The sequence below is a fragment of the Pleurodeles waltl genome, chromosome 3_1 (assembly GCF_031143425.1).
Source record: "Pleurodeles waltl isolate 20211129_DDA chromosome 3_1, aPleWal1.hap1.20221129, whole genome shotgun sequence".
NCBI classification, from domain to species: Eukaryota; Metazoa; Chordata; class Amphibia; order Caudata; family Salamandridae; genus Pleurodeles; species Pleurodeles waltl.
In genome coordinates, this window is record NC_090440.1 from 825,203,404 (window position 1) to 825,347,582 (window position 144,179).

The 144,179-nt window shown below is 44.3% G+C and overlaps 1 protein-coding gene across 1 annotated transcript; it reads left to right on the top strand.

The window, feature by feature from the left end:
* Window positions 1-7,805: 7,805 nt before the first annotated feature.
* C3_1H11orf58 (chromosome 3_1 C11orf58 homolog) lies at window positions 7,806-77,603 on the top strand. The gene is made up of 5 exons (XM_069223722.1): window positions 7,806-7,996; window positions 19,197-19,280; window positions 37,375-37,435; window positions 44,520-44,629; window positions 77,035-77,603. Exons 1-5 carry the CDS (start codon window positions 7,928-7,930, stop codon window positions 77,245-77,247), a joined length of 537 nt encoding a protein of 178 aa, XP_069079823.1. The 5' UTR covers window positions 7,806-7,927; the 3' UTR covers window positions 77,248-77,603.
* The last annotated feature ends 66,576 nt before the right edge of the window (window positions 77,604-144,179 follow it).

Consider the following 144,179-nt stretch of genomic DNA (forward strand, 5'->3'; position numbering starts at 1 on the left):
CGGGACCCCGTCCCAGGCTATTTGCCACCCAGCAGGGCAGAGGAGAAAGCCCAGGCAAAGGGTTTCCACCCTGGGTCCTGCCATAGCCCTGGCCTGGGGCCCCTGAACCTAAACCAACAGGGGAAGCCTGCACCTTGGCCCAGTGTACGTCAAGGCCCTCCAGGGTACGGCAGGCTGGCAGAAGGGAGCACCCACCCTAGGCCCTGCAGGGGACGCTGCAGCCTGGGTTCTCTAAGCCCCAGCTGGGCCTGAGGCATGGGGTCCCAAACCAACCTCCGACCCGGGGCCCTGAGGCCTCCTTACACGCCAGGAAACCCTTACCAATGCCTGGGGACCCCGTCCCAGGCTGTTTGCCACCCACCAGGGCAGAGGACAAAGCCCAGGCAAGGGGGTCCCACCCTGGGTCCTGCCACAGCCCTAGCCTGGGGCCCACTGCCCAGCCGGTGCCTCTGAACCCAAACCAGCAGGGAAAGCCTGCACCTTTGCCCAGTGTACGCCAAGGCCCTCCAGGGTACGACAGGCTAGAAGAAGGGTGCACCCACCCCAGGCCCTGCAGGGGACTCGGCAGCCTGGGTTCTCTAAGCCCCCGCTGGGCCTCAGGCATGGGGGCCCAAACCAACCTCCGACCCAGGGCCCTGAGGCCTCTTTACACGCTAGGAATTCCTTACCAGGGCCTGCGAGACCCCGTCCCAGGCTATTTGCCACCCGGCAGGGCAGAGGACAAAGCCCAGGCAAGGGGTTCCCACCCTGGGTCCTGCTACAGCCCTGGCCTGGGGCCCAGGGCCCGGCCTGGGCCTCTGAACCCAAACCAGCAGGGGAAGCCTGCACCTTGGCCCAGTGTACGCTAAAGCCCTCCAGGGTACGGCAGGCTGGAGGAAGGGAGCTCCCATCCCAGGCCCTCCAGGGGACTCTGCAGCCTGGGTTCTCTAAGCCCCAGCTGGGCCTGGGGGCCCAAATCCACCTCCGACTCGGGGTCCTAAGGCCCCCTTACATGCCAGGAAATCCTTACCAATGCCTGCGGACCCCGTCCCAGGCTGTTTGCCACCCAGCAGGGCAGAGGAAGGGGTTCCCACCCTGGGTCCTGCCACAGCCCTAGCCTGGGGGGGCCTCTGAACCTAAACCATCAGGGAAAGCCTGCACCTTTGCACAGTGTACGCCAAGGCCCTCCAGGTTACGACAGGCTGGAAGAAGGGTGCACCCACCCCACGCCCTGCAGGGGACTCTGCAGCCTGAGTTCTCTAAGCCCCAGCTGGGCCTCAGGCATGGGGGCCCAAACCAACCTCCGACCCAGGGCCCTGAGGCCTCTTTACACGCTAGGAAATCCTTACCAGGGCTTGCAAGACCCCGTCCCAGGCTATTTGCCACCAGGCAGGGCAGAGGACAAAGCCCAGGCAAGGGGTTCCCACCCTGGGTCCTACTACAGCCCTGGCCTGGGGCCCAGGGCCCGGCCGGGGCCCCTGAAGCCAAACCAGCAGGGGAAGCCTGCACCTTGGCCCAGTGTACGCTAAGGCCCTCCAGGGTACGGCAGGCTGGAGGAAGGGAGCTCCCACCCCAGGCCCTCCAGGGGACTCTGCAGCCTGGGTTCTCTAAGCCCCAGCTGGGCCCGGGGCATGGGGGCCCAAATCAACCTCCAAACCGGGCCCTGAGGCCTCTTTACACGCCAGGAAACCCCTACCAGGGCCTGCGGGACCCCGTCCCAAGCTATTTGCCACCTAGCAAGGCAGAGGACAAAGCCCAAGCAAGGGGTTCCCATCCTGGGTCCTTCCACAGCCCTGGGGCCCAGGGTGCCGGGGGCCCCTGAACACAAACCAGCAGGGGAAGCCTGCGCCTTGGCCCAGTGTATGCCAAGGCCCTCCAGGGTGCAGCAGGCTGGAGGAAGGGAGCTCCCACTCCAGGCTCTGGGAAGCCAGGTTTGGAGGAGAGACCCATCAGACAGGGCTGCAAGGCGGCCCCTCACCTGGGCCCCCAGGGAAGGGCAGGTTGACCCAGGCCCTTGCGGTGCCCAGTCCCGGAACCACTGGACCCCAAGGGGGTCCAGAGTAGCCTATCCCTAGTAATTCGGAGGAAGGCTATCCCCCTTTCTGGTACTCCGTGCACACCGAGGGATGGAGGAGACCGTTGGCGAGAACGCACGCAACCTCATGGAGCCCTGCCTGTGTTTGAGGAAGCAAATGAGCCCCCATTGGGACATCTGGGCAGTCTGGCCATTTAGACGCGCCATAGGAATGCATGGGGCGCAACCAGATCACCCGAGTTGTTGGAACGACCAGATGGCCGGGACGTGAGGGTGTAAAGGCTCCCAAGGAGCCCTGGCTTCGGAGGGCCAGCAGACAAAGACCAGTATGGGGGATCCCACCCCGGAGCGTGCCAGAGCCCTGGCCCAGGGCCCAGCTGGGTACTGTGAACTCAAACCGGAAGGGGAAGCCTCCCTGGGCCTTACTGACTCCCAGGCCCGGGCCCCTTGGGGTACGGCAGGCTGGAGCAAGGGAGCGCCTGCCCCAGGGCCCAGTGGGGGCCCAGCCGGGGCCTCTGAACCCAAACTGGCAGGGGAAGCCTCTCTGGGCCTGGTGGACTCCCAGGTCTGTGTCCCCCAGGGTACGGCAGGCTGGAGGAAGGAAGCGCCCACCCCAGGGCCCGGTGGGCCCCAACCCCGGAACCCAAACTGGCAGGTGAAGCCTCTCTGGGCCCTGTGGACTCCCAGGTCTGGGCCCCTTAGGGCACGGCAGGCTGGAGGAAGGGAGCGCCTGCCCCAGGGCCCGGTGGAGGCCTGGCCGGGCCCCTGAACTCGAACTGGCAGGGGAAGCCTCCCCGGGCCTCTGTGGACTCCCAAACCTGGGCCCCTCAGTGTACGGCAGGCTGAAGGAAGGGAGTGCCTGCCCCATGGCCCAATGGGGGCCTTGTCGGGGCCCCTGAACCCGCACTGGCAGGGTAAGCCTCGCTTGGCCCGGTGGACAGCCAGGCCTGGGCCCCTCAGGGTACGGCATGCGGGAGGAAAGGAGTGCCCGTCCCAGGGGCCGGCAGGGGCCAGGGGCCTGGTCAGAGCTTTCTGAACACAGTCATTCATGGGAGTCCTCCTCAGACCCTGCCCCTGGTGGCTTGCCACCTAGTGGGCCAAAGGGCAAAGCCCAGGACAGGGGCTCCCAACACGATGCCCGCTGGGGCCCCTGAACCTAAACTGACAGGGGAATCCTTGCTTGGCCCAGTGGACTCCCAGGCTAGGGCCCCTCAGGGTACGACAGGCTGGAGGAAGGGAGCTCCCGCCCCAGTGCTTGGTGGGGCCCGCCAAGGGCCCCTGATGCCAAACTGGCGGGGAAGCCTCCCCGGGCCTGGTAGACTCCCCAGCCTAGGTCCCTCAGGGTATGGCAGGCTAGAGAAAAGGAGTGCCTGCCCCATGGCCCAGTGGGGGCCCGGGGCCCAGCTGGGGCTCTCTGAATACTGCCACGCAGGGGAGGCCTTCCGGGACCCAGTCCCAGGTATCTTGCCACATGGAGAGCCGGAGGACAAAGCCTAGGATGGGGGTTCCCAAACCGTGACCTGCCAGAGACCTGGCCTGGGGCCCGGCCAGGGCCCCTGAACACGAACCAGAAGGGGAGGCCTCCCTGGGCCCAGTGGACTCCCAGGCCTCGTCTGCTCAGGGTACGGCAGGCTGGAGAAAGGGAGCGCCTGCCCAGGGCCTGCCAGGGGCCTACGATCCGGTTGGGGGCTCTCTGAACACAGCAAACATCAAATTTAGCTACAAAAATCATGCTTTTCTCACATTTCTGGCTGGGATCACCTTGCCAGCACATATTTCCTAACATCCAGCATTCCCCTCGGTCTCCCGAGTAAAATGATACCTCACTTGTGTGGGTGGGCCAAGTGCCTGCAACAGGGAATGGCCAAAAAACGTGTAGAGATTGAGGGGATATCACAGCGAGTTGATAAGCGCACTGTTTCAAATGTTTTTAGGCTGACACTGCTTTGGGCACCCACACAAGAGAGATAGTTTTCGGTGATCCACCATTGTTTTCAGACCCATATCTATCGCTAACTGGAATAAGGTTGAAAGCACAAAAAATAGGAAAAATTGGGTATGTCCCAGTAAAATGCCAAAACTGCATTGAAAAATGTTTTCTGATTCTAGTCTGCCTGTTTCTGAAAGCTGGGAAGATGGTGGTTTTAGCACAGCAAACCCTTTGTTGATGCCATTTGCAGGGAAATAACCAGATGTTTTCTTCTGCAGCACTTTTTTTATCATTGTTCGACAAAACTCTAAATTTTAGCTGTATTTTGGCTAATTTCTCGGTCCCCATCAGGGAAATCCACAAACTCCGGGTACCTTTGGAATATCCAGGATGCTGGAAAAAGGGAGGTGATTTTGGCGTTGATAGCTTATGTGGACAAAAAGTTATGGGGGGGCCTAAGTGTGAAGTATCCCTAACAGGCAAAAAAAGGCTTGTAACAGGAGGAGGAAAAGGCCTGGCAGCGAAGGGGTTAAATTAAACCCTATTGTCATCAAAACCTAGCTGCGTGCCAAAGGGGTGTTGTTCAACCTGCCTCACTGTTCACTTCACAAATTCACTACTGCTTGTCCAGACCATGATCACCTCTGGTGTGGACCACAAACACAGCGGTTCGGGAGGCCCCGTTTGAGCCAAAGACGAATGAATATCCGAGAGATGTAGGGTGTCCGTCATAACATTCTGCAGGAGGGTCCATTATTTTGTGTTAGGCTACTGTACCCAGTACCTAATTTTAGCCAGTATTTACATGTGGGCACTACCGGCACTTATTTTAGAGTACCGGGACTGGGCCCGACTGCCAAACATTTCAGCTAAAGAGAGCGGGAAAATATTTCATTGGCATTACCTGCTGCTAAAATTGTTCCAGTTATGCTCCATTTTTTGCACACTTGTAATAATGGGTGATAAAAGCACACCTGATACTTTGGCACACATAGAGTAGTAAAGGTGAGAGGGGTTTTTGAACCCAAGGTTACTGTCAGTTTTTAAACGACTCTGTATGTGTGTTTGCCATCTTGGCTGTCGTCCCATCTTGCTACTTCTTTCCCACCACAAAGCCTATCCAACGGCCAGAGTTAATGTTTCCAACACACCTGAAAAGTATGCGAAGGAAATTCACATTAAAGCTGTTTGTGGCTGGTAATTTATTGTGAGGTGCAGCGGTAGCTAAAGTGAACTCGTAATTATTTCCCTGGCAAATGAACAACTCTACATTCCATGTAAGCTACATTAAGATACACACAAGCTCTGAAGCAATGGTAACCATGTGCTAAGTCAGCAGACCAATAAAAGAAAGTTTTTGCGCCCAGCCAGGCCTGTCATACAGGATATCAATGTACTGTTTGTTGTGGGTGTTGTATCTCTCGCTGAACCCCTTAAACTTCCAAGTTAACACTCTGTGATGAGTGGGTCCAGGAGAGGGCACAGGTTTGGGCCAAGCCCTCTATATGTGTGACTGGAGCCTTAGTGGAAATCCGGAGTTTCCCAAGTGGTACAAGTAACTCTGCTAAACGTGATCTACTCACGCGTCTTCTGTGGTTAATGGCCATGCTGACCGGCTTCTTCAAGGTTACCAACAATACAGATGTCGCTGGGAAATAACCTATCCTTCTGTATTTCACTTACAATGATGTGTACAAATTCCTTCTGATTCTGAACACAATGAGCATTAACAATATCTATGTAGAATTGGTGGTAGCCATAATCATCTATTTTAGGCGCCAGGTAAATATTTAACTGAGAGACGTTATTTTTATGTAAGCCAAAATAGGAGGAAATTGAGTCGTTTAACCATTTCTAAGCATGGAACAAGACCAAGCAATCACCTACACCGAGATATGAGCTCACATGTTCTACTGGTCCTGATGACTGTGGTGGGTCAGGGCATCTTATGGGAAGGTGCCCATGTATGGGGGCTCTGCATATACAAATTTGAGGGCCTGGCTGGACTAAGTGTCCAAAAAAAGTTATGGTTGTTGACAAAAAGCGGCAGAAGGGTCTAGCGTGTGGCAACCTGAACCAATATACCAAAGCCTGCATAGCTCAAGAAAGCAAGCAAGCAGCTAACAGTGTGTGGAATTATTTACGTATATACAGACTTTCCATGGAGATGAGATGCTGACGTCTCTACAAGCAAGGGTGAAGAGGAGATACAGGAGGTCATTGTTTAATTCATGGCTGGGACGTAGGTGCACAGGCACTTACTGCAACCCAGTACAGGGCGGACATTGATGGAATGAATTTCGAAGCTTCCATTGTAGTAGGGGCTTCATAGAATGCCATGTCAGTTAAGCGGTTCCATAAACTGATTAGGTTAAGTTTACCCTTCCAGGAATAGCACCAATTGTGGCTATTAAAAAAAAACACAGGGGTGCAGTGAAACTCTGTGCAGACATCAAGAGCTACAACACCAACGAGAAGGTGTACCACATTACGTGGCTACAATGGAGCTCAGTGGTCCTCTCAGTTGATAATAATGACAGTTCACAGCTATAGCTCCACTTAGAGTTCAAGTATTCCACCACCAACCCATCGCACATCGGTCGACAAAGTTATAAGTCTACAGTGGTTATGTTAAACTTGCTGGTAATGCTCTGTGAAAGAAAGAAATATGTTCCTTTGTAGAACTTTACCGACATTTCTAGAAGTTACAAGGAAGTGTGGCACTAATAATGCACACCTCCTGATGAGTTTTGTAACTGACTGTGCTGTCTGCGGAGTTTCTGGCAACCTCCTTATGTAGTGACTGGTAAAAACAACATTTATTTCGGTTATTTCCCAAATGTATCATAAAAGTTTTCAAAAGTGAGAAAATACCATAAACAGGGTTAATTAAAAGTGGTGATGCCAATGCACAATAAGAGATAATTCATTGTATACACACTATCAAGGGATTGTTTAGTTTACTGATTAGGGAATGTTTGGAGCAGTGAGTCTTAACCTGTCGTCCGCTGACCACTAGGGGTTTGCAACGCCTACCCTAGAGGTCTGCGACTGTTTATAAGGTTAGTTTTAGCAGATTAATACAGCATAAATACATAAGAAAAGGAAAACACACATTCAAAAGTTTCCATCACTGCGTAAATGTGAAGGATGTTTAGATTGGGTGCAAAAAATTAAGTTGGTAGCCTTATCTTAATTTGTGTGAGCAGCGCAAGTATGGGAAATGGAATCTAGAATGGCCACTTGGTAACCTCAACTGAATCACTCGCATGCGCGGATAAAAAGAGGGCATGCATTAGAAGCAAAAAAAGACAAAATAATTCCTTAATCCAGCGTCTTTTAGGAGTCCAACTGAAATGTGAAACGCTCTATTCTTCCAATTCAAACTTCACTTTTGTGTATTTTTTTTTGTTTGTGAATTAAATACACATTTCAAAATGTGTGGGTTTGAATGCACACTTTTTTCTGTGTGTATGCATTGTTTTAAGCTTTAGAGCGTAACAATTGCTTAGGTAGGTATCCTCAGCGTCCAGTAGTAATTCACAGAAGACAAAATGTTGAAGACATTAGAACGATGTTAGTAGGCGTTTCTTGTCTGAGTACATTTATTTAATATAAAATAGCGGCAGAGGGCGCGCTTCATCTTCGATAGAAGGAAAGCGATTCAAAATCCTCATATCAATGATCCTGAGACTAGACATAGTAAACATGTGCTGTAGCGCATGCGCTGTTCGCGGAGCAGCACGCTGGCAAATGTACTAACCTAGAGCCCTGCGCTCTAGTCTCGGTGTGCCTGGGGCGGAGCCTCCGTTCTAATTGCTTCTGGGATTTGTAGTTGATGTGCAGGTTTTTCTTTCAGCCGGAAGAGCCGACGGGACTCCAGCTCCCAGAGCAGAACTTCCGTTGCCTGCTAGTGCGGGAACGTTCTTGTTAGGCCGTCGACTGGCTTAAATCTCCTGGTGAGGTTCGCTGCCAAAGCCAGCATGAGCTCGGCCAACGACTCCCGGCGTGGCTCAAAGAGGAGCGCCACCCCTGACGGACACAGCGATGAGGTACGGGGAGAGTAGCGTGGGAACCAGTGTGCGTGGTCAGAGGGAGAGACCCCGCGCGCCTAGCCTATGTATAGCGACAAACCAGTTGCTGCTGGTGCACTGTGCACGAGCAGAGCACACTACGACACCACCTTACGACTCTCCGAGTACAGCCTCTTGCTGCAGTGAAACCGTCGTATTGTGCACAGTCTAGGGGAACGCCTCGCCCTGGCATAAGCTCTCCACTTACCAAGGGGTCCCTTCGTACTACTCTTCCGCCTATCCCCAACCCAGGTGAGGGAACCGATGGGTGTGACTTTAGTGTGTGCCACTCGAGATGCTAAAGCCCCCAACACCTCCTGTTGAGTAGGAGAAATAAACGGGGACCGAACATCAGATCATTTGGAGTTGTGTACCTGGAGGGATGTTATAGATACTAGAAGAATAATAATGTTGTTGTGGAGGTGTCGGAGCCTATGCTGATAGTCTGGTTCCGTGCTTTATCACAGTCATATTCAAGAGAGATATGAAAGCAAAACATGCGTGAGGAAGCTTTTTTCCCTGGTTCCCCCTAATTTTAGGAATGCATTCCCAATAACAGTTCATTACAGCCCGTTTTTCCTGCAGATCATTAAGGAGCGAAAGATCTTCCTTTTTAGGCACAACCTACCCACACGCCCCCAAACTCAAGTCTATGTGTAACCACCCCCGAATCATCATTCTCCCGAGATGACCCACGTTACGGTATTGTCTTTGGTGCTTATGTTAAGTTTTGGTCTGTAAAGTGCCTGTTGATCTTTGAAGCCAGGTCATCCTCCTCATCATCCTCCTCCTCCTCCCAAGAAAACATATATATAATTCATCATAAATCACAATATATATATATATATATTTAAAGAACATTTAGCCACATATACAATACCATCATAGAATCATTACTTATTGGCAAGCCATTTGCCCAAACCCTTTCTCCCCCCCCCCCCCCCCCACACACATATTTCTTGCCCTTTTTGTCTCCCTTTTTTCCCTTTTCGCTCATACAGGGCCTGTTCCAGATGATATACTGCGAGAAGGCGATCTAACCAATTTTGATATGTAGGGGGCATTTGATCAAGCCATACAGAAGAAATACACAATTGATATACTGACAAAGCCATAAAAAGAAATTTACTAACAAATGGCTCCCTTTTCTCTGAGACCCCAAATATAACCACCCCCGGTGATAACTCAATTTCTAATCTGGCAACATCTTTGATAAACTGTTCCACTTTCCCTCGAAAGTTCACTAATTTCGTACAGGTGGCAAACATATGAATTATATCCACTCCAAATAACTGACATCTTGGGCAATACACTCCTTGTTCCCGACCCCATTGTGCTAATTTCCAGGGGTGTGATGTACAGATCAAATATTGTTCTGTAATGTTGTGCCTGAAAAGATGCTGAAATCAAGGAGGTCCGACCTAACTCAAGAGATTCATAGAAAACCGCCTCTTCCACATTCAGCTTAACGCTCCATTTTTGACTATACTTTGCCAAATCATCAGGTAGGTTATCAGTCAATTTCGCATATATTGATCGTATCGTACACTTATCAGATGAAATCATAATTTCTACTAAATAATTCTTAACAAACCCTGCTGCACCACCAGTTTTCCGAAGGATGAAATCCCTTACTTGCAAATATTTGAAAAAGCCCGTTTGGGCTAGTCCAAATTTCCCATGAAGGCTTCCAAATGTGGTGATTGTAGAGCCCTCAATAAAATCACCTAACCTTTGTATTTCCTGTTGATTCCACCTTTCCATACTATTATCGTGGAAAATCTCAGGAACATTTTGTCTTTGATCAAGGTATAATAATTGTACCTTCCCAGCCCGCATTTCTTTCACCACAGACCCCAAACTTTGAAAGCTGCCTGGAGGACTTTAAACCAAGCTTTCTTAAAATAGCTGGGTTCCAAGAGCTTAAGCATCATCCCTTTTGCAGCAGGGCCCATTAATACCTCATAGATACTAGGGACGTATTCCCCATCGTTTGCCAGCCCTCCATTTTTAAACAGCAAATGCATATACTGCATTGCGGCTGCCGAATGATACAATTTAAAGTTGGGGAGGGTCCATCCGCCCTTTTCCCTTGATAGTGTCATATATTTGCTTGCTCTGAGTATCTTACCATATCACCAAACGAACCGCATTATCAGCTGATCCAATTTCCTAAACCAAGATTTCTCAAATTCTAATGGAATTGCGCGGAATAGATATAATACTTTAGGTAGAAACATCATTTTATCACATTACACCGCCCCATAATTGTCATATGCAAGTTGTTCCATCTGCTAAAATTATACCTAGCATTATCTATGATAGGCCAAAGATTAGACCGGAACTCCTCCACCTGAGGTTGAATACCAATCCCTAAATACACTGCGTGTTCTACTTTTCGTGTATCCGTCGATCTACAGTATTCATTCAAAACTATTCGTGTCTTGTCTCTGTTAAGGAGATAGCCCGAAACTGCCCTGAACTTTTCTGCCGCACCCTCAATCTCTTTCAAGGCAATATCCAGGTTCGTGGTTATGACTGCAACATCATCTGCATAAGCCAGAATTTTTCTCGCCCACCCATGGCGAATAACTGGCTGAACGTTAGCACTCATTTCCAAAAAGCGCAAAAGGCCTTCCCGTTTGGAAGTGCCTCAAGCGCCTCTGACAGTTCCTCCATTGTCACCTCCTGCCCCAGTGTTATTTGATCTTCTACTGTCATCTGACTATCCAGAATCGGCGTCAGCCAATGTCTATCAATGTGTTCCTGACCAATATTAGCCACGTCATATAAATCTATGCAATATTCCCAGAAGGCTTCCCTAATGGAGTCGGGTCTCATAACTGTCACCCCTGCCTTATTTTGCACTTGCACAATTGAGCCTGAGGATGCCCTCTGGCGAGTCCGCATTGCTAAAATATGCCCTGCTTTCTCGCTGCATTAAAAGCATTCCCTTCGTTTTGTTAAAATGTTTTCCGCTGTCCTCTCAGTTGAGTATTTCCCTAATGTCATTTTTGCAATTGAAACCTGATGAAGGGCGTCCTCAACCCCAACATCATTCCTAATAGCCCAGATAAGCTGCTCTTCCACTGTCTGTAATTCCCTCATGAGTACCTGAGGTGGGCTGCTGCTTGTTTCAGTCGCTTTACGCTGTACCCAAGAGTTTCCCACCGTATAACTGCCTTTAATGTATCCCAGACTATTTCTATTGTGGCTGTTCCAATATTGAAATCCAAAAATTCCTTCAACCGCGTACTCATGTGCTGTATATACAGAGGATCATTCAGCAGAGCCCGTTCAAATGTCCAGTTCTTCTGAAATCTCTATCCCTAATACTAATGGGTTGTGGTCTGCCATAAAGCGAGGGTATAGCTTAATCTCTGATTCGTCTAAAAATATCGGAGCGACAAAAAAATAATCCAATCTAGCAAATTTCTTGTGTGGTGCAGAAAAATAGGTATATCCTGGTTTGGGACCTTCTAGAGATGACCATACATCTATTAGCCCAACCTCCCTTTGCATGCTCTTAAGGGCCTGAAAAACTCTAGGCTTCTGCCCCGGATATTTATTCCTTCTAATACCTCTTAAACTCTGTGCATCGTCCCATGATCCATTAAAGTTCAAATCACCACATACAATGTACGGGGGGTATTTAACCCACATATATTTATAGTTGCTATCCTAATTGACATATGTACAGATTTAATTGATTACGCTTGACTGGGTCGACCTTACCGCCTACCAATGACCACCTTGCATTTGTACAAACATACATCATTTTGCACACCCAATCCTGCATTGCTACTTCTGGAACACAAATACCAAAAAATGTAATAGTTTGCGCTTGCAGGCCAATTTTCTCCTTCTCCTACCACCCCCCCCCCCCGTGACGGGTAGTCCCTGCTCCCACCCCTTGCCTCCCCATACCCTGTCCCCCCTCCCCCGGGCCCCAACTCTCCCTCTACCACTCCCTCCCCCCTAGATGCAGTCAGACCACCGTTGGCCTGAATGTTGGTGTCGCCTAGGTACCTGGCCCACCCCAGGCTGTCCGGTCTCTTGAGCTTCACTCAAGACCAACAACGCTCTCTTTTAAATTCCTTACATCATACTATTTAACGCCCAAGTAAGTATTCTTTAGCCTGAACCTCTGAATTAAACACTCTAACTTTCCCTTTAAGCACAGTCTTGAGACGAGCGGGTGTAAGTAAGTACGCTTCTCCCCCTTTATCTTGAAAGGGTTGGATTAGCTGCCGCAGCCTCCTCCTTCGCTCCACAGTGACGTGACAGTAATCGGTTCGAATGAAAAAAGTTGCCCCTCCACTGCGCGGAGCATCGGGACGGGCTTTTTCATATATAGTCTGTCTTAAGAGATAGTTCCCAAAATAGCTCTAGGATGTTTAGCCTCCTCTCTGCGGCCCTCCTGGCGTACAACGTTCTGCTGGGTACCGGTGTACCCTTTGGACTTCAGCCTGCCAGTCCCAGTTAGTAAGCTCTGGAAATACCTCCTACAGCGTTTTAATCATATAAGCCCCAATGGTATTGCCTTCTGCTTCTTCTTTAATGCCAAGGAAGCGTAGATTGTTCCTCCTCTGCCTATTTTCCTGATCTTCCAATTTCCACATAATGTCAGTTAATTGTCCATCATGCGTTGCGGTTTGCGCTCTTAAAGCCTCAATATCCCCTTCCACTACCGTCGCCCTCTCTTCCATCGAACTTAGTTTCCCTTCAATTTCTGCACAGGATTTGACCACCTTATGGACTGTTCCTTGTAGGTGTTTTGTAGCCATCCTTGCTCTGCGACTTTCTGCTCTTGTCTGTTTGTAGCTCCTTTATCAAATCATAAATAGACTGTAACATTTCTGAGTCTGTATGTCGATCACCGTTGTTAGAAGCCGATCCAAATACCAATTCTTCAGCCCTCTTCGCTGCATTATCCTGGGCCTCAAAAGTGTGGGCATCTACTGTACTCATAAGATTAGGGCCTCTAAGTCCCACTTGAGTGCTGTCTGGGCTGAGGGCTCCACACCATCTCCACTAGGGGCTGGCCCTTTACTTTTCCGCCGCCGCTGTCGTACAGTAGACTCTGCGAGGGATAGGAAACTTACGGATTCGGAAGAAATGCGGTCTCTACTTTCACTTGACCCTTGATTGCTGTTAGTGGAGTCTGAGTCCTCTGTTAAAGAGTAAAATTTATCCCCTCCATCTTTAGACCACTCTGGCCCCTTTTTCTTTGCTACGATTATTTCAAGTCCTTTACCAAATGCCTGGGCCATCTGAGCTGAATTCCCTGCAGAGTCCTTCAATACGCTAATAGCTTCTTGGGTAACTTGAGATGGGGCACAAATTTCTTGCTCCTTGAATCCTAATTGAGGATTCCCCTCGGGGAGTGTATATGTTTCTGTATCCTTTGAAGGCCTTACGGGTTCCTTTTCCCCCTTAAGCACTGCAATCTCAGAGACTTGCAAAGCTCCAGAAGCTTGCTGCCAGTCCAAAAGGAAGTCTTTTTCCTGACTTACAACCTCGGGAAGCGTCTATCCTTCACTATCGGCCCCCTGTTTCCTGCTTGGTATCATTTACATGCCGACTTGAGGAGGGGTAATATGCACAAGATTGTCCTCTTGCGTGCCCTCCTTTCAAAAACCTGTTATCATAGAGTGCGTTTTCTTTCCCCCAGGGGAAGACAATAGTGGGGCATTGCTTTTAGCTTCCCTACTCGTTCCAGTAGCCAGTTTCCCACTTATGTTCCCAAGCGTTAGGGTTTGCCATTTAGTACTGGGGGCCATTTCACCGCTAGATTTATTTTTTTTAGTCCGTGCGGCTCGTGCACTTTCACCTTTCTCCCCAGGATTTCGGCTATTTTTTGGTGCCATAATATTAGTAAGATCTCTGATAATTGAATCACAGGTTTTCACAAAACGCGCTAACCAGTATTGCGCGCTCCACAGCGACACACCAAAAATCTTCGAGGAGCAAAAATTCACTAATTTCAAAAGAGCCTGGCTGGGCATATCTCAATTGTCTGACCAAGTTCACTTCCTCCATACGCTCAGTGTACTCCCAAGTATCGGCCATCCACCTTCATCATTAAGAAGACGGCTGTAGGAAGTTGGCTCTCTATGTACTATTTCAAAGTAAGAAATAGCATGCACAAAGTCCAAGGGTTCACCTTAGAGGTGAGATAGTGGCAAAAAGAGATAATTCTAATGCTCTATTTTGTGGTAGTGTGGAAAAGCAGTAGGCTTATCAGAGGGCAGAGTTAAGCATTTGTTGTACACACACAAGCAATAAATGAGGAACACACACTTAAAGACAATTCCAGGCCAATAGGTTTTTATATAAAAAAATATATATTTTCTTAGTTTATTTTAAGAACCACAGGTTCAAGGTTTACAATCAATACTTCAAATGAAAGGTACTCCACTTAGGTATCATAGGAACTTTGAATCAGCAAAATAGCATGTACAGTTTGGGCAAAAATGGCAATATGCTATTTTAAAACTAGACACAGTGCAAATTTCAACAGTTCCTGGGGGAGATAAGTATTTGTTAGTTTTGCAGGTAAGTAAACCACCTACAGGGTTCAAAGTTGGGTCCAAGGTAGCCCACCGTTTGGGGTTCAGGGCAACCCTAAAGTTACCACACCGGTGTCGGGTGCAGAGTGGAAAGTCTCACGCTTCCGGCGGGAACCATGTGGTCTTTAAAAGTTGCTTCTTTGTTGCAAAGTTGCAGTCTTTGTGGAACAGGGCTGCTGTCCTCGGGAGTTCTTGGTCCTTTTAGATGCAGGGTAGTCCTCTGGGGCTTCAGAGGTCGCTGGACCCTGGGGGACGCGTCGCTGTTGCAGTTTTTCTTGAAGTGGGGAGACGGGCTGGTAGGGCTGGGGCCAAAGCAGTTGGTGTCTCCGTCTTCTCTGCAGGGCTTCAGGTCAGCAGTCCTTCTTCTTTGTTAAGGTTGCAGGAATCTGATTTCCTAGGTTCTGGGGAGCCCCTAAATACTGAATTTAGGGGTGTGTTTAGGTCTGGGAGGGCAGTAGCCAATGGCTACTGTCCTTGAGGGTGGCTACAACCTCTTTGTGCCTCCTCACGGAGGGGAGGAGGTCCACATCCCTATTCCTATTGGGGGAATCCTCCAAAATCAAGATGGAGGATTTCTAAAGGCAAGGGTCACCTCACCTCAGCTCAGGACACCTTAGGGGCTGTCCTGACTGGTGGGTGACTCCTTGTTTTTCTCATTATCTCCCCTGGACTTACCGCCAAAAGTGGGGGCTGTGTCCAGGGGGTGGGCATCGCCACTAGCTGGAGTGCCCTGGGGCCTTGTAACACGAAGCCTGAGCCTTTGAGGCTCACTGCTAGGTGTTACAGTTCATGCGGGGGGGGGGTGAAGCACCTCCACCCAGAGCAGGCTTTGTTTCTGTCCTCAGAGAGCACAAAGGCTCTCACCACATGGGGTCAGAAACTAGTCTCTCAGCAGCAGGCTGGCACAGACCAGTCAGTCCTGCACTTAACAATTGGGTAAAGTACAGGGGGCATCTCTAAGATGCCTTCTGTGTGCAGTTTTTAATAAATCCAACACTGGCATCAGTGTGGGTTTATTATTCTGAGAAGTTTCATACCAAATTTCCTAGTATTCAGTGTAGCCATTATGGAGCTGTGGAGTTCGTTTTTGACAAACTCCCAGACCATATACTTAATATGGCCACATCTGTACTTACAATGTCTAAGAATAGACTTAGACACTGTAGGGGCATTTTGCTCATGCAGCTATGCCCTCACCTTTGGTATAGTGCACCCTGCCTTGGGGCTGTAAGGCCTGCTAGAGGGGTGACTTACCTATGCCACAGGCAGTATTTTGTGTGCATGGCATCCTGAGGGGGATGCCATGTCGACTTTGCCTTTTTCTCCCCACCAACACACACAATCTGCAATGGCAGTGTGCATGTGTTAGGTGAGGGGTCCCTTAGGGTGGCACAACATATGCTGCAGCCCTTAGGGGCCTTCCCTGGTCACAGGGCCCTTGGTACCACTGTTACCTTTTACAAGGGACTTATCTGTGTGCCAGGGGTGTGCCAATTGTGGAAACAATGGTACATTTTAGGTGAAAGAACACTGGTGCTGGGGCCTGGTTAGCAGGGTCCCAGCACACTTCTCAGTCAAGTTAGCATCAGTATCAGGCAAAAAGTGGGGGGTAACTGCAACAGGGAGCCATTTCCTTACAACGCCTTATTGCTGCTATGAGCTTTTGATTAAATTCTGCTGCTGCTTTCTAACTAACTCCAGCCCATATACTATGTATAAGCCAGTTAAAAAAAAACAGATCAATAGTCAGTAGTCAATTGGCTTAGACAATAAAACCACGTCATGTCCCATAACTGTCCTCACCAAACAATAATTTTGCCACTGTGGAGCCCCTTGCCAAAGACCCGGTACCTGTTTATGCTTGTACTGCCTTGTTTAGGAATTCCGGCCACTTCTGGCCGTACTCGAGCTGGTCTCCCTTATCCTTATTTTTCTCTGTGTCCCAGGATTAGGGAGAGGCGTGGGGCACTCCAATCCAGGGAGCGCCCACCCCCCAACAGAGTCCGATGCGAGAAGAGGCTCCTGTCACAAGATTCAGGCCGGGACGCGCCCAATCTCCCGACGCGTCCTCAGCCTGTAGCGCTCAAGGCTGCCGGCACTATCGGGGGGAAAAAAGGGATCCTGGGGCCCCCTGCAAACTCCAACGCGGGAAAAGGCTTCACCAAGCCAGGCCGGTACGCGTCCATTCCTACGCATCCTCAGCCTGTCCTTGAAGCTGCTGGCGTCTGAGGTGGGCGTGGCTTGGCCGCCGTAACTACACGGACGAGATCTCCCTCCCAGGTCAGCTTTCTATAAATATTCTAAATCATATCCTCATAAGTGGCATAGTATTACACATATATGCATCACGTCATACACCTAAAGAGTAGCCAAAGAGCACGTGGGGATGCTACACCTGGATACTTATCGTTAATTAGAAAGTCTACTCTGAGCACAATCTCACCATAGTAAAGACAACAGGGTCATTTCCTGGATTGAAGGTGTACTCGCTTGAGCTACACCCCACAATCTGGAGGAGGGGCCCAGAAGTATGTCAGACGTCGTCATATATGGGTGCTGTGTCACAACCTGCTTCAGGCACAGTTCTTAGTGGTGGTGCAGTCTGCCTTGGGCACACACAGTTCATGGTGGCGGTCAGACTTGGGCACAGTTTTTGGTGTTGCCACACATTACGCCTTGAGCGCAATTCTTGATTGCACGGTCCCCCATAGGCACAGTTCTTGATGACAACAGCCCTGTCCACCTTGGCTGCACTTATTTGGTGAAGGCAGGAACCAACTTGGGCACAGTTATTGTCCATATCAGCGAAGTCTGCGATTTCTTCTTGGAAACGCTTGGATAGAGCACCTGTGCCTATTCTTCTCAGGACGCACAAATCGCTCTCTTCAGTATTCTTCCTTATTTATACACCGGTGGTCAAACTGCTTCTGATGCTACTTGAATAATCGCACCTTTAGCAGGGTTGAAAGACTCTTTCCCTCTCCTAGCAGGAAGTTTGGCTTCTAAGAAAGTCAACCTAGAGGAACATAATCCTCCTGCAAAGCAAGACTTCAAGTTATGTACCCATACCTCTGGGAAGCTAGCAGTCAGGCAGACATAGGCTGTGGTTGCATAGCGGCCCACCTGAGGACTTGTCAGAGCACTCTCTTCCTTGGTCAAAGAGAACTCTGAATTGGAGCGATAACTGGGTCATTGGCTCTCATTTAATACAGTCAAAGCAGACTGGGGATGTCTGCACTTTCAGAACCAGCTTGGGGATGTTCTTCTTTCAAGTGTCATTTCCAAGATGCCAGACATAGCCTTTGTGTAGATTGATGCTCCTCACTACAAGGGAACACCCACAACAAAGGTACTGTAAGGTGTGAGCTTTGCACATAACCATCATCAGCCGCAGTGAATTGGGGTTTTCCCACTGGAGTTCCATTCCCATTAAGATCAGAGACTGCAGTCCCACCTTTCACCATCTGCTATATGCCAGTGCTACAGGAAGACTAATCAGCAGAGTTTCCCCCCACCTCTTCTCCTCCCCGCCACAAAAAGCCTAATTGCATTTCTAAAAGAGCCTCGTATCCTCTGTCCTTGCATCAGTGCCTAGCCCCGCCAAATCTTCAGAAATATCAACAGTGCACCATTGCCAGACTCGCACACCTAATGCATGTACACTACTTTCCACCTATTTGAACCTGCACAAGATACACTTGAAATGTTAATGCTAAGGATATGGGTTAGCACATAAAAGCAGAAGCAGCAGCACTTTACATAAGTGGTATGTAGGCCATCACTCCAGTGACGCAGGTAAAACAGTATGGTTAAAACTGTGGATTCAAAAAACACATATAGTTCTACCACCATTGTACATGTTTAATCAATGATAAGGTCCACTGTCAGCAAAATTCAAGTATGCTTGGTGCGCCTCTTAAGGTCACAGTTCAGGCCTGGGAGCTCATTAATGCTAAGGGACAGGTCTATGCCTCTGTGTCCCCTAGATTAGTTTGAATCTAGAGCCAAAATCAAAAGAATATTTGCAGATGGGCACTCACTGCAGGGGAGCATAACTGTAGACCACGCAGGGGGCATTCCCATCTCAACACTTACGCTTATAAGATGTTAAGTATGAGGATAGGAGGGAGGGAAATGTTTGAATACATTGTTGCATATCTGTGAAAAATGTTGGTGTTGTGTGTATGGCAGAGGCTGTTCACATGGTGTAGCTGTCATTTTGTAGTTGGGCTTACACGAGGAGTGGGAGGAGAGTGAGGGGCATCCGCACGTATGAAAGCCCCTATCTTTGTTTGGGTTATTGGTTCTTGTCCTGAATTCCAGATGATTGTAGATGTTTCTTGCCTTTCCCTTACGTCTCCATCCCATTGCTAGGTGATTTTGGTTTGATTCCAACAGAAACATTATTTTGTAACACATATACCAGGATATGGATGAATGATTGGGTGCACTTCGCACCAGAACTATTTCATATGGTCGAAATATGTGTCTAATATGAAGGCCCTCCTTTATTGTGTCCAGAGATGGATCTTAAAACATGTTGCAACATATGTCAGAAAATTTAACCTGGTTAAAGAAGCTTCGATAATGATACTATTATTTTGCAGGATGAAGCTAATACATGGACACATGCAGATTTAGGCAATGAAGAGAGAAAGCAAAAATTCCTGAGGCTCATGGGAGCTGGGAAGGTAAGACTTCTTTAAAAATCATATGGAACGCAGATGCTTGCTTTGCATTTTAGGTATTTTTGTGCTGTTGTGAATAGGAATGTCCAATAACGTTCTACATTTTGCTACGATCGCATGAGGCACATGGTATGTAAAAGTGTGAAGCTGTGTCTAAGAACTGGGAAGGCGAAGCTCATTGACACTTTGAGAAATTGTTCTGTTCAATCGTTATTCAATTCTGCCTGGGAGACTGAGGAGTCCTCCGATATTGGGAGGCAGTGGCACTGTGTTGGAGACGCAAATTGGAATGAGGGGCCATAGGAAGGAGGCACATGGGTAAGGGGTAAGACTGTACCATAGGAGGTGAAGATTTGTTCATGTGAGAGACAGTTAGATGAGAAGTGACATTTGGGACATAAAGTTGGTATTTGAAACTAGGAGTCACAAACACTGCCTAGCATACTGATCTAGCCCTGACAGATCACTGCATGAGATGTTCAGCCTGCTTTACAGATCTCGCGGAGGTGAATATACAAAGCTTCAAGTCACTAGCAACGTAAGTCCCACTTTATATAGGGCTTTTCGTGATTTCCTACAAAGTCTTTCATCAACTTGCTTGTAAATGTGCAGTTAATGTTTTCTTCTCGATCTGCTTACAATGCTGGGTATAGGTTTCAGTTTCAGATATCAATTTATTGGCCATTAAGGCCTCGATAACCTTAACAAAGCCACATAGATAAAATGTGAAGTGGATGGTGCTATAAGTGTTTGATAGGTATATTAATGGAATAGGTCAACAAACATTTTTGTAGGCAGTTTTTGAAGATTTTGTTAGATTAATATTTAACACTAGATTGTGAAGCACACGTCACTTACTCAGCTTTTTCTATTGCCAATTAAGTCCCTTAAAATCAGCTTTGAAACTTCCAGTAAAAATCCTGACACAATGTACTACATTTACAATCGACAATTTTGACCTGCAGTTAGCAGTGTAGAGTAACGTGACGAGTAGTGGCAACCCCTTTAAAAAGTCATATTGGCAGACGTAGCAGCATTGTCTCCTGTCAAAGATTGTTGTAGCAAATTAACTAGATAAATAGTGAAAGTAGGATAAATCATTCATAGTGCATGATTCAGGCCATACTTTTTGACTGATTATAATCCATCTACATGCTCTCAAATAATCCTGTCCTGGTATGCAAGCTTTTAACTTGCAAGCTCAAAAAGATCCTGCCATTTTACAAACACTATACCTAGCAACGCTGACAATATCTGCTGTTGGCGCAACTGCTGTGTTTAACCAACACCTTGACTGAATGTTGTGTAACTTATGTTGTCAGTTTATGTGAAAAAATTAAACCAACAAAACCTATTTTAAAAGTATTCCTTTGGTTTCAGGTAATGGTTAGGACCCCCTTGAACAGGTACAGAAACAAGTGTCTGTAGCACTGATTACGCACTATGGATTGACCAGAAACCTCCACTTTTCCAAATGCATAGGATATAACCCTAATCTAAAACCACACATTGTGACTTATCTGAATCCACTGGTGAGAACAGAGCTAAAGCATTGACTGGCTAGCACAACCAGAAACGTTATGAATAAATCCACGCAGACAGCCTAACTCCCATCCTGGTTGGAATGGCTTTGTGGCTTCATTCTTCCAGACCTAATAGTGTTGATTCGGTTGCCTCCTGAGTTGCATCACTGCTCTGACAGCCCCTGCTTCATCCTTGCATTGTTTGATTAATTTCCATTTGTTGGTGTGTTATATAAGAACATTAATGAAAGATAAAATACCCACGCTGGATAAACTGTTGGGTTCTTGTTAGTCGTTTGAGTGGTCTCTGTACAATGAAAAGCTGTTCTGGGCAGTGGCATTTACCGTGTGCGTTCAGGAAGCTTTTTCAGAGATGTAATGTGATGGAAAATGTAGTGGATTCGTTGAGTGACCATAAGATTTTTTTTTTTTTTTTCCTGAACTACACGTAGCAATAAAAAGCCTGGTGCCTGACCCGTTCCTCCAGTTAACCTGCTATCAAAACAGCGCAACTCTGCTTGTGTGCATTTTCTACACGAAGCAGCTAAAACTGTTTTCACGTAGTGTTTATCACAAATATATGAAGTGTAAACCTTTGTAAATGTCATCCAATATTTTAAGTCTGATCAGGAGTGGGAGAAGGTGTTCATTTTGGAAAAAAGAAACATCAAAAGAACCTCAAAACCACGTTTTGCATTACTTATGGCTTTTGGGACGTTGGGTGGGGGGCGTATGTTGGGGGCGATATAGAATAGTGTTGGATATTTTATTTTGTACAAAAAGTGATGTTTATTTTTACCTTTCTTATTATTTCAGATGATCCTATTTAACATTTCTGGCGCTGCAGTGATTTTCAGTTTTACCCATCTAAAAGCACATTATGCTAAAATACCTCTGGAAAGTGACAGTGTTTTTTTTTTGTTTTTTTTTCTTCCCCCAAGGACACCAGTGAAGGAGCTGAGAAAGCTGCAGTTTCCATACACAGCCCTGTTTGCCCCCATCTCCTTGGGCCTTTAACTATCTTAGCTTTGAAAAATACCTATGATATATCAGTACAGTGGAATGTGAGGGTTTCTTTTCAGGAGGATATGAATGAAGCTGACACTTTTTTTGCTTTGGTTTGCCTCTGTATTTGAGGCATGAATGGGCAAAAGGTGTGTCTCTCAATTAGAACTCTTTAAAAGTATGAAACTCATTATTGTTGCTGAGTTATTCATTAACAGGTTTTCCTTTTAACAGTTGTAATGCTGTTAGGCACTTTTAGGCTTACTCTAAATTTAATGATATAGGCTGTCTGCAACGTTTACTCTTTCATAAACATCCAGATTTGCTATGGCTTTTTAAGAAGTTGCCCTGTTGTGTTAGTGAAATTCCTTTTCTTTTTCCTCCTCAAAATAGGTTGTAGATTTCACTTCTGTGGATGCAGCTTTTTATTTTTAAGGCATGGCGTATTCATGAGGTGTGTACACGCAAGTACAAGATCAACAAAAGATGCACGAAACAATGTCATACTGTGATGAGTAGAACATGTTTGTACTGGATACAGTGATGTGAAAAAGAACGGACACTCTTAGGATTTTGTGGTTTAGATACATAGCCATCTTCTAGTTTTCAACAAGTCCTCACAATACATATGTCTAGCCTCAAACAATGCAAACAAAATTCACTTAGTCCACGTTTATTAAACAAAAATGTCAGCTAACATTCAAAAGCAACATGTGGACATATCTGTTAAGAATGTAATTAGAAGCACTCGCTAAAGAAGTGCACTTGATGATCAGGAATTGGTGACACCTACAGATAACGTAAACAACTTTTCCAGTTTGGTCTTAAACATTCATGTTTGTGGTAACATCCAAAGTCTAGTTCAATTGATATCTCTGATGGTTTCAGGAAATAATTATTGTTGCTTATTAGACTAGGGAAGTTGATAAAGCCACCTTTAAACAATATGAAGTCCCTCATTATACAGTGAGAAAGATAAATTACAAATGCACAAAGTTCAAGACGGTTGTCAATCTATCCAGCAGTGAATGTCCCATCAAATTCATTGCGAGGTCAGACTGTATAGTGTTTCTAGAGATGTCAGAGAATCTCAAATATGCACCCTGATCTTGTAAGTTTTACCTACGATATTGATGAAACTTTGTAAGTAGGCCCTTACTCCAGTTACAAGCTTCAGCTACTTTAACCTTTTTAAGAGCAGCTCTATGAACCTGAACACAACTTGTATCTGTAAAGCGCATGTTCTCCCTGAAAGGTATCTCAGCACTAAAATAGGATGTTTGTTAGCCAACTCAACAGTACTTGTTTTTTCTCCCTTGAAATTATGAAAGGCAGAGTGGTTGAATATGTGACCATGAGGTCAAACACAGACTCTTGTAGTGGATGCTTTAATCCACTAAGTAACCAGACCTGGCTAGAAGGTTAAATAACTTTAAAAATTTCATTTTGCCAGCTGTCACCACCTGTTCCTATACTATTCTTCCCACAGAACAAGTGATTCAGCCTCCAGTACTCCAATGTAAATCTTTTCTTCAATCATGTCTGTTTTTGTATATGCACCCATATCACTAGTTGGTTGGGAAATTCATGATCTAATCCTGATATACATTAGTGGCAACTACTTAATTACGTAATTAGGGATGTCACCACACTCCAACCAGGATCTCTCACCAATCATTCCATAAGTTTAGAAAGCAGTGCCCAGAGACAGTCAAAATATGCAGCAAAAGTATAGGCATCATTTTTAAAGGACATGTAGCTTGTTGGCATGTGTTTGCTTGAGGTAAACTGTAACCAGAATTTTTGGCCCTACATCGTGGCATCTCCCCATTGACCACGTACACATTTATGCTCTTGTTGCTTGCTCTAAAGTAACCCTTTCTATTAACTGTCCAAAGTTCTAAACAATTTTTTTTTTCTCAATTGCATTAGCAATAAGGCCCTTTCCTCACCAAAGCTTTGTTACTATTTGGCACTTATTGTAACTTCCAAAATACAACACATTTACCAGGATATTTAAAGAAGCTTACTCACCTATTACCCCCTGGACAGTAAATGGTGCAATGCTCCCCCGCCAGTACTCAGTGGTCCAGTTTGAGTTCCATTGTGCCTGATACGGTTCTTAATGATCCGAAAATCTTAGTCAGTTTCTATGATAACAGATGCTCTTTTTCTGGATTAAAATCCTTCATGCCTACTATTGGTGCTCTAATTACTGACGTTTTCAACACCTCTGTCCTCCAGAGATGTCCCAGACCACTTGAGCGCTATGGAAAACACCCCTTTATTGACAGAGGACACTCTTGCAAGTGGGCTGGTGGGAACACTATTGTCCTAAAACCCATCTCAAGGCAGTTTGAAAAATGCTGCAAAAGCCTGTGGCAGAACAGTTGTTTTTCCAAGAAGAATCAGAACCACTTGACCCTTTGCAATGTTGTTGTTTTATACTGACTTAAAAGGTGCATAACTGCCCCAGATCGAGAATTCCCGGCGATCGCCTACTACCCAGGTGATACATCACAAAGTACACACGGAAAGGACCTATGCTGCAAACAGCCAGGTCTTCATCTGCTTTCTAAAGCAGACATGGTCCTGAGTAATATGTAAATGTAACAGTTGGTTAGTCCATAAAAACGGAGATGGTAATGGGGTGCCACAATGGGGGAGGTACAGAAATAGCACTCCTCCTGCCTTTAGTGAGCTGCGTCGGCAGCACTGGCCCCAGTAGTTCTGTCTAACATATTTGATCGAGTGGACCACACATGTCAGTTGAAACATCGCATGTAATTGCATTACAGTAGATTACATTTACACTGTGATGTTGCACAGGTTATAATTAGATCTGCTCACTATAACTGATGAATTTCTATGCCTTTTCGAGTTCAAAATGTTAATGTTGCCACAGACCTGTTTACCTACCTACAACATTAGTTATGTTTATTTTGTTATTTTTTTTTAAACAAAAACGGCTCTTTTCATCACACTTAACTATACTTTAACAGTTTTTTTTCCCCAGCAGATTTCTATTTTTCAATGTAAAGTGATATTTTATTACCATATGTAAAGCCAACAGCCTGCCCCACCCCCTCGTATGGCCTTCGGCTGTGCACACACGAGGTGGTCGCAGGGTCTGACCTATGGCACTTTCTGCCAATCCCTCCACCCCAGGCAGCAACCACACTGCGCACAGCAGGGAGTTGGCAATAGACATAAAAAAAGAAACCCCTTCCAGCCTTTGTGTGCAGACACCACAAACAGTGGCATGTCCAAAAAAAAAAAAAAAGGAAGAGTAAGTAACAACATACAGCCACGCGAAGCAAAAGAAAACAGGAGTGCGCCACACTACGGTGTAAGGCCAATTGTGCAATAATCCATGTAATTGGATTAGTCTCTAAGGCAGTAACTAAGTAGCCTCAAGGCAGGACAAAGTAAAGAATTTACCTATGAAATCAAGCGAATTTTGAAAGGAAGGCCAAGGAACGATGGGTGTGGTGCAAGCCCACAAATGTAAATTACAACATGTCGAGAGACCAGGCTTGCATGCTGCCTAGGCTTGACCTAGAAAGGGGTCTGTGTAGCCCTCCACCCTAAGCCTTTATAGCTCAGGGACCCTATTCCCAGGCCCTTTCTTTCCTTGCAGACCCCTCCTACCTGAGCCTTATTAGGCCCAGGAGAGCCCATCCCCTGGGACTGAATATAATATGGAAGGGGAGGGGCCATGTACATGCCCCCTTTTAGCCTTATTAGGCCTCGGGGATCCCATCTCTTGGTGCCAAACCAAAAATAAAAAAGGTGGGTTGGGCCATGTGCCCCACCCCAAGGCCTTATCAGGCACATGAGCCCCAGCCCCTTCCTAGCCCATTATTTATAGCTGGGTGCACCAGTGCCTATCTGGGGTACCCATCAAGCGATATGTTATGGGGAGGGGGGGGGGCTGTCCCGGGGGCCCCAGACTGCTTCCTGCATGTTTCTGGAGCTGGCATTGCTCCCATTCAGAGAGAGCAGCTATTTATGCTGCTCCCGTTGGGCGTGAGCAATGTGTGTTCTGTTTCCCTGCCTGCAATAGTGAGGCATGGAAACAGAACACAAGTAGGATCCCAGCCGATGGAGGCATTTTTAAAGTTGCAGGTGGCTGGTAGTAGACTTGCCTGCTTTCTCCGGTTGGGTACGGGAGATTTGAAAATGCTCCTGCTAGACAAGAGCAAACACGTTTTCTTGTCCTAGATAGTGTGGGCAGGGAAACTACTGTGTTCCAGGTGGGCTTCCCTGACCACTGTGTGTGTGTAAGGAGCCATTAAAGGTTTGGGTAAGGGAGCTGCGAAGCCCCTCTCTTTTAATTAAACTGACAGTCCTGGGCAGGGCGCCCCTAGCGTCCTTCTTAAGGCTCAGGAGGTAGGCCAGCCCCCCTCCCCCTTAATAAATACATTGAGCCTTGGATGGTGGGGACCCCAGGGCTGAAAACAGCTCTGGGTGGTGGAGGGGGGCCATGCACCCCCTTCCCTTACTAGAGCCCCTGTGGATTTCGTCTCGGGGACGAAAACAGCTTGGGGAGGGGAGCAACAGGCTAACCCCCCCCCAAAAAAAAATATGCCTTGCCCCACCACCAGTTACAGTTACACTTAAAGCGCCTTAATGGTTCGCTGTTCTCCCTCATTCTATTTAATATTGGTGCCACCATTCATTCTGCTGGTTAAGCAACATGGTTTCCAAACCTTCACAACACTGTTGATTAAGCTTCAAAAGTGAGTTCTGGGTTTCCTCCAGAATCCCAACTCTTGCTTTCTTGACATCCAAACAAGGATAGGAGAGAACATGATGACACTCAACGGAAATAACAATGGGTTCTTGTCATGGGGCACACACTTGTCGCTAGCACAATTCGATCTGTCCATCTTCGCTGAAGCTTCCTCCCATTTCCTCTGCGAAATTAAAAACCTTAGGCCTTGTGGTTAGACAATGTATTTGCTTGAGAATATGCAACTTTTCATCTAACTGCTCTGCATCATCATGTGCTCCTTAAAAAGGATATTCTTTCATATATTAGCATGCACACACAGGTAGACAGTCTGCATGCCCTCGCGAATCAGCTATAGCAATAGCCCCTACTTGGGCCTTTAGGGCTATTCATTTAAGCTGGAGCACGTCCAGTACTGTGCCTGGAGTATCATTGGAAAGTTTATGCTTCAAGGGGAGATCTATGTTGTTTTCCGAGGAGTCAATGAATCTGCTTTAAGGCTTCAACCATTGTGCACACATTTTTTATGACCTGAACAAGTCATGTACCAGAGAGCACTCTAGGATGTACTAGCTGCAGCTCGTTCCTGAAGCCTTGCAGTAATAAGTACCTCTTTCAAGTTCCCAATATAATAACATATCTTGTTCTGGAGCACGCAAAGTTTTACTAAATGACCCACACTGTGCAACTGTTTTTGCAAAGAAAAATGGACTATTAAAGGTTTTCAAGACGCTACTGTTCTGTTCTAACTATTTGTTTTCAGCCTTCTGGCTCACTGTAGGTATTTTGTTTTTAGCACCATGATGAGACCAGAGTGACCAAATACTTAGTAAATAAAATTCTTCATTTGAAAAAGACTGACGAAATACTTAATAAATACACTTCTTCATATGAAAAAGACTGAGCACGTACAGCTTTTGTGGAAAGGTAGCCAGGTGAAAACCGATTCTCTCCCCAAAAAAACATTGATACACAGCTTGGGTTTGTAAACCAGCACCTGAATGAACCATAAGAATTCTGTAACAATCTCTTAACTGGAAGTGGCTCACGCAACAAGGCTGTGATTAAAACGGCACCAGCAAATCTGTGACTGAGGACTTTGGCATAGTTACATCAAAGTCCACCCTTCAAAATCAATTAAATGATTTGGCATGACTTAAAGTGCTGCCTAAACGGACACCCTCAACCATCACCGAGCACAAGCAGATTCGTAAAAATGAATAGGTCAGAATTCCCACCAAGTGATGAGAAACTGTGAATCTCGTACATCAAACGCTTCCAACAAGTAACTGAATCACTTGTTACACTTTTTCACAGTCACTGAACGTTGGCTGTTTATCACGAAAAAAGGCAAAGTGAAATTATATTTTATTATTATTTGTAACATAGTAAAGCTATCTACTTTTAGAATATGCTGAGGACTATATGGTGGCAAAATGTTTTAATATATTGAACTATGGAACTTTAGGAGGCGTTGCTTTCTTTTTCACACCCCTGTACATGTTGATGCCCAGTAACTACGACAGGGATTTCAAAAATACAAATTTTACCTTGTACATTGAGTATAATTTAGGGTTGTCTTGCATATATGATAACACATGTTGTGAAATGAAATATGCCAAGTCTCCTTTTCAAGGACTTTAGAGAGTTCTCCACATTGTATCCCATAGTGTATTAGGACAGTAGATGTGCAAACAGAGTTGTAAGCCAAAAAGTTTCTTTGACATGACTATAGTGTGTAATAACATTACTTCTATTGAATATTTTGATTGTAGTGCATAATGGATAAAGCTCTAATTTAAAAATGTTAATAATGAAGGCAGTCTAGCAAACATGCAAGATAAATTCAGATCCATTCACCGGAAAATAATAAATCATTTAGGTCAAGAAAAGCCACAATAAATACTGTTCAAGTTCTCAACTCATTGGCCTGTGGATTGTACGAAAATATCAGGGTGCATTTTGAATTTGGCTTGTAACTTTATTTTGAATGGGCCAGTATTTGGGTTAAGTACTGATTCTGTGTTACTGAGATTTATGTGATCACTTGCTGTGCAAACACTTCTCTGTCTGATATGCATCATGGCAAAGAAAAAGTAAGCATAGGGATAGGTAGTAGGTCTTGCCTTTATAAAGCAAGTGCTAAGCAGTTGGCTTTGCCAATGTCTGTCTGTAAAGTGTTGTTAAAATATGGAAAATTACATTTCCAGAGACTAGAAGAAAGGCAAACCTGTATTATGACGTCTCAAAACTGAACATCAAATTCGGTATTTTCCGCTTGTAGAAAACAACATGGTTTATTTTAAAAAATTGACAGATAAAACTGATCAGAAAACAAACGGCTGACATTTTGCTTGTGAGTGAACTTAAAAAAATATATCAGTGCAGGTGATTAAAAACAATATAAGCTGTCTGAAGAAATGTCTGAATTTAAAGGAAAATGCTTGCCTTTTACCTCCCATGTGACTTGAAACTGGAACAAATGCTCCAGCGAGTTGATGATCGGGAACAACAACAACAAAATCAGATTTATGGGCCTCCAGGAGAAGATATGTTTCCAGACCTTCTAACTATACCTTCTGCCTCAAACATAGACTGAGTGAGGGCAGGAGCCCTACCCCTTATCCATTATGATTGCTTCCTTTTTGTGCCAAGGCCTGGGCTTTCATGAAACATGTGCAAGTCATGAGATAAACAAAATCCAATCCTTAAATTTTTGCACTTTTAGTCCGTATTATCAAAAATATACCTGTTACTGTGCTTTTAAGGATTAGTTTGGAGGGGTCAGGAGCAATACAAAGAGGGTGGGGATGTGAGAGGGGAAGCACCACATGGGAGAGCAAGGAACCCCGTGCACTGCGATGGGGTACTCAAAGAAAACAAATGATAGGCACTGAGCTTACCCAAATCCCACTTTAAATAGAAGTATTGTACACAATAAGTCTTCGACAACAGATGGCAAAAACTGCCTGTTGGCAAGACCTAATAAAGCAATGGCATGCTTGGGTGATTTTTAGTAACTGACAATTACTATAGACCACATTTGTGTGCATAATTTTTTGCATTATGTTTCCAGAGGAAGAGCCAACTATAGTCCGACCTTTCTAAGCCCACATCCTTAAAGCAAAAATCTAGTTGAAGCTGGGTTTTGCAGCATGAGTCTTTTCTGGATTCATATGCTGTGCATTATTCCGCAATCTAGTGATTGTGTATGGAACTGTGTCCCAAGTCTTTGTCCTTCTTCTGTTTTTGTCTTCTGTTGTGTGTTGACGTACGTACCTCCATTTGGAAGCCACACTTTTTTCTATTTTTTTTTATTATTATTATTAACTTGTATGTTTTACGCCTTCTGGTCTGGACGCTTGCAGAAGGGTCTCCAACACTTGGAAATTATTTTTTAGCAAAAATTTGGGAGCAAATCGTCAAAAGCTTAAGGAAGGTAGAGCGGAACACCAAGGTGCCTGACGACATCGAGGGAGTTAAAGAGAAAGGTTTTTTTTTTTTTTTTCGACTTTCAGAAGAATGCCCGTGCAAGGGGCTCAAGAAGTGGCCCAATGGAGAACAGACCTTTCGAATTCTGTAAAAATTGCCATCACGATACTCACAATGTGAGGACTGCAACGCTTGTGCCACATTAACACTAAAGTTGCTGAGAGTAAGGGAAGCAGAGGATAGCCCATCGGACCATGCAGACAGAGCATACCACACCTTCTTTTCGAGATTTGGGCCTGGAAAGTGACAAGGAGGACAACGCCGCTGAAGTAGCAGAAGGGGACGCAGAATAGGTTGACTTGGAAATCCTCTATGTAGAGGCCTGTTGGGGGCAAAGAGTCACGTAGGCATGAGATAAGAGAACCATCCACTTCCAAAAGTGTGCCCAAGTCACGTAAAATTGACTCGAGCATCGAAGGGAGCCTCGCCGTTGAAGAAAATGACTGCAGCTGTGACCCAAGACAAGGAACCTCCTTGGAACTTGTGATAGGGAGACCTTGTGAGGAAACCCCCTAGAAAAATCAGTTGTTGAAAAGTGGACTGGAGAAAAAAGTTTTGGCGTCCAAACAAGGAATGTCCGGTTCGGAGATTGGAATCCGCACATCTAATCTGTCTAAAAAAGATTCTTCAACATCAAAGAAAAAGATGAACAAGAATCTTGATGTCAAACAACAGGCGTCTAAGATTAACAGGAAGAAAATAAAGCTTGAGGCAGGAAATGACAGTTCTTAAAGAGAAATGCAAAGACTTCGAAAGTTTAAGGTAATTTTGTTTTTGGAAAAAAAAATGGTCGCCAAAGGAAGACATTGAACCTCCCATAACTCCAGAGCCACAAGAAGGAGAAGAACTGTTATGAAGAGGAACAGCTAACAGGTTTGTGTCCATGCTCAGAGGGTTCAGAACATGCAGGGGCTCAATGACATTGGGATTTACAATCCAGTAATAAAACAGGCAGCAGATAAATATTGAATACAGTTAAAAGAGGAGAAGGTACTGTCTTGTTTTTTAATTAGGGACTCCCCGGAGTCAGTATTTTCCCATGCTTCCAAGTGAATTAGACCAGGGAAGGGAAGCTTTCACAGAACCAGCCACATGCAGAGCGGTCACTCCTAGGGCAGAAAAGAAATATAAGTTCTCCTCGAAGGATCCAACATACATAAAGTAGTCTGTGCCAACTGATTCTATCATTACAGCTAGGAAAAGGGCCAACATTCCATCAACCTCTGGTCCATCTCCAGCCTAGGAGAGCAAACTAATGGATCTCATGGGCAGGAAATTTGAGAGAAGTGCAACAAATCAATGGCGCTTTGCAAATGCTAATGCTCTTCTAAACCGCTATGCTTACCAAAACTGGGGTGAGTTGGTCAAGTTAATGAAACATCTACCGGAACAATACCAGAACAGAGCAGCACACTTGGTAGAGGGCAAGAACCTGTCTGAAGTCTGCACTTGATACAGTGGACACATCCAGCAGACAAATGATGACAACAGCCGCACTACGCCGTCACTCTTGGCTTCGAATTTCAGGGTTCAAACCTGAAGTGCAAGCAAACGTACAGAATGCCTCATTAATAGGCGAACTGCTGTTTGGGAATGCAGTGGATGAAACCCTAAACTGTTTGAAAAAGGAACATGAGCTGCTAAACCCATGGGAGCACTCCAGTTCTTAGGGAGCATGCAAAGGGGACCAATACCTTCAAGAAGACCTGCGGGAAGGGAACATTTCCAAGAAAGCACATCCCATCAATCACGCCTGGGAAGCAGTCAGATGAGTCAACCTCAGCAAAGCTGGAAGTACAATATGGGTAAGCAGCCCTTTCGAAGTCGGGCACGTGGAAGAGAACTACCACAGAGAGATGAGGCAACACCCTCAAATAAGTGACTCACCAGAAAATAGCAATACGCTCACAAACAACATCAATAGTCTTAAAAATCAAGACACGTGTGGGAGGAAGAATAAAAAAACTTCCTTTGGGAGTGGAGAAAGATCACATCAGACAAATAGATTCTAAACCTAGTACAACTTGGTGATTGCATAGAGCTAATAAGAACATCTCCATCCAAAAGACTGAGGAAAAGAGCTCTTTGAAAGGAAGGAACATCCAAACTACTCCGAGGTAGAGGAGTTACTGGAAAAGGATGTAATAGAACTTGTTACACAGGAAGCAGTAAACAAAGGAAACTACTTAATTTATTTCCTGATACCAAAGGTAGATGCATTGCTACGCCCTGTTCTAGACCTGAGGTTTATAAACCAATTTATCAATACACAAAAATTCAAAAAGACGTTAAAGGAAGTCATACCACAACTGCAAATAGATTGTGGCAACAATAGACTTAAAAGATGCCTATTTGCACATCTCAATAAAAGCAAAACACAAGAAATATCTTAGATTTGTGATAAACAGCAAGCATTATCAGTTCAACGTCCTAGCCTTTGACGGGCATTCACGTCTATCTATTGCTCGATGACTGGCTGATTAGTGCAGATTTGTATGAAAAGTGCACAGGACACATACAGGAAATAAAACCCTTTTTTCTTTAGTATTCTCAATAAACATGGAGACATGATCCACAGAACCAGAGCAAAAAAACAAAACTTATTTTGAGAACGAGGTTTAACTCAACCCTTGGTAAAGTTTATCCTAGCAAGGAGAGAACCAGTGCCCTATTGAAGGCAACTACGCTCTGCTGGAAGGTACAAACACTGACCGTGAGGACAGAGGAGATATTTCTACGTGTGATGACTTCCTGCATTCCTTTGGTCCCATATGCAAGACTACACTTGAGACTGTTACAGGAATGGTTATGAAATCAAATGTCACAGTCAACAGGGAGTTAGAAAGATCTAGTGGTTGTTACACAGAAGGTAGAGGATGAGGTAGCGTGGTGGAACAAAGCAAACCTAACACAGGGGTAAACATTTACCCAACCAACACCTACAGTGACAATTGCAACAGACGCCTCACATATAGGAAGGGCTGCACAGGTGAACAATTTCAAGGTACGTGGAGTGTGGAAGCATTGGGAGGCAGCCCAATACATCAACATTTTGGAGCTAAAAACAGTGTTCCTAGCCTTAACAGCATTTCAGATAGAGCTTTAGTAGGGAAAATCAATATCGATCCAGACTGACAGTACAACAGCTATGTTCTATATATCAACAAACGGGTGATGGGGTGGGGAGCACAATCCCTGCTCCTATTCAAGTTAGCACAACAAATATGGAAATGGACAATCCAAAGAAAAATGGATATATTGGCAGTGCATTTGCCAGAGAAGAGCAATCTCGAGGTAGACAGATTGAGCAGACAATCTTTATGCTCATACGAATGAGAACTCAACAAAACTGTATTTCAAAGGATCTTTGAGGAATGGTGGGCTCCAGAGAGAGATCTATTTGCAACAGTTGAGAACACAAAATGCCAAAGCTTCGCCTCCAGACAGCCATACCACCAATCCATGGGGAGTGCACAGACGATAAACTGGTTAGGGAATATGCTTTTCTCTCTGATACCCAGGGTGATCAGGAAATGACATAAGGAAGAATAAAAAAATTACCAAGAAGACTGGATCTATTGTCAATCAAACCAAAGTAAGCAAGTAACCAAGAGTACAATTGCAAGATGGATAGCACAGGCAATTCACTTGTCACAAAATCACAGGAAACCCATTGCAGTTAGTACCAAGAGCTTATTCGACCAGGAAGAAGGGAGCAACAATTGCCTTTCTAGCAATGACACCTTTGCAAGACATTTGTATGACAGCAACGTAGGCATTGGTGCAGACACTCACAAAACAGTATTCCGTAGATGTTCAGATGAACAAAGAAGCACAGTTGTGACAAAACGTTTTACACCACCTGTTATCCAATCAATGCTCATCTTCAACCCAATCACCACAAGAATAACAAACCGCTACTAAGTCAGTGCACAGATGGGAATCCCAAAAAGATTCACACTGCAAAATGTAAAGTTTCTTACCTGTCTGTTCTGCAGCTTTAAGAATTTCTGGATTCAAAAGTGATCGACCCACCTCCGCCAAGAAGATGAGGAAGGGGGAAAAAAAATCTGTTGGCGACTAAGGGTGGGGCTTCTGGAGGAAGCACAACAAAGTCTCAAGGGACACCAAATGGAGGTACGTTCACACACAACAAAAAACAAAAATGAAGGACAAAAAAAAATTGGGAGACAATTCCAGACCCAACCACTTGATGGTGGAATAATGCACAGCATGTTAATCCAGAAAATTCTTCAAGCTGCAAAACTACACCGACAGATAAACTTTAGGTTCTCCCTAATCCACATAGAAAATGAGCACAAGCAATTTTGTTGGAGCTCGTACAGTTAGAGCTTGAGTCCAGTGGTCCACCAAGCTACAGGGCCCAAATCTGGACCTGCCCTCCTGTTTAGAGCATCTCAGCAGATGAAACAACAAGACATTTTCCTATCTACCTGTGATAATTGGTGCCTGAGATTATTTCCAGCATTCGATCCATTGCCGTTTTGTTCTGAGATTTTCATCTGGAGCGCAAAAAAATGCATTTATTAAACAATGAGTGGCATTCACTGGAAAGGAAATTGGGGCATATTTTTATTTTATTTAAATGCTACCAGAAAAAGGAAATTTTTAATTAAGTTTAACTTGAAAAATTATTGCTGTTAGGGTTGTGTAAATTACATGTAATTTCCATGAAAATAATCTTACCTTTATCTCGGGTAACTTTTCCCCTTGAGGGCACACCTCACACAAGTCACTTGAGATACAGGCATGAGAATGGTTTTAGGATAAAATATATTGGTAAAGGAGCAAATGTCTCTAAGCTAGATAGTTCAGTGCCTACTAGTCTCACATGATTAAAAAAAAAAAAATCACAACTAATATTGCATTAGACTATGATACTCAGTGAGGCCCTGGAGCAGCACGGGGCCCTCCTGACCTTTTACATGTGGCCTCCGGTCAACAGCAGCGCTCAGTTTTCGTTAACTAGACTCAGCACTAACATTAAAACTAGGTTAAAAGGGCAAGAATATATTTAAAGTTTTATTTCAGTTAAAGAAAGGAAATAACTACGGTGCCCTGCACAGCTTTACTTTAGGAACACCTTCATTTGTAAAGGCATATTGCAGCAAATGTGTAAAACATGATAGAGGCTCTTCAAAATTATAAAAAGTATATTTCATTAGCATGCAGAACTGTTTCAATTTAGTACAACAGATCTCAGTGCGTTGATGTATTTTTTTTTTAAAGTGATGGTTTTCTAACATGAATTTAGAAACATTCATACTCCCTCTGCCATCCCCAACCCCTCCTGCCATCCCCAACCCCTCCTGCCCCACACACACACCTGACAAGAATGCCAAAGGTGAACTAAGAGGCAAATCGGGTATGTACACTCTTTGGGTGGCCAGGGTGGCCATTATATATGAACATCATTATAGCTTATTAATCAACAATGGGAGAAGTTTTTTCCAGTACCCATCCTAACGTCATGTATTTCGAGGTCCTTTTATATGGGATAATGAAGAAAAATGAGGGGAAATGAAATAAAACAATTGCTTAGCATCACACAATTTGGTTACGTTGGGAAGTCAGGATTCATCCCTGGTTTCTCGTTCCACATTGTACAATTCAGTTCAGCTACTAGATATACCTGCTTTGCTTCCCCCTCACCCATCTTAATCCTCCCCCAATATTACCCCTAATACCCTCCCTGCTGGCATCAATGCGGCCTTCAGTTAAACCACCGACCAAACATTTTGGCCTCTGGGAAATTGTTTGCAAGGGCCCATGCATTAGACGGTCGCAAATTTTGCACAGTTCACCTATCGTGGAATTATGAGATTATGCTGTTTTAATTACATTGTGATCGCCTACGTGAGAGGCTTGGTCTTCCTTATTGCGCCACCGGTAATGGGTTTGACAGTTACAGACGATTCCTTCTTATATTTGTTATAGTTGAAATTAATGGTCAGCAATTTCAGATCACATAATCGGACATGGCATACTGTAATATGGCAAACTTGCTGGTTGATTAACTTGTGTGGTCTAGCAATAATTTCTGGTCTATGAATTCCTTCAGTATATTTCATGTATGGTGGAAGGTTTTCGTCTTTCCTAAACTTGTTCAGAGTAGCATGAAGGAAATGAACCCCACTTCCTAGTGTGTATATATGGACAGTATAGAGTCGTGCATTTGGCCATTTTCAGCTTTTATTTATTTATTTATTTTTTGCTGAAGAGGAAAGACTGGTACAATTGGTTTAACAGCTTACACTTAACTAGAAAACTGATTAATCAGCACTTTATTTTAGTACCCACACCAAAAAAGGCTCTATAATGTATTTTCATAGTTCTTGTACAGCGACAACAAAAACAAATTCAACAGTTTGTGTTTTGTGAAGATGAGGCTACTATCCACAAGAGCTCTCTGGGAAGATTGATCGAGAGGACATAAGGCCAGATGTACCTACAGACAGGTTGCTTCAGTGGATGCATATTGCTTGATGAAAGTTTTGTGACTGGTCTGTAGTTTTGCGATACAGCCCATGTTCAGAGAGGTCATATTGCATAGTGCGCATTTGCAGGGTGCTGCAGAACAGCCTTGTTAAAGAATACTAATTGGGCAGGTTGTTGTTTGCAGCCATCTTTGATTGGCTACCAGTCCCGCTATGGCAGGCTTCAAGGAACTCCAGACATTTGTCTCTACGTTTACATTCCTAAATGGAATTGTCTTTAAAGCAGCCTGTGTTCCTTAAAGGGACAGGTGCAGCTTAAAGAAAGGTAGTTTCCCATTTCTGACATCACTGTGTATGGGGTAGGGCAGACACAAGTCCTTCAGACTGTTAGCTCCCGCCAGGTTGTCCAACACATTTTGCAAAATACCTGCCCAATACCTTCACCTTTGCAAATTATCCATCACTTAATTTGAGGTGCTGGTAACGTTCCAGAAATGTACAAACACAGTTGTGATCCCAGATCACTGATTCATCTCATTGTGAATCCTGAACAGGAGGGGAAACCCCTTTCACACCTTCACATTATGATCAGTGAGGAGTCGCAAAAATAAAAAAAAATAAAACATATAGATTACTATTCAGTTCCATGTTAAAATAAGCTGTGTAACATCATCATATTCGGACTCGCAACAAAGATGTACATGAAGTTTGCAAAGTACAATAAATCCAGTGTAGAAAATTGAACCGAGAAAGTAAACAGTGTCTACCAGGTTTAAAGACAGTACTTGCTTTACTGGTTGAACCAGTTTCTTATGACGAGCAGACTTAATTACTATGAATAGTAATACATTTGCATCCAACTCTTCTCTCCTTTTGGTCTGCAGAAAGAACACACTGGACGTCTTGTTATAGGAGACCATAAGTCAACATCCCACTTCCGAACAGGTTAGTGTTTATTTGATGTATTGTGTTGACATTTTTGATTGTTCTTATGTGCACTTTTATATGACAGTCATTCTGAGTTGTCTGCTCTGGACCTGCAAACAGTGAATCTTATTTGTTTCTTGGCAACTGTCTTCTTCATTGGAGTGTGATAATAACAGATCAGAGAACATTGTCTTGGCAACTACCCTTTCGCAGGTTTAGAAATTTTAACCCCTTCGCTACCGGGCCTTTTCCCCCTCAGGTGCCAGGCCTGTTTTTTGGCTATTTGGGGCAGTTCGCACTGAGGCCTTCATAATATTTTGTCCACATAAGCTACCCACATCAAATGTGCGTCCTTTTTTCCAACATCCTAGGGATTCTAGAGGTACCCAGAGTTTGTGGGTTACCTTGAAGGAGACCAAGAAATTAGCCAAAATACTGCTAAAATGTCTTTTTTTGTAATTTTATTTTTTAAATAATTTTTTTAAGGGGGGAAAAAGGGCTGCAGAAGAAAGCTCCACCCTCCCCCTGAAAATGGCATCAACAAAGGGTTTGCAGTGCTAAAATTACCATCTTCCCAGCTTTCAGGCACAGGCAGACCTGAATCAGAAAAACGCATTTTTTAACAAAGTTTTGGCATTTTACTGGGAAATACCCCATTTTTACAATTTTTTTTTTGTGTGCTTTTAGCCTCCTTCCAGTTAGTGACAGAAATTGGTGTGAAACCAATGCTGGATTCTGGACCGCTAAACATTTCTGAAAAGTAGACAACATTCTGAATTAAGGGGTCATTTGTGTAGATCCTTCAAGGTTTTCCCACAAAAGAATAACAGCTGAAATAAAAAAATATTGAAATTGAGGTGAAAAAAACTCTAACTTTTTCCTACAATGTCAGTTTTTCAAAAGCCATATGTCGTTACATCTTCTGGACTCTTCTGGTTGCGGGGATATATAGGGCTTCTAGGTTCAATTCATTTGGTGAAACATAAAGCGTGAAAAATAGGTATCAAGGAAACCTTTGTGTTTCCAAACTGGGCACATGATAAGGTGTTGAGAAGCAGTGGCTATTTGCACATCTCGGAATTCTGGGTTCACCATACTAACATGTGAATTACAGGGCATTTCTCAAATAGACGTCTTTTTTTACACACTGTCTTAGATTTGGAAGGAAAAAATGTAAAGAAAAACAAGGGGCAATATCACTTGTTCTGCTATTCTGTGTTCCCCCAAGTCTTCCGATTAAAAATGGTACCTCACTTGTGTGGGTAGGCCTAATGCCGCAACATGAAATGCAACATGGCTACGTCACCTTTTTATGTTGAAATCTGGCGTGTTTTTTGGAAAGTGCCTAGCTGTGGATTTTCGCCTCTTGCTCAGCCGGCACCTAGGGAAACCTACCAGACCTCTGCAAAACTAGACACAAGGGAATCCAGGATGGGGCGACTTGCGGGGCCCTCACCAGGTTCTGGCAGCCAGAATCTTTTGCAAACCTCAAAATGTGGCAAAAACACTTTTTCCTCACATTTTGGTGATAGAAAGTACCGGAATCTGAGAGGTATCACAAATTTCCTTCCACCCAGCATTCCCCCAAGTCTCCCTATAAAAATGGTACCTCACTTGTGTGGGTAGGCCTAGTGCCCGCAGCTGGAAATGCCCCAAAATGCAACATGGACACATTGAAATCTGACGTGTTTTTTGGAAAGTGCCCAGCTTTGGATTTTGGTCTCTACCTCAGCCGGCACCTAGGCAAATCTACCAAACCTGTGCAATATTGAAACCTAGACAACTAGGGGAACCCAGAATGGGGTAACTTGTGGTGCTGTCATCCGGTTCTGTTACCCAGAAACCTTAGCAAACCTCAAAACGTGGCAAAAAAACACTTTTTCCTCACATTTCAGTGCTGCAAAGTTCTGGAATCTGAGTGGAGCTACAAACGTCCTTCTATCCAGCGTTTCCCCCAGGGCTCACGATAAAAATGGTACCTTACTTTGTGTGTGTGTGTGTAGACCTAATGCCCCAAAACACTACATGGACACATCAAAATTACCAAATACAAAACTACCTGTTTTTGCAGGGGAGGGTACCTGCGTTTTTGGTCCTGGGCTCAGCAGCCATCTAGGGAAACCTACCAAACCCAGGCATTTCTGAAAACTAGACACCTGAGGCAGTACAGGGAGGTGTGATTTGCATTGACCCCCTGTGTTTTTTAACCCAGAATCCTCAGAACACCTCAAATTCAGCTAAAAACGTACCCCCCCCCCCCCCCCCCCCCCAAGCTTCCCAATGAAAATGATACCTCATTTGTGTAGGTGGGCCAAGTGCCTGCGACAGGGAAGAGACAAAAACATGTTGAAATTGAGGGGGAACCAAAGCAGGTCCAAAAGGGCTTGGGGGTGGGGGGGGTAGACAAGTGGGGCAGCATTTTTATCTGTATAGATGCGACAATGCTGGGTGGTCAATCAAATTTGGAGGTATGTAGGGCAAACAATCAAGGGTTCGCTCCCATTATATTTAAATGAACGGAAAAGTATTTCCTCTTTTATGTCTCTACCTGTCCCCACTCCCTGATCAAAAGAGAAATGTGTTGCATTTCTCTCTGATCTCACTGGAAGCTGAGCGATGGAGGCGACCTCTGAGGTTAGCGCACGATTGCACGCTGATGTCCTCACACGTCGGGGGGGGGGGGAATCAGGGGTGTAAGGGGAAGCGATTGCCTTCGTCCCTGACGGGGTGTGGTTGAGAGGCCCATGGGGGAGCGCGTGCGCTTCCCCAAGGGCCGGGTGTAGGACGAGCTGGTCTCATCCTTGGCAACAGTGGTCGAGGAGGCCAGCTCATACCAGGCACTTGAGGGGTTAAGAAAAAAGCAGTGTGGTTGGCAGCAGGTGGGGGTTCTGCTTCATCTGGGGTGTTAAAATAGTTCTCAAATGGGCTATTGTATTATGCTAAATACGCTGAGATGTGTGATTGCTTTGCATCCGTTTATAGAGTAAAAACACAAATTTTGCAAACAGTTGGCTAATTTTGTATGGGGCATAGGCCTAAAATTTTCATCATCTTTTCAACCCTCCTCTTCTACGCTCAATGGTAACCCATCTGCATTGAAACTCTTGTTTCTGTAAGAAACAAGTTATAATGTGTCTGCCATGCTTGACAAAGTTTAAATGTATACAATTGATGCCCCCTGCAACACTGTGGCATGATCTGTTATCTAATGGTAATCTTCAAATTATTTAATCTGCCTAAGGCAGTGGGGCACCAAAGCCAAGTACATATTTTTGTGAGCTTTCAGAAAAGCAGATGTCAATATATTAAGAAAAGAGACCACATACCCCCCCAGTACCACTCTATCCTTTATTGCAGACTATGCATTGAAGTCTATCAATCAGTTGTATTGACTGTATCAGTGCACCAGAGTTGCCGGCAACCAATTTGACGAGACCAAAAGACAGGCTACCTTCAAGACCAGAAATGTTTTTTGAGGGTGTACAGAACATCCCAGATTTCTTATCTTTCAAGGGAAGAACTGAAAGGTGGTGATATAAAAAAAAATACAATATTAAGGTGTATGGTGCAATTCATATATAATGTACTGACTAATCTTTTAAGAGGAGACCGTTCCAACCACCTTTACATTTGTCTATTTTGAGAAAGCCGGCGATTAAGAAGAGAAGTGTTGTGAGATCTCCTGCCAGGTAGTCATTGTGTAGATCTGTAGTGGATAGGAAATGTTCTTATTGTTTATGTCCACGTGCTGTTGCACCCAAATAAATGTTTCTGTAGGAGTACTGTCAGTTTTGTTTGTTGCCAGTAACCTAAATAGATTATATAAAAACAATTGTTCTCATTGTTATCACTTCAAAACCTTCTTCATTAAAGGTGAACACTTCATGCATTAAATACAATTTCTAAATAAAAAATAGCGACCGCCACATTTCCATCGTTATGTTAGATGATGTTTGACAGACTTGTCACATATTGTAGCATTTTGATGATTGAATCATCAAAGACTGCCATTGTGACCGAATACCACAAGGTTCATCTTAATCAACACTTATTTTACACCTAGGTATGACACATCTAATTTTATTCGCTGGCCATTGCTTTTTTTAATTAAACAGGTGTTATTCAGATTAATTTTGAGTTAAAATCATCTACCTAGTAACACAACTCTCCTACTAGTTGCATGACATGTTCTTTTTGACCAAAGGCTATCTGGCGCTGCACCGTGTTAAGAATGTCCAGGGACTTGGATTTTTAATTGGAAAACTATTACCTTATCCAATAAATTGTAACTTACGAATTTTCAATTGAAGGATGAGTTAAAGCAAAGAGAAAGCTTGGTGGTAGTGAAGGGATTTATTAAACATGAGAGTCTTTTATAATGGCCTTGAAAAGGGCGTGTACAGGACTTAATTTTTTTTTTGCAAAAGAGCCCAGCGATGACTGATGACAAGTAGAGAAAATTGATCAAACTTTGTGAAGCTTACATTCATCTTGTAGCATTCTAGAAATGCTGGAGGCCTCCAATCGAGAAACAGTAAAAGCTAAAGTACATGCCAATTCTGATGTACACCTGCAAACATAAATTCAGTTTTGTGGATAGAAGATAAAGTAACTGTTGCTAAAACAGCTTGTTTCATTTATTTATTTTATGCAAAACTATGGCTTTTACGACAACCGGGCCATGCCTCCACCTCTAACAGCTGGTTGTGTGCTTTTCTGATACTGTAGCTCAGTGTCCTCATCCCATGTTTTCTGGAGATCTGAGCACAGTATTAAAACAAGACAGTGAAAGGCCCACATAATTTGTCAACACTAGAGAGCAATACACAGAGCGCACACGCACATACAGAAAATACCCACCCTTGGTCCTGGTACTCTACTTCCAGCATGAAAAAAATGTGTCCTGGCTTTAAGAAAGAAAAGCCTCTTGAAAGTATGAAATAAGAAGCCGATCAAGCTGCCCCTGATTACAGCTAAGGTGCCTTCAGAACTTGTCCTTTGGTGTATCCCTGCTAGATTAGATCCACTGTATCGCAAACACTACATTGCAAGTACTTTTACATTGGGTATTGCTACATCACGGGTACATTGTTCCTGTATGAGCTTATTGGGGACGGCATAGCTTTTGCCACACCCCCAAAAAATAAAATAAAATAAAAAATACATATTGAATATGACATTAAAAAAGCTTCCTTTGGCATAGTGACTATCGTGTTCCAGTGGCACTCCGGATGAATTGACATAATACCAATCCTGCTTGGGCTTTTTTTCAAGGCTGTCATTTGAAAGTTTGAAGAAATATTTCACGAGCCAAAGCTCCCACTTGTGGTTGCGAAATTGGTTAGAGGAGCGTGGTTATATCCAAAGAACTGCAACCCCTTATTGTGTGCCTCTTGAAGACATCACTTGACTATTTTGAATATTTTTCATATTTCGTCTGAACATGACACTGATTTCAGGTGTTGCCCAGTGCCTCCTGGAAAATATAGCAAGGTTGAATCAAAGTTTCAAGATGATTTTCTTCACTGATATATCTCCTCATTGTCATTGGTCTGTGCTTCTCCCCTACCACCCCCAGCCAGAGCAGTAAAAAACCGTGGTTGTAGTACGTCTTAAATTGTGTTATGCATTTGTAAAGTTGACATTGTCACTGGTTTAGCCCCCCCAGCACTTAACAAGGGTTTCAAACTTAGCGCAGTACATACTGATTACACATTGTGCCTCATTCATTTGTTTAAAACAACTGAGTAGGAACTATTTAAAAAAGCATTCATAAATGCCCCATTCCAGGATATCTGCATTTGCTGCGTGTAAGAAGCATCATCCCATTCCTCACAACTCTGTGTAGGGACATTATAATTGAAAAATGAGCTGCATTTTTTATTTGCTCTGGATGGCAGCATCTCGTAATGAATTTTAATTTTCTCAACTTTAATTTTCCTTCATTGTCATCAAATAAATGCATATTTAAGCCATTACATCACACAAGGGCATGAAGATTGAAAATTATAGCCACTAAAACTTATTGTGGGTTGATCATTTTGCCTTTTCAGAGGGGAGACCATTATAATATCCTTTATGCGCTGCATTTAGTAAGAAAGAGCCATGTTAGCCTGTCTGGTTACACAGGGTTTTAGTAAACTAACATAGATCCTTTCATGTGCTTGAGCACCTGACCATTTTTGTTTTTTAATAAATGTTCCCCCTGAGCGTCATCCAATGAGTGTTGTGTCCCCCTTTTTGGTTAACAGGCTTATGTTGGTGCAGTAGATAATATTGTGACACTATACCTTTTCTCAACACAGCTTTCACTACCCCAGTCAAGTCTGTTGAAATAATTGTCACCATGAACATTCAAGGTGTTAAGTGAAAAAGGTTATTTTAGGATGCATCTACCCGCCATACTGAAGTTTGCTGAAAATGCCAACCAAGTTGAACAAGTTGTGCACCAGTGTTCCTTAAGGCAGACTATTTGCTCTCTTTATACTTTTTTGCTAAATTCAGGCATTGTTTTGTCCTACCTACCCAATTTAGTACTTACTATTAACAGTTGTTTTAGGATTAAACTTTGCAAAACGTTTATCCATTATTTGAGGTCACAGTTTGCAGTAAATTTGCCCGAGTGACAGACATCGCCAGTTCGTAAGCATGTGAAGTCAGCAACTTTTTGAGTTGCCTACATTACAACCAAAGTTATTATTCTTGTAGTACTCTATGCAAGCAAGCCCAAGAATGTAGAGTCTGACGCTGTTATATAATTTGGCACTAGCTTTTGCTGTGATCAATTTTGATTTCCTTGGATATTGTCCAATAATGGCAAGTATGTAACATTACATTATATATTGTGATGCCTTTGACTGCTGTGTCAATTTGGAGAGCTGTTTATCACTGCAGTCATGAGGTTATATCACTACATTAGCATTTTGCAGTAGGTATCCTTTAGCTGTATCATGTAATAAACACATTGCTGTTAAATGGAGATCGTTATCTTTTAGGAGGGGGATGTAGTTTGCATGTAAAAAGCACTTTGAATATCGCTTGCTCATTTTATTCAGTGAAAGCTTTTAAAATCATACATAACCTTCATATAATTGACTTTCAGGTGAAGAAGACAAGAAAATTTGTGATGAACTAGAGAATCAGTATCATCAAGGCATAGACAGCAAATTATCCGGAAGAAATCGTAGGCATTGTGGTTTAGGTTTCAGTGAGGTAACATTGTTATTAAGCATACTACATCCAACTATGTAACAGTGTTCTAATGTTGTCTTGTTACAGAATGATAGAGTTGAAACCATTATTGTATATATTTAGTTGGTTTTATGGACAAATTATTGTTTTGCTACCACAATTGTTTTTTCTACGTAGCCTAGGGGGAACATTAATGTCAGTACTTTGTATTTTTTCACTATTGAATTTGAAAATTATCTGTTTAGTACTAATGCCAACACACTGTGATCAGTGTTTGTGATCAGTACTTGTACTATTGATATCAAACGCATGTTACCAGCACCTTGAGTTGGATCATTTTTATCGCAGTTAAAGAGAACTTTGTTTAGCCATTGTCAGCATCAAAGATACGATTGAAAGCCTGGAAGTCCAAGATGGCCTGAAGAAATGTCTATTATGGTCAAGGAATTTCTCTGAAGTACTTACCTTTGGAATCTTATTATTATTATTATTATTATTGTTATTATTTTTCTTTAGTGGAATGTGTTCCTTTACTTAATTTATTCAATTAATTTGCACCTGATTTCATGCTGAGGCGAACCCAGTTATACAAGTTGCTTCATAATTTGGAGCTGATCTCGCCATTCACTAATGAAGACCACAACAGTCAGTTGAATGCCTGACATCATCCTATAACCTCTAAAACCTTCCAGTTTACAACACAATTGGAGATTAACCGCTTCGCTGCCAGGGCTTTTCTCCTGTGCCGAGCCTTTTGTTGGCTATTTGGGGCAGTTCGTGCTTAGGCCTTCATAACTTTTTCTCCACATAAGCTACACATGCCAAATTTGCGTCCTTTTTTTTCCAACATCCTAAGGATTCTAGAGGTACCCAGACTTTGTGGGTTCCCCTGAAGGAGACCAAGAAATTAGCCAAAATAAAGCGAAAACGTTTTTTTGTTTTCTTTTCTTCAAACAAATGGGGGGGAAAAAAGGGCTGCAGAAGAAGGCTCATGTTTTTTTCCCCCTAAAAATGACATCAACAAAGGGTTTGCGGTGGTAAAATCGCCATCTTCCCAACTTTCAGGAACAGGCAGACTTGAATTAAAAAACCCAATTTTTCAACACAATTTTGACATTTTACTGGGACATACCCCATTTTTACTATTTTTTTTGTGTGCTTTCAGCCTCCTTCCAGTTAGTGACAGAAATGGGTGAGAAACCAATGCTGGATTCCAGAAAGCTAAACATTTCTGAAAAGTGACAAAATTCTGAATTCAGCAAGGGGTCATTTTTGTAGATCCTACAGGTGTATCCTACAGAAAATACCAGCTAAAATAAAAGAATATTGACATTGAGGTGAAAAAAACCAGGCATTTTTCTCCACGTTTTACTCTAACCTTTTCCTGCGGTATCAGATTTTTGAAAGCAATATACCGTTACGTCAGCTGGACTCCTTTGGTTGCGGGGATATATAGGGCTTGTAGGTTCACCAAGAACTCTAGGTACCCAGAGCCAATAAATGAGCTGCACCTTGCAATGGGTTTTCATTCTATATCGAGTATACAGCAATTCATTTGCTGAAATCTAAAAAGTGAAAAATAGGTATCAAGAAAACCTTTGTATTTCCAAAATGGCCACAAGAGAAGGTGTTGAGAAGCACTGGTTATTTGCACATCTCTGAATTCCGTGGTGCCCATACTAGCATGTGAATTACAGGGCATGTCTCAAATAGACGTCTTTTACAGTGTCTTGCATTTGGAAGGAAAATATGTAGAGAAAGACAAGGAACAATAACACTTGTTTTGCTATTCTGTGTTCCCCCAAGTCTTCCGAGAAAGGAAATGCCCCAAAACACTATCTGGACACATCAAAATTATCAAATAAAAAAACTACCTGTTTTTTCGGGGGCACCTGCGTTTTTGGTCTTGGGCTCAGCAGCCATCTAGGGAAACCTGCCAAACCCAGACATTTCAGAAGACTAGACACCTGAGGGAGTCCAGGGAGGTGTGACTTGCGTGGATCCCCCCAATGTTTTCTTACCCAGAATCCTCAGCAAACTTTTCTGTGTGGGATGACTGCACCGGGACACGTTTCATACCACCCAACGTTCCCCTCAGTCTCCAGGTAAAAATGATACCTCAAGTGCAAGTGCTTATGACGGGGAAGAGCCAAAAACATGACGAAATTGAGGGGGAACCAAAGTGGGTCCAAAAGGGCAGTTTGAAAAAAAACACTTTTCAGCTGACAAGTGCAGCAGAATTATTATCAGTAAAGATGAGACATTACTGGGTGGTAGGAATTTTGTGGATTCCTGCAGATTCCGGAAGGTTCCATCACAAAAATGTGGGAAAATGTGTGATTTCCAGCAAAGTTGGAGGTTTGCAGGGCTTTGTGGGTAAGAAAATGGTTTGGGATGCATGTGAAACACACCACCCTGGAATCTCCCAGATGTTTGGTTTTCAGATGTGTCTAGGTCTTGTGGATTTTTTTACATGGCAGTGTTCCAAAGTCCATCAAGTGCAGCCCTCACCATTCCAAGTGGGACAATTTCAGCCAAGAGTTAGACAAGATCTCATGGCCCAAATGTAAAACCAAAACCCAATATAATCAAATGTCTCCTTGCCTGCTGTGGGATAAGATGTTTTAAAGTGCTGGTGAGAGCTGAAAGACTGTTACCCCCTTCAGTTAGGGTTCGGGGCAAAACCAGGCCCATACAGGTTGGTAGCCACCACCCCAGATTTCTTTTTTTTTTTTTTTTTAAATTCCCTGGCATCTAGTAAACTTTCTGTCTTTCGGGGTAATTGCCCCATCTGCCCACTGGTGGGCAGACCAACTTTGGCCGCATTTTGGAGGAAAAAAACTTCCCTGGTCTCTGGTGGGCTTTCTGCCCCCCCCCCCCCCCCCCCCCCCCCAGATGGGCCTTCCACAAATAGGCACAAAGAAAACACACATATACACACACACACACACACCAATCCCTGGTTCCTAAGTGGTTCCTTCAGCCCCCCCCTTTGCCTAAGGGGTTACTCCCCACCTTAAAATAAAAAATATATATATATATAAAATGATCCCTGGCACCTAGAGGTTTCTGCCAGAAATGGCCTAAAATAAATTTGCACCACCCCCTTGCCTAAGGGGTTTTTCCCCTTGCGTGAAATTGGTGCTAAAAAAAAAGCATCCCCGGTGCCTAGAGCCTCCCTTGGGGGCAGATTGGCCGAACAAAAATGGTCTAAATACAATTTCCCCCCAGTGGAGCGACCCTTGCCTAAGGGGTCGCTCCCCAACTAAAAAAATCCCTAGCGCCTAGTGGTTTCTGAAATGCTCCTTTACTTCCCTTTGAAGCCTCTCAGGCCCCCATCACATGATCGGAAGAGAAATGCAAAGCATTTGTCTTCCGATCGCATGGGGAAGTGGCCTCTGATCAGATGTCACTGGGGTGGGGAGTCTGGGTGGGAGGGGAAGGGGGGGAAGGGCTTCCCCTTCCGTCCCTGCCTTGGAGGGATGGGAGGTAAGCCCACAGCTGGTTACGTCCTCAGCACATTAACACTGTGCCGGTGGACGTAACCATTACGTCCCCGGCACAGGAGGGGTTAAAATAATGCTGTGGAAAGATTAGAGTAGAGTTTTTATCCCAAGCACTTCATTGAAATCAGTTTTTTAATCTGGAAGAGGATCCGTGAGTTCATAGAAAGGTCCGGAAGGCATGAATGCCACTGAAAATGGATTAATGAGAATGATAAATTTGCATCCAAACCTGGAAACTCCCATCAAATTCAAAGCTTCAACAGTGGAACCCAGTAGAATGCCAAGTTATGGAGAAATTCATCTGCACTATTGCCAGATGGCCTGGTCTTTAATTAAGGGTTACGGGTAGATGGAAATATAAAGCATTTATTGTGGGTGACTGTTCTCAATCACTGCAGTTTGAAATGGTACAACTTTAAAACTGCCACCACAGTATGCATTCAACTGTAAATAAATTAGTTGAATGTTGACTTCATTATGCCATATCTTTAGGATCTTTCGCTTTCATTTTGTTGGGAACCTGCCAAAAAGTTGTGAATGCCTGTTGACCAGTGGCGGCTGCTGAACTTGGTGTGTAAGCACCTACCTTAAACAATATTGAGGGATAAATGTGAGAGAGCTTAAGTTCTTCTTGGGGGCATGGGTGGGTTATCCCACTGAGAAAATATTCAAGCAGCCGAGTGTAATAGGGGAGTGTATGGCACATTTTTTTTTGTATACATTTGCTAAAAATTCTGAGGTTTTGAACGCATTATTCCAACATTTTGGTAGTGCGCGGGCAAGCTTTGAACTCAGCAATGTAACTTTGACTAAAAAGCTCAATTGATTACATATAGTTATAACAATCTAGTTATTCAGTATCACTTGGCACACCATTTTTCAAAATGTACTTAGCTTTCTTTATATTTTTATCCATAACTTGTAACTATTTTTCTACTTGGAAAGGACAGGCAGGAAAAATCAAAGGTTATTAAAGTCTATCCAACACCTCACCCTGAATGCTCTACTGGGTCCCCTTCCCAGCCTGCACCATCTTCAAAACCAGCAGCTTCATCTACAATGTCATTGTGACCAGCACCCTCTGTCTATCTGATACATATAACCAGTTCTGGTGTTTTTTGGCAGACCTGCCACTAGGACATCATCGCACTGGAGATTAAGTGCAAAAAGGAGAAAAACAAGTCATTAGGCCTTTTCCATTGAAGCAACCAATATCTGCAAGAGCATTGTGACACGCATGAAGACATCCCAACCCTGCTTCAACTTAAAAAAAGCTAAACCGAAGTCAAACTCTACTTCAACGCTCAAAAGCTAGCCACCCCTCCAATTAATCGTTGATTTATTGTTGACCAAGTCCAGTTCTCTGACATTTTGATTAAGTTTGTTCTCACAGGCCTAAGAGACAAATGGTAGGTAGATCTTGCAGGCGCATACAGTAATGTTACAATTTAACTGCTTAGAACTCAAAAGATGAAAATGGTTTATACCAGTTCTACCTTATTCGGCCACAGACTGCATTAGCGATATAGAAAACATTAGTTGTTTTCTCTTGTAAGAGAAAGGAAAGATGCAGTGTTACTTGCCTGGTTGGTGAAATGTGTGTCCAGGGGTGTAATGCAGGCCCCTGCACACCCTGCAGTGGGGCTCCCAGACCTTCAGTAGCCCCCCAACCATTCATGGGGACCCCTTTCAGCGCATTGCCTATGAATATCTGAGAGAAATGGGGAAACCCGGGGGCCTCTCTTCACGTAATGTCACATACTTTGTTCTGGTTATATAACTTGGGAGAAGGGAGTGATGTCAACGACCGATCACTACATCTCTTATTGAACAATATAATCTACAACTTGCTGATCTTTCTCCTAGGGATTTTACAACATACTCAGCAGACACACAATACTTATATCTGCCTTGGGCACATTCTTGATTATGTGAGACTCTGTACTTTTGCCTAGGCTTCAGTCACTGTTGTGTAAGATAGTCTGACAATGTGCCTAACTCTACCTGGCTCTCTCCTTCCTATAGAATGTTCTACACTCTTCTGCTGCAATGGACTCTACCATGCAGGATTAGAGAGACAACATCTGTCTGTGCTGCGGCACTGCCATTTCCCTGATAACGGGATACTTTGCAAATTGTACAAATCTCTATCTTTCTATATAAAGCAGAATGTTTCACTTTCGTAATAGGGTACAGCCTCTTCTATCATAAGATAATGTATATGCAGTGTCTGTCTTTGCTTTAATCTTCATCTCATCTCTCTCACACAGGATAGTCTAAACACACAATGCATCTATCAATCTAAGCTTCAGTGAGATTGAAAATGCAAGCCGCAAGTAACCAAGAGTGCACCTGACATTTTTTTTAAATCTCCCTTCATGCAGATATGGGATTTTTAATTCACTCTGCATTCATAGCAGATCATACTCTAAGAAGGGTATCTAGGTACTGCATCATTTAAATAGATTCATAAAGTAATTCTTTACTAATCAAGGGGAGGATGTGACTGCAAAGGTTGCACCATGGGGTTTCAGCAAGGAAGCTATTCCCGACCAGCACAAATAGGATAAAGGAATACCTTTTCCTGTAAGAAACATGGACTAAACCCAGAACAGAAATAAGATGCTTGCCAACAGAGGGGGGAGTAGGAGCAACAAACTTAAGACAAGAATGAGATATATATATGTTCGATGTGTAGCTGCAGATACACATGCTTTGCACATCCCGCCGTCTAGTGTTGGGCTCGGAGTGTTACAAGTTGTTTTTCTTCAAAGAAGTCTTTTCGAGTCATTAGATCGAGGGACTCCTCCCCTTTCGGCTCCATTGCGCATGGGCGTCGACTCCATCTTAGATTTTTTTTTTTTTCCGCCATCGGGTTCGGACGTGTTCCTTTTCGCTCCGTGTTTCGGGTCGGAAAGTTAGTTAGAATCTCGGAAAAATCGTCGTTATTGTTTGCGTTCGGTATCGGGTTAGATACAACAGATCAACACTGACTTTTGAAGAGCTCCGGTGGCCCTTCAGGTTTTTTCGAGGCCTTGTCGGCCCGGCCACGTGTCTCTTCAAGGCTGATGGAACGGACCCCATTCCGCTTCTGCCCAAAATGTCATAACAAGTATCCGTATACAGATCAGATTCTGGTCTGTAACTTGTGTCTGTCTCCAGAGCACAAGGAGGATACCTGTGAAGCCTGTCGAGCGTTTCGGTCGAGGAAGACATTAAGAGACCGAAGAACGAGAAGACTGCAGATGGCGTCGGCGCCGACAGGATAAGGGTGTTTTGAGGAGGAAGAAGAAACCTTCTCCACCCAGGAATCTGACTCGGACGAGCTCGATCCTGAAGAAACGCCGAAAACCGTGAGTAAGACGTTGAAACATAAAACTCAAGAGAAGACAACAAAAGCCCAGGGGACGCCACCGCCAACAGGCCATGGCTTAACCCGAAAAATAGGTGACCGATCATCGGCACCGAAAAAGGGCACGCTTGTGGCGAAGTCATCCGACTCCGGTCGAGATACCGCCACACAGCAATCTCGGGCCCGAGACAGCGGCTCCGAGCAGATTCTGCACTGAGACAGTGGCACCGAAATGGGTCGGCACCGAGACACCACGACGCCCAAAATAAAGAAGGTTTCCTCGGAGCCCAAAAAGGCGACCGAAAAGGTTTCGATTCCGAAACATCCAGCCTCGGAACCGAAAACAGGTTCCTACACAGAGGAACAGGGATTGTCCTCCCAGATGCAAGGACATAAGTTCGGAGAAGAACTTGAATCAGTAGAGCCAGACTACACTCAAAGAAGGCTCCACATTCAAAAAGACACAGGGAAGACAAGCACTCTTCCCCCAATTAAGATGAAAAGAAGACTTGCCTTTCAAGAAAAGGACAAGCAGCCACAGGCAAAGGTGGCAAGACAAACAACTCCACCACCATCAATGCACAAATCACCGGTAGCCACTCCACCACTAATGCAATCCCCGACTCATACTGCAATGAGTCAAGATGATGCCGACGCATGGGACCTTCTATGATGCTCCTGTATCAGATAACAGCCCAGACTGCTGCCTTTCATAACGTCACCTTGCATGCAGAACCGATTGAGGATGACTTTTTGTTTAATACACTATCCTCCACTCATAGCCAATACCAAAGTTTACCTATGCTCCCGGGAATGCTAAAACATTCCAAACAAATATTTCAGGATCCTGTAAAAGGCAGAGCCATAACTCCAAGGGTGGAGAAGAAGTACAAGCCACCACCAACAGACCCTGTTTATATTACGCAGCAATTAACACCAGACTCTGTGGTTGTCGGGGCAGCTCGCAAGAGAGCAAACTCTCATACCTCTGGAGACGCACCACCTCCAGACAAGGAGAGTCGCAGATTCGATGCTGCGGGTAAAAGGGTTGCAGCACAAACCGCAAACCAATGGCGCATTGCCAACTCACAGGCACTTTTGGCAAGATACGATAGAGCTCATTGGGACGAAATGCAGCATTTCATAGAACACTTACCCAAAGAGTTCCAGAAAAGGGCACAACAAGTGGTGGAAGAGGGACAAAGTATCTCCAATAATCAGATACGGTCAGCAATCGATGCAGCAGATACGGCTGCAAGGACAGTAAATACTGCAATAACGATAAGGAGACACGCATGGTTGCGTACGTCGGGATTCAAGCCGGAAACACAACCAGCCGTGCTGAATATGCCCTTTAATGAACAGCAGTTGTTTGGGCCGGAAGTCGACACTGCTATTGAGAAACTCAAAAAAGAAACTGATACTGCAAAAGCCATGGGCGCACTCTACTCCCCACAGAGCAGAGGCACATTTCGCAAAACACAATTTAGGGGAGGGTTTCGAGGTCAACCTACAGAGGCCACAACCTCACAAGCAAGGCCCACTTATCAAAGCCAATATCAGCGTGGAAGTTTTCGGGGGCAATATAGAGGGGGACAATTCCAAAAGAATAGAGGGAAGTTCCAAAGCCCCAAAACTCCTCAAAACAAGCAGTGACTTCCAAGTCACACATCCCCAACACATAACACCTGTGGGGGGGGAGACTAAGCAAATTTTACAAACATTGGGAGGAGATAACAACAGACACTTGGGTACTGGCAATTATCCAGCATGGTTATTGCATAGAATTTCTCAAATTCCCTCCAAACGTCCCACCGAAAACACACAATATGTCAAAACAACATATAGATCTTCTAGGACTAGAAGTTCAGGCATTGCTACAGAAAGAAGCAATAGAATTAGTACCAAACCAACAGAAAGGAACAGGAGTTTACTCTCTGTACTTTCTCATACCCAAAAAAGACAAGAGTCCGAGACCTATATTAGATCTCAGAACATTAAATACCTACATCAAATCAGATCACTTTCACATGGTGACATTACAGGACGTAATCCCACTGCTCAAACAACAAGACTACATGACAACACTAGACCTAAAGGATGCATATTTCCATATACCGATACATCCTTCACACACAAAGTACTTGAGGTTTGTATTCCAAGGGGTACATTACCAATTCAAGGTGTTGCCCTTCAGAATAACAACTGCGCCAAGAGTTTTTACAAAATGCCTGGCAGTCGTAGCTGCACATATCAGAAGGCAGCAAATACATGTGTTCCCGTACCTAGACGATTGGTTAATCAAAACCAACACGCTAGAACGGTGTTCACAACACACAAAGTATGTCATAGAAACCCTCCACAAACTAGGTTTCTCAATCAACTACACAAAGTCACAGCTTCTGCTGTGTCAAACACAGCAATACTTAGGGGCGACAATCAACACAGCAAAAGAGATTGCCACTCCAAGCCCACAAAGGGTTCAGGCATTTCACAATGTAATACAGGCCATGTATCCAAAACAAAAAATACAAGTCAAATTGGTGATGAAACTCCTAGGCATGATGTCCTCATGCATAGCCATTGTCCCAAACGCAAGGTTGCACATGCGGCCCTTACAACAGTGCCTAGCATCACAATGGGCACAGGCACAGGGTCAACTTCTAGATCTAGTGTTGGTAGACTGCCAAACATACACCTCGCTTCAATGGTGGAACAGTATAAATTTAAACCAAGGGCGGCCTTTCCAAGACCCAGTGCCACAATATGTAATAACGACAGATGCCTCCATGATGGGGCGGGGAGCACACCTCAATCAACACAGCATCCAAGGACAATGGGACACTCAGCAAAAACAGTTTCACATAAATCACTTAGAACTATTGGCAGTATTTCTAGCGCTGAAAGCATTTCAACCCATAATAAGCCACAAACACATTCTTGTCAAAACAGACAACATGACAACGATGTATTACCTAAACAAACAGGGAGGGACACACTCAACACAGTTGTGTCTCCTGGCACAGAGAATATGGCATTGGGCGATTCACAACCACATTCGCCTAATAGCACAATTTATTCCAGGAATTCAGAATCAGTTAGCAGACAATCTCTCTCGGGATCACCAACAGATCCACGAATGGGCGATTCACCCCCAAATACTGAACACTTACTTCCAGAGTTGGGGAACACCACAAATAGATCTATTTGCAACAAAGGAAAACGCAAAATGCTGAAACTTCGCATCCAGGTACCCACAAGATCAGTCTCAGGGCAATGCGTTATGGATGAGTTGGTCAGGGATATTTGCTTACGCTTTTCCCCCTCTCCCACTCCTTCCATATCTGGTAAACAAGTTGAGTCAAAACAAACTCAGACTCATACTAATAGCACCAACATGGGCAAGACAACCTTGGTACACAACACTACTAGACCTCTCAGTAGTGCCTCATGTCAAACTACCATGCACTCTTGTGAAATGCAATACTTAACATGGAAAGTTGCATTTTTAATTGCCATCACATCTCTAAGAAGAGTAAGTGAGATTCAAGCATTTACCATACAAGAGCCATTTATTCAAATACACAAGCATAAAGTAGTTCTACGGACAAATCCTAAATGTTTACCAAAAGTCATATCACCATTCCACTTGAATCAAACAGTAGAATTACCAGTGTTCTTCCCACAGCCAGATTCTGTAGCTGAAAGAGCACTACATACATTAGACAGCAAAAGAGCGTTAATGTACTACATTGACAGAACAAAACAAATTCGGAAAACAAAACAATTATTTGTTGCTTTCCAAAAACCTCATACAGGAAATCCAATTTCCAAACAAGGCATTGCTAGATGGATATTTAAATGCATTCAAACTTGCTATCTCAAAGCAAAAAAAGAACTGCCTATTACACCAAAGGCACACTCAACTAGAAAGAAAGGTGCTACCATGGCCTATCTAGGAAATATTCCAATGACTGAAATATGTAAGGCAGCCACATGGTCTACGCCTCATAAGTTTACCAAACACTACTGCGTGGATGTGTTAACAGCACAACAAGCTACAGTAGGCCAAGCAGTATTATGAACTTTGTTTCAAACAACTTCAACTCCTACAGGCTGAACCACCGCTTTGGGGGAGATAACTGCTTACTAGTCTATGCAAAGCATGTGTATCTGCAGCTACACATGTCATTGAACGGAAAATGTCACTTACCCAGTGTACATCTGTTCGTGGCATGCGTCGCTGCAGATTCACATGCTTTGCACATCCCGCCGTCTAGTGTTGGGCTCGGAGTGTTACAAGTTGTTTTTCTTCGAAGAAGTCTTTGAGTCACGAGATCGAGGGACTCCTCCCCTTTCGGCTCCATTGCGCATGGGCGTGGAATCCATCTTAGATTGTTTTCCCCGCAGAAGGTGAGGTAGGAGTTGTGTATTATAGTAATAGTGCCCATGCAATGGAGTGAATATGTATCTACATAATGTAGTTTAAAGTGTTATATTTACAAATTTGCAAATGTTCAAGATCAACTTCGAAACGGCTACAGGCTCCCGGGGGGAGGTGGGTGGGCGCATGTGAATCTGCAGCGACTCATGCCACGAACAGATGTACACTGGGTAAGTGACATTTTCCGTTCAATGGCATGTGTAGCTGCAGATACACATGCTTTGCATAGACTAGTAAGCAGTTATCTGCAGCTACACATGCCATTGAACAGAAAATGTCACTTACCCAAGGCACCGAAAAAGGGCACGCTTGTGTCGAAGTCATCCAACTCCGGTCGAGATACCGCCACACAGCAATCTCGGAGCCGAGACGTCGAAAAATTTCGGCGTCTGGACAGCGGCACCAAACAATTTCGGCACCGAGACACCACCACGCCGAAAATTAAAAAGGTTTCTTCGGAGCCTAAAAAGACGTCCGAAAAAGTTTAGGTTCCGAAACATCCAGCCTCGGAGCCGAAAACAGGTTCCTATACAGAGGAACAAGGATTGTCCTCCCAAATGCAAAAGCATAGATTTGGAGAGGAACTTGAAGCAGTAGAGCCAGACTATACTCAAAGAAGGCTCCACATTCAAGAAGACACAGGGAAGATAACCACTCTTCCCCCTATTAAAATTAAAAGAAAACTTGCCTTTCAAGAAAAGGACAAGCAGCCACAGGCAAAGGTGGCAAGAAAAACAACTCCACCACCGTCAGTGCACACATCACCGGTAGCAACTCCTCCACTGATGCACTCCCCGACTCATACTACAATGAGTCAAGATGATCCCGATGCATGGGACCTGTACGATGCTCCAGTATCGGACAACAGCCCAGACTTGTACCCTGCCAGGCCGTCCCCACCTGAGGACAGTACATCTTACACACAGGTGGTCGCAAGGGCAGCTGCTTTCCATAACGTCACCTTGCATTCCGAACCAATTGAGGAGGACTTTTTGTTTAACACGCTATCCTCCACTCATAGCCCATACCAAAGCCTACCTATGCTCCCAGGAATGCTAAAACATTCTAAACAAATCTTTCAAGATCCTGTTACAGGCAGAGCCATAACTCCAAGGGTGGAGAAAAAGTACAAGCCACCGCCAACAGATCCAGTTTATATTACAACGCAGTTAACACCAGAGTCAGTAGTTGTCGGGGCAGCTCGTAAGAGAGCAAACTCTCATACCTCAGGGGACGCACCACCTCCAGACAAGGAGAGTCGCAAATTTGATGCTGCGGGCAAAAGGGTTGCAGCACAAGCAGCAAACCAATGGCGCATTGCCAATTCACAAGCACTTTTGGCAAGATACGATAGAGCTCACTGGGATGAGATGCAACATTTCATAGAACACTTACCCAAAGAGTTCCAAAAAAGAGCACAGCAAGTGGTGGAAGAAGGACAAAGTATCTCTAATAATCAGATACGGTCTTCGATGGATGCAGCAGATACGGCTGCAAGGACAGTAAATACTGCAATAACAATAAGAAGGCACGCATGGCTGCGCACGTCAGGGTTCAAGCCGGAAATTCAACAAGCTGTGCTAAATATGCCATTTAATGAACAGCAGTTGTTTGGGCCGGAAGTCGACACTGCTATTGATCAACTCAAAAAAGAGACTGATACAGCAAAAGCCATGGGCGCACTCTACTCCCCGCAGAGCAGAGGCACATTTCGCAAAACACCTTTTAGAGGAGGGTTTCGAGGGCAACCTACAGAAACCACAACATCACAAACTAGGCCCACTTACCAAAGCCAATATCAGCGGGGTGGTTTTCGGGGGCAATATAGAGGGGGACAATTCCAGAAAAATAGAGGAAAGTTCCAAAGCCCCCAAACTCCTCAAAATAAGCAGTGACTTACAAGTCACACATTCCCACCACATAACACCTGTGGGGGGGGGAGACTAAGCCAATTTTACAAACATTGGGAGGAGATAACAACAGATACTTGGGTACTAGCAATTATCCAGCATGGTTATTGCATAGAATTTCTCAAATTCCCTCCAACAGTCCCACCGAAAACACACAGTATGTCAAAACAACATATAGATCTTCTAGGGTTAGAAGTTCAAGCATTGCTCCAAAAAGAAGCAATAGAATTAGTACCAAAACAAGAATTAAACACAGGAGTTTACTCACTGTATTTTCTAATACCCAAAAAAGACAAAACTCTGAGCCCTATACTAGATCTCAGAATATTAAATACATACATCAAATCAAACCACTTTCACATGGTTACATTACAAGAAGTAATCCCACTGCTCAAACAACAAGACTACATGACAACACTGGATCTAAAGGATGCATATTTCCATATACCAATACATCCTTCACACAGAAAGTACCTAAGGTTTGTATTCCAAGGGATACATTACCAATTCAAAGTGTTGCCATTCGGAATAACAACTGCGCCAAGAGTTTTTACAAAATGTCTGGCAGTAGTAGCTGCACACATCAGAAGGCAGCAAATACATGTGTTCCCGTACATAGACGATTGGTTAATAAAAACCAACACGCAAATACAGTGTTCACAACACACAAAATATGTCATAGAAACCCTACACAAACTAGGTTTCTCAATCAACTACCCAAAGTGTCATCTTCTGCCGTGTCAAACACAGCAATACCTAGGAGCAACAATCAACACAGTAAAAGGGATTGCCACTCCAAGTCCACAAAGAGTTCAAGCATTCCACAATGTAATAGAAGCCATGTATCCAAAACAAAAGATACAAGTCAAAAGGGTAATGAAACTGCTAGGCATGATGTCTTCATGCATAGCCATTGTCCCAAATGCAAGGCTGCACATGTGGCCCTTACAACAGTGCCTAGCATCACAATGGTCCCAAGCACAGGGTCAACTTCACAGTATAAATTTAAACCAAGGGCGGCCTTTTCAAGACCCAGTGCCACAATACGTGATGATAACAGATGCATCCATGACAGGGTGGGGAGCACACCTCAATCAGCACAGCATCCAAGGACAATGGGACTTACAGCAGAGACAGTTTCATATAAATCACTTAGAACTGTTAGCGGTATTTCTAGCACTGAAAGCATTTCAACCCATAATAACCCACAAATACATTCTTGTCAAAACAGACAACATGACAACAATGTATTACCTAAACAAACAGGGAGGAACACACTCGACACAGTTGTGTCTCCTAACACAAAAAATATGGCATTGGGCGATTCGCAACCACATTCGCCTAATAGCACAATTTATTCCAGGGATTCAGAATCAGTTAGTAGACAATCTCTCTCGGGATCACCAACAGATCCACGAATGGGAAATTCACCCACAAATACTGAACACTTACTTCCAAATTTGGGGAACACCACAAATAGATCTATTTGCAACAAAGGAAAACTCAAAATGCCAGAACTTCGCATCCAGGTACCCACAACATCAGTCTCAGGGCAATGCGCTATGGATGAACTGCTCAGGGATATTTGCGTACGCTTTTCCCCCACTCCCACTCCTTCCATATCTAGTAAACAAGTTGAGTCAAAACCAACTCGTACTAATAGCACCAACATGGGCAAGACAACCTTGGTACACAACACTACTGGACCTTTCAGTAGTACCTCATGTCAAACTACCAAACAGACCAGATCTGTTAACAGAACACAAACAACAGATCAGACATCCAAATCCAGCATCGCTGAATCTAGCAATTTGGCTCCTGAAATATTAGAATTCGGGCACTTAGACCTCACACAAGAGTGTATGGAGGTCATAAAACAAGCTAGGAAGCCTACCACTAGACACTGCTATGCTAATAAGTGGAAAAGATTTGTTTATTACTGCCATAATAATCAAATTCAACCCTTACACGCATCTGCAAAAGATATAGTAGGATACTTACTACATTTGTAAAAGTCAAAACTAGCTTTCTCTTCCATCAAAATACATCTTACTGCAATTTCAGCTTACCTGCAAATTACGCACTCAACTTCATTATTTAGGATACCACTCATAAAAGCATTTATGGAAGGCCTAAAGAGAATTATACCACCAAGAACACCACCAGTTCCTTCATGGAACCTCAACATTGTCTTAACAAGACTCGTGGGTCCGCCTTTTGAGCCCATGCACTCTTGTGAAATGCAATACTTAACGTGGAAAGTTGCATTTTTAATTGCCATCACATCCCTTAGAAGAGTGAGTGAAATTCAAGCATTTACAATTCAAGAACCATTATTCAAATACACAAAAATAAAGTAGTCCTACGGACAAATCCTAAATTTTTACCAAAAGTAATCTCACCGTTCCACTTGAATCAAACAGTAGAATTACCAGTATTCTTCCCACAGCCAGATTCGTTAGCTGAAAGAGCACTACATACATTAGACATCAAAAGAGCACTAATGTACTATATTGACAGAACCAAACTAATTCGAAAGACAAAACAACTATTTATTGCCTTTCAAAAACCTCATACAGGAAATCCAATTTCAAAACAAGGCATTGCTAGATGGATAGTTAAGTGCATTCAAACCTGCTATCTCAAAGCTAAAACAGAGCTGCCTATTACACCAAGGGCACACTCAACAAGAAAAAAAGGTGCTACCATGGCCTTTCTAGGAAATATTCCAATGAACGAAATATGTAAGGCAGCAACATGGTCTACGCCTCATACATTTACCAAGCACTACTGTGTAGATGTGTTAACTGCACAACAGGCAACAGTAGGTCAAGCTGTACTAAGAACATTATTTCAAACTACTTCAACTCCTACAGGCTGAACCACCGCTTTTGGGGAGATAACTGCTTACTAGTCTATGCACAGCATGTGTATCTGCAGCTACACATGCCATCGAACGGAAAATGTCACTTACCCAGTGTACATCTGTTCGTGGCATTAGTCGCTGCAGATTCACATGCGCCCACCCGCCTCCCCGGGAGCCTGTAGCCGTTTAGAAGTAGATCTTGAACATTTGTACATTTGTAAATATATTAATTTAAAATTCATTGTATACATACGTATTCACTCCATTGCATGGGTACTATTACTAGCATACACAACTCCTACCTCACCCTCTGCGGGGAAAACAATCTAAGATGGAGTCGACGCCCATCCGCAGTGGAGTCGAAATGGGAGGAGTCCCTCGGTCTCGTGACTCGAAAATACTTCTTCGAAGAAAAACAACTTGTAACACTCCGAGCCCAACACCAGATGGCGGGATGTGCACAGCATGTGAATCTGCAGCGACTAATGCCACGAACAGATGTACACTGGGTAAGTGACATTTTCTATATATATATATATATATATATATATATATGCTACACCAACTGACTTTTATCAGGCAAGGCAACGGAAGTACAAAAACAATGGTATTTATTTTGAACTTTCCTTTGTGAATAATATTAAAACAAAAAAGCTTGGGGTTTGCTTGAATGCTAAAATGGCGCTCCTGGACTTCCTGCCCAAATTAGAGTTGTGCTACGCAGCAGTCTGTATTTTTGTTAACATTAAGGTTTGCCTTTCTCCTTTTTGTTTTTTTTTCCTTTTTTTTTCTCCTACAGCCATCATTGAAAGGGCAGCAAAGCAATGTATTGTAATGTAAAATTACAGGTCATCTTTCCTAAATTCAAGCAGCCCAAAAGGCATAGTTAGTCCAATGCATGTTTTTGAAGCTAATACAGACTGTGTCTAGAGCACTAACCGATGGATCCACTGATCCATGATGACAGGTGAATGAAAGTTTTTTTTTTTTTTTTTTTTTTTTTTTTTTTTGACTGACAGTGACCTCCAAACTTAAATTACCAGAAATGCTATGTGCATAAATCGGTTGGGCAAACTAAGACCTTGCATGCGCTAAGAAAGCGTAATGGGTCAAGGGGACTGCTGCCATGATTTGTTTGACTTTCGAGTTATAGTGTGACTTTGCCTTTCATCCTTCTGAGAACAAATGTGCAGTGCTAAGTAAAAATCTAAACACGTGGAAATCAGACCCCTCCTAAAGAAGACTTTCGTGGATCCCAGCAAACTGAAAAACTAACAACCTGTATCCTACTCCCCTAACCAGCATAAGTATTCAAGAAGACCATCAGTCAACAACTCGCCAACTACCTGGAACAAAACAACCTACTGGACATCTCCCAATCAGGATTCCATACCTACCACAGCACAGACTGCCCTAATCACTGTCACGGACATTGGAGCACTCCTCACTGGGGAAACCGCTGCCCTGATCCTCCTCGACTTATCAGCACTGTCTCCCATGACAACCTCACCAACAGACTTGACAACATCAGCATACAGGAGGCTGCCCTCAAAGGGATCACCTCCTTCCCGACAGGATGCACTCAGAGCAACATGCAGCCTCCCTTCACCTCCGAACCCAAGAGCATCATATGCGGCGTGCTCCAAGGATAATCCCTCAGTCCCACATTGTTCAACCTACATGACCCCCCGGCCGACATCGGAGCCTACGGACTCAAAATCTCCTATGCAGATGATACTCGGCTCATCCTCTCGCTCACTAAATACTCCACCAACACCGAAACAAACTTCTGCAACGCCATGACCAGTGTAGCTGACTGGATAAAATCAAACTGCCTCAAACTCCACACCGAGAAATGCAAGTGTTGGTCTTCTGTAGAGAGTTCCATCCATATGGGGCCATAGCTTATGGCCAGCCGAACTCTGACCCACTCCCATGCCAACAGACCACGCATGCAACCTCAGCATCATCCTCAACATCGAACCGGCCATGCAGCAGCAGATCAGTGCAGTCGTCTCCTCCTGCTTCCACACCCGGTGCATACTCCACAGAATCTTCAGATGGGTCCCAGGAAAGCCGTCACCAGCTGGCTTGATTACGGCAACACACTCTACGCTGTCATCTCCTCCCAGCTCTTCAAAAGACTCTAGACCATACAGTACTCGCTAGCCAGACTCGTCCTGGACCTGCCCGGATGCACCCATTTCACCCCTCCACCTCAGAAACATCCGCTTGCTCCCCATCTAGAAGAGATACCGGTTCAAGCACCGTACGCATGCCTACAAAGCCTTACATGAGCAAGGGCCGGTCTGCATCAACCACTGACTGAGCTTCCACCAGCCCATCGGACACCTACACTCCTTGTTGGCCCTCGCACACACCCTGAATCTGTCACAGCGGTGATCGCTCCTTCCCCCACATCTCCGCCATAGCCTGAAACAACTCTCCCCCCGAGCCCCCCCCCCCCCACCCCTTGCACAGCACCCTCTCTCGCGGACTTCAGGAAAAGACCCAAGACCTGGCTCTTCGATGACCTCACTCCTCAACCCCCACATACACCCAGAGGTGACAGTGCTGTACTCTACAAATATTGATGGATTGAAAGAAATAAAAAATCACAATCTTCATCTGTCTTTGGATAAGCTACCCACACGCACACCCCCCTTGGTAAAACTTCTTCCACACATTCTCTCATTAACATACAGCTGAAACACGTCATCATTTGACTTTTCTGATGGATTCTGCATCACTCTTGTAATCAACAACTCATGTTCATGTGTAGTCCTCTCCACAAGTTGTCTTCTTTGAAACAACTACAGAGGACCTTGCTGACAACCTATCAGATTTCATGGTGGGACTGGGATTGATCTAATTCACCAGGTCTATTCAGCCTTCGCTTAGAACTGTGGGTGGCCTTGCTCAAAGTGCTTCACTGCCAAAGATGGCAACCATGTCCTTGGAATAGTGAATGTGTTAGAGGGCTGCAGTGAAAAGTCCCCTCCCCTCCCCCCCCCCCCCCCCCCCCCCCCCCCCCAAACAAGGGCACACCTGTCAGTACTCCCTTGTGCTGCTATGCTGCTGATAGGCACACTTTGCGATGTTAGCACAGAGGTCCCCAGAAAGTAATCACCTAATGAGACACATTTATTTGTATATACATTTTCTGTCTCTATGCTGTTACACAGCTTCTCTTTTTGTTCCTGCCTAGTACCACTGCCGTTGGCCAGAGTTTCAGTTCACCTTTTCCATATCGAGGTGGCTGAAGCACCAGATTTTCCCCATTGAAGCCTCTACTTGTCCTGCTGTAGAAGCCTTTGACCAGTTACCCGTCACACACAGGGCAGCTGGTTAATGTATGTCAGAAGATCTTAAGGGTGGCCCCTCCACTTGCACATTTTATTGATTGGGACTGCTAGTGACATCTGCATGGGCCTACACATGAAATGGCAAAAATAACTCACAGATGCTGCAAGAAAGCTCCTAGCTCATCACAACCATTTTGGTTTTGGAGAAATACACCCACACTTTGAGGGATTGTACCTGCTAAACCAAAAAACTAAGTAGACTATTTGCCACGCATGGCAGATAGTCAGCATTTCAGTTCTGTCAAAAGGGCTTTATTACACCAGCAGAAGCCCTTTCGGCAAAATTATCCCTGGCAGGTTAGCTGGGATTAACTACAGAGAGTGCTTTTTCTCTCGGAAAACAGGTTACCTCCTCCACTGTCATAGCAGGTCACCCTCCATAGTCTGTCTTGTTCTGCATGAATGACTGTCAAACAGACAACTTCAAGTTGAGATTAATAGAATTAACATTTAATAGTGCAGAAATCTCACTTTCTTCTAGAAAGTTGATTTAAAGTCGTTGTTCCAGAGTGGTCCACATTCAACCTCCACACTTCTTCTCTTTTGATGGGCTCAATGTATGAGACTTGTCATGACAATTCATGATGCATTCCTTCCTTCATCTTTTGAGTTTGATGTTATACCCTAAGTGGCTAGGGCTATGCCCAAATGTGGGTCTCTTGCTCACTGTCCACAGGACCCAAGCTGCACCACACTGATTACTATAAGGCCTACACATCGGGTTGCTTGGGATCTCGGCTAGAACTTCCCTCGTCTGGCAGTTCTGGATGGACTTGTCCCATGAGGAGCAGGATTAGTCCTGATTTGTATAGGGTGGGCCTCTGTAGTGGCACTGTGAGTGAACACTTAGGGTTTGGATTTATCCCCAGAGTTATTGTCCGTGATTTAGTCTATGTACATACTGTTCCCCCATATTCTTTTGCATGTTTGAAGTTTTCTGTTTTGGTATTTGGATCGCCACAGTAGCTCCTTCTGAGACCATCAATAATCCCATATTTTAAACCTTGCTAAAGTTATTCTGCTTTTTAGGTAGAAGTCTACCAGACAGCACAGCTGTCTGGTTTGCAAAGACATCTTGAGGGCATTATGAAAGTTTACCTGGGAATACATTCTACCCATTGCTTACCATTGGCTTATAGTTTGTAACTCACATTTGCTTGTTTGCTTTAGGCCCTCCAGCATGTTTTTGTCCCTCCCGTGCAATATAGCCTGTTCACCATTGCTCCTTGTATATTACCACAAGTACTCTTTCTATTAACAGGGCTTTACATTTTGTTATCTTGTCACATTTGCTATGCGTTCAAAGTCTGAGGTCAAATGTCGGGCTCTGTCTTCCAGGGAGTCAGGAGGCAACAGTTAATAAGCCTACTTGAGGGTAAAAGGTATACTACCTATCCATTATATCTTAATATTTCTCATTGTTAACTACTCAAGTGAGTTTCACATAGGTTCAGATTGTAGTAATTAAACCTGATTTTGGACATGGGAAATGTGACCCAACTTCCACAAACTTTTTGAAATCCATATCTGTTAATGCCATCTGCACTGACAAATTAATTTAAGCTAGAAGTACGTTTTGAGGAGAGGTCAAGTTGCTGGCAGAGTCTCTCAGGTTTCTGATTGAATATGAACACAAAAAAGATAACTTGGTGTGTTAGGATGTCAGGCCAGTCTTGTAGCAACAGTGCCTGCTCTGCATGTGAAAGTTAACACAATTTAATTAGTTGTTGTTTTTCTTTAATGGTTATGAACAGAACACTATAATGCTTTTGCTAAAGATGGAGTCCGATGTTATATATAGAGTTAGCTTTGTCTTAAACAGTTAACTTAAAATTTGTGTGCACTGCAAAGTTTAAAAAGGAGACATTATAAGATTTAAAAAACTAATCTCCTAACATTTCTTAGTTCCAAGTGATTACGTTGTGTCCGTAATACCTTGGATAGATGAATGGAATAAATTCTAAACCACTGGTAACCCCCATATACAATTTAAGAAAGGTTTCATGTTTAATTGAATCTGCTTTGTGAAAAAAATTGGGTTGCTGGTTAACTGGGGCACAAGCCCTGGTCAAGCAGCAACCACAATCCTTGTCATGGTGAGGCACACGCAAACCCCAAAATAACCTGTGCTCAACCCTCTGGTAGGTTGGCACAGAGCAGTCTGGCTTAAATTGGAAGCAGTGGGTAAAGTATTTGTGCAACTTCAAACAGTAATAACGTGAAATCACCACACACAAAGATTCCCACGCCATGTTAGAAAAACCTTGCTGAATTTAATAAATAGAACAAGATCAAAACCGAAATCCAACAGGTAGAACCTGGAGATGAGTTTGTAAAGATTTTAGTAAAAATAGCGGCAACAAATACAGCATGCCAACTAGGATAGGTGGTTGCACTGGTCCATGACAAAGACACTTTCAGTCCAACCATGATGGAGCGCATGTCAGCTGCAGTCACCCGGTTAGGTCCACTGAAGTTTACCTTCTCAAGCTCATGGCAGGGGTCCTGTTTGTGTCGGAGAGGGCCACGATTAGCAGGGGAAGCATTATGGTAGGCTGTTGCCGGTGTCATGGTTGTTGCTGGAGCTTTGCGTTGGCGGACAATACTGTAGCATGGGGAGGTAGGTAAGGTCTTGGTTCGGATGGACCCATTTTACAGTCCAGGAGAGCTCAAAATCTTTAGTTCAGCTCCCTTGAGCCACACCAATGGTCCAGGACCTGATATGCTTTCCTTGGAGGTCAAGAAATCACCGTAGCTGTGTCATGGGGCCGGTGCAGGATGTTGGGGAGCCTTTATGTCCCTGATGCTCAGATCAGGAGGCCAGCAGACTAGCCCTCTGGTGCCCTAGGTTCAAGGGTGAAGATCCATTACATTTCTTACCCAGGCATGAGGGCAGCAGGTTAGCACAGCAGGACAGGAGTACCTTCAGAGCAGAAGTCCAGCAGAGTGACAGTCCTTTCAGCAGCACAGCAGTCCTTCTGGTTGAATGTCCTCCGGTCCAGAAGTGTACTGAGTTGGTGGTGTTGGGTGGGGGGGGGTTGCCACTTATACCCAGTTGTGCCTCTGAAGTGGAGGAGAGTTCAAAGAGAGGCATTTGAAGTGCACAAAGTCTCTGACCTTCCTTCCCTGACTCCTGGCACACTTCCATCTAGCGTGTTCCAGTCCCATCAGCCTGGTGATGGGCCATCAGGATGTGGATGGCACACCTCAGCTCCCTTTGTTTGTGGCTGTCTACAGGAAATGCACAAACCCCAGCTGTCACCTACCCCAGGTGTGTGTTCAAAAACGGACAGAAGGCACAGAATGGTCTAAGTAAGAAAATGCCAACTTTTTAAGTAGCATTTTTAGACTTGCAACATCCAACTTCATCATAAATTGTGATTTTAAATTGTGAGTTCAGAGACACCAAATTGGAGATTAAATGTGTAAAATGCAATAAGGTAATCTCAATGTTAACCCATGGGACAGATAGGCCTTGCAGTAGTGGAAACCAATTTAACAGTTTTTCACTACCAGGACATGAAAAACATAAAAGATGATGTCGCTGCTCCCTGCTCTTGGGGCAGTCCAGGACCTACTTTGGGGTTGACATATATGTATTAAAAAGGAAGGCTTGGGCCTGTCAAGGCGGTTAACTTGCTAGGTCGACATGGCAGTTTAAAACTGCATGCAGGCTCTGCAATGGCAGGCCTGTTTAAAGGGCTACTTATGTGGGTGGCACAATCAGTGCTGCAGGCCCACTGGTTACATTTCACTTACAGGTCCTGGGCACATGTATTGCCACTTTACTAGGAGCTTAGAAGTAAATTAAATATGCCAATTGGGTTGCTCTGGTTAGCAGTCCTTCAAGTGCACAGAGTCCTAAGGCTGACTGGTCTAACATGTATATACATATATTGTGTGTATATGGGAGTTGGGGGTGATTGACAGAATAAAGCATTCTGATTAGTTAGTCCTGAGCGCTGCGATTAAATGGCTGCAACATGGAGAGAAATTCTGTGCTGCACATTTTAGGGCTTAGGGACTCCGTCCCCCATGTCCTGAAAATTAACATGACATGTAAAGGGGCAGGGTAGGAGTGCCTTGATTTCCCCCCCACCAGCGTGGCAAGTTATAGTTACTTCAATTAACTACAACAGGTAAGATGTTAAAAAATTAGCTTACTGCTTGTGTCCTTTCCTATGCTAGTGCTCAAACAAGGCTGCCTTGTATATGCTGCACCACCTCACAATATGGTTCTGAGGAGAGTTGCTTAGTCTAGCAAAGGATTATTACAGGAGGCATACTCTTCTATTACAAATTCCTATGTGTAGACAATACCAAAGGGATCCCATGTATTGGATGAGTGCTGTGCACTGCAACACACATTATGCAGCATGTTCTATTTTTATGTGGGGAAAGTACATCTTTCCTTTGTTTGCGCCTTCTTCAAGTAGGCATTTGTATCTTTTTTTTTTTTTTTTTTTTTTTTTTGGTAAGTCCTTATTCGCTGTCAGATTTCTAACAAGACTGACCGTTAGCTGTCTGAATAAGGAAACAACTTTGTACCTGATTATATCCGCTTGTCATGGCATAATCATAGGGCTTTTCCAGGTTTGTTTGTTCATCATGATGAGTACTTTGACCATAAATCATTTGCTTTGCTGAAAGTATAGGATTTCACATCTACATTGTCTGTCTCCTCCCTGTAGTCAACTGCAGGAGCATTAGGATGCAACCACTTCATGCAAATAGCTTCTAGCACAAAGCATCAGGTAAAAGAGAAGACTGAGAAGTTGTATATGTGCATTAACCTGGCTTATCCATTCCTTAAAATATCAGATAGAATATTCTGTTAATCCTCAGAGAGAGTTCCTGACAGTTACTTCTTCCTACAAATGTCTCAAGGACAGGGCAGTTAATAAACCTATGTTCACCATTGACAGTGGTCTCACCACACCCTTTTGCAATACAGTACTTTTCCTTTAATAAATGTAGTCAACTTCTTTGGTCTCGGGTGTATTCTGTGTAACATATAAAAATATCTTCTTTAAGGTAGCAGATTTCACAGTGGAATAAAGAAGTTTCAGATATGCTTGCAATGTTTTCATTTGATCCAGCATTGGCAATTGTCCTCATGGGAGGTGTGGGATCTTCAGGTTTTTGTTTTTTTTTGCATTTATTAACCCCTTCGCTGCCAGGCCTTTTCCCCTCCTGTGCCCGGGCCTTTTTTTTGGCTATTTGGGGCAGTTCGTGCTTAGGCCCTCATAACTTTTTGTTCACCTAAGCTACCCACGCCAAATTTACGTCCTTTTTTTCCAACATCCTAGGGATTCTAGAGGTACCCAGATTTTGTGGGTTCCCCTGAAATAGACCAAGAAATTAGCCAAAATACAGTGAATATTTTTTTAATATATATATATTTTTTAAATGGGGAAAAAAGGGCAGCAGAAGGCGGCTCGTGTTTTTTTTTTTTCCCTGAAAATGGCATCAACAAAGGGTTTGCGGTGGCAAGATCACCATCTTCACAGCTTTCAGGAACAGGCAAACTTGAATTGGAAAACCCCATTTTTCAATACAATTTTGACATTTTACTGGGACATACCCCATTTTTACAAATTTTTTTTGTGCTTTCCGCCTCCTTCCAGTTAGTGACCAAAATGGGTGAGAAAAGCCAATGCTGGATCCCAGAAAGCTAAACATTTCTGAAATGTAGACAAAATTCTGACTTCAGCAAGGGGTCATTTTTGTAGATCCTACAAGTGTTTCCTACAGAAAATAACAGCTGAAATAAGACTATTGAAATTGAGGTGAAAAAAAAACAACAATTTTTCTCCACGTTTTACTTTAACTTTTTCCTGCAATGTCAGATTTTTGAAAGCAATGTCCTGTGACGTCAACTAGACTCTTCTGGTTGGGGGGGATATATAGGGCTTGTAGGTTCATCAAGAACCCTGGGTACCCAGAGCCAATAAATGAGCTGCACCTTGCAATGGGTTTTTATTCTATACCGGGTATACAGCAATTCATTTGCTGAAATATAAAAAGTGAAAAATAGGTATTAAGAAAACCTTTGTATTTCCAAAATGGCCACAAGAGAAGGTGTTGAGAAGCAGTGGTTATTTGCACATCTCTGAATTCTGGGGTGCCCATAGTAGCATGTGAATTACAGGGCATTTCTCAAATAGAAGTCTTTTTTACACACTGCCTTACATTTGGAAGAAAAAAATGTAGAGAAAGACAAGGGGCCATAACACTTGTTTTGCTATTCTGTGTTCCCCCACGTCTCCCAGTAAAAATGGTACCTCACTTGTGTGGGTGGGCCTAGCGCCCACAAAAGGAAATGGCCCAAAACACAACGTGGACACATCACATTTTTTAACAGAAAGCAGAGGTGTTTTTTTTTTTTTTTTTTTTTTTTTTTTTACAAAGTGCCTACCTGTGGATTGTGGCCTCTAGCTCAGCCGGCACCTGGGCAACCTAGCAAACCAGCGCATTTTTGAAAATTAGACACCTAGGGGAATCCAAGATGGGGTGACTTGTGGGGCTCTGACCAGGTTCTGTTACCCAGAATCCTTTGCAAACCTCAATTTTGCCAAAAAAAACACTTTTTCCTCATTTCGGTGACAGAAAGTTCTGGAATCTGAGAGGATCCTCAAATTTCCTTCCACCCAGCACTCTCCCAAGTCTCCCGATAAAAATGGTACCTCACTTTTGTGGGTGGGCCTACGCGAAAGGAAATGCCCCAAAACACTATCTGGACACATCAAAATGATCAAATACAAAACTACATGTTTTTGCGGGGGGCACCTGCGTTTTTGGTCCTTGGCTTAGCAGCCTTCTAGGAAAACCTACTAAACCCAGACATTTCTGAAAACTAGACACCCGAGGGAGTACAGTGAGGTGTGACTTGCGTGGCTCCCCCAATGTTTCCTTACCCAGAATCCTTAGCAAACCTCAAATTTAGCTAAAAAATCAAATTTTTTCCACATTTCTGTGTGGTATTACCGCACTGGGACACATTTCATACCACCCAATGTTCCCCTCAGTCTCCCGGTAAAAATTATACCTCATTTGTGTAGGTGGGCCAAGTGCTTGTGAAAGGGAAGGGCCAAAAACATGTCGATATTGAGGGGGAACCAAAGGGGGTCCTAAAGGGCAGTTTGCAAAAAAACATTTGCAGCAGAATCTTTATCGGTATAGATGAGACAATGCTGGGTTGTAGGAATTTTGTGGATTCCTGCAGATTCCGGAAGGTTCCATCACAAAAACGTGGGAAAATGTGTGATTTCCAGCAAAGTTGGAGGTTTGCAGGGGATTGTGGGTACAAAAATGGTGCGGGGTGCATGTGAAACACACCACCCTGGATTCACCCAGATGTTTACTTTTCAGATGTGTCTAGGTCTTGTGGATTTTTCTACATGGCAGCGTCCTAATGTCCATAAAGTGCAGCCCTCACCATTCCAAGTGGGACGATTTTGAGAGTAAGCCAAGCTCTCATGGCCCAAATGTAAAACTAAAACCCAAAATAATCAAATGTCTTCTTGCTTGCTGTGGGATAAGATGTTTTAGAGTGCGGGGGAGAGCTGAAAGGCTGTTACCCCCTTTCAGTTGAGGTGGGAGTGTAACCAGGCCCATACTGGTTGGTAGCTACCACCCCAATATATTTTTTTTTCTTTCTTTTCAATTCCCTGGCATCTAGTAGACTTTCTGTCACCACCCCCAGGTGTGGATCATGGGTAATTGCCCCATCTGCTCACTGGTGGGCAGAAAGACTTTGGCCCCATTTATTTGGGGTGGGGGGTATGGCCATACCCCCACCCTCTTATTTTTGGGAGAAAAAAAAATCTCCCCTGGTCTCTGGTGGGCTTTCTGCCCCCCCTTGGGGGCAGATGGGCCTTCCAAAAATAGGCCCATCTGCCCCCAAAGGGGGGCAGATATGGGCAAAAGTAATGTGCCCCCATAGGGAACGATCCTTATCCAAGGGGCTGCCCCCCTAAAGAAAACACGCATACACATACACACACACCAGTCCTTGGTGCCTAAGTGGTTTCTGCCCTCATGGGGGCAGATTGGCCTAACAAAAATCGGGGGGCAGAAATGGTCTAAATACAATTTGCCCCCCCAGGGGAGTGACCCTTGACTAAGGGGTTGCTCCCCACATCTTAAAGAAAAAACAAATTATTTCCCCTGGTGCCTAGAGGTTTCTGTAACAATAGGTCGATCTGCCCTGGGGGGGGGGGGGGGGGTCAGAAATGGCCTAAAATATATGCCACACTGCCCCTCCCCCCCCCCTCCCCAGGGGAGCGACCCTTGTCTAAGGGTTCGCTCCCCTTGCGTGACATTGGTGCAAAAAAATTAAATAAAAAATCCCCGGTGCCTAGTGGTTTCTGTTTCAGATTGACCTAAAATCGGCCGAAATGGCCTAAATACAATTTGCCCCTGCAGGGGAGTGACCCTTGCCTAAGGGGTCGCTCCCCATCTGTAAAACAACAACAGAAAACAAAATACCCAGTGCCTATTGGTTTTCTGCCCAATTAAAATAGGCTGATCTGTCCCCCAGTGGGCCAGAAATGGCCTAAGATAAATTTGCCCCGCCAGGGGTGCGACCCTTGCCTAAGGGGTTGCTCCCCATCTGTAAAACAACAACAAACAAAAAAATACCTGGTGCCTTTTGGTTTTCTGCCCAATTAAAATAGGCTGATCTTGCCTAAGGGGTCGCTCCCCACCACTTAATTTTTTTTTTTTTTTTTAAATGATCCCTGGTGGAGCACTGTGCCGCAGGACGTAACCATTGTGTCCACTGCACAGAAGGGGTTGACTCCCAGTAACAAAGTAGCTGCTTGATTTTGATGTACACCACATGCCTCATGTTGAAAAGCGGGTTTTGTGCTGTGAAACATTCATCTTTCCAGCTCAAACCACCTTTTGTGCTGCCTAACAAAAAGCAATCACCACTTTGCTTGCCATTACACTAGCACCAGTGCAAAGCCTAAGTAACTCTGGTCCCTTTTGTTCTAAGTGCATCTTAATTATTCAAGAATACAGATTTGTGAAGCCAAATCCTGTTCCTGATAAACAGACTTGGCGAATGGTGGCATTTTTCCTATGTAAATGGGAATTGCTTACATGGATATCCCACCAGTTTATTCTGTCCTAGTGAACAGTTTGTGTTGACCTCTCACTTGCTGGGAATTTCCCACCAAGAACATACCTGTCAATTTATTGTGCTCAAGGACTATGACTAAAAGTTTGGGTTTGAGGATTGAAGAAGAGTTGTACATTTCTCCATAGGGCAATTGTTTGAGAAGGAAAAAAACAAGTTTATTATTCTCTTGGGAATCTGAAAAAGTTGCAGAATTCCAGGGGTACTGGAATTTTTGGAGAATTCCTAAAAATGTAACCTTACTCAAAGAGCATAAGTCTGCAGTAGTACATACCAGACTTTTCCCCCCCCAGGGGATTTGTGATTGGCCCCTCTACTTTCCTCACGTAATAATTTGCACAATACTTGAGATTTTCATTTCATTTTGCTGCCGACCAAAATATGCACATGATCGTTAATGTTAATGATATCTTTAATTTTGTACACATTCTCTCTCGTATACGTAATGCTATCACAGCTGAAGTTATGTTTCGAGAGAACAGTCACCCATTTATTTGTTAGAAATAGTTTTAGTTATCCTTTCACGCCTGTATATGTGCTTGCAGAGGCTTAATCTGTTTTTTTATGGGTGAGTGCAAATCTCTCTGTCCATTCTGTAATCTCTTTCGGCTTCAAACCACGCCCATGTCATGTCAGTCACTTGGTTTTTGGGCTTGCTTTCATTGTTTAGCCCACCTACACAGCACCAGTAAACTACTAAAAACATACGAGGCTCGATGTTTTCAGCCTGGGGTCCAGACTACTTTACCTGTTTATTTTCCATGCAGCGAGATCGCACTGCGTTTTTTCTGCAGTGTGGCCAGTACTTGTGCAGCCTGCTTCTGTCCCTCCCTCCTGCTCTCACCCCCCCTCAGAAGGATCTGTTTACACTGTCCGTCATGGGTGCTTTTTATCGGCAGCAGAAATGTGGTGCCTACTTACACACGCTGCGCTGCCGTCATCCAGCTTACCCCCATATGGAGGTCATGAACTGCACTCTGCTTGTTTCAGTTTTTTAGCACTTCGAGGCCACCTCTGGGACACTGCTTGTGCGATTGTGCAGTGTTTGGGTGGATTATTCCCTTCCTGCAGCACAGTGAGAGGCCTTTCTGCTACTCTCTGTAGCCCGGAGAGAGAGAAAGAAGTGATTATGAGCACCCTGCACGGTACAGGTAAAATGCGCGACACAGGGAAAACTGGAACTTGCACAGTGGTGACAAATCCAGCCCGAATTTACTGTATTTTGTCCCAGAAGGCATTGCTGTGTGTTAACTTTTCACTGGGATTTCACTTGCAGCGCTCGCACGTCCAGGACTCTCGTGTAATTGTTTTACTTAGGCACATGCATGGAATTTTGATGTTCTGAGACGTTTGATGCTGCAGTGGTGTGTTTCAGCACTAGACATTTGTGTTGTAGTGTTCTGCTGGGGGTTGGTATTGTTTCAAGGACTGTCGGACTAAGCTGTCTTATTGAGCGCATTTAACAGTGCTCTAAATTCGAGGACTTGCCAGCCAGATCTATGGTTACTTCGCCTACCCCACCTGAAATATTAACTCCACTTGGGAGGGATGTGTCCTGTTCGTAGTGCTCTGCGCAGCTTGCCAGTGCCCTCTCCCCTGCAAAGTTTCTCATTCTTTGCTACACCTCCATTTGCAAAAGAAGCAGTGTTGTGCATGTAATGCGCTGTGTATTTTTTAAGTGTAAATATGTGTCATTTAACACATAACAGAACATAAAGGTCACCAACATGAATTTCCAAAGTTTAGTCTTTCACAGGGTGACTTAGTTTTCAGAGATCGCATGTCAGCAATGAGCAGCCTGCCCTGATCTGATTTTACTCATTGCATTCTGGTATTTGTAGTTTTGCATAACATTTTTACATTATCAGTTGACACTACAAGCCATGAAATACAAAGAAAAAAAGGGGCAGATCTTTTGCAAATCTTAGAGCTAGTTGGTGACGTAAAGATCATCAATATATATATATATATATATATATATATATATATTATTTTTTTTTACTGTGAAAACACACTGAGATTGGAAGGCAGTTACATATACTTGTTGTTCAATGTCACACAGAGTCCAAAAGGCCGGGATGTGTTGTGCTTTGCGGTATGCCGAAAACGTCCACCGCACCTCTGGATACATCAGTCCTTGTTACTTATCACGTGACCGCCAGGTCCCTGGCATTTATGTGCATTAAAGCAAACCGTTTTCCATGTTGGACATTTCTACAAATGTGGGTAGAAGTAACCACTGATGGATGTGTACAGGGAAGGGAAAGAAGCATGGCTGTCTCCATATAAACCTCAAAACAAGGCCCTTGTGTTTACTTTTAGATATTCCCAGTTGAACTTCTGACAGTTTTACTGTTAAAAATATCAGGCAAGCCATCTGGTGAGAGCATACACTGCGTAAAGAGTTTCCTGTCCTCAGTATGTTTTGCACGTCTAATTATTTTTATTCAGTAAGGTAGAGCCAAGCAGTGTATATCCAGACGTCCTTCAAACACAGCACAGTTCCATGGGCTGACGGTAGTCGTGCCCATCACACTACTGGAATATAATGTACAGTGACAAGCCTGTATGTCTGTCTCTCTCTGGCTACCTGGTTTATATACTCAGACATTAGCTGTTGCATAATCTGTTTCTCACCCACTTTGTAAACAATGGTGTTCTTTTACAAACTTTCGGGGCCCAGGAATGGAGACTAGGCCAGAGAGAGAGAGAGAGAGGTGTCACCATTTTGGCATGTGACCCCTCCCCCTTCATCTGTTCCTTCCGTGTACAAACCACTATGGGAAATGTCTGGCACTGGTAAACTGGAGGAAGCAAAATAAACTTAAAGGGATGAGCGTGCTTTGGATTTAACCATTACACATATGGTATTGTCAGCAATTTAAAGGTGAAATAACATGATCTGTTCACCTTCCTGCATGCTGGGACATATAGGCCCTCCTATATGGAAAGCACAACTACAGGTGCTGCTATAAAACTACTAAAGAGGTTGGTCTATATGAAGGCAAAACACATGTCCACGGGTCTCCTGGCAAGGCGATACGTGGTTTCTGGTGATTAGAACAGCTCTCAGACTTTACACTTTTGCTGACCATGTCCCAGAACCTAAACAGCACAGCAGAGTTAATTAAGTAAAGCAAAACACTGGCTGTGTGTGCATTTGTGTTCCACCCATTTGGGGTTGCAGGTAGGTGCCTTGCACTTTTATAGTGTTATAAAGACAACTGTGCTGACACCTTGTGTCTTGTATACTGCTGCTAAACAGTTCTGTCTTCCGCACAAAACAATGAACATCCAGTAAAAGTACCACTACCTTCCTATTACAGGTCAGCCTCTTCGCACATTCTTTTTCATATTTCTACTCCTAGCCTTCCCCCAGCGTTTCTGTTAGGCAGTCGGCAACTCTGCTAGTTGGGCAGTGAAAGTGGTAGATTTAAGTTAGGATGCTAAATGGCAATATTTTCATTTTTTGCTGCAGATAGAGGAAGAAGGCAAAAGAGGAAGTGTTTTATTTATATGTAATGCCACTGGAATTATGTGAAGAGAGGACCCAAATTCTGTGGCAAGAAAAGTCCAGTTCTGCATTTACAATGCCAATAGCTCTAACCCAAGCAAATGTGAGACCTATTGCATTACAAATGCTTGTTTTAATACTATGCTGACAACTTTTACTGGTTTGTAAATAGAATTGCCTAGTAGAGCAGTACTGATGGATCTGAGAAATGTTGAGCGGTGCCATTATTAACAGGGTGATGCGATGGACAGTTCTAAATATAATCCTCTGGTAAAGTTGTGAGTGATAATAAAGCCATTAATCATTATTTGGACTTCTTTTTAGTCTGAAGAACACCCAGAGGAACCCGTTCATGTTGTGCGACCTCCAAGCCCTAGTAGTTCGGAAGCTTCCGAAAGTGAGTCGTTGTCATCAGAATCTGACTCTGAGGAAGAAGAGTTTACAGAAAGTCAAGGTGCCAAACAAAGTGAAGAAAACAAACCTCAAGACAAGAAGGGAAATTATAAAATGATGTTTGTTAAGTCCAGTGACACATAATTCGTATTGTTTTTTCCATATTAAAATTAAGCCTGGTTAAAATTATCCATGTTTGAAATTCTGCTTCTAGCTCAAACCCAGGTATGGTTTCATTTGAAGAAAAAACAATTTCTTGAACGTGAAAGACTGTGCAAGGACCATTGCTGAAAGTTTTATAAGCCTGTTCAAACATTTGTCACACAACAATCTCATTTTGTGGATCATAGACGCATTTGGTAGTTTTTAGTATAACATGAGAAAGAAAACACGAATATGGATTATGAATAGGTCATACCTTGTTTTTTAAACGGTAATACTGATTTGTTTTATGTATTTCTTTTCTGTCCTACTTTCTGTTATAAATTTTCGTTTCAATACTCGATTGTCTGCGTTTCTTCATGTAATTTCATGGAATGGATGCTAAAAATGTATAGACATTGATGTATTTTGTGAGACCCAAACTGGTGCTGTAAACAACAAAGAGGTAGTATTGCTTAGGACAGTGGCTAATCACACGCTGAACTACATGCATTAGAGGAAGTGTCGAAAGCATTTTTTTATATTGGTGTCTGTCACAGTCTCAGGTTTCTTCCAAGCTGGAAGTCCCATCAGTAATGTATAGGCAGGGCATGTTTTGTTTTGTTTGTTTTTAGTAGTAGATTTTTTGTAGCTTATATTTAACGAATTTTAAGAAGTCTAAATTGTGCCATTTAACCATTTGTTCCCACAACTACGTTCAGCATAATAAAATGGAACCTCTGACATAACTCATGTATGATATGTTAAATATCAGCCTGTTTTATGTCGTCTCTTTCCCAACTTGAAAAAATATGAACATTTCTGTTAATGTTGATTACATGTGTTGCAGTTCATGCCACTATAATCGCTTCAGAGGGACACGAGAGAATAAGGAGGTAACATGACAGATGGAGGGATAGTGCAACTAGAGTAACTAAACATTGGCATTTTGTCAGCAAGTAGGAAAGGCTCCAACACCAGATAGTTAACGTGGTGCAAGAGAGTGCCTGTAGCCGGTATTCTGACCTTACATGCAGAAATAGTTACAATAATGAGTGGGGCAGAGAACCTAGAGAACCTATTCATACCCTCACCCTCTCCCACCATTCGTGCATCCTCTTTCATATCCATATTTTGACTCAAGGGAACCACAGAGCAGTATTGAGTGATGAAGTTGAAGATTGGATTGGACAGGGAGGAATTCTAGATTCATACCCTATTTCACCACCTTCATTTACCTAGAAATTAGGCTTCGGGAAGAGAATGTGAGACTGGCACTCTAGAAGTGGGATGAACAGTTTGTTCCTCCCACTCACGTGTGTGATGTGGATCAGCGATTCCCAACCTGTGGTCTGTGAAACGTTCCCAGGGGGTCCACAGGCCTGGGCAGGCAGGGAGGCACTTCTACAGCGAGGGCCTCTTGACAAAAACACATGCGTGTTTTTATATGTTCAGTGGCATGTGTAGCTGCAGATACACATGCTGTGCACAGTCCGCCGTCTGGTGTTGGGCTCGGAGTGTTACAAGTTGTTTTTCTTCGAAGAAGTCTTTTCGAGTCACGAGACCGAGGGACTCCTCCCACTTCGGTTCCATTGCGCATGGGCGTCGACTCCATCTTAGATTGTTTTTTTTCCCGCCATCGGGTTCGGACGTGTTCCTTTTCGCTCCGTGTTTCGGGTCGGAAAGTTAGTCAGAATCTCGGGAAAATTCGTTGGTATTGTTTCGTTCGGTATCGGGTTAGTTAGAACAAATCGACACCAAATCTTGAAGAGCTCCGGTAACCCTTCGGGGTAATTTCAATCCCCCGTCGGGGCCTGGTCGGCTCGACCGTGTGCGACTTCAAGACTGATGGAACGGACCCCGTTCCGATTCTGTCCTAAATGCCATAATAAATATCCTTATACGGATCAACATTTGGTCTGTAACTTGTGCCTGTCCCCCTCGCACAAGGAGGATACGTGCGAAGCCTGTCGCGCGTTTCGGTCGAGGAAAACGCTCAGAGACCGAAGAGCCAGGAGATTGCAAATGGCGTCCACGCCGACAGGACAACAACGGTTCGAGGAGGAAGAAGAAGAAACTTTCTCCATCCATGAGTCGGATTCCGAAGAACTCGACGCCGAAGAAACGTCAACCATGAGTAAGACGTCGAAACAAAAAGCTCACGAAAAGACTGACAAAGCCCAGGGGACGCCACCGCCAACAGGCCATGGCTTAACCCAATAAGTAGGTGACCGTCCATCGGCACCGAAAAAGGGCGAGCTGGTGTCGAAGTCATCCGACTCCGGTCGAGATACAGGCACGCAGTAATCTCGGGCCCGAGAGAGTGGCGCAGAAAAGATTCGGCACCGAGACAGCAGCACCGAAGGTAGTCGGCACCGAGAGGGCACGACGCAGAAAAGAAAAAAGATTTTGTCGGAGCCGAAAAAATCCGTAGAAACGGTTTCGGTGCCGAAACATCCGGCATCCGAACCGAGAATTAGTTCCTACTCAGAGGAACAAAGACTGTCCTCTCAAATGAAAAAAACACAGATTTGAGGAGGAATTACAAACAATGGAGCCTGATCACACGCAAAGGCGGCTCTTTATTCAAAAGATACAGGGAAAATCAGCACTCTTCCCCCAATCAGGATGAAAAGGAAACTTGCCTTCCAACAAGGAGACAAGCAACCACAAGCAAAGGTGGTAAAGAAAGTAACTCCACCACCTTCTCCACCACCATCAACTCATGCATCACCGGCGCAAACTCCCACCATTAACACACTCACCAGCTCATACCACAATGAGCCAGGATGACCCAGATGCATGGGACCGCTACGACGCTCCAGTATCGGACAATAGCCCAGAGTCGTACCCAACTAAACCGTCACCACCTGAGGACAGTACATCATATGCACAGGTGGTCGCTCGGGCAGCCGAATTCCACAATGTATCATTACATTCAGAACCTATTGAGGATGACTTCCTCTTTAACACCCTGTCCTCCACCCATAGCCATTATCAAAGCCTTCCAATGCTCCCAGTAATGCTAAGGCACTCGAAACAAATATTTCAGGAGCCAGTTAAAAGCAGAGCAATAACTCCAAGGGTGGGGAAAAAATATAAGGCACCACCCACAGACCCTATATTTATTACAACACAACTGACACCGGACTCAGTAGTTGTTGGGGCAGCTCGTAAGAGAGCCAACTCGCATACATCAGGCGACGCACCACCTCCAGACAAAGAGAGCCGCAAATTTGATGCAGCGGGGAAAAGGGTTGCAGCACAAGCAGCAAATCAGTGGCGTATCGCCAACTCGCAAGCTCTCCTGGCGAGATACGACAGGGCTCATTGGGATGAAATGCAACATTTCATCGAACACCTACCCAAAGAGTTCCAAAAAAGAGCACAACAGGTGGTGGAAGAGGGACAAAGTATCTCGAACAATCAGATACGGTCTTCCATGGATGCAGCGGATACAGCTGCAAGGACAATAAACACTGCAGTCACAATAAGGAGGCACGCATGGCTGCGCATGTCTGGGTTCAAACCTGAAATACAACAGGCTGTGCTCAATATGCCGTTTAATGAACAGCAATTGTTTGGTCCGGAGGTGGACACTGCCATTGAAAAACTAAAAAAAGACACCGATACAGCCAAAGCCATGGGCGCACTGTACTCCCCGCAGAGCAGAGGCACATTTCGGAAGACACCTTTTAGGGGAGGGTTTCGAGGTCAACCCACAGAAACCAACACCTCACAGACAAGACCACCTACCTACCAGGGACAATATCAAAGGGGAGGTTTTCGGGGACAATACAGGGGAGGCCAATTCCCAAGAGATCGGGGAAAATTTCAAGGTCCAAAAACCCCTCAAAACAAACAGTGACTCACAAGTCACACAACCCCTTCGCACAACCCCTTCACACGCCACCAGTGGGGGGGAAGACTAAGCCAGTTCTACAAATCTTGGGAGGAAATAACAACAGACACTTGGGTCTTAGCAATTATCCAACATGGTTATTGCATAGAATTTCTCAAATTCCCTCCAAACGTCCCACCGAAAACACACAATATGTCAAAAACAGCATACAGATCTTCTAGGACTAGAAGTTCAAGCATTACTGCAAAAGGACGCAATAGAATTAGTACCAAGTCTACAGAAAAACACAGGAGTTTACTCACTGTACTTTCTAATACCAAAAAAGGACAAAACTCTGAGACCAATACTAGATCTCAGAACACTAAATACCTACATCAAATCAGACCACTTTCACATGGTCACATTACAAGACGTAATCCCACTTCTCAAACAGCAAGACTACATGACAACATTAGACCTAAAAGATGCGTATTTCCATATACCGATACATCCATCACACAGGAAATACCTAAGGTTTGTATTCAAAGGAATACATTACCAATTCAAAGTGTTGCCATTCGGAATAACAACTGCGCCAAGAGTCTTTACAAAATGCCTAGCAGTAGTAGCTGCACATATCAGAAGGCAGCAAATACACGTGTTCCCTTACTTAGACGACTGGTTAATCGAAACCAACACGCTAACAAAGTGTTCATATCACCCAAAGTATGTCATACAGACCCTTCACAGGCTGGGTTTCTCCATCAACTATGCAAAGTCACACCTTTTGCCGTGCCAAACACAGCAATACTTAGGAGCAACCATCAACACAACAGAAGGGATAGCCACTCCAAGTCCACAAAGGGTTCAAACATTTCACAAGGTAATACAGGCCATGTATCCAACACAAGATACAAGCAAAAATGGTATTAAAACTCCTAGGCATGATGTCTTCATGCATAGCCATTGTCCCAAACGCAAGGTTACACATGCGGCCCTTACAACAGTGCCTAGCATCACAATGGTCACATGCACAGGGTCAACTTCTAGATCTGGTGTTGATAGACCGCCAAACATACATCTCGCTTCTATGGTGGAACAGTACAAATTTAAACAAAGGGCGGCCTTTCCAAGACCCAGTGCCACAATACGTCATAACAACAGATGCTTCCATGACAGGGTGGGGAGCACACCTCAATCAACACAGCATCCAAGGACAATGGGATATACATCAAAGGGAGTTTCACATAAATCACCTAGAACTGTTAGCAGTATTTCTAGCGCTGAAAGCATTTCAGCCCATAATAACCCACAAATACATTCTTGTCAAAACAGACAACATAACCACAATGTATTATTTAAACAAACAGGGGGACACACACTCAACACAGTTGTGTCTCCTAACACAAAAAATATGGCATTGGGCGATTCACAACCACATTCGCCTAATAGCACAATTTATTCCAAGGATCCAAAACCAGCTAGCAGACGATCTCTCTCGGGATCACCAACAAATCCACGAATGGGAAATTCACCCCCAAATACTGAACACTTACTTCCAAATTTGGGGAACACCCCAAATAGACCTATTTGCAACAAAAGAAAACTCAAAATGCCAAAACTTCGCATCCAGGTACCCACACCACCAATCCCAAGGCAATGCTCTATGGATGAATTGGTCAGGGATATTTGCGTACGCTTTTCCCCCCTCTCCCTCTCCTTCCATATCTAGTAAACAGATTGAGTCAAAACAAACTCAAACTCATACTAATAGCACCAACATGGGCAAGACAACCTTGGTACACAACACTACTAGACCTGTCAGTAGTACCTCATGTCAAGCTACCCAACAGACCAGATCTGTTAAAACAACACAAACAACAGATCAGGCATCCAAACCCAGCATCACTGAATCTAGCAATTTGGCTCCTGAAATCCTAGAATTCGGACACTTAGACCTCACACAGGAATGTATGGAGGTCATAAAACAAGCTAGAAGACCTTCCACTAGACACTGCTATGCAAATAAATGGAAAAGATTTGTTTGTTTCTGCCATAACAATCAAATTCAACCATTACACGCATCTCCAAAAGATGTAGTAGGATATTTACTACATTTGCAAAAATCAAATCTAGCTTTTTCTTCCATAAAGATACATCTCACCGCAATATCTGCTTACCTGCCGATTACTCACTCAACTTCACTATTCAGAATACCAGTCATTAAAGCGTTTATGGAAGGCCTAAAGAGAATTATACCACCAAGGACACCACCTGTTCCTTCATGGAACCTCAACATTGTCTTAACAAGACTCATGGGTCCACCTTTCGAGCCCATGCATTCTTGTGAAATGCAATACTTAACGTGGAAAGTTGCATTTCTCATTGCCATCACATCTCTAAGAAGAGTGAGTGAGATTCAGGCATTTACCATACAAGAACCATTTATTCAAATTCATAAAAATAAGATAGTTCTAAGAACAAATCAAAAATTCTTACCAAAAGTTGTCTCACCGTTCCACTTAAATGAAACAGTAGAATTACCAGTGTTCTTCCCACAGCCAGATTCCGTAGCGGAAAGAGCACTACATACATTAGACATCAAAAGAGCACTAATGTACTACATTGACAGAACAAAACTAATTAGGAAGGCAAAACAACTATTTATTGCCTTTCAAAAACCTCATACAGGAAATCCTATTTCAAAACAAGGCATTGCTAGATGGATAGTTAGGTGCATTCAAACCTGCTATCTTAAAGCAAAGAGAGAGCTGCCTATTACACCAAAGGCACACTCAACCAGAAAGAAAGGTGCTACTATGGCCTTTCTAGGAAATATTCCAATGAACGAAATATGTGAGGCAGCAACATGGTCTACGCCTCATACATTTACTAAGCACTACTGTGTAGATGTGTTATCTGCACAACAAGACACAGTAGGTCAAGCTGTACTAAGAACTTTATTTCAAACTACTTCAACTCCTACAGGCTGAACCACCGCTTTTGGGGAGATAACTGCTTACTAGTCTATGCACAGCATGTGTATCTGCAGCTACACATGCCACCGAACGGAAAATGTCACTTACCCAGTGTACATCTGTTCGTGGCATTAGTCGCTGCAGATTCACATGCGCCCACCCGCCTCCCCGGGAGCCTGTAGCAGTTTAAAAGTAGATCTTCAACATTTGTACATTTGTAAATATATTACTTTAACCTTCATTTTGTACATACGTATTCATTCCATTGAATGGGCACTATTTCTAGCATACACAACCCCTACCTCACCCTCTGCGGGGAAAACAATCTAAGATGGAGTCGACGCCCATGAGCAATGGAACCGAAGTGGGAGGAGTCCCTCGGTCTCGTGACTCGAAAAGACTTCTTCGAAGAAAAACAACTTGTAACACTCCGAGCCCAACACCAGACGGCGGACTGTGCACAGCATGTGAATCTGCAGCGACTAATGCCACGAACAGATGTACACTGGGTAAGTGACATTTTCCTTATTACTTTATTTGTGCAGCAGTTTTAAAACAACTGCAGAGTTCTGGGCATATCCAGCAATTTTCAGGCAAAAATAAAAGCATCAAGTTAACTCTGGTGATTAATGTACCTGCTGGAGTTAGAGAAGTTTTGTCTAGTGTCAGTTTTTGACTCATCTCTAAGGTAGCACAGAGGGTTAATATGCCTGCTGTAAAGAACGTGTATCATGGAAATACGAGTATTTTATGTGCATAGCACAGTGGGTTACTGTGCAATTCATAAGTTACAATCGTAATTTAGCACAGTGAGCTATGAACTGCCAAAGAGCTAAATGCAAACTGCATGGCACAAATTAGAAAGTTGTGTTTCCCCCCAGTTTTTTATTATCCTTATGTCGCTAAAAAAGGTTTGCTTGTGTGGAAATACATTCTTATTATTAACGTCCCCACTAAATACTGTGTTATGATCTAAATGCTGAGTTTGTGCTTCTCTAGACCAAACACTATTAGAAAATGCCTACCAGTGTGGATGACATGGGAATCCTACACTTTGTAGTCCCTGTAAAGTTCTCAGACACCCTACACTGGTATGAAAGGTGCTATAAAACAAATGAATTACATGTGACCGAGGCTATAGAGAGATGAGAAGCCATTATGATTTTAATTCATTTCCCCACACATGTATGTGAAAAAAGCTTTCACAGATCTTTTATACCTAAAAATAAAAAAAAAACAGAAATTGTTTGGGAAATGTAGACTCTGGCCTGAGGATTCCACTTTCCTAAATAAAACCAAACATTGAAAAGTTTAGTCACTGAGGTGCAGCGCTTACCTTCCCAGTAAAATGTTTCAACTTTTTTGCATACTTTTTTCAATATAAAATAATTATATCTTTAGTAATTCAAGTATTTATTTGGTGTGTACTTGGGTTTGTATTTTTTTGCGAGTTACTCTGTTAATGTTCGAAATTTAAATCGTACAAAGTTCTTCGGGGTCCCTGGCTTCCAGTAGTGATTCAGTGAGGGGCCTCAGGAGTCAAAAGTTTAGGAACCATTTTTATAGATGGAGCTTCCAGAGCTCACGTCCTCTGCCTGGCTTAACTATCTGACATGTCCGCAGTAGTCTGTGGCACATGAACCTCACAGGTCATGGCCTTTCACTCCGGTGTCCAGAGGTAAAAGCAAGGAGATGGATATGTAGGACTTGAGCTTGTGTCTGGGGAGCTTGTGGAAATCCAACCCAGAAATATTTTATTGGCTAGACACAGGCACTTACCATATTGCAAGGTAAGTGCCTGTAGTTGCAAAGTGATAAACTGGACAATTTTACAAGCAGCCTTTCCATTGATATGAATTGTTTTTTTCCGTTTATTTCTTGTCTCCCCTGGTGATGTTCAGCGATTGGCATAGGTATCCATACCCTGGATACCCCACACAAACCTATGCATATTGGTGTTATAGCCCTATCCCCATCTCTTTCACTATAATTACTTTGTTGCTGGTGGCAGGACGTCTTTTTTTCATGTCCATTTCAATCATGCATGGTCATTCAGCAGCCTCCAGTGGATTTTATCCTGGTTTGTGACTCCTACATATATGGGAGCACATAGACAGGGCAACTGTAATTACAAAATGCAGTGGCATTTTCGACATAATTATGGATGTGCCACAAAATGTGACTGTCTGCATAACTTGCATATTTTAACCAGAAACATTTTGTTTCTACCTCAACCTGATCTAAAGATACTGAAAACATGTTGGCACGTGCTTCAGTGCAATGGAAGGCCCTTGACAAAGGTTGAGCGGTCATCTTTCAGTTTCATATGGGTGTGTTTGTGGTGTTGGACTGGTACTAATGAGGTGAAACCTTTCCCCAATCTAGGTTAACATATGTAAAAGTGAAAAAATAATGAAGTAATACAATCACTTTATGATAATTTGCCTTTTCTTGCCAGGTGTTTTGGTCTTCTACTGCTTAATTCTCTAGGCCCTACACATAGGTATCAGTGAAAACCAAGATATGGGTTTCTTTGAACTTTTTTGTAGGAGGGGATATGGCGGCGGGGTTGTGTTTGGGGGTGGGGGACCACAGTAAGACATTACACTAAGCTATTATGGATTTGCTTTCTAAGTGTGTGAGTGGTGTGGATCGCTGTCCTAAACAAGATTTACGAATCTTAGTGTTTTTCAGTTTTAATTCTTAACATTAACTAATTTAAATATGTTTAACTAAATTTCAAAGGTCTGTTTTGTTGGTGTCAAAACCTAGCCATGACTTCACATTAACCTTTGTTTTTTCCAGTTAAAAACTGAATCATGAATCTCGCTCATAGGCTCAAAATCACTGAAAGTCACTAGTAATTATTGACAACACACCCAGCATATGCCATAAACCATCCCCCTCTGTTTTTTCTTAAGATAGTCTTTTGTTCTTGTAGCACTGGCAAAAGAGTGCATTCAGCATTGCAGACTGTATTTTTTTTTTTTGCATTGCTGTCATTACTGTCTAATTTCATGGGTTGTAGCTGATTTTCATTTAACTGCTATTTTTTTTAAATAATTAATGTTGGAAAATGGGTTGTTGGTAAGGGCAGGTAAGTACCTACACTTAGAAGTAGGCCACTAACTTCCACTAAGGTCCTTTTAGGTCTCGATAAATTAAACCCAGCTCAAACCTTGGTAGCTTGGCAATGAGCAACAAGGCTTAGCTTAAGAGGCATATGTGTAAAGCATTTAAAAATCACAAAACAGTAAGTAAGTGAAAAACAAAAGTCCAACACCAAATAACATAAATAGATTATATTTTTATCTTTAAAATTATACCAAACCATTTAAATTGGAAAAGGGGCACCGGAGATATGAATTTTTAAAGAAATAATGCTTTTTGGCGCCTAGAAACGAATAGTGCCAATCTGGTCACACCTCGATTGGGGACAAAGTCAAAGTTTGAGGCCAACCGCGATAGAGCCCTGCTTGTCTACAGCAAGTGGGAGGCCTTGGTTAAAAGTTTACCTTCGGACTTAGTTGTTTTCTTGAAGATTTTCTTTAGCAGGACCAAGTCGCCAGTCCAATCTGACCCCCTGGAACACTTCAGCGGATGTGCGTAGCGGGAGCCCACAGTGGAGATTTTTACCTTTGGACGTAGTAGTTTTTTTGAGGTGAAAATCCTTTGGCCGGGGCACACCTGAATCTTGATCCGATATCCCTGGAGCCCTCTTTGTATACACTGCCTGGGAGGGCCCGGTCAACTTTCTACATTCGGACTTAGTCACTTTTTCAGAGATTTTCTTCACTGGGACGAACCTGCAAGTCTTGCTGGGTCGCTGTTGAGGCAAGCCGGCTAGAGTTGCCACGGCAGGTCCATCCCTTAATGGAGTTTTTTTCCAAAAGTTCTCCAAACTTCTGGATCTTCTTCCATATGTTCTTTTAAGGTTCTTTTGGTGTCCACAGCTCACCCCAAGGCTCCAGAAGCTCTGAGATGCTCCTTGAGGGTGCAGACTACAACTCCAAGAAAGCACCTGGTGCAAATTACAAAACAGCCACTAGTCAGTGGTCCGCTGGTCAGTTTCTTCAGGAGTTGGTGCAGGGGGACTCCGGTTAGCAATTTTTCACCTGTAGGAAATTGAACCAGTTGAAACCAGACAAAGATGTGGTGAAGCCCAAGTGTGTAGCTGGTGCAGTCCTCCAGAGTGCAGTGTCCAGGTGCAGGTCAGTGGTCCAGCAGGGCAGTCCCCCCTTCTGTAGTTCTTCCTTTTTGGAATCTGGTAGGGATCTGAGGTGTGGGTGCAAGTCTGCCAGTTGTATCCTCGCTCCTGGGTAAAAAGCAGGGGGGTCCTTGTTCTCCAATCAGGTGCAGGGTCCTTCCCCCTGTGGTGACCACTTCCTGGGAAGTGTGGCAAAAATCCATCATGGCTGAAAGTGATTTTTTGGAAGGTTACATCTGGGTGAGCCCTCCCACTGGTGTGGCTAAAAATCTTAAACACACCCTTTTACTGCCCTCACCTAAAAATCTTAAACACACCCTTTTACTGCCCTCACCTAATCTAATCAAGGAGGCACCTACGTTTCTGGGTTTGCAGGATGTGAGGGAGGTGATGGGCTATTCCAAATGTCCTTCCCTGCCCTTGAAGAAAAGTTTGGCAGCCCTCTCCCTTCCTGCTTCCCTAGCTGCTGAGGGAAGATCTCCTCCCCCAGGCACATTCATTTGTGTTGTTCAGCCCAGGCTACTTCACACCTCATCAAGGCAGCCAGTCCAGGCTGCCAAAGGATGGCCAATCAGAGCAAAGCACTACAGGGCTGAAGTTGGCAACTTTTTAGGTAAAGTTTAAAACTCTTTACCTGAACAAGTTATATTAAATCCAACAATTGTAAGTTGTTGGATTTATTATACAAATTAATTTGATACCAAACTTAAGGTATCTGAGACTTTAGGGGAACTTTATAAATGAATAGTCTCCCCATTCTAGCCTATGGAGGCCATTCACTACAATGAGGGAAAAACAGATTTGGCTGTTTTACTTCACCAGGGCTTATAGAACTATTTTTTATAAGGCACCTGCTTATAGTTACATGGCACCCAGCCCTAGGAGCACATAGGGGGCACCTTAGGGGTGACATATGTAAAAATAAGGCAGTTTAAGACTTTGCAAATACTTTTAATTCCAAAGTCGACTTTGCATGTTACTTTAATTTAAAAGCAGCCAGCAAGGCAGGCCTGCCTTTAAAATGACACTGGGTACCTCAGCAGCGCACCTAAGGGTACACCACCTCTGCTGGGGTCCCTAAACATAAATGCCCTACCATATACTAGGGACTTGTTGGTAGGTTGACTTAGCCAAATATAAATAGCCTAATTTACATACTGATTTTACACAGAGCACAGGTCCTGGGACTGGTTAGCAGTACTCAGGGCGCCAAAAGCTAGGGGGCCTCTGCAGTCAGCCCTGTTTTCTGACAATTCAGATTGTTGTGAAAACCCTCTGCTCATGGTTTTCTACAATGCACAGTAGTGGTTGGCTTCAATCACCCAGCACAGCCTGCCAGCTACTGCTTGCATATCGGCCAGTCCCTGCACCCAGTCAACTGAACAGCAGCCCTGCGCCAAGTCCACTGAACAGCACAGCTCAGGGTAGACTCGAAGCGTAGGGCTTTGAGGCACGGCCTGGCCTAACACCCACCATGCTGTGGTCGCACTTGCCCTGCTGTGTACAGCCTTCAGCTGTGCACAGCAAGAGTTGGTAGCCGGACCAGCTACACCTACGATCAACATGCTAAGGGTTGCAAACCTACTACTTGGTGCCACCTGCGAAATGCATCCTTTGGCTGTGGCTCATTAAGATTCTTCTTTATAATTTTATGGGAAAATTATTTTCCCTTTTTTTTGTGAAAATGTCAGTTTAGAACGCCTTCTGTGCACAAAATAGCCATCTGTTTTGAATAAAATTGCAATTTTATGTCAGTGAGCCAGTTTTTCCTTGTTTTTTCCCTAGTTTTTCTTGTATTTTTATCCTCTATTTCAAAATGGGTAAAAAAAAAAAAAATGAATCCCCATTTTCAGCCAATCACATTTCTAAACGTGATCGGATTGGTGATTTTCTGATTCTAGCTTTTTAATTGGCAGAATATACAATTGTTAACTATCAAGGCTGTCCTCAAAATGGCCAGATATCCAAAACAGATTTACTCCAAACTAATAAACACGATTTAGAGTAAAATTCTGCTTCTGTCTCGAGTTTGCAGCAAATGTTTTTTCCCCTGCATAGCTCTTCAAGAAAATTGGCACGCTGTACCTTAGCAGGCTATGCCAACGAATTGCCAGTTTTCATGCAAATGTGTACATGTGCGCAAGTTGCAGGCAAATGGTTTTTTTTAAATGCCTTTTCAGTGGACAATATTGCTGAACTATGCCTAGACACAGGCATCTGTTACTGCTTAAAAAAGAAATGTATATACTGAGAAAAAGGTTAAAGTGAAGTTATAGTTGAGTAACTTAAAAAAAACTTTACAAATCTGTGAAAAAAACAAAGGTTGGTTGATGTTTTAGTTAAGCAAATGAGGCAAGAACTACAATTTTAAAAACAAACTCTCCCCCCCCCTCCCGAAATTCTCCAATATAGGTGAGTGAACTAACACTAACTTGCCTTTTATCATGCTCTGCTTATGACATCACATATTATAGCACTCATGACATGTTAAATTAAATAATTGATGACATCTCAAATTACACCATTAATGGCATTACCCAGTCATTGTGACCGCATCTTATACCGTTTGTAGACTTGAAGAAATTCAACATGCTACATCTGCCCGGTATCCTACAAACAAGTGATAATGGGCATGACATTTGACCACATTCTGAACATATAGCATTCCCATTAAGTCACTAACATTTGGTGTGTTAACTTTTTACTTGTATTGACCTACCTAACAAAGTGCTTCTATATACTTTAATGTGATCCCCATTTTTTTAAAACCTTTAACGCTGTCCAAGAACAGTTTGTCCTTTATTATGCATCATGGAATCACCCTCCTTAAAAACTTTACATGACGCACAATTTTAAGTTAAGAGGTGGATAGATATGGCTTTGTCAGTGATGAGACAGTTTTAAGTAAACTAAGAATATATTACCACACCTAATTATAACATTACTTTAACCTCACAGTTGTATTGTAATCATATTTATACAGCGCTTACTACCCTTGATAAGGCGTTGAAGCACTTTTTGATGAGTAGCACGCTACTCTGGAACCTAACAAGAATTAGTGATGGATTAGTATCGGAAAATAGTGAGTACAGTTTTAGTATTACGAGTCAATTTGAGCCGCGGATATGAGAGTTTGTTAGTTAGATTGACTGGAGTAATGGAGGGGTGGAGGAGGAAAGAAATCCAGAAGTGTTAATTGGGAGTATATCCTTCATTTACTCAACCTAAAGGCTTGGGATGAGTAAAGGGGGATGGAGGAGGGATGAGTATGTGGAAGGGTTAGGGAGAGCATAGTAGTAGGGATAAATGCTCGAGAATTTAGTAGGGTTGTGTGGGAGGTCACAGTAGTAGAGTGAGGTTTGGTGAGTTAGATGTGGAAGCGGAGGGAATAGTGTAGGCAGAGTTATTTAGGAGACAAAGTAGTAGAAAGGATTTGGGATGAGTCAGAGTGAGAATGGAGGATAGTTTGATAGAGACATGACATATGATGATGGGTAGATAAGTGTGTTAAGATGAGAGCAGGAATACATAGATATCCAGTATAACAACCCACCCAGAAGCCATGTAATGACCCACGAACATGCCAAGCACAGAAACAACGTATACATATATATACATATATATATATATACACACACACATACATACATACACATGAATACACACGTGCATATACAATACATAATTAGAACCATGGGATAAATATACTTAGTCAAACAGGTTTAAAGTGTGTGTGTATTTTATTGTTATGACATAGTAGCGATACATATTTTCTAAAGAACTATACATAGCTAGAAATATACACATGATCTGAAAAAAAAAATATTTATCAACATAGGCATATGCAGTCCATAATTGTTTGAATATGGTGGTTATGAAGGAAAGAGCCAACTCTTGAGTAGTTTTCTGAAGATAAGAAAGTTATCTGTGGCTCTTATACTTGGGGGTAATGAATTCCATAGTTTGACTGCTTGAACGGAGAAGGATGTACCACCTATAGTATTTTTCTTGTATGGTGGTGTTCTAAGGCGGGGTGCCAATCTTGAGCGGAGGCTTCTTTGTTGGATGTATTTGGTTATTTTGTTTCTGATAAAAAAGCGGTCCTGTTCCATGTACAGCTTTGTGGGTGATACAAAGCAGCTTGAAAGTGCATCTTCTGGCAACGGGTAACCAGTGTAGTGCTCTCAAGGCAAGGGAGATGTGGGTTTGTGGCTTTACATGTAATAGTAGCCTGGCTGCGGAATTCTGGATATGTTGTAGTTTTTTTTTTCTTCATATAATAGATAGAGATGATCCATGGTAGAAGCCATTGGCATAATCCAGTTTGGATAGTACAAGCGAGATAGTACCTTGCACCTTGTGTGGAAATCCAAGGTGGGGGAAGATGCGTCGTAAATTCTTCAAGGTGATGAAGCTTGTTCGTGCTAATTTGTCCACTTGGGCATTCATAGTTAACTTGGAATCCATGGTGATTCCTAGGTTTTTAACTTCCTTGGATAATTGAGGAGGTGGTCCGAGATCGTCAGGCCAGACGCACAGAGGGTCGTAACTTTTCCAGTCACCACATATGAGTATTTCTGTTTTGGAGGTATTTAGTTTGAGATGGCTCCAGGTCATCCACTGATCAACGGCTCTGAGGCAACTGAAGATTTGTGAGTTTTCAATGTTTTTGGGGCATTCTAATTTAAGTAGTATTTGTGTGTCATCTGCATATTTGTAGCATGTGAGATGGAAATCATTGATCAGTTCTGGTAAACATATCATGTAGATGTTGAAAAGCAAAGGTGAGATGATTGATCCTTGGGGGACCCCTGCTTTTGTGAGGTAGGGTTCGGACGAGAAAGGGGGCGAGTGGATGATATTAGATCTTTTTTGAAGATAGGAAGAGAGCAATCCCTTGTATGCCGGCTTTGTGGAGTCTTTGAATTAGGGTGTCATGGTCAACCGTATCAAAGGCAGCCGAGAGTGCCAAGAGAAGTAGTGCAGCAACTCCAATTTGGTCGACTGTGTTTTTAAGTTCATCCCAGAGTGCTATGAGTGCCGATTCAGTGCTTCTTCCTGGGCGGAAATCCAGTTTGGAAGTCTGAAAGTATAGAATTGTCTTCAATGAATTGTGACATCTGGGCAAATGCTGCTCTTTCTATCAATTTGCCCAGGAAAGGTCCATTTATGATTGGTCTGTAGTTGTTGGGGTCTTGCGGGTCTAGGTTTGTTTTCTTTAATAAAGGTTGTATGTATGCCTTTTTCAGGTCTACAGGAAAAGTTCCTGAAGTTAAAGAGTTGTTGATGATTTTTTCTTACAGGTGTGGCAGCAGAAGTAGATAGAAGAATGTTCTTGAAGATTGGTGGTGGGCAAGGGTCAGAAGGGCAACCAGAAGGTCTGCTTGCTTTGACCAAATCCATAAATTCACCCTGGGATATTTGTTTGAAGGACTGTAGAGGTTGGGTTTGGTTTATTCTTAGAGGGTATTTTAGGAAAGGTGTTGGTACTGATGTTTTTCTTCTGTTTTAAATAGGAGTCCAATGTGTCTGCCTTGGTTGTGTAGTGAGTTGCCAATTTGTTTGTGAAATCTTGAGTAGTGGGATGACTTCCTTCCATGCATGTAGGTTTTCGAAATTCATTGAGAATTTTATAAAATTCCTTGGTTGTAGATTGAGCATTTTGAGTAGTACCTTTTTTAGCTTTTTTGATTGATGATTTGTATATCCTGTTAAGTCTGTGTAGCTGCAGTTTGTCTTGACTGTTGTTTGTTTTGAGCCAGGTCCTCTGCAACTTTCTGATTTGTTGCTTTATCTTTTTAACCGCTTAAGTGCGGCGGTTCATGACCAGTGGGTGACACCAGGGAGTGGGTTAATAAATCCTCGGGTGCATCGCACCCAGGGATTTTTTTATTTTATTTATTTTGTTATCCCTGGGAGACACAGAAGCTCTTCCGTGTCTCCCCCGCCCCCACACATTACAATGCTGATTTCCCCATCTGAGCAGGAAGCAGCCTTGCGGCCGCTTCCTGCTCCAATGGGGAAAACGGCCACAAACGGCCTTCCCCACGTTTGGGAAGGCCTCGTAAGAAAGGGGACAGTCGCCCCTTACGAGGCCTTCCTGAAAGTGTTTACTGGCCCCCGATCGCAGTTTCAGGAAGGCCTCGTAAGGAAGGGGAGAGTCTCTGAAAGTGTAAAAATAAATGGACAGGGGGTTGCCCGTGGGCAGGGCGACCCCCCTGTGGGGGCAATATTTATTTTTGTTGTTGTAGGGTTTCACCACTGGCCTAGTCACATTGAACCTATATCAGATTGTACACAATCCCACACACATCGCTGGACACATCCTAGATGTCATTTTTGCTAAGCCTGAACTAGTTACTATTCATAGCATCACGCCAATCATTTGGTCAGACCACAATTTGATAACTTTCTGACATACAACTCCACAAATCAACACACCCCACAACTGCTTACATACATATACCTATCGACCATGGAGCAAACTCAATTTAGATGACTTAGAAACACAACTAAAAGCCAACACAGATCAAGATACAATTAATTCCGTGCCAAAACTTTGAGTGGCTACAGGAAGCTTTTGATATAATACCACTCAGAAAAACTAAACACAACAAAAGAAAACGAACACCTTGGAGAAATACAGAACTTAACCCCTTAGCTGCTGGGCAGTTCCCCCCCCCCCGTGCTGAGCCCTTTTTTGGCTATTTAGGGTAGTTCGCACTTAGGCCTTCATAACTTTTTGTCCACATAAGCTATCCACGCCAAATTTGCCACCCAGAGTTTGTGGTTTCCCCTGGAGGAGACCAAGAAATTAACCAAAATACAGTGAAAATTTCGTTTTTTCCCAAAAAAAATGGGAAAAAAGGGCTGCTGAAGAAGGCTTGTGTTTTTTTTTCCCTGAAAATGGCATCAACAAAGGGTTTCTGGTGCTAAAATCACCATCTTCCCACCTTTCAGGAACGGGCAGACTTGAATCAGAAAACCACAATTTTTAACAGAAATTTGGCATTTTACTGGGACATACCCCATTTTTACGTATTTTTGTTGTGCTTTCAGCCTCCTTCCAGTCAGTGACAGAAATGGGCGTGAAACCAATGCTGGATCCCAGAAACCGAAACATTTCTGAAAAGTAGACAAAATTCTGAATTCAGCAAGGGGTAATTTGTGTAGATCCTACAAGGGTCTCCTACAGAAAATAACAACTGAAAAAAATAAATATTGAAATTGAGGTGAAAAAAAATGCAATTTTCCTCCACGTTTTACTCTGTAACTTTTTCCTGCAATGTCAGAATTTTGAAAGCAATATACCGTTAAATTTGCTGGACTCTTCTGGTTGCAGGGATATATAGGACTTGTAGGTTCATCAAGACCTCTAGGTACCCAGAGACAATAAATGAGCTGCACCCTGCAGTGGGTTTTCTTTCTATACTGGGTATCCAGCAATTCATTTAATGAAATATAAAGAGTAAAAAATAGCTATCAAGAAAACCTTTGTAGTTCCAAAATGGGCATAAGATAAGGTGTTGAGGAGCAGTGGTTATTTGCACATCTCTAAATTCCGGGGGGCCCAAACTAGCATGTGAATTACAGGGCATTTCTCAAATAGATGTCTTTTTTACACACTCTCTTATATTTGGAGGGAAAGAATGTAGAGAAAGACAAGGGGCAATAACACTTGTTTTGCTATTCACATTTTTTCACAGAAAACAGAGGTGTTTTTTGCAAAGTGCCTACCTGTAGATTTTGGCCTCTAGCTCAGCCGGCACCTAGGGAAAACTACCAAACCTGTGCATTTTCGAAAACTGGAGACCTAGGGGAATCCAAGATGGGGTGACTTGTGGGGCTGTGACCAGGTTCTGTTAACCAGAATCCTTTGCAAACCTCAAAATTTGGCTAAAAAACACATTTTCCTCACATTTCGGTGACAGAAAGTTCTGGAATCTGAGAGGAGCCACAAATTTCTTTCCACTCAGCATTCCCCCAAGTCTCCCGATAAAAATGATACCTCACTTGTATGGGTAGGCCTAGCGCCCGCAACAGGAAATGCCCCAAAGCACAACGTGGACACATCCCTTTTTTGACAGAAAACAGAGGTGTTTTTTGCACAGTGCCTACCTGTAGATTTTGGCATCTAGCTCAGCCGGCACCTAGGGAAACCCACCAAACCTGTGCATTTTTGAAAACTAGACACCTAGGGTAATCCACGATGGGGTGACTTGTGGGGCTCTGACCAGGTTCTGTTTCCCAGAATCCTTTGCAAACCTCAAAATTTGGCTAAAAAAAAAACCACATTTTCCTCACATTTTGGTGACAGAAAGTTCTGGAATCTGAGAGGAGCCACAAATTTCCTTCCACCCAGCGTTCCCCCAAGTCTCCCGGTAAAATGATACCTCACTTGTGTGGGTGGGCCAGGTGCATGCATCAGAATAAGGCCCAACACTTGTAGAGATAGAGGGGATAGCACAGCGAGTTGATAAGGACATATTCTTCTTTTATACATCTTTAGGCTGACTCTGCTTTGGGGACCCACACAAGTGAGGTGCCATTTTACTTGGGATACTGAGGGGAACGCTGGGGAGTAGGAATTATGTGCTGGAGCGGTGATCGTACAAACGAAAGTCAGGAAAATATGCTTTTTTAAGCACATTTTGAGGTTTGCAGAGGAGTCTGGGTAAGAAAATGTTGGGGGAGCCACACAAGCCACACCTCCCTGGACTCCTTGGGGTGTCTAGTTTATAAACATGTCTGGGTTTGGTAGGTTTCCCTAGATAAAGGCCACACCCAGGACCAAAAACATAGGTGCCCCCTCCACCCCAAACACAGGTAGTTTTGTAATATATCATTTTGATGTGTCCACATACGTCTGTCATGTGCCAAACACTAAAATTGTGAAAAGAAACACACTTAAGTTATGTGAAAAAGACCCCACACCCACCAACCAAGTTGGTGGCATGCTTCATCATTGGGGTCCCACCCAAGGCACCTAGCGGGTCACAGGTGTGCTGCGACGCTTGATTACACCTGAGCAGGTTTTGTCATTTTTACCACACATACTGGTTGGATTTGGCACGGGGTGAGTGATGGTTCAGTGGATCAAATTTTATTAACAAGAGATTTCACAAAAATGAAATGCACTGTTAATAACTGAAAGGCAAAAAACTGAACCAATGACTCAGCTCATGAGCTGTAAAGCAGAGACAAGGCACCAACCGCTTTACAGTCCATTCACAAACCTTTCATACATGACATGCACAAGACCATTCACACCGCCAGCCACGGACCCAGCACATTACAACACTCACATCGACAGACAGTGCCACTCAAGGGCCCATCACTTACATACGCCCACATGCCTGATACAACAATCACACCAGCTGATGGCAGTGTGTGGACTGGTGTTTGGCTGGCAGTGTGTTGCAGTAGCCAACAGCAAGTCAATATGTACACTATGTAGACCCTCAGCCAGGCCCCACTCCACACAAAATGGCATCCCTTTTTATTTATTTATTTAAAACAAAGAAACCCCTAACTAATTAGAAATCATTACAAAACTACAAACACAAAAGCTCTAACTAAGTACATGACAGAAATGCTAACCATGAAACTGAACACATGAAAATACAAAACAGACATGAGTTTACGCTCATGGTTGTTCTCAGTAATTCTTCTGAGTGTTGTAATTCTTAAAACAACCACCCACACACAGCCCAGGCTTTGAAGATCAGTCTGGGCAGTACATTCGAGCCTCCCTCCGGATACCTCTTCGAAAACACACTCTACATTTCTTAGCTGGAAAGTCTTTTTTGGGTGTGGGAGGAATGTGCTCAGCAGAGTGGCGATCTTTCAATCTAGCCACATCCTCCACCACTGCTTCTTTAGGAACTCTGGCCTGTTCCACCTCAATAAGTCTCTCTATCACTGACTCCTGAAATTTCACAAATGTCATCTTTGATTCTGGAGACCTATCCTTAAACACAATAAAAGCATTAAAAGTTGCTAAGTGGAAGAGGTGAATTGCTAACTTCTTATACCAAACGTAAGACTTACGAATAGCAGTATAAGGTTCCAACCTCTGATCAACTCTATCTACACCTCCCATGTGCTTATTATAATCTAAAATGCACACAGGTTTGCGCACTTCAGCAACCTGGCCCCAAACAGTCACGGGGAAGTACTCTCATCATGGATGGTACTTAGCATGTAGACATCCCGCCTGTCTGAAAACGTCAAAGCTAGCAGCTCATCATTCCGCAAGGCACTGCACTGTCCCCTCAAGTTTTTTTTTTTTTTTACAGACAAGCTCCCTTGGATAGCCTTTCCGGTTACAATGAATTGTGCCACAAGCAACAGTGTCCACTCTAAACAATTCCTTGAAAAACTGCACTCCAGTGTAAAAGTTATCTACATACAAATGGTGAACTTTGTTGAACATTCGTCTACCAAGTTCCCACACAATTTTCTCAGTAACTCCAAAAGTGGGAGGATAACCAGGGGGGTCAATACTGGAATCCCTACCAGTGTAGACACGGAAATTATACACCTATCCTGTACTACTTTCAGACAGCATATACAATTTAATTCCACATCGTGCCCTCTTGCTAGGAATGTAGTGCCTAAAAACCAAACAACCCTTGAAGAGGACCAAAGACTCGTCCACAGCTATTTCTTTGCCTGGAACATAGACCTCTGAAAACCAATCTACAAAATGATCAAGGACAGGCCTAATCTTAAAAAGACTGTCAGAATCAGGGTGATCTCGTGGCAAGGCTAATGCATTGTCAATAAAATGCAGCATCCTAAGAAGAAGCAAATACCGATTACGAATCATTGTTGCAGGAAACATAGCTGTTGCCATCAAGGGACTAGTAGACCAATAAGAAGCCAGTGATGGCTTCCGTATCAACCCCGTCAAAAGAGTCAAACCTAAAAACCTTTTTATCTCCTCCAAATTTGTGGGAATCCACTTGGCAGCTCTAGAGTGCGGCCTAAGTCTAGCAGCGTTTTCCCTCAAATACTGCTCCGCTTACAAATTAGTCTGCTCAACAATCTCTTCCAAAAACACATCATCCACAAATAACTCAAAGAAATAGACAGGCAAAAAGTGCTCAGTATTGACTCTACACCCCGGGAGACCAGTAAAGGCTGGCAACTCTGGCTGCTCCATGTTTGGGGCAACCCAGCGTTCAGGTCTTCTAACGGGAAACCTTTCAGCCCCAGGTTGCTGCACTAATGGCACATCAGTGTCTTCCTCTGAAACAGGCCCTTCATCTGCACTGAGTGTGGCTTCCTCATCAGAAGATTCCTCTCCGGCAGAAACTTCACTGCCAGAATCCCTCACTTCCGCCTCTGCCTCAGATGCAGAGTCCGTCTCATAATCATGATCAGACAATGACTCAAAAAGCATACCAACCACCTGCTGAGCGGTCATCCTGTGGCTAGCTATGATCTTTCCTACTAAAATTAACTGGACAAATGCCCCACCAACAACCAGCACTGTGTAAGATAAGTAATAAAGTGTAGCTTTATTAGTAAGAGTTATAAACTCAAAAACTATACCGCTCACTTGCCTGAAAAAGCTTGAATCAGTAGCAACTACTCTGCACAGACACAGCAATCACCAATGATATCCCACTAAAAAGAAAGAAAAGCAAATTAGAAGTAAGACAACACAAATATCATTGTGCACAAATCTAAGGACAATTTCACACAAACCTGCATTTAGTACACCACCTACAAACATGTCATTCATGCATGGCAACAATACTCCTTTGGAGTAAATTGTTTTTACTTACCTAAAACATGCAACTATGCAAACCGCAGGTCAACCACCGCCAAAACCGCAAGGAGCCACAGCATAGAAAGCAAAAGCTTTGAACTAGAACAAAAAGGAGGAAAAAAATTATCACAAATGCAAATACTTCGTCAGTTGACCAACATCCCACCATCAAGCATTTAGAAATTGGTGCCTAAGTGGATTCTGCCATAGGGGCAGATGGGCCTACTAAAAAATAGGCCTGTCTGCCCCAAGGAGGGCAGAAAATACCTTTAGTAGTGTGTCCCCAAGGGCCCACCCCCAAACAAAAAACAAACCACACACACACACTATCCCGGGTGCCTACGTGGCTTCTGCCCCCTTGGGGCAGATGGGCCTAAAAGAAATAGGCCCATCTGCCCCCAAGGGGGACAGAAATGGGCAACAATTCAATGCCCCCCTTGGGGGGTGCCCCTTGCCCAAGGAGACGCCCCCACATAAATAAACATATTTTTAAAAAACCCTGGCATTCTAGTGGTTTCTGACCCCCTTGGGGGCAGATGAGCCTTAAAATAATAGGCCGATCTGTCCCCAAGGGGGGCAGAAATGGCCTTGGTGCACGTGCCCCCAAAGGGGGGCGACCCTTACCCAAGGGGTTGCCCCCCCTCAAGTAACACAAACAAACACACACACACTCTCTCTCTCTCTCTCGTGTCTAAGTGGCTTCTGCCCCCCTTGGGAGCAGATCAGCCTAAAAATAATAGGCAGATCTGCCCCCATGGGGGGCAGAAATGGCCACAAGAAACATGCCCCCAAATGAGAGCGACCCTTGCCCATGGGGCCGCTTCCCAACGCAAAACATTTCGAATTAAATAAAAAAATTCCTGGTGTCTAGTGGATTCTGCCCCCCTTGGGGGCAGATCTTCCTAAAAATAATAGGCCGATCTGCCCCCAAGGGGGGCAGAAATGGCCACAATACAAGATGTCCCCAAAAGGGAGCGACCCTTGCCCAAGGGGCCGCTCCCCAATTGAAGTGTTTACAAACATAAAAAAAAAAAATCCCTGGCCTTTCCCCCGGTGCCTCTTTGGTTCAAACCCCCCACCCGCCGGAGAAGAAACTCACCTGTTTCTCCGTGAATCGCACTGGAAGCAATGGCGCGCTGATGTCATTACGGGGGGGGGTGGGGGTGGAAGGGGAAGGTCTTCCCCTTCTATCCCTGCTTTGGGGGGGGTGGGGGGCAACCCCACGGAGGGAGCGCTAGCGCTCCCTCCGGGCTCCGTGCCGAGGACGTAATGGTTACGTCCTCGGCACAGGACCACTGTGCCGCGGGACGTAACCGTTACGTCTGTGGCACAGAAGGGGTTAAGAAACAAACACTGGAATACTGCTGAGCGCGAGCTCTAAAATCGGGCTTTTTTTTTAAAGGCAAGAAAATAGGGGGCAGACAGTTTTTAAGCACAATTGAAATCACAGAACCAGATTCAAACAGTCTCCTAAAAACACACTCTGCAAGATGTATGTAGTCCTTTTACTTAGAAGAGAAAAAAAAAGGGGGGTTATGTGCCACAAACTAGCAAGGCAATTCACGCAGTCACGGCAAAAACAAATTTTACAAAATACACCAGGCTGCCTGAAACCCAGGGAGTCCACAGTAAAACAGACACAGGTAGCTGAAATAAACAATTTTGAACAAATAATACTATTTACCCAGAAAAATCTCAGGGCTCCTTACCAAGGTCTTTTTGCAATCCTTGAACACTGGGCCTTATCAGGTCACAGGGGAGATGCAGAGGCTCACAAAATGGAGGTGGCTGTCTTGGGCTTCCCTCCCCAAATTTAAGGGGCCAGAGCAGGTGTGGGGGGGGGGGGGGGGGGGCTCAGGTGCAACAGGGACTCAGGGACTCAGGGAGCCAATCAGCTAAGTCCAGTCCCTGTGGTCAGGGAGAAAGGCAACTGCTGCTCTATTCAGAACCTCCTTGGATACAGACAGGCTAAATCCACACTTCCAAGCTAGCAGAGTCTACTTTCCAGGTAAGGGAGAGATTGTTTAAGAAACAAACACTGGAATACTGCTGGGCATGCACTCTGAAATCGGGTTCTTTTAAAGGCAAAAAAACAGGGGGCAGACAGTTTTTAAGCACAATTTAAATCACAGAAACAGATTAAAACAGTCTCCTAAAAACACACTGAAAGATCTATGTAGCCTTTTTACTTAGAAGAGAAACAAAAGGGGGAGGGGGGGGGGTATGTGCCACAAACTAGCAAGGCAATTCACACAGTCACGGCAAAAACAAATTTTACAAAAAACACCACTTTAAAAGAGGCCAGGCTGCCTGAAGCACAGAGTCCACAGTAAAACAGGCACAGGTAGCTGAAATAAACACTTTTGAACAAATAATACTATTTACCCAGAAAAATCTCAGGGCTCCTTACCTAGGTCTTTTTGCAATCCTTGAACACTGGGCTGTATCAGGACACAGGGGAGATGCAGAGGCTCAAAAAATGGAGGTGGCTGTCTTGGGCTTCCCTCCAAAAACTAAAGGGGCCAGAGCAGCTGTGGAGGGGTGGGGTCAGGTGCAACAGGGACTCAGGGAGCCAATCAGCTAAGTCCAGTCCCTGTGGTCAGGGGGAAAGCAACTGCTGCTCTATTCAGAATCTCCTTGGATACAGACAGGCTGAATCCACACCTCCAGGTTAGCAGAGTCTACTTTCCAGGTAAGGGAGAGATTGTTTTAGAAACCAACACTGGAATACTGCTGGGCGCGCACTCTGAAATCGGGCTTTTTTTAAAGGCAAAAAAACAGGGGGGCAGGCAGTTTTTAAGCACAATTTAAATCACAGAAACAGATTAAAACAGTATCCTCAAAACACACACTGCAAGAGTTGAACCTATGCCTACCAACGTGTGCGAACCTGCACTCAACCCCAGCTATGCATCACTTTAAAAAAAACGGGACAGGGTTCTGGTACCAAGGTACGGCGACCCAAATGTTTTTTATTTTTTAACACACAATAACCCTGTGGATAAAGGTATGCCCAACCTACCCCCTTATGTGGCCTTTCAGTCTTTCTTCAATTTTGCTACTATCCAGTCAGCAGTACCATACCTGTATCATGGTATAGAAATGAGCAGCAGGAAATAAAACTCCCTTTGCCAATCAGAGGCATTTTTCTGTGGTACTCCTGCATTACCAACTGTTCAGATTTTGCTGACCTTTACATCCACTCCCTAAAACCCCTTGTTAAACACACATTTCTCAAACAGATGTACACCTTTCACAAAAAGTACATTTTCTGATTAAAGTTCTCACATTTTGCCAATTTGGTTTAATTCCGTTAAGCTGTGTGTTTGTTTCATAGGGCAAAGTTTCCTTTGAGAATTAACATGGGAAATCACTTTTTCCACCACTCTTCCCCCACCTTTTTTTTCTTTCTTGGCCTGCACTTTTACTGATTTGTAAAAACCTTTCTTTGAATATGCCTAGGTTGATGACATTTTCCTTAGAAAGTTTCATGCATGATTATCAGATGGTGGCAGAGTTATAAAAGGAGCAAAAAATGTCCTTCCTATGCAAAATCTAACTATTACTACAGTCACAACTGGCAGTGTGTAATACATGTGTATGCACACACATGGGATAAAGTCCTTGTTAGAAATGGGGTCTTTGGTTGGCAGTCAGGTTACCCCCTGTCCAAGCAAGGACCCTCACTCTAATCAGGGTAAAGGTGAATCACCCTCAGTTAACCCCCGCTCGCCCCTTGGTAGCTTGGCTCAAGCAAGCAGGCTTAACTTCAGAGTCTAGGTGTAAAGTATTTGTACCAACACACACAGTAACAGAGGTGGAAACACTACAAAATGACACAACACAGGTTTAGAAAAATAGGTAATATGTATCTAAACCAAACGAGACCAAAGCTACAAAAATCCACCATACACAAGTCAAGTTATGAATTACAAAGCAAAAAAAGGGTGTTAAATCCTTAGAAAACAGTGCTAACGCTGTTAGCGTAAAAAAGTACCTGGGTTTTGTCAAAAAATTAAAAAAACGCACGGTCGAGTAAGCATCGGAAAAGGCCAGCTATGTGTTGATTTCTCACTCGCAAGCAAGACCGTGCGTTGGCCCTCCTCCGGTCGGGTTGGCGTGCATAGTTTTCCCTCTCCGCAGGAGAGCGATGCGTCGATCCGGACTGGCACCTCAGGTCCAGGCAGGCTTTGCATTTTATTTCCACACCCAGTGAGGTTTGCATCTCAAATCCTGCCTCACGGTATCAGAAAAACCACGCTATGTGGGTTGCGACGTTATCAGCCTCCGTCAGCGGGTGTTGCGCGTCGTTTCTCCAGCCGTGATGCAGGTGGAGCCTAGATTTCAGCCGCTAAGCCGGCAGCGCGTAGTTTCTCAGCCGCGTCTCGGGAGGTGGGTCAATTTTCCTCACACGGCGGGATGTGCATGGATTTTCAGTCTTGGTCTGCCAGCTTCACCTTTCAAGGCCCCAGGAACTGGATAGGGCACCACTTGGCAGGGCAGGAGTCTCAACAGAGAGTCCAGGTGCTGGCAGAGAAAGCCTTTGATGGCCCTGAGACTTCAACAACAGGAGGCAAGCTCAGGACAAGCCCTTGGTGATTTCTTCACAAGCAGGAAGGCACAACAAAGTCCAATCTTTGTACCCCTGCCCAGGCAGAAGCAGCAACTGCAGTATAGCTCCTTAAAGCACTTTCATAGGCAGGGCAGCTCTTCTCCAGGCAGAGGTTCCTATTGATTTCCAGAAGTGATCTAATCTTTCAGGGGTTTGGGTGCTCTTCTTATACCCATTTTGGCCTTTGAAAGGAAAGTCTCTTTTGTTTGTGAGATCCTACCTTGCTCAGGCCAGGCCCCAGACATACACCAGGGGGTTGGAGACTGCATTGTGTGAGGGCAGGTACAGCCCTTTCTGGTGTAGGTGACCACTCCTCCCCTCCCTCCTAGCACAGATGGCTCATCAGGATATGCAGGCTACATGCCAGCTCCCTTTGTGTCACTGTCTAGAGAGAGGTACAAACAGCCCAACTGTCAAAGTGACGCAGACAGGGGAATCCACAAACAGGCAGAGTCACAGAATGGTTTAAGCAAGAAAATGCCCACTTTCTGAAAGTGGCATTTTCAAACACACAATCTCAAAACCAACTTCACTAAAAGATGTATTTTTAAATTGTGAGCTCAGAGACCCCAAACTCCACATGTCTATCTGCTCCCCAAGGGAATCCATGCATTAATCATATTTAAAGGTAGCCCCCATGTTAACCTATGAGAGAGAGAGAGAGAGAGGTCTTGCAACAGTGAAACCCGAATTTGGCAGTATTTCACTGTCAGGACGTATAAAACACATTAGTATATGGCCTACCTTAAACATACATTGCACCCTTCCCATGGGGCTTCCTAGGGCCTACCTTAGGGGTGTCTTACATGTAAGAAAAGGGAAGATTTAGGCCTGGCAAGTGGGTACAATTTAAAAACTGCACACATAGACACTGCAAAGGCAGGTCTGAGGCATGATTACAGGGCTATTAATGTGGGTGGCACAACCAGTGCTGCAGGCCCACTAGTAGCATTTGATTTACAGGCCTTGGCACCTCTAGTGCACTTTACTAGGGACTTACTGGTAAATCAAATGTGCCAATCATGGATAAACCAAACAACAATACAATTTACACAAAGAACATATGCACTTCAGCACTGGTTAGCAGTGGTAAAGTGCTAAGAGTTCAAAAGCCAACAAAAACTAATCAGAAATAAATAAGAGGCAGTTGGCAAAAAGATTGGTGATGACCCAAAAAAGTCCAACAGTCCTCAAATGACAGAGGATATTTAATTCCTTATAATATGTGGGTGCGCCATCACCCATGCCACACACCTCTTAAATCCTTGGTCTTGTTCCATCATATAAAAGAAAGAAAAAAAAAAATATATATATATATATATATATATATATAGAGAGAGAGAGAGAGAGAGAGACATGAAGAAGAATACATGAAGCTGAAGTGCTAAATTAAACATACTCAGAAGTAGTTGGTAACTTGTTGCAAAAACATTTTAGAATCAGTTTAGTGTAAATTAGATTGAAATAAGCAGCAGCTCAGAATGAGTATTAACATGCAGAGAAATTCTTTCCTGTACTGCAATATGTTGAGTAAGTAATAAACCATTTGTCATGTGTCTCCTCTTTGCACCAAGCGATTTTCATTTTAGAGAAACAGCTCATAAGGGAAGTGTTTAAACAGCATTGGTAATGTTGTCACATGACCTCCCTTTCACCTTAACTGCTGGCTTTTGCCATAGGCATTGAGAACTCAGTTCAACTATAACTAGTCTATGCAGTTGAGCAGCTACATTATTTTCTTATTAAAGGTGAGCAAGTTTGCCGCAACACTAGTTTAAAAAAGGAAATGGAGCCCAATTTTTATACAGGGATTGCAGGCTTCAATTGTTTTGATTCCACACTAGTAGTAGACAATTTTGGTTTCCTTAATGCCTTTGGCATTACTCAAACTTTCCAATAAAAAAGAAATCATCCTATTCAGTTCAGCATGCCATCCTGTGCAGATCAATCAACTCTGGGCCACAAAGTGACATTACCCATTTAAATTCCCACAGGATTGTTTGCTTTCAGACACCACACTTGGCACAATAGCAGAACTTTATTGCTTTGTGTAGTGCAAATCCATTTAGTACTTTTTAAGATATTGGAGTTTAATAAAATGGTGGGCTTGAAAGGGTTAAATCTGAGAGGTATCTGGACGGGTAATCCTACTAGGCCTGCAAACCAAGGTTCACAGAACTTCACAAGCCCAAAATCTGAACAATTTGTAAAACATTCATACCTGATTACATGAGTGAGCCTCTTGGCTTGTGATGATAAAAATCTATATGTGGCTGCAGGATGCACAGCATGGTCCCTGAAGTCTATGAGTGGTTGCCAATGGACTGTAAACCCACAGCAAGTGTTCTGGACCCATGCTAACACTTCTGTTTGATAGAGATTTCTAGTTGCAGATTCCTTACCTTAGAATTTCCTCCAGGCGTCAGACTGGATCAGGAGATTTTTCTTCGATCAATACCCTTGCGTGTCAGTAGGAGGTGTCGATTGACTCCGCGGGCATCGTTGGCATCGTAGCCACCGTGATGACAGCGGGAGTAGTACATAGACTCCGCCTTAGCGCAGAGCTACCCTAGTCTCTTTTTGACCGAATACGACCATTTCGTCGACTTTTGTAGTGAGATATTTGGTGCGTCGAGGATGTCCCCGAAGACCGGTTTCAAGCCATGCAAAGACTGTCACCGCATGATGTCTGTGACGGATCCGCTTCGGGTTTGTTTGTGGTGTGTCTAGTGCGACCACGACCCAAAGTCGTGCTCCTAATGCCGGGCCATGCACCCGAAGGCCTCGAGGGAGCGGTCCCTCAAACTCATGGCAGCGCGGCACTCGACTCCACTTAAGTCCCGGTCTCGATCAAGAGGAAAGTCTTGAGACCATTCGCGGAGCCATCCCCACTTGTCTTCAAAATCTTCGGGTGCAGGTAAGAAAAAGAAGTTGTCGAAGAGGTCCCATCGATCTCTGACTTTGCCCCGTCGCTCGGCTGAAGCGACGCGGGAGGAGCATCAATGCTCAAGGCCTCCATCCTCGGAGCCTTCGTCTGGGTCTGCTCCACGCTTCCCTGAGTTTCCCAGAGCCGGAGCGACCCCCTCCCAACTTAAGGAATTCTATGAGGCCATGCGCCTCATCTTTGGGTGGACCGACCCCAATATGCCGCCTTCTGGCCCACGGGGTTCGGTTGAGGGGCCTTCTGGTTCTGGCCCGGTCGCACCATTGAGACCTTCCCCAGTGCCAGGTCGATTGTCAATGCTTCCGATGTCAGTAGTGTCCACCATTGACGTCTGCTTGATCCTTATCCCCGATGACTCTGAGTCAAAGCGGTGTTGGCCGCCACGGCCTTTGTCTTCGATGGGGCCTATTTACCCCAGGTCGGATTCGAACCCTTGTAGGGGTTACTGGACCCTTATGAATACCAGGATGACCCAACTTTGGATTGGGCACAGGAATTGGGCGACGCCAGTGGCCTGGATACTTCTCTAGACGCTGGCATGCTGTCTCCTCCTACCGTGGCTACGGTGGAGGGAGCAGCTTATGGTATGGTGGTCAGTAGGGCAGCTGAGGTCCTTGGCCTTGAACTTCCACTGTAGAGGTCAGGTCCAATCTCCTGATGGAGGTGCTTCAGCCAGGGGCTTCCACATTCAAACCCCTTTTGCTGTTCAATAAAGCCCTCACCAAAGTCCTTATGGGTACTTGGTCTAAACCCAACACAGTGGCTCCTGTGGATAAGACTATCACACGCTGCCATCTGCCCACTCCGAATGACCCTAAATTACTGTCCCAACACCCCACACCTGAGAGTCTTGTTATCCAGGCTTCCCCTTCTTCAGGCGCATTCCCTTCCGCCCCCCGGATTGGGAATCGAAAAGGCTGGAACAATTTGGTAATTTGGTAAGTTGTTTCCTTCCTCCAGTCTTGCGCTGTGGTCTGTGAACACTGCATGCCTTTTGGGCTGCTATACCCACTCTTTGTTGGATGCGGTTGCTCAAGCCCTGCGCAGATACCGTAGGAGGCCCGTGCTATTGTCTCCCAAGCTGTCAATGATGGGAGAGATGCAGCAAAGTTCACAATCCATTGTGGGCTGGACACAACCGACTTTCTGGGCAGATCGGTTGCTACGGCGGTGGCCATGAGATTTCACATCTGGTTGCGTACTTCTGGTTTTTCTGGGGATGTCCAACAGTCCCTAATGGACACGACCTTTGATGGCTCTTGTCTCTTTGGAGACAAAGCGGACTCCGCCTTGGAGAGATTCAAGGATTCACGGGCTACGGCTCGGTCCCTTGGTCTTTCCTCTGCCCCTCAGCCCCTGCAGTCTGCTTTTTGCCACTTTTGTGGCCACGGAAGGGGCTTCCTGTCGCGTTCTCCACCCAGCCACCGTGCCACCCAGGCTGTCCAGCTGGTGCGTGGCCAGGAAGTGGAATGACAGGGAACCAAGGTCTGCCCAGTCCACCTCTGCCCATGCTGCAGCCTCCAAACCCTCCTAGTCTGTCCCCTCCCTCCCATCCAGTTGGCAGGATTCGCCATCACCTGCCCCACTGGGAATCCAGCACTATCGACAGGTGGTTTTTGCAGATTGTTCGAAAGGGTATTCCTCCCTTTGGAATCTGCTCCACTAGCCATGCCTCCATCACTCAGCCATCTCCCAGAGGATTATTTGGCACTTCTCTGCCAGTAAGTTGCAGCTCTCTTGGCCAAGGGAGGTATAGAGAAGGTCCCTGTGCCCGAAGTAGGTTGTGGTTGTTACTCCCGCTACTTTCTGGTGCTGAAAAAGGACAAGGGCTTACGTGCTATCCTAGTCCTTTGGGACTCAAACTACTTTCTCAAGAAGGAGAAAATCAAAATGCTCACCCTGGCTCAGGGTCTGTCTGCCTTGGACCCAGGAGATTGGATGGTAGCGTTGGACTTGCAGGACGCTTATTTCCATATCCTCTTCCTGCCTGCCCACAGACGTTTCCTGCGTTTCGTGGTAGGTCACGAGCACTTTCAGTTTACTGTGCTCCCCTTCGGCCTTACCAGCGCCTTTCAGGTGTTCACGAAAGTGATGGCGGTGGTTGCAGCTCATCTGTGCAGGTTAGGGGTATCCGTCTTCCCCTACCTCGTCGACTACCTGTTGAAGGTGGACTCTCTCCCTAAAGTCGTCTCCCACCTTCAGACTATGGCAAACCTCCTGCACACACTGGGATTCACTATGAACATGCCGAAGTCACACCTGACTCCCTCTCAGAGGCTCCCCTTCATCGGGGCTATTCTGGACACAGTGCAATTTCGGGCTTATCCTCCCAAAAAGTGAGTCCAAGATATTCAGGCTATGATTCCGATCTTTCAGCCTCTGTGTTGGGTTTCGGTGTGACTGACTCTGAGGCTGCTGGGCATCATGGCGTCTTGCATCCTGCTAGTGACACATGCCAGATGCCATATGCGGGCTCTGTAGTGGGACTTGAAGTTCCATTGAGTGCAGCAACAGGGGAATCTCTCCGACATGGTCCAGATCTCGGAGGGGACTGCGAAAAACCTGCAGTGGTGGCTTTCGAATATCTCTCCCTTCCCCAACCAGGTCTATGCATAGTCCAGAGATCAGAGGCCTCTGGTCTCCGTCGGAGACTAGGCTCCATAATCAATCTTCTGGAGCTCCGCGCGATCAGGCTTCCGTTGAAAGCATTTCTTCCCTCTCTCAAAGGGAAAGTAGGGCACATGTTCACGGACAATACTACCGCCATGTGGTACTGCAACAAACAGGGCGGAGTAGGGTCATAGACCCTTTGTCAGGAGGCACTATGCCTCTGCACATAGCTGGAACATCAGGGCATTACCCTGGTGGTTCAACATCTGGTGGTTCCCCCAATGCCAGAACCGACAAACTCAGTCGTTGATGCACAGCCGATCACGAATGGCTTGTCCATCCGAAGGTGGTGCAAGGTCTCTTTCAACAGTGGGGAGAGCCTTGGTTAGATCTGTTCACCTCCGCAGAGAACAACCAATGTCAGCTGTTTTGCGCGTTGGAGTTTCAAAGACGGCACTCACTCAGAGATGCTTTTCGTATAGAGTGGAACTCCAGTCTCCTTTCCGCCTATACTACTTCTGCCCAGAGTTCTGAAGAAGATCAGGAACGACCGGGCCCAAGTCATCTTGGTGGCTCCGGACTGGGCACGGAGATTCTGGTATCCAGAGCTATTGAGCATGTCCATCGATCCACTCAGACTGCCTCTTTGGGTGGATCTTCTGTTGCAGCAACAGGGGGGGTTCTTCACCCAAACATGTCCAACCTCCACCTTCATGCGTGGAGATTGAGCGGTGACAGTTGGCGACTTTTGATCTTCCACCCGAAGTCTGCAATGTTATCTTGGCAGCCAGGCGTCCCTCCACCAAAACTGTATACGCCTGTTGTTGCAATAAATTTGTGACATGGTGGGGGGGGGTGACCTGCAGCCGATGCAGCTGCACGCTTAGCGCAGAGCTCCTGGCGCTGTAAACAGAGCTCGAAGTATCCTGATCGAGTGATGGCCGCGGAAGAGACTCCGATCGACGCCCCAGACCCTGGAGAACACCGAGCATGAAGAGGAGCCCCTGCCGACGGTCAGACAGACTCTGGCACGGAGTTTTAGGACCCTGACTGCTGGATCTCAGTGATCCAAGATGGCGACTGCGACACGGTGAGGCTCCGGAGTGGCGTACCTTTGCTGCTCCGGGCCTCTTGAGAAGTGGAGCGCCGGCAGAGGAGTAAAAAAAAAACGCCGAGGAGGTGAGTGGCGGGCCTCCCATCCCCCCAACGAAACGAGGCGCAGCATGGGGAGAGGAGGGGGGAGTGAGCCACGTTGGGAGAACGCGCGTGCGATACTGGACTGGGAGTGCAGATGCTCTGAGCTTGAACTTGGCCTCCTCAGATGGCGCTCGGGAGAAGCATCAAGATCTGAAGCTGCTGCTCCCCTGCTGACTAGCGCCCCGACCGAAGCGAGCACAACTGCGCTTGGAGAGCCCGAGATACTGAGCCCCGCAACAGGAAGCTGCTAACGCTCTCTGATGAAGAATCCACTGAGTATATAGCTACTGGAGGTACTTTCCCGAGCCGTCAGGGGTCCCCGAGGGAGCTAGGAGGTAACAGCCCCCACACTACAGGTGATGAGTGCGGACTCACAACTGGCCCTGCTCCTTTGAACCCCAGGACGTAAATTTAGTGGCCTTTTAGATGATAACACGCCTTCTTTGGGATATTCACTGCATAATTTACATACTGAAAAATGAGTACACACCTCTAACAGGCTACAGTTAAGTGAACTGCTGACGAACCAACAAGATGGGAAAAACGAAAAAAAAGAGACCACAGGGCAAGAAGAATTGAATATAACTATGCCCCCCGATCACCCTCCTAATAGAATGCCACCCGACAACCTGCAGAATCAAGAAACCACGCTGGACACAATACTTCAAGCAATTAGGGAGTCTCGCAAAGCGTTAGAGCACTGTTGACCTCTCCCTGTTAAGAGATGATCATCGCAGATTGACAGAAAGAGTGGTAGCTAATGAGAAAGCGCTTGAGCAGCTGTCCTCTACCCAGAAAACTTTATCCACTGACATCACTGGTCTAGCCACCCGAATGAAAGTGCTAGAAGTGAGGGCAGAAGATGTGGAAAATTGCGCTTGCAGCAGTAACCTACGACTAGTGGGCCTACCGGAAAAAGCGAAATCCTCAGCGACAAGCATGGAAGCTTTCCTGGAGAACTCAATAAGAGAAATAGTGGACCCTGAAGGTCTATCTCCCTTTTTTACAATCGAAAGAGCTCATAGAATACCAAACAGACCCCCCCCCAACTGGAGCGCACCCCCGTCTGGTGATTGCAAAGTTGCTGCACTTCAAGGATAGAGACTTTATATTAGCCCAAGCAAGACTTAAGGGAGACATAATGTGGGACAACCAAGAAATCATGCTCTTCCCGGACTTCATCAAGGATACCCAATTACAAGGAGCCTCATTTAATGACTCAAAGCGACAACTTCGAGAACGTGGAATAAAGTACGCAATGCTCTTTCCAGCCAAATTGGGAGTGGAGCACAAGGGAAAAGTTCATTTTTTCACGTCACCACAGCTAATATGGGACTGGATGGAAACGCTAGACTCAACTGCTCCCAAATCGCTAACCAGAAACTCTCACTCATCACAAAAGACACATGGCAGATCCCAAAAACGTAGACTGGAAGCGGCTCCTCCAAGACACCAAGCACTCCAGGAAATGCGGGGAGCGGTGGATGCAGCAGCGGCTTTGAGCGGGTGGGGCATACCTAGAACTCAATCATCCGAAATCAGATCAGATATTGACTTGAGCTGTGGGAACTTTTCCGATTCGATTCGATTCGTCACAAGGCACCTCGATCAGCATGCCCAGAATCACACCAAGATCATCGGATGACCTTATCTGACGGGCAATACCCTGGAGATTCATAGGTAAAAACAGTTAAGACCCTGGTCGACCATCGTTGCCCATATCACCGGAGAAACTTGAAAAGTCGGGAAGCAGGGCAAATGAGGATAATGAGGATAATGAGGACAGAGGGCACATTTTCCTCGGTAGTTATGTCATGTCTTGGGGCCTTTCATATAATTGCATGATGTATAGAACAGTTGAAAAATGGAAGGGACATGAGTAAATAACACCGTTGTCCATTCGCATACTCTGTCAGAGTTCCGTAAGTGGCCTGGAGCATTGGCTCTCGGCTTCTGGCACGCCACCCTACCAATAGGATGTTCATTAGAACTTTAATTATTTGGACGGGAATAGTTCTAGAAACCGGTCCTGGGGAGAGGGAGTTTGGGGAGTGGGAAATTTGTTAAAAGGGTTTTCAAAGTTTTGCTTGTGCCGCCATACCACTGATTTTCCTTCACACCAAAAGAAGTATGCTAAGGCCTACACCTAGAAATATTAGTGAAAACACATTTAACTACTACATAACACTCGGAGTCAATGAATATCTCTTCAAATTATAAAATAATTACCTGGAATGTAAGATGGTTAAATAGCTTGACCAAGAGATATAAGATATATAATCAGCTTAGATGGCGAGGGGCCCACATAGCTCTACTTCAAGAGACCCACCTTGTTGAGCAGGAGGTTAAAGCCCTGGCGAAGAGATGGAGAGGTCAGGTGACTGCGACCACTTATTCGGCATTTGCCAGGGGAGTACTAGTATGGATCTGCCCTGGGGTGCCCTTCCAGAAAACACACAAAATGGTAGATAAGGAAGGAAGATACATCCTGATAACTGGTAGGCTAGAGGGTAGAGACATTGCCGTAGGAAGTATTTACGCCCCAAACCAAGATCAAGGAGCTTTCCTTCACAAACTCTCATCGGAACTAGGGCATTATTTTACCGTACCTGTATTAATGGGAGGAGACTTTAACTGCATAGCAGATACCAGCATGGATAGATCACACCCCCCCTGCACATTCCCCGACTATAAGAACAGCCAAAGCGTTTATAGAATGGCAACAACAGTGGCGAATCGGAGATAGCTGGAGACAGCTTAATCCTTGCACCCGTGACTATTCCTTTTACTCCACGCTGCATGACTTGCATGTCCGCCTTGACACGTTTCTCACCTCACCTCTCCTGAAATACAGAGCTGAATACCTGTGTCGCACTATATCTGATCACAACCCACTCATTATAACATTAGCTAGGGGCAGAGATAGACCGGATATATCAACATGGTGTCTCAGAGCAGAAATGCTAGAAGATGAGGCTCTTAAACACGTAATACTCACAACAATTAATGAGTTCTTCGCTACCAACTCAGACACTGCTTCCTCTAGAGCACTAGAGTGGGAAGCATTTAAGACCGTAATCAGAGGAGTATGTATTAACAAACACATTGGGGGTCAAAAGGTCTTCAGAACAAGACATTAAGGGGCATATTTATACTCTGTTTGCGCCGGAATTGCGTCGCTTTTTTTGACGCAATTCCGACGCAAAACTAACTCCATATTTATACTTTGGCGTTAGACGCGTCTAGCGCCAAAATCCATGGAGTTAGCGACATTTTTGTGCGTGGACACCTACTTTGCGTTAATGAGATGCAAGGTAGGCGTTCCCGTCTAAAAAATCGACTCCGAGGCATGTGCGCCGTATTTACACTCCCGGGCAAAAATCACGCCCGGGAGTGGGCGGGTCAAAAAAAATTACGTACGGCCGCTTTTGTGCCGTTTTTTAGCGCCTGGACAAGGCAGGCGTTAAGGGACCTGTGGGCTCGAAAGGAGCCCAGAGGTGCCATCCCATGCCCCCAGGGACCCCCCCTGTCACCCTTGCCCATCCCAGGAGGACACCCAAGGCTGGAGGGACCCATCCCAGGGACATTAAGGTAAGTTCAGGTAAGTATTATTATTTTTTTTTTTTGTGGCATAGGGGGGCCTGATTTGTGCCCCCCTACATGCCACTATGCCCAATGACCATGCCCAGGGGACATAAGTCCCCTGGGCATGGTCATTGGGCAAGGGGGCATGACTCCTGTCTTTGCTAAGACAGGAGTCATTTCTATGGGGGTTGGGAGTCGAAAAAAATGGCGCAAATCGGGTTGAGGCGAAAAATTTGCCTCAGCCTGACTTGCCCCATTTTTTGGCGCCCAAGCTCCATATCCCCCTACGCTGGCGCTGCCTGGTGTACGTTGTTTTTTTCCACGCACACCAGGCAGCGCCGCAGGCTAACGCTGGCTAACGTCATTGATTAAATACGGCGCTCGCATGGCACTTCAGAATGGCGTTAGCTGGCGCAAATTTTTTTGACGCAAAACTGCGTTAGCGCAGTTTTGCGTCAAAAAGTATAAATATGGCCCTAAGAAACTGGAGGACTCCCTCAGAGAAATAGAGCATAAAAGACCTGAAAACCCTGGCTTAACTCCTCTTCTGACTGAGACTAAAGAGAAAATTGCTGAAGCCACTGCAAAACTAGACCGCTTTGATTACAAAACCTATTTAGCTAGACAACATGTGGAGAGAGACAAAGCCGGTGCTCTCCTGGCTTGGCTTGCGCACCCATCAAAGCAACAGTCAGTCATAGTGGAGATTAAAAATAACAATGGCAACAATGTATTTAGCCAGAGAGGGGTAAATAATCAATTTGTTAGCTATTACTCTGATCTATATGCTAGCCCCACCGAGACACTAACACCTTCCCAATAAGAGGATTTAGAGACCCTTGACCTCCCTAGACTAGACGAAGCAGACAGTCAGGCTCTAGCTGAACCCATCACGATCATGGAAATTAAAATTGCCATTCAAGAGATGGCGCGAGGAAAGGTACCAGGAGCAAATGGAATCCCCGTTGAGTTTTATAACGCATATCGAGAGCAATTAGCACCACGCCTGTGCACCGTATACTCTGAAGCCAGGGAAAAGGGACACTTGCTCCCATCCACAAATGAAGCTATTATGATTCCTTTGTTAAAAACAGATAGACCTTCAGAAGATGTACGGTCCTATAGACCACTGTCCATGCTCAACACGGATTATAAAATACTCAGTAGGATTTTTGCCACCAGACTACTGCCCCATATGGCATCCTTGATACACTGCAATGAATCCGGCTGTATTCCCCAGCATAGCATCGCACAGAATATTAGACGACTGATATTGATGATTAATGCAGCCCCTCAGACTCTAACGCAGGCAGCAATCATCTCTGTTGACATCAAAAAGGCCTTTGACAGACTAAGATGGGACAACCTAGAAAAAGTACTCCTGCAATTGGGAATGGGACATGGCTTTGTCCGCTGGACGAAACTGCTCTATGCGGATTCTACTGCAAGGGTCTGCATGGGCAGAACCATATCAGACCCCTTTAGGATCGGTAGGGGAACTAGACAGGGCTGCCCCTTGTCTCCCCTGCTATTTGCGTTAGCGGTTGAACCGCTAGCCCAGATGGCCAGGTCCTCTAGATATTTTAAGGGTGTACTAATCGGACAGCAAATTCATCAAATTGCTCTGTATGCAGATGACATGCTACTCTTCCTCCAAAACCTTGCGACTGATCTGACAGGGGCAATGAATATGATGGAGAGCTTCAGTAGTGCATTTGGGCATGGATTAATTGGCAGAAATCCTCTGCCTTCCCGCTACTCGAGGGATTCCCGAAGACTGATGATACTTACGGACTCCTGTGGGCACCTACCACATTAAAATACCTTGGAGTGAATATATACCATAAACAAGAAGACCTAATAGAGGGCAATATACACCGAGCTCTACGAAAACTCAGATCAAATATACGATTCTGGGAAAAACTCCCCCTGACGGTTACAGGGAGAGTAGCACTGCTTAAGATGATTGTACTACCAAGATTGTTATATTTTTTCTCTGTGTTACCCATAATGAGTCCCAGATCAGTGTTTAAAGCCATTAACTCCATATTTACGAGTTTCATCCGGGGAACTAGTAGACACAGAATAGCGTTACGCACCCTTCAGAGGCCAATAGAGGAGGGGGGGCTTAGCTGCACCAGATATGGAAATATATTACTGGGCAGGTCAGCTACAATGGCTAGCAAGATTAATCGGGAATATCTCAACTGTCCAGGAATCACTGAACACCCTAAGTGGTTCAATAGACAATGTTCTTAGTATTATCTTGAACCATAAGGGGAAGCACCAACAACTCCCATTGGAATGGAACTCAATGAGACTTTGCTGGACACAGATCTTGAGAAACACGCATACAGTAACACCTTATGCACCAGAGGTACCACTAATATGTTTGAAATACATGGCTGGGAACCCAATAATCGCAGGGATAACAAAATTAGCGACATACGGGGTAGCCGTATTGGGTGATTGGTACAATAATGGTAAACTACGCACCTTCACGGAATGGCAGGATCAATTCAATATCCCATCAGGAATGTTCCTTACATATAGCGCAATAACTAGAATTATACACAAGACATGGAAAGCAGGTACAATGGAGCCTCCCACACATGAAGGGTGTAAGCTTATTTGCTCAATAGGAGAACGAAGAGGAACCATCTCAGCAATCTACCAAGTACTCCTTAAAAACCTTCATGCACCTTTGGATAAACTTAGACTGAAATGGCAGTCAGAACTCAACATTACCATAGGCGAGCAACAATGGTCTAGAATTACTTCACATTTATACCCCATATCCAGAAATGCCTGATTTAAGTTAATTAACTTATATATATATATCACAGAGCGTATCTCACCCCAAAAGACATAGCAAAAATATTCCACACCAGAGGTGGAATCTGCCCTAGATGCCCAGAACCCGAAGCTGGATTGGAGCACATGCTTTGGTCTTGCGCTCAAGTAATTCTGGAAAGAAATATTTAAGCAGTTATCGATAATAACCGAAAGAAACTTAACACCCTCCCCCCGAATTGCACTACTTGGAGACTTCCCATGCCCCTCAAAAATAGAAACAACCAACAAATTTATGGATATAGCTTTACTGTTAGCCAAAAGAGAGATCACATCACACTGGAAAGACGTAAAAGGGCCTCTGGTGCAGAGATGGTCAGATGCTCTGGTAAAATGGGCAGAAGCCGAGGGAACCACACTACACTTAGAAGCAGCACGGGGAAAGCAGAATAGGGAAGTATCTGAACAATGGGACAGAATGTTAGATAGATTAAAGCACCCCTACAACACAAGGTCTGAAAAATCAGATACAACATCGGACTCCGAGGTAGAAGATGCCTGTAATGCATGAATGTATAAGCAACTGTATTTGTGAAGGAAAAAAAAAAACGGTTGAATTTATAATGTGTTGATTATAAAGCATAACATAGAGCGGATTGAGATGCAGATTAAGGGGGTGGGTTTGAACTTAAGGTTTAAAAAAGGGAATGTTCTTTATGTAGCATTAATCATTGGATTGTATTATTATGAAAATTAATAAAAGACATTTGAAAATAAAATAAAAAATGTTGGCATTTCCAGCAGGGCTCTGCTTTGGTCACCCTTAAAGGGTATTTATCTGCCATTTTGGCCTTCCTTAGGTTACCTGATCAGCCCTCACTTTTTAAATCTCCTATTGTGAGTAGATTCCTAAAAGGCCTCACCTATGTATTTCCTCCCATTCCATTTATCATGCCTCAGGGGCTCTCAATTTTGTCCTTACTTATTTAATGTGCACTCCCTTTGAGCTGATGCACAAATGTCCCTTACGGCTCCTCACCTTCAAAACTCTCTTTCTTGTTGCCATCACCTCTGCTTGTAGGGTGAGTGAGCTTCAAGCCCTTTTGTCCAAACCTCCATACTTGTTTGTGCACCCTGACAGAGTGGTGTTGCGCACTACGGCTTACTTCCTTCCAAAGGTCAGTAGGCCAGTCCATCACCCTGCCTACTTTCTACGTACCCCCCCACATCCTTGCTGGGGAGGAGAGACTCTACTGTCTGGACCCAAAAAGAGCATTGACATTCTATCTTAATCGTACTAAAGATTTCCGGGTGAACGATCAACTCTGTCGGGTATGTGGGTGCGAAAAAAGGGAAGACGGTGCAAAAATGTACCATGGCGCAATGGGTATTTCTTTGCATCAAATTGTGCTACACTTTGGGCAAGAAGCAACCTCCTGAGGGCTTGTGTGCTCACTCCACCAGAGCAACTGCTGCTTCCACTGCGTTAGCATGCAGAGTTCCTGTCCTGGCTATCTGCCAGGCAGCTACGTGGGCGTCCCTGCACACGTTTGCTAAACGCTACTACCTGGACAGTCAGGTCCATTGGGACAGCTACTTTGTTTGTTCGGTCCTGCAGGACGTAGTGTGATCTTGGTTCGCAGCCCACCACCGAGGATGGCATTGCTTAGGTATCTATTCTAAGGTAAGGAATCTGCAACTTGAAGTCTCTATCAGAATGTACAAGCTACTTACCTTTGGTAATGAAATATCTGGTAGAGACACATTCTAGTTGCAGATTCCTTACCGACACACCCATCCTCCCCGTTTGCAAACTGATTTCTAGGGACAGGGATTCCCCCTTCAGGTCCTTAGCTCTGGTGCACCAATCTCAGTGTGTTTAGTGGCTCTGCGCTTTGGCGTGGACGTCGTTAAAAGAAACTGAGGTCACTGTGGGAAGGCGGCGTCTATGTACTTCTCTCGACATCATAATGGCAACATCAATGCCACCTATTGTCAAGCAAGGGTATTGCTTGAAGAAAAATCTCCGGATCCAGTCTGGCACCTGGGGGAAATTCTAAGGTAAGGAATCTGTAGTTAGAATATGTCTCTACCAGATATTTAGTTACCAAAGGTAAGTAACTTGTACGTTGGGTTTACTGAACTAGGGCCACAGACCCTGTGAAAGGTTCAACATGGGTCCTCGAGTCAGTGAGAGTTGGTGAACCATTAAGTAAAAGAAATTAAAAAACAAATGGGGTAAAAGCCCAGGCCCTACATCCAACTGCTACTGTGCACAGCCAAAAAAAGAGTGCAGAGCTGTTGGCTGCCTGTCTGTAGCTGTTTAAATGCAGAAAACTGTTGGTTTAGTCAGATCATAAAAAACTCCAGAAATTCACTATAAAGATGTAGATTAAAGTGTAGTTACACTTACCTTTTGTTAAAACACCTTAACACAAAAATCAGGATTTTACTGCAAGACCATAAATACAGTTGTCTACCGATTAAAACTGGAAAACCACTGAAATTCCAAAGTTATTTGATAGCTCAGTTCATAAGTTGCCCAACAGCAATGCAGCCATTACTCGCATACCAAATGCAATTGGCTTCGTCATCTGCAGCAGTTTGGGTGTAGGGCCTGGTCATAGTTCAATCCAGCCATGTGCTATGGTGGTGGAGTGCAGGAAAATGTTGACTGTGGTACATACTCAAAAAACTCAAACATTCACTGAAAAAACCAAAGGTTAAAACGAAGTTGTGGTTGGCATTTGTTATAACACCTAGACATAGGTTTCAAAACACCACAGCCGGCCAGCCGCAGCTACACATGACCTTCGACAGTGGACAATTGGGGTTGGGACGAAGTCAGGCCTGGTAACATGCTATGGGACCAACCAATCCCTGTTGCACATGGCATTTGGCTGTGCACTGCAGTTTAAACACTGGGTCAAACCTACAGCCAGACTCTGTACCCAGCCTTCAAAATTGCATATAGTGATTATGGTTTGCCTGGCTGTTTTTCACATTGAGTTGTGGTCTTGCAAATGTAAGTATTTATTCTGTATTAATTTGTAAATGTGTGTTTTCTTTTTCTTTTTTTTTTCTTCTTTTTTTTTAAAAAAACCTTTCCATGCTGAGGACGGCTCAGAGCCATTCTCAGCCATGGTGGGTGTGTGATGAAGGCAGCTCAGAGTCGTCTTCACACCTACCAACAGGGGAAGTACTGACGCTGCCCCTCAATGTGCCCTCACCAGTGCTGCCATCCCTGCTCCCTCCCCCAGCAGGCCGGAGGTGGTGGGAGCCATTTGTTTCCAAAAGGATGCAGAGAAAGAGGTGAGTTTTCCTCTTGGGAGGGGTCTGGGAGTTCAAAGAAGCACTGTGGGAAAAGGAAAGAGTTTTCCCCTGGTGGCTCTTTGCAGTGCATTCCTGCTGCACAGTCGTTGGTGGGACCATGATTGTGCAGCTGGAATGCACCCACTAGTACCAGGGATTTGTTTTGTGGTTATTCTGTGTAGGGGAGCGTCCAATAATGTGGGCATTGTTTTGGCTGTTTTCTGCCACAGATCGGGAGGTGGGGGCAGAAAGCCACTAGACTCTGGGGATTCTGTTTATTTATAGAGTGGGGAGTGGTCCCTGGGCACGAGTCTCTATGGTGGCAATAGTTTGGCTGATTTCTGCCCACCCTGCCTCCAAGGGGGCAGAAAGTCACTAGATGCCAGGAATTGTATTTATTTATATTTTTGGGGAGAGCATCCTGGGGCAAGGGTTGCTCCCCATTACCAAGGAAAGTACTTTGCCCATTTTCCCTCCTCTCAGGGATAGATCAGCCATATCTGTAGGCCCATCGGCCCCTATGGGGGACAGAAAGTCACTAGACAACAAGGATTGTGTTCATTTAAATATATGTTGGAGAGCGGCATCTTGGGCAAGGGTTGCTCCCCATTATGAGGGCAATATTTTGGACATCCTCTGCCCCTCTCCCCCTTGGAGCAGATAAACCATATGTTTAGGCCCATCTGCCCCCAAGGAGGCAGAAAACCACTAGACACCAGGGAAAGTTTCTATGTGCGTGTGAACTGGCATTTGGCTGACGGTCTGCGTGTACTGACGTTTGACTTACTGTGTGTGTACTAGCAGTTGTCTGCCCGTGTGTGTGGATTGGAGTTTGGCTGATGTATTTAAACTGGGGATTTAGCTGGTGGTGTGTGTGTGGACTGGCTTCTGGCTGGCGATATGTGTGGCTGACATTTGAATGGTGTTGTGTGTGAAGTGTTATTTGGCTGCCTTTGCTTTGTGCCCCCCCTTGAGGGCAGATCAGATGTTTGAGATGCTGATCTGCCCTCAAGTCAGAGTTCATAGTTTTTTGTAAAGTTAACTATTTTATTTCTTGTTATCATTTGAATTTGTGATCATAATGTTTGATTTCTCCTTTTTATTCCAGTGCAAAGCTTTTGATTTTCTAGGTGGTAACGCCTGCTTGCAGTTTTTGTAGATGCACGTGTTTGGTAAGAAGACATTTTTTGTACTGGTTACTTTGCCTAGATATCATTGCTCTGTTTTTTTTTTTAATGGTGTAATAATTGCAGCTTATTTAGCTTCTGTTTTATTATGTCATATTACCTGTGCATGCAAGATGCGTATTGTGTTGTCCTGTGTGCAATTTTCTTCTGGTTCTCCTTTGTAGTGGGATATCATTAGGGCTTTCTGTATCTGTGCAGAGTAGGTGCAGGTGATCCTCAGTCTGTTTTGTCTCTGGCAAGTGAGTGGTATCGTTTTTGAGTATATAGGTTTTTGTCTGCTTTGTATTCATTTACTTTTCCTTCCATATTACTGTATGCCAGCATGTTTACTTTCTGCTTGATAAAGCCACTGCTTGTTTACTTATTTGACACAGTGCTGGTTATTGTTGACTGATTTGTTGTGTTACTTTTATTCGTTAGGATTATGGCTAGCTGCAAGATTACCGCTCAGGCATGGTTGTTGGTTTACTTTTCAAATCTTACTCTGACCATGGTTTTGAGACTCTCTCTGCATCCGAGGCAGAGAAGGAAGTCCAAGATTCTGGCAGTGAATTTTCTGTCAGTGGAGTCTTCTGATGATGAAGCCACTGTCAGTGTGGAGGAAGTGTCTCTCTTAAAGGAGGACAGTGATATGCAGCAAGAGGCATGTAGATTGCAGCCTGGGATTGAAAGGCTTCCCATTGGAAGTACTGAACTCTGGGTTGCGCCAAACATTGTGCAACCTGTGTTCCCTGCCTTTACTGGTGTCGCAGGATGCAGAGTGAATACCGAAAGCCTTTTGCCTATAATATTTTTTCGTTTGTTTATGGATGATGTATTTTTGGATGAGATTGTTGATAAGACTAATTTGTGTGCTAAGCAGTATTTGAGGAACAGCAGTGCCAAACGTAAGCCCCACTCTAGAGCTAGCCAGTGGACTTCCACAAATCTGGATGAGTTGAAGTTCTTTGGTTTAACTTTTTTGATGGGCTTGATCAGGAAGATGTTGCTGTCTTCATATTGGTCTGCTAGTCTCTTATCAGCAGCAGCTATATTTCCTGCAACAATGAGTTGTGATGTTTTGTTGATAATGCTTCAGCGTTGCCATGAGATCACTCTAATTGTGACTGTCTTTTTAAGATTCGACCTGTCCTTGATCGCTTTGTTAATCTATTTTCAGAGATCTATGTTCCAGGAAAAGAAATAGCTGTGGATGAGTCGTTGGTCCTGCTCAAGGGCCGTTTGGTTTTTAGGCAGTACATTCCTAGCAAGAGGGCATATTATGGAATTAAGATGTATATGCTGTCTGAGAGTAGAACTGGATATGTCTATAATTTTAGGGTGTATACGTATGGGAATTCCACTGTTGATCCTCCTGGTTGTCCGTCCACTTTTGGAGTTGGTGAGAAAATTGTGTGAGAACTTGGTAGAGGACTTTTTAACAAAGGTTACCATTTATACATAGATAACTTCTACACTGGTGTGCAATTGTTCACAGTGGACACTGTTGCTTGTGGCGCAATCCACTCTAACCATAAAGGAGACCCTAAAGAACTTGTATGTAAAAAGATTCAGAGGTGACAGTGCAGTGGCGTGCTTACTGATGAACTTCTGGCTGTTACATTTTCAGACAGGAGAGATGTCCACATGCTGACAACCATTTATGATATGATTGAAGTACTTCACCTGTGACTGCGGTCAGGTTGCTGAGCCACGCAATCCTTAGGTTGGAGCCTACGTTCATAAGGCTTACATTTTGTATAAGAAGTTGACTATCCATTGGTTTCATTTAGCAACCTTCAATGCTTTTGTTGTATTAAAGAATTGCTCTCCAGATTCAAAGATAACGTTTGTTCAGTTTCAGCAACCTGTAATAGTCAGTCTTGTGTAGTCAAGCAGGCTAGTGTTCTATAGTTAAAGTTGTGGAGGATGTGGCTATATTGACAGATAACCACTTTCCTGATTACATTCCTCCCATGCCCTAAAAAATATTTCCATGTAGGAGATGTAGAGTCTGTGTCGGAAGAGATGTGCGGAGGGAGAGTCATATATACTGCCCCGAGTGTCCATCTAATCTTGGGCTTTGTGGGCCCACATGTTTTAAATTGTACCACACACAACAGAATTATTGGGAGCAACTGTGAGTGTAAAAGTGAACTGACAGGTCTGTATGTTTTTTTAAAATAGTTAGAGCTGTTGTCTTTGTGGTCATAGTTTTTCAACTACTTTCAATTGGTTTGGGTTTTCTTTTTTTGTTGGTGGGTGAGTGCTGTATTGTGCTGTGCCTGTGGCTTGCGGTGTGAATGGTCTTGTGTGTGTCACTCATGAAAGGTTTGAAAGCCTCTAAAGCGGTTGGTGCTTGTTGCAGCTTTACAGCTCACTAGTTGTGACACATTGGTTTGTTTTTTGAGAATTCAATTACTAAGTGTATTTTATTTTTGTGAAATCTCTTGTTAATAAAATGTAAATTTTGAACCTTTTGAGCGTCCTCGTGCCAAATCTAATCAGTATTTGTGTGTCCTTGAGAAGTAGATGGCTGTGCAGTAGTATTTGTCTTTTCTCTCTTTCTCTGCCAGGTTGTATATTGTCTCTAGGGAAAATCTATCAAATCTAGATATTTTCGTAAACCAGACACCCAGGGAGTACAGAGTGGTGTGCCTCTTGTGGATCCCATCAAGTTTTCTTACCCACAATGCCCTGCAAACCTCAAAAATGTGACTGAAAACACACATTTGTCTTGCATTTCTGTGCCATTTTCCTTCACAATCAGAAGGAAACCACAAAATTCCTACCACTCAGCATGACCCCAGTTGTCCTAATAAAAACACTGCCCCACTTGTGTGGCTGGGCCTAGTGCCTGCAACAGAAACGAATCACAGTAACATCAATGGGAGTGCGCGCAAAGGGACCCTCATTGACCTTGTTTTGATTTGTTATGTCACAGGCACACAAGTGAGGTATCATTTTTATCTGAAGACTTAAGGGAATGCTAGGTGGAATGAAGTTTATGACTTTCCGCTGATTTTAGAACTGTGCCTCACAGAAATGCGAGGAATATGTGTTTTTTTAGTGAAAGTTTGAGGTTTGCAAAATATTCTGGGTACTACATCCTAGGGACAGCCACACAAGTCACCCCATCCTGGAGTCCTCAAAGTGTCTAGTTTTAAAAAATGTTTAGGTGTGCTAGGTTTTCCTAGGTGCCAGCTGAGCTAGGGCCCAACATCCACATGTAGACACATTGCTAAAAGTGGTCTTTTTTCAATGGAAAAATGTGATGCGCCCATGTTGAGTTTTGGATCATTTCCTGTCCCAGGCACTAGGCCTGCTCACACAAGTAAGGTACCATTGTTATTGGGAGACTAAGGAGAACAGAGAATAGTTGAGCAAGTGTTATTACCAATAGTATTTATCTGCGTTTGCACCTTCCAAGTGTAAGGCGATGTATAAGAAAAAAGTAATTTTGAGAAATGCCCTTGAGGATCCCATCAAGTTTTCTTACCCACAATGCCCTGCAAACCTCAAAAATGTGACTGAAAACACACATTTGTGTTGCATTTCTGTGCCATTTTCTTTCACAATCAGAAGGAAACCACAAAATTCCTACCACTCAGCATGTCCCCAGTTAACCCAATAAAAACGCTGCCCCACTTGTGTGGCTGGGCCTAGTGCCTGCAACAGAAACAGATCAAAGTAACATCAAGGGGAGTGCTCGCAAAGGGACCCTTATTGACCTTGTTTTGATTTGTTATGTCACAGGCACACAAGTGAAGTATCATTTTTATCAGAAGACTTGAGGGAATGCTGGGTGAAACGAAGTTTATGACTTTCCGCAGATTCCAGAACTGTGCCTCACAGAAATGCGAGGAATATGTGTTTTTTTAGTGAAAGTTTGAGGTTTGCAAAAGATTCTGGGTACTACAACCTAGGGACAGCCACGCAAGTCACCCCATCCTGGAGTCCTCAAAGTGTCTAGTTTTAAAAAATGTATAGGTTTGCTAGGTTTTCCTAGGTGCCAGCTGAGCTAGGGCCCAACATCCACAGGTAGACACATTGCTAAAAGTGGTCTTTTTTCAATGTAAAAATGTGATGAGCCCATGTTGAGTTTTGGATCATTTCCTGTCCCAGGCACTAGGCCTGCTCACACAAGTAAGGTACCATTGTTATTGGGAGACTTAGGAGAACACAGAATAGTAGAGCAAGTGTTATTACCAATAGTATTTATCTGCATTTGCACCTTCCAAGTGTAAGGCGATGTACTGTATAAGAAAAAAGTAATTTTGAGAAATGCCCTTTAATTCACGTTAGTGTGTGTTCCCACAAATTTAGAGATGTGCAAATAAACTCTGCTTCTAAACTCTTTCTTGTGCCCATTTGGGAAATACATAGGTTTCCCTGAAACCTGTTACCATTATTTATATTTTACCATTAGAGTTGATGTATACCGGGTACACAATGAAATATCATTGCAAGGTGCAGCTCAGTTATTGGCTCTGGGTACCTTGAGTTTTTGGGACAAATTAGCAAACTGTATATATCCCTGCAAGCAGGAGGGTCTAGCAGATGTAAAGGTATATTGCTTTAGTAAATCGGCCATCGTGATGAGAAGTTCCAAATGAAAACGCTGTCACAAATGGTCTTCTTTTCCAACTAATTTTCATTTTTTTTTATTTCAACACTGAGGGCATCATTATGAGTGTGGCAGATGGTTTAGGCTGTCCGCCCAGCTTCTGAAACTGTCTGCTGAACTTCTGACAGGAAAGTTGCCCCATAGTGGCTTCCCCCCCTCCGGACTCATAAAGAGTTTTCCCCATAGGTCAGCGGGCAGAAACCACATTTTCGGCCTGCTGGCCTAGCCAGAAACTCCCTACAGCATTGGCTCCGGCTCATATTCAAGCTGGGGGTCAATGCTGTAGGATGCAGGGAGCACCCTCGCTATGTTCACTTACTGCAGAGCAGACAGTGAAGTTAGCAAGGTTGCTGGCCAGGGAGACCCCTGGACTGCCAATACCAAGTGCATGGGCAGTGCAGGGGTCCCCCTGCACGCTTTCTCCGCCGGACTTTTTGTGGTGGTGTCACCACATGAAATCGCTGGCAGAGAAGAAGGTTGTAATCCACAGGGCAGCACTGCCCTTGTGGATTAGGACCGCCGCAACTGCCAGACCACCGGGATCTCTGATCCTGGCAGTGCCGATGGTCCGACTACAGCATCCTATGTGGCCATAATGTGGTGCTCGGACCGCCAGCATTGGCTGCAGTCTGACCACCACTGCAAGTCTGGCGGTCAAGTGACCGCCAGGCTCGTAATGGCCCCCTTAGTTTCTTTAGGAAAACCTTTAAAGATCTACAAAAATGACCCCTTGCTGAATTCAGAGGATTGTCTGTTTTTCAGAAGTGTATAGCTTTCCATGATCCACCATGGGTTTCACACGCTTCTACCACAAACTAGAAGGAGGTTGAAAGCACAAAAATAGGAAAAATAGGCTATTTCAGAGCAAAATGCCAAAATTGTGGCCAAACATTGGTTTTCTGAATGGACTGAGTTTGTTCCTGTTAGCTGGGAAGATGGTGATTTTAGCACCACAGATCTTTTGTTGATGTCATTTGCAGGAAAGAAAAGCAGGCACTTTCTCTGCAATACTTTTGTCCCCCTGTTTCACCCCCCCCCCAAAAAAAAAGGAAACGTAGCCATATTTTGGTTCATTTCTCGGTCCCCTCCTGGGAAATCTACAAACCCTGGGTACCTTTTGAATCTTCAGGATGTTGAGAAAAAAAGGATGCAAATTTGGAGTCAATAGCTTATGTGAACACAAATTATGGAGGACTAAGGGCATACTCCCCCAAATAGCCACAAAAAGGCTTAGTACAGGAGGAAGGGTTATGGGAGTGGGGACAGGGGAGGGGAGACAGGAGGGAAGGCCTACAAGCAAATAGGTTGAACCTATATTTCAGTGTTTAACACAGGCTAAAAGTAGGTTCATACTAACCTTTTTTCAGTAAATGAGTCTGTAGAGATGTGTATATATAGACATGCATAGCATATTGTCACTTTAAACACTATAGTTAAGATAAGCTATATTTCAAGTTCAGTACAACAACAACTGAAATGCACTTAATGAAGGGTAACATATACAGAGTGAAATTTCCCAGATAAAAATAAGATACCAACATTAACACTTACATCCCGAAAACAGTTTTGAAAAATAATTGATCTCCACTAGACCAGAAAGTACAGGTAATATTGTAAACTTAAAGTCAAAGTACACTTTGTTAATTTGTAATTGAGAAATGGGCTAATGAAAGATGGTTTGAGAGATTAAGATGTTTCTTGTGAATTGTTAGCTACATTTAGAAAACCTAAAATAATTTTATTGTAAATTAAAATATTTGCTTCTACTAATGACATATTGCCTTGTTTAGTAGACTATTGAGAATCCCTGACGACTGTAGTAAAAAATTGAAAGTGATGTATACCAAAGTTAAATGTTTCAGTATTATGTAGTCCAGAGACACTAAGACACTTTTTATTTTGAAAGATATTTAGTTTTTAAATGACTGTTATCTATCAGATGACTTTGGAATTATTTAGTGGTTGACATATACATATTTTCAGTGCTTGTAAATGGCTTCACAGAATAGTTTATGGATGTTAAATCTATTTTAGGTCTGTAATCTTTTTTGTTGTTGTGAAATAATGAATAATACTTAGACCAGTATAAGAAGTTTAGAAATTAGTTTTCCAGCACATGCCCAGACTGCCCATATGGAAATATGTGCCTTTATTAGTGGACGGTTCAGTTTATATAGAGAGCATCATTAACATTTTGGCGGATGGGTTATTCTGTCATGATTAGGCTATTATGGAATCTTAATACGGGGATGGGATATCCATCATGTTTGTGATGGAGTAACCTTATCCGCCAACCTCTAAATTAGGCCCTAAGTTTTTAGATTGTATGTTCGTATTCGGGGTTAATTTCAATTACTAAATTGTGCTTATTAAGTTTTAGCTATCTATCAGTATTATAGGAGGTTTATTTTTTGTCTGTGTGAAAAAGACAATAAACGGATGTTTGTCAATACTTTACAATTTTTAATGTATTGTGTAAAACCTAATTTAAGAAGTTCAAATATTGCATATCTAATGTTATATCTTTTTAATGATTATTGAATGCAGTACCTAGCATAACATTAAACACACCTAACATGTATATGAAATGTTCTAATTAAAATGGTAGTGGTTTTTATGAATATTTTTGTACCATAATTATGAATTTGAAATTATTTTTTGTTGCTAGCATCTTTCAATTCACATTTTATTTTCCTGAGTGTCAGCTATTACATACCACTACCTGTAGTTTTTACAGTAAAATTCCTTGGTTTTTAGAAATGTACCTGCTCTTATTAATTGGTAAAATCTGTTTAAAGTTTGATAAAATAATCAGGTTTAGTTTTAAATGCGTCACTGAGGTCATTTGCTTCTGCATAAAGCTTGGAACTGGGCAGAGATTTGGGCAGAAACACTCTTCAGAGCACATGGTATGCTCACCATTAATCATTTAACCACCACTACATCTCAAGTATATCTCTCAGCCATTGGCTGACACTGGGTAGGGGTATAAAGACCCCTCAGGTGCTTTGAACCATTGGGATTGGTGCGGTGGAGTTGCCCCTCAACCAGACACTTTGGATTTCAAAATGCCCCAAAAATCAAGAAAATGGATGGAGTGTATCTGGTATCAAGCCATACCACCCACACCAGTAGTGTATTTCACCCCCATCCCAGGAACAGATAGGCTTGTCTTATTCTGGAAGTCTCCCCCCCCCCCCCCGGAGGAGGAAATGCTACTAGACACCAGGGATTTTATATTTAAAATGGCTCTGTGTCGCAGTCTGACACTAGGCCATACTCTTACCCCAAATGGGACAATCCTGGAAGGCAGAGACAGAGTTTGCCGGAGGGGGAAGGGCTTGGGTAGAAAGCCCACTGGATCACAGGACTGCTTTTTTTTCTTTTATATAAAATAATGGGGTGGGTCTGGCCCATCCTGACATCAGGTTTCACCCTTGCTGTGAAAGCCTCAACAGTCTTTCTGCTCCCCTGCGGATAAAAACATCCCATCCTAATAGCAAGCGAGAGGACATTTGGTTATTTTGGGTGTTGTTTTTGCATATGAGCCAGGAGAGTGTAGCTAAATCCCTATACCTTCCCACCGTCCATGGTGAAGTGCTGTACTTACTGGGCTTGGGTAGGCCACAACCTGGACAAAACTAACAGAACCAGACCTTGGTGAAAGCTATACATTTAAAGGAGTCCAGAGTGGTATGCCTTTCTTGGATCTGATAACGTTTTCTTACTCATAATGCTTTCCATACCTCAAAGTCTACCTAAAATCACCTATTTTTCTTGCATTTCTGTGATGTAAGCTTCCAAAATACACAGCAATCTACGAAATCCCTAATACCCAGCATTCCCCTACTTTTTCTGCTGAAAACTCTCTTGATTTAGCAATTGGGGTAGCTGTGTTAACTGGGACTGGGCTAGGCCACCAATTAGGGAAACCTATCAAATCCACACATTTCTTAAAACTAGACACCCGGGGGAGGCCCTAGATTCCCGTAGGTGACTAGTTTTCAGAAATGTAGAGATGTGCTAGGTTTCCCTTGGTGCTTGCTAAGTTAGAGCCCAAAATCCACGACTACCCAAATTGAAAAGAGGTCAGTTTTCAGTGGAAAAATGGGATATGTCCGTGTTGCATTTTGAGTCATTTCCTTACGTGAGCACTAGGCCTACACACACAAGTGAGGTACTATTTTTAGTGGAAGACATGCAGGAACATTGAATAGTAGAACATTTGTTATTACAAATGGAATTCCACTTAATTTGTGTCTTCCAAATGTAAGCCAGTGTGAAGGAAAAAAGACATTTTGAAAGATTCTTATGACTCACATGCTAGTTACAGTACCCACAAAGTCAGAGATGTACAAATAATGACTGCTCCTAAACTCCATATCTGGTGCCCATTTCAGAAATACATAGGATTCCTTGAAACCCATTTTTCACTCTATATAATTCAACATATGAAAAACGTTTCTAAGTTGCTGCTCAGTTTTTGTCTCTGGGTACTTCAGGATCTTGGACAACCTCCAAACACTATCCCTGCAAACAGAAGCATCTAGCAAACGTAATGATATATTGTTCTTGTAAATCGGGTACCATGATAAAAAGTTACAGATGAAAATGTCATGAATTTTGTTTTACTCATTTTCAATATTTCTTTTAATTTCGAAAGTTTACCTTGAGGGTTCTACACGTGACCCCCTTACTGAATTCAGAATTCTGTCTACATTTTAGAAATCTATAGCTTTCCTGGATCACCCATGCATTTTACACCTGCTTCCACCACAAACTGGATGTAGGTTGAAAAGCACAAAAACATAACAGAAGTTCCTTCTGTGCATTTAGTTTGACAAAATTTGGTGAGAAGTATATAAACTTCTTAATTTCCACATTTTGCATTTGGAATTCTGTCTCAATAGTACCTTTTTTATTTTATTTTTTAGTTTTTTTGGTTGTTGTTGTTATTGGTTGTTAACAGTATTCTGTTAAGTTTGTGTTGCAGCTTTCTTATTTGTTTTACCTTTTTTGTTCTGTATTTCTCCGTCGTGCTTGTTTTTGTCCTGCTTTATTGTTCTTAGGAGTAGTAGGATATCAAAAGCTTCCTGTAGCGACTCAACATTTTTTAAACAGAATTTATTGTGTCTAGACTTGTGTTGTGTTGGATGTTTGCTGTGTTTCTAAGTATTCCAAATTGAGTTTGTTCAACAGTTGATAAATGGATGCATGTAAGGTGGCCTTAAGTGTGTTGATTTGTGGTGTTTTATGTTGGAAAGCCACCAAACGGAGGTCTGACCATGTGACTGGAGTAATGATTTGAAAGGTAACTAATTCTGGATTTAAAAAATGACATCAAGGATGTATCCAGCGAATGATCTGATGCACATTGTGTGACTAGGCCAGTGATGACAGTTTTTGGATGGGGCATATCAGGTTTGTCAAACCAAATATTTAGGGCACCAAGAATGTATAGGTTGGAGTGTAGTGTTATAAGGTTTGAAACTGTGTCTGGAAATGTGTCTAGGAATTTTGCATTGCTAGGTGACAGTCTGTAAAGGAGGAGGAAGTTACAGCAGGAAGTTGGTGTAGGGTTGCATCTGGTGATGTGGGCCTCAGAACCTTGTAAGGAAATGTCCACTTTGGTGAGATGTTTTGTTGCTGGAATATAACAGCTAGTCAACTTCCTCTTTTGCCTATACAATTATATATGATAGCGTGATAGCCTGGAGGAATAACTTCTTGCAACACTGAAGCCATGTCACTTCCCAACCAAAATTTAGTTATGAAGAGTAAGTCAGGTTGTGTGTCAGTGAGCAAGTCATAGATGTTGTGCTTGGTTTTAGAGAGTGATAGAGCATTTAGGGGGTTATTCCAACTTTGGAGGAGGTGTTAATCCGTCCCAAAAGTGACGGAAAAGTGACGGATTTACCACCAGCCGTATTACGAGTCCATTATATCCTATGGAACTCGTAACACGGCTGGTGGTATATCCGTCACTTTACCGTCACTTTTGAGACGGATTAACACCTCCTCCAAAGTTGGAATAACCCCCTTATTCCTAAACAGCTTAGAGATTGCATTTTGGTGGTGTGACTTTGCTGTCTAGAAGAGTGAGCAGTATTTTTTAAACTTGTAGCATGTGTGTCATTAGTGTTGATATTAACTTTGTAAGGATAGCAAATGTTTTGCTATTTGGTGAGCCCCTTAACCACCCAGTCAACCACCCGGTGAACATTCATTTTCTGGTGACCATGATGCCCAGGTCCTGGAAACTTTCCTTTTCCCATCTAACTTCCAGGTCTGGCAGCTGGTTTTAAGGCACCCAGGCCAGTATCCCGGAAAGAAACAAGCATTTTCCTATGATTTATCCATAAGCCCGACACCTGTCCAAATTTCGCTAGTTGCTGCACTAGAATAGGTTCTGCCACAGTAGGGGAGTGAACGTACACTAGATCTTCATCATCAGCATACAAGGAAATGGCATAGTCGGTCCCATTCACTCATATGCCCCATGCCTCGAATTCTCCACACAATAGAATGGCCATAGGCTTGAGTACAAGGGCAAACAATGGTGAGGGGGCACCTCCGTCGGGTGCCCCGCTGAACCAACCAGGCCTCAGAAATATCTCCTCCCACCTTGAGACATACGGTGGGTCTTGTGTATAATATGAAGATCGGGCCAAACCCGATTCCTGGAAGATCGGGCCAAACCCCATCTCCTGGAGAACCTTCTTAAGGTAGCTCCACCGCACTGTATCAAATGCCTTCTCAGTATCTAATGACTGACACAAGGGCAAGGTCCAGATCTGGCCCCTCAGTCTCGTGTAAGGTGTGTGTTATATTCAAGTTTGTGATGCATGAGGGCATAATACCACAAAGGTCCTCATGTACCAATGGACCGACAACTCCCTGTAGCTGTACTGCCAGCATTTTGCAGAGAATTTAAACATCAGTGTTGATCATTAATAATGGGTCTGTAGGAGGAAGGGTCCTCGTGGTCACCCCTGGTTTTAGTAGAAGGCTAATGATGGCCTTGCGCATAGTTGGGTTAGGATACCAAGGCCATGGGCCTCCAACAAGTCCTCATTCAATATATCCCCAGAACATCCGAGTATGCCTGATAAAAACCCAGCGGGGAAGGTCACTTGTCGGTGCCTTGGCCCTATTCAGTCCCTGGACTTCTGTCCGCAGCTCCTCCAGGCTAAAGACCATATATCGAGATCTTGTACAGCATTCGGTGTGATATGAGACAGTACCACTCCCACAAGTTGAAGAAAAATTAGACACGTATATAGCTCCACCGTCAGCCTCCAGTGTATCCCCTCCACATCACACAATAGGGTCTTCTGTCATTGCAGGCAGTTATGGGGTGAATTCTGCATCTGCCAACCCAGTCAGTGTTACTTGAAAGGCTTGTGCCATGGTGACATTTTCCTGCACCACAATACACCCAGAGCTTTGGGTGTCCCCTGCTCCAAGCACCATCCTCAGTTATCTCTCCCGGGACCTCCAGCTCGGGTTGCGAATCCCCTTGTCCGGAGCGAGACGTTGATTGCCATGTGCCCCTCTTTTCCCCAAGGGACTTATTCCCACATCTCTAGCCATCGCTACACCTCCTGTTGTGTGCTGAAGAAGTGAGACTTACCCCCTCCCCTCCAGGATCACTCGGAGGCAGGCTGGATATAACAACATGTATCTGAGCCCCTTCGAGGGTAGTTTGGCCTTGACCTCTAGAAAACGTTTCTGATTGCCTTGCTGTGAGAAAACAGGGCTGATTGTAGAGGCCCCCTGACTTTTTGCCCCCATTTTTCACTTTTTTGCTGGTGTTTTCCTGGCTCTGATGGTGCCCTGGGTACTGCTAATCAGTCCCAGGTCCTGTGCTCTGTATAACATCAGTGTGCAAATTAGGCTAATTATAATTGGCTAAGTCAACCTACCTGTAAGTCCCTAGTACATGGCAGGGAATGTAGGTTTAGGGACCCCAGCATGGGTGGTGCCCCCATAGGTGCACTGCTGAGGTGCCCAGTGCCATTTTAAAAGCAGGCCTGCCTTGCTGGCTGCTTTTAAATTAAAGTTACATGCAAATTTGACTTTGGAAATAAAAGTAGTTCCAAAGTCTTAAACTACCTTATATTTTATATATGTCACCCTAAGGTGTGCCCTATGTGCCCCTAGGGCTGGGTGCCATGTAACTATAACCAGGGACCTTATAAAAATAGTTTTATAAGCCCTGGTGAGGTAAAACAGCCAAATTAGTTTTCCCCTCATTGTAGTGAATATCCTCCATAGGCTAGAATGGGGAGACTTTTTTTAATTTATAAAGTCCCCTTGAGTAACAGATACATCAAGTTTGGTATCAAATTAATTGTTATAATAAATCCCACAACTTACAATTGTTGGGTTTAATATAACTTGTTCAGATAAAGAGTTTTAAACGTTACCTGAAAAGTTGCCAATTTCAGACCTGCAGTGTTTTGCTGCTTTGCTGGTTTGCTCTGATTGGCCAGCCTCTGGCAGCCTGGCCATACTGCCTTGATGAGGTGTGAAGTGGCCTGGCTCAACACAAAGAGATGTGCCTGGGGGAGGAGATATCCCCTCAGCAAATGGGGAAGCAGGAAGGGGGAGGGCTGCCAGACTGGTCTTCAAGGTAGGGAAGGACATTTGGAGCAACACAGCACCTCACTCACATCCTGCAAACCTAGACAATTAGGTGCTCCCCTGATTAGATTAGGAGAGGACAGGAGACGGGTGTGTTTAAGATTTTTAGCCACACCAGTGGGTGGGCCAGATGTAACCTCCAAAAATCACTTTCAGCCATGATGAATTTTTGAGGAATATTGCTCCCTGGGACTGATTTTTGACACACTTCCCAGGTAGTGGCCATCACAGAGAGAAGGACCCTGCACCTGATTGGAGAACCAGGACCCCCCCTGTTTTTCACCCAGGAGCAAGGATAAAACTGGCAGACCTGCACCCACACCTCAGACCTCTACAATATCCCAACAAAGAAGGATTACAGAAGGACTGCCCTACTGGACCCGTGACCTGACCCTGGACATTGCATTCTGGAGGACTGCACCAGCTGCACACTTGGGCTCCACCACAAGAAGGACTTTGCCTGGCTTCATCTGGTTCAAGGAGGGACTCCCTGTTTGCTAAAGGTGAAAACTTGTTAACGAGAGTCCCCTGCACCAACTCCTGAAGAAACTGACCAGCTGGTCACTGTCCAGTGGCCAAAAAGAAATTTGTGCCAGGTACATTCTGGGAGTAGTAGTTCACACTCTCAAGGAGCATCGCAGAGCTTCTGGAACCTTGGGGTGAGCTGTGGACCTCAAAAGAACCTTAAAAGAACATCTGGAAGAAGATCCAGAAGTTTGGAGAACTTTTGGAAAAAAGCTCCATAAAGGGACCGACCTGCCGCAGCAACTCTAGTCGGCTTGCTTCAACTGTGACCCGGCCTGACATGCAGGTTCATCCAGGTGAAGAAAATCTCTGAGGCAGTGTATCCGAAGAGGGCTCCAGGGACGTCGGCTCAAGATTCAGGTTTGCCCTGGTCAAAAGATTTTCATCTCGAAAAAACGACAAAGTCAAAAGGTAAAAATCTCCACAGAGGGCTACCGCTATGCGTATCCTAGGAAGAGTTCCAGGAGATCGGATTGGACTGGCGACTTGGTCCCGCTGAAGAAAATCTTCAAGAAAGGTAAACTTTTGACCGAGGCCTCCCGTGCATGGCTCCATCGCGGTTGACCTCAAACTTTGACTTTTCCCTGTCAAGGTACGACCAGATGACCAGATTGGCACTATTCGTTTCTAAGTGCTAAAAAGTATTAATTCTTTAAAAATTCATATCTCCGGTTCCCTTTATCCGATTTTTATTGATTTGGTGTAATTTTAAAGATAAAAATATAATCAATGTTTAGAAATAAATACCAAGGGTTGAGCTGGGTTTAATTTATTGAGACATAAGTGGAAGTTAGTGGCCTATTGCTAAGTGTAGGTACTTAAGATAGCGTGCTATTATGGCCCTCGGGGGGAGACCCAGGCTGGGGAGGGACCACCAATGCGTGATGTGCCCGCTCTATGGTAAAGATTGGCGAGAAGCCTATGGGCTGCAGTGTTTCCCAAATTCAACTTTCCACAAACTTCCCCTCCGCCTGTTTAGGGAACCCCAGCAGGTGCAGGTTGTTGCAGGGTGATCTCGCCCTCTGTATTGTCAGCACAAGACTCCAGGGTCGCAGTTTTAGCCATGACAGTAACCAACTGTTTTTCAAGGTCTGCAACCTCTGATTGAAGGTTTGTTATGGATCCCTCTGCCCCCAGTGCCCCATCTGACACCTTCCGGAGGTCAGCACGAAGGAGGTTTACCTCTAGGGCCACTGTCTAAATTTTTCCCTCCAGTGCCACACGGCATCCCTTTATAGGTGCCCTGAGTTTGGTCCTTGATGGGTCCTCCACTGGGGCAGCCACCACTGTATCCCCCCCAGGACCCCTCTATCTTACTGGGCTCTGGGCAGTGGTTGTCTGTGTGGCATAGTGTTCCAAGGTGTTCCCCTGTTGGGGTCCCAGACTGCTCATTCCTTCCCATTAGGAAGACCAGATGGTCACCCCTCCATTGCCTTTCTAGCCAGGCACTGTGTATCTTGACGTAGTGGGGAGGTCCTCTTCTCTCACATGATACTCACAGCCACAGCAATGAATGTGCCCCCTGGGCTTTTTCTCCCTTCTGACAGAAGAACCTAACAGTGCAGGAGTGAATGTCACAGTGTAGATTCCCAGGAGGGCCCCACAGTGCGCAGCATTTGCATGCATCCCAAACTGGTTAGCTCACCGGCCTTCCAGGGAAGTCTGCAGGGGCTCCTGAGATGACCAACTGGGCCCGGGGGGTTGAAGGTCATCAGTCGGCCCCCAGTGACATAGGCCATGTCCCCCCACCTCTTCACAGAGCCTCCTCTTCAGATGGGTCCCCTCAGCCGGTTGCACATTCCAATGTGGGTGGACAACTCTTTTGGGCATGGACCCCCCTCCTCATCAGCAGTCCCTCCCCCCCACATAGTGCATCACTCCTCAGCCCGATGCAATCTTCATTTCGTCTGAGTGCCCTCCTGGCATGGGAGGTACTCCCCGCCTCCCCCCGGTGTACTCCCTCAGCCACGCCCTCCCCTTCACCATCAGTAAAGTGGGGCCTTCTTACCTCACTGCACCGACATAGCAGTAGGAGGGGACAGTTTGTTGCTCAATACAGTCTCCAGGTGATGCCCACTGTCGTGAATCTGGTCCCCCTGTGACAGGCCTAGAAGGCCGGGTGCCACTGTGCCGCAGGCCAGGCCACCACGCAGCAGTAGAATACCTCACGGTCGGGGCAAGGAGGAGGCACTGATTCATTCTGTTCTGCAAGCAGCCCTTGTAGTACCCCCTCCAACGAGGCGGTTGCGCAGGCCGCAACCTCTGCAATGTTCTGACCCCCGGCAGGCAAGTCCAGCCCTCCATGCAGCCACCACTGACTGGTCCGTGTCCTCCCGGGCCAACTCCTCTCCTGGACTGTGCTGAAAGGTGGCCCGCTTCTCCAAAATAAGTGTACAGGAGGTGATCCAGTAATCCGCTAATTTTTTGTGCACTGCAGCTACAGGACTATTCAGGATTTCAGAGGGGTGGCCTTTTAGCTGTTCAGGAACGTGTTCTGTGTGCCATTTTGCCTTACTATGCCGCCCACCCATTTTGTTCTTAAAACTGGGGCAGGCACAGAGAGACCTAGCACAGATACAAATACTTTGCATACTCCTGCCATCTAGCGTTGGGCTCTGATGTTGCAAGCTGTTTTTGTTCGAAAAGCCTTTTGTGTCACAAGTCTTTTGTGTGACTCCTCCTATAGCCTGTATTGTGCATGGTCATTGGGCTCCTTTGTTAGATTGTGTTTTTTCAGCCATCCGGTTCGGATGTCTCCTTCAGAGCTCTGGGATCAAAACTTTGCCGCGATTTCACTGACCCTTTAGTGACTAATATGCATCATCCACCAATGGGAGAACTTAAAAGAACTGCCTGATCACTGACTTTTAAAGATCTGCCTGGCCTCAGTGAATCGTCATTGACTCTTTCACTCAACACACTCAGAATGCTGAAAAACAAAAAAACCTTTCCACCTGTGACCCAATTGGCACACGAAAAACCAGCAACAAGATCAGATGATATATTGATCAGCGCCTGCCGTCCCTTATTCTGTTTGAACAAGGATAGCACAAGACTTCAGCTTTACATTCTGATAACAAGCCCATAATGACTTCCGGCAGCATGATATGCATATATTGTGTTTATGTGTGTGGGTGTGTGTACACATATATATGTGTATATTATTCTATACTTAACATGTTCATAGGTCATTGCATGGTTCCTAGCTAAGTTGTTATATTTAGTTACTTATGAACATCTGTTTTTCTTTTATCTATCACTATGAGCACATTTTATATTAGCTATTTATTTTTAAGCGTTTTGCTATGAAATATTGAGAAAAGATAACATAATGTTAGAAAAGAACACAAATTAATTTCAAATATTGCAAATCTCGAAAGTCTGTTTATACAATACAACTTTAAATCTCAAAATATTATATCCATTATTATGTTCCTTGCACATATAATCCCTTGCCATGTATTTACGTATCTATTTATTGCTTTAGTCCTAGTGTACAAGGGAAAACAATATGTACTCCCTCGTAAGCTTTACTTCCGATCACCCTCTACCTCTATCAATCTATTCTCCATCCCCGCTCTGATTCATCCCAAACCCATTCTACTCCTATAATCTAAAAAATAACCATACCCAAGCTCTTCCCTCCTCTACCACCCCTGGCTCACCCCAAATCTCACTTTACTTCTATGATCTCCCAGACAACTCAATTACATTTTCCATCATTTATCTTACCTTTAACTCATCCAAAACCCCATCTACTAGTATGATCTCCCTAACCCCTTTCTACAGACTCTTTCCTTCTCCATCTCTCCTTTACTCATCCCAAGCCTCATCCTACTACTATAAACTCCCAAATAACACTTCTGGATTCTTCCCTCCGCTATCCCTCCATTAGCTATTCAATCCAACTTACAAGCTCACACATCCTCTGCACACATCCTCTGCTCAAATTAACTCATAGTAATACTAATACTGTACTCCTATTTCTCTATACTAATCCACTACTAATCCTTTTGGGTTCTGGAATAGCGTGCTACTCACCGAAAATCGCTTTGACGCCTCATCAGGGGTAGTGAGCGCTATATAAATAAAACTGCACTACAATACAATATTGTATTCCTCGTCCAGCAGGTTTAGAAGGCATTTTGTTGAGTCTGCATGTATAGATGGCGGTTGAGAGTGAGTTTGTGACCTGTGTTGTTTTTGTAGGGAAGCCTTGTTGTGCAATAGACATGGAGATGTGAAGTTAAGATGAGTGGCTTGTTGTTTATTTTGTTTGTGTCTGTTTGGGATGGAAGGTGTAGGGGTTAGGTTTGGTGGTAGATCATGTGGGTCATGTTTTAAGGCTCTAAATTGTTTAATGGATAAGAGGCAGGTGAATTAGAGTTGTGATGGAGTACTTGTGGTAGGGGTTGGTGCAGATGGAGAACTGGGGAGTAAAGATGGTTAAGGATGTTTTGAGTAGTAATGAGGGTGGGTGCATGCTTCTAATTTGTTACATAATGTATTATGAAAAGTGTGTGTGTCTGAGATTTTGTTCTAGTGTGTGTTATGTTTTGTTGTTTGGAGCAGTAGTAGGAGATATTGATGTAGTGGTTTTTTGAGAAAGATTTGTACGTAAAGTACTGTTGGTGAGTGGAACTTGAATGGTAAAAGGGGTGATGATGTGTTTTTGGAAAATAATGTATGTGGTGTGTGAGGGGATGGACAACAGTTATGAGTGTTTTAGATTTGATAGCTGTAACAGGTAATAAGTGGGGTAGAGTAGAGTGTAAGGATTGGTTGTGTGTTTTAGATAGAAAGAGGAAGTGTTGGTGGATAAGATGATGGAAGGCTGCGTATAGATTTGGTGGTGATGTAAGGGGTCTTTTAGAAGCAAGTAAAGAGTAGAACTGGTGTTTTGTAGATCAGGGAGTGTCTGGATAGATTGGAGTTATGTATAGAGTGGCTTTGTGTTGATGTGTGGATTTGTTAGTGCTATAACACAGTAGTGTTTTGTGTGAGAGTGAAGGTGCCATTGTGTGGTGATTGGAGTAAAAGGGGTGTGTAGGTGTGGTTTTGGGGGGTTTGTTGTGGTTATTGAGTCATTGAAATGTGGATGTGAATTGTTTGTGCTAAGTGGGTACTCTCCATTTGCTGTGTGTGTTACTATGTTTGTGGATGGTCTAAGCTGGGAGATGGTAAATGGTAAAAAGGGCAGCATTTCTGGCCCAAAGCCTGATCCAGCCCGAACAAGCCCATACAGGCAACTGCACTTTTCTTCTTTGTGTTGACTGAGACATCCTGAGCCCTGAGCTTAAATAGCCCTAGGTCAGTGGACGTTTAGCCAATGGGAATTCTAACCAATCAGAACCCTAACCCCAACTCTAAGACCTAGGACCAATAGGAGACCATGCCTTTCACCCAGTCACATCCCTAGCCACTAATCCAAAGCCTAAATCCAATAGAAACACGAGGCCTAGAAGCCAGTCAGACCCCAGATCAATCAGCCAGTTAGAACTCTCACCCTAAGTCCATTAGAAACCCTAGACATAGGAACCAATCAGAACCCCAGACCTATTAGCATTTCAGAAATCTAACCCTAAGTCCTAGGTCCAGTAGAAACCTTAGACATAGGAGCCAATCGGAGCACAGATCTATCAACCAGTAGGAAACTTGTGTAAGAGCCATGTGACCTTAAGCACAGGCTGGTAGGCAGGGAGCTGCTCCTGAACTCAGAATCTCCTTGGAGGCATACCAGCTCAGTTCACACTCTATAGTTCCTATTCAACTCTACCGGTATGGCCCAAATTTAAAGCCACTAAAAATACTGCTTTTCACACGCTTGAACAAGTCACTCTTCTAGCCAAAAACAAGTGCTACATACACTTTCCATACACAGTTTAAACACTAAAAGCAGAATAAACAATCTTTTAAACACACTCTGCTTAGCCTCTGAGATGTATTTTACCTTTTTACCTTGTTACAATAAATGAGAGGTGAAGGTGGATTGCCTTCAACAGCCTTAGCACAATATAGGGGGAAACTAAGAGAGAAATCTAAACAGTCACAGGCAGTAAAAAAAGCAGTTTTGAGGTACAAAGCACAGAAACCAAAAGGTAAATTTAACCAGTCACTGGTCAAGGAAAAAGGACTTTTACATTTTTCAGAATTCACAGCACAAAGTCTGTTTTTTTTTACCACTATCTTTGCTCACTGATTCTTGATTGTGGTCTGATGTACCAATCCTGTTGATTTATGCAATCGAAAAACTCCTTTGGGCATTATGGGGGTGATTCTGACCCCGGCGGTCGGTGATAAAGCGGCGGCCAACCCGCCAACAGGCAGGCGGTCAAAAAAAATGGAATTCTGACCCTGGCGGGAACCGCCAACACAGCCCGCCACTTTAACACTCCGACCGCCACGGCGGGACAGACAAACAGCGCGGCGGTCACTGCCAACAGGCAGGCGGCAGACAATGTACCGCCCACCCTATCACAACTCACCAATCCGCCACCTTTTCCGGGGCAGGAGCCCCGCCGATAAAAACACGGCGGAAACAGACTACGAACGGGAAAACGCTCACCTCTACGCACTCCACGAGGATGGAGGACAGCATGGAGCCCGAATTAAACATCCTATCAGCTATTGTCTACCTGCTCATCTACTACGAGTACGAACTCCGGCGCAGAAGACAACGGTGAGTACTGCACCTACGACACAGGGGAGGGGGGAGGACGAAAGGTTACGGGCACACACATACGCCTCCCCCCCAACTCTCAACACACCAATGCAGAGCAACAACTGAGTGACACCTCCCAAACCCCCCTGAAAAATGCAAAGACATAATAAAAATGTTAAGTTAAATTTATGTATAAATTAGGTTCATTGAAGTTATGGAAAATTTTCGAAATGAAATATCAAAGCAAAAATAATGAACAGTGCGAAAGCTATGTACATAGTCAATAAGTCCAGCTCAGTTTGTCTAATATCCACAGTCCGTGGGCCAATGTCTACCAAACACATGGGCAAAGCCCACACAGGAGACCTGAGTCCGTTGGAGAGAACACTGCTGGGGCATCAGATGACAAAACTACAGGCACCTCAGGGGGAAGGGAAGGGGGGGCACCTCAGCCACATGAGTCCACGACGCCAGAACCACGAAGGGGCTACCGTGCCCACTGTGCCATCCTGGGGAGTGCAAAGCCACAGTCTCTCAAGTCTCTACAGTGGGTGGATTGCCCACTGTGCCATCCTGGGGAGTGCAAAGCCACAGTCCATCAGGTGGATTACAGACTCCACTGGTTATGGAGGAGGCAGGGTGCCCAGAGTGCAGCGTGAACACTAGCTCGACACAGAACCGGCACTGTCAATGGGCCAGCGGTGCTTGAGACGGCGGGGCCCAGCGGAGTGGTGCTTGAGATGAAGGGCCCAGCGGAGCAGTGCTTGACAGGAAGGGCCCAGCGGAGCGGTGCTTGACACGAAGGGCCCAGCGGAGCGGTGCTTGAGACGGCGGGGCCCAGCGGAGCGGTGCTTGAGATGAAGGGCCCAGCGGAGCGGTGCTTGACAGGAAGGGCCCAGCGGAGCAGTACTTGAGACGGCGGGGCCCAGCGGAGCGGTGCCTATCTTCACGGCGGGGCCCAGCGGAGCGGTGCCTATCTTCACGGCGGGGCCCTGTTCAGTGGTGCCTATCTTCACGGCGGGGCCCTGTTCAGCGGTGCCTTTCTTCATGGCGGGGCCCTGTTCAGCGGTGCCTATCTTCACGGCGGGGCCCTGTTCAGCGGTGCCTATCTTCACGGCGGGGCCCTGTTCAGCGGTGCCTATCTTCACGGCGGGGCCCTGTTCAGCGGTGCCTATCTTCACGGCGGGGCCCTTTTCAGCGGTGCCTATCTTCACAGCGGGGCCCTTTTCAGCGGTGCCTATCTTCACGGCGGGGCCCTTTTCAGCGGTGCCTATCTTCACGGCGGGGCCCTTTTCAGCGGTGCCTATCTTCACGGCGGGGCCCTTTTCAGCGGTGCCTATCTTCACGGCGGGGCCCTGTTCAGCGGTGCCTTTCTTCACGGCGGGGCCCTGTTCAGCGGTGCCTTTCTTCACGGCGGGGCCCTGTTCAGCGGTGCCTTTCTTCACGGCGGGG

Coding starts and splice junctions, on each gene's coding strand:
- C3_1H11orf58 (XM_069223722.1), top strand. CDS start 7,928: ATGAGCTCGGCCAACGACTCCCGGCGTGGCTCAAAGAGGAGCGCCACC. Junction 37,436..44,519: donor AACATCCCACTTCCGAACAG/GTTAGTGTTTAT, acceptor ATTGACTTTCAG/GTGAAGAAGACAAGAAAATT. Junction 44,630..77,034: donor GTGGTTTAGGTTTCAGTGAG/GTAACATTGTTA, acceptor ACTTCTTTTTAG/TCTGAAGAACACCCAGAGGA.